The sequence below is a fragment of the Tenrec ecaudatus genome, chromosome 7 (assembly GCF_050624435.1).
Source record: "Tenrec ecaudatus isolate mTenEca1 chromosome 7, mTenEca1.hap1, whole genome shotgun sequence".
NCBI classification, from domain to species: Eukaryota; Metazoa; Chordata; class Mammalia; order Afrosoricida; family Tenrecidae; genus Tenrec; species Tenrec ecaudatus.
In genome coordinates this window covers 103,574,079-103,718,257 of record NC_134536.1, presented here as the reverse complement: position 1 = coordinate 103,718,257, position 144,179 = coordinate 103,574,079, and the positions used below count along the sequence as shown (strand labels likewise).

The window sequence follows — 144,179 nt, the reverse complement described above, 5'->3', positions numbered from 1 at the left end:
ATGATGAGGGCAACGAATGTATAGGTGTGCTTTACACAATTGATGTATGTATGGATTGTGATAAGAGTTGAATGGGCCCCAATAAAATGATTTTTTAAAACAATAATTTTATTGGGAACTTTTACAACTCTTTTTTATCGATTTATTAGGGGCTTATACAACTCTTATCACAATACATACATACATTAATTGTGTAAATCACATTTGTAAATTCATTGCCCTCATCATTCTCAAAATATTTGCTTTCTACTTGAGCCCCTGGGATCAGGTCCTCATTTTCCCCTCCCTCCCCGCTCCCCACTCCCTCATGAACCCTTGATAATTTATAAATTATTATTTTGTCAGATCTTGCACTGTCCGACGTCTCCCTTCACCCACTTTTCTGTTATCCGTCCCCCAAGGAGGAGGTTATATGTAGATCCTTGTAATCGGTTCCCCTTTTCCAACCCACCCTCCCAGTATCACCACTCTCACCACTGGTCCTGAAGGGATCATCCGCCCTGGATTCCCTGTGTTTCCAGTTCCTATCTACCAGTGTACATCCTCCAGTCTAGACAGACTTGCAAGATAGAATTGGGATCATGATAGTTTGCGGGGGGGGGGGGGCGGGAAGCGTTTAGGATCTAGAGGAAAGTTGTATGTTTCATCGTAGCTCCATTGCACCCTGACTGGCTCTTCTCCTCCCTGAGACCCCTCTGTAAGGGGAAGGGACTCTTACAACTCTTATCACAATCCGTATATCACTTGCATCAGGCGACAATGTCATATGCTGCCTTCATTCTTTTCTAGACATTTACTTTCTATTGAGCCCTTAGTATTCGCTTCTCTTTTTCCCCCACCTCATCACCCCTTGATGGATTGTACATTGTTATTGTTTTCATATATCACACCCACCCCTGTCTCCTTCCCCCATGTTTTGTGTTGTTCTTCCCCTTGGAGAGGGGTGTATGGTTATGTGTTGATCATTGCGATTGGTTCCCTCTTTTTACCTTCCTGTCCCCCTCTTTCCCCTACCCTTCCGGCATAACTATTCCCACTCCGGTTCCTGGATTCTGTGTCATGAGCTCCCCTCTCTAAGCTATATCTGTCTTTTTCTTATTTTCTTTTTGCTTTATTTTCATCAGGGAAGGGAAAAAATGGGCAAGCCCAAAAGCTGTGACTGTAAATTAACATACAAGCAGAGCTTCAAAAAGCTTGTTTTATTTCCACATTATCATCCTATCTCAAAGTTTTTCTTGATCCGCCAAAAGCAAAGTTCTTGGCCTTCAGGCATGTTCTTCAGGTTCTTTTTACAAAACTGCACATGTCTGAGTGTTCCCGTTTGAGAACACTGCCATCCTCGAGCCCCTTTCGCTCATGGCAGAGTCTCGAGCAGTCCCATCCCCGCTGGCCTGGGTCATGAGCAGGGCTTGACTGCTGCTGCCCTTTCCGCATAAACTCGCCATCAAGCCTCTCAATCAGTTTTGTTACTCTCTGGTGTCAGATGGTTTCATCTCATCAAGGTCTTTTCTAATGAATAGGAAGTACTCCAGGAAAGGTTGAAATCATTTCCCTGAGCCCTGGGCATCTTCTTACATGACGCTCTAATTAAATTTTTGTGGTCACACTTTACAAATAAGAGGCCAGTTACCCTCATCCTCGCTTGGTGCCCCTGCGGGGTAGGTCCTGGGTAACGTGCGAGGTGGGTCAGTGGATCACGGGAACATGAGCGTGATACGAGTGAGCCTGCCACCCACGACCAGCACCACGCAGGCCCCTCCGCTTCACTCCTTTCTCACCTCAGTCTGACTCCAAAGACTCCTCCACAGTGAGTATCCCTGCTAGAGAATCAAGTCAAGTCTGACTATAAACACACAAGCGAAATGTTCTCTTTAGCAAGTGTATCAGAATTTTACATAAATATTCTCCTCCAAAAGAACCCCAGTGGCCCCTTGGTTAAGCACTCCACTGAAAACCGGGAGGTCCGTGGTTCGAACTTCTTGTGGAAAAAGATGTGACAGAGAGAGCTCGTAACCCCTGAGCCCCTATGAGCCAACTCCACACAAAGGCTTTTGTTTGGGTTTGGTTACTAATTTCTTCTTCAAAGTTGACTACTCTCTTATTCTCCCTTCTCCTGGCTCTCCCCGCGACAGTTGCTAGCAACGTATTTGGAACCCTGTGTCTGGAATTGCCTCAGAGTCCACTAACAACCTGTCCAGGTGTAGTCACACCCTACTTTTGTCTCCACATAGGAGGGAGCCGAATTTCAAATTCTATTCACCCAGAGGTGACTACAAATTAGCTTCAACTACCCCCCTAAATTGTCTCCCTTTAAAGGAAAAATATTTGCCACCATTGAAAAGATTGTACAACTGTGCCAGGCCTTAAAAGGCAATCACAAGGCAGAGGTCCAAAGAGCTTTTTACAGGCTGCAGCATCGATCCATCTCAGGAACTAGCCTGCCAGTTATTTGGATGTCTAAGATCTGATCGGCTTCCTTTCAATGTTTCCTGTATTCCCTCCCTCCTGCCTGCTTTTGTGCTATAGTTTTTGAAAGAAAATCACAATTCGTTCCTCCAGTTTCTTACATTTAGATTGTTTCAAATCACACAAGAGAACTTCAAAATGCCATGCTGTGTGATGTCTTATGTCAACTTCTGTGCTTTTCTTTCTTTCTTTCTTTCTTTCTTTCTTTCTTTCTTTCTTTCTTTCTTTCTTTCTTTTTCTACAAAAGAGTCCGAGAAATAATCCTGACATTTCTTCTTTACTCTCTAAATAATGCAAATAAAGATTTGTAATAAATTATCCTGGGGTGAGATTCTTGACACCAAACAGAAAATAATCTTACCCCTTTCAAGACAGTTTCCATGTCTCCTCATTAAGAGGATTAATTGACAATTAACTAAAAATAGCGAACTATGTAATTTTAGTGAGCCTTTGTTTTTGTAGAATCGAACATTATTGCATCTCAGAATATGAGATAGTTCAGCGGAGACAATTCTGCTTGACGCAGGGCTGTGGGACACCTGCCCCTCACACACTTCAGTGGCTGCGCTGTTCCAACATACGAGTGTGGCCCAGAACAGTCAGGCTGGCTGGGGGTTGCTCTAGGGCTTCTTTCATCCATCTCTCATTGTGGCATATGGATGTATAGAGGAAGCTTCTATAAATGTAGAAAGGAGGTGGGGTCTCTGGTCAGTATGTCCTCAGAAGCCTCTCGTTGACCTCTGAACTGGCTGCTGCCTGCCACCAACATGCTTACAGTCCTCTCCAGTCACGCGGCCGAGCTCTCCACGTCGCCATGTCCCCACTCAGATCCCACTGGGCCTAGGTCGTCTGAGCTCTAGCATAGTCTCTAACTTGGACCTAGAGCAACTTTGGGGGGCTCCTGCTCACACACACCCCGTTGATGTGGTGTAAGGCATCTATCTGTGAGGCAACTTCCTCCCAGAATTCTAGACAGCGAGTGACGGGGGGCGGGGGGAGGCGACTTTCTTTCTCAGTTTGCTCTTACTGGAGGTGTATGGTTTCAATCCCATACCTTCCCCACACCTACCCACCCACCTTATCTACATTTACAAACTGTATTAGGAATAACGGGTGGGAGGTGGATTCTTAAAGACCCAGGGAGCCTCTTGGTCTTGACACTAGCATTTCTCTACTTCCAGCATCTGTTGGACCATCATTCTGTGTGGCCCCCACCCTGGGTTCTGTAGGCTCCAGGATCACTCATGGTCTGGCTTTCAGACGATCACCTCTTGGAACACAGCAAGCTTTTCCTTGCCCTCTCAACGAAACACTGACTCTCACAGCAAATGTGCTTGTCTCCAAGCTGACTGCTTATGAATTTGCAAATCCTCTTATGAAACTCAAAGCCAAGTAAGGATTTATCTGTCCCTCCGTGGCCTCCCAAGCCTTGAAGTAAAGAAGAGCTGCCAGGCAACTAGCTACACGGGGGATTTTCAATAATGAAAATTGATTGGTTTAATATTTTCAAAAATAGTATCCTTCCTCCTTGCCCTCCCTGCACTACCCCACCCCACCCCCATCCACACATCAGCACATTCTCGTAGGCTTCCAACCAGGAATGGCATCTTAAATAAGGGGCCAACTGCACTGGCAGCACATGCAGTGCTCCAGTGTGGCGGGGGCGGGGCATCACTCAGTAATGTGGCTCATCACATCTCTCTTTGATTTGCTTCATCAGGGAAAACCTGGCACACCAGGCACGCCAGGAGTCCCAGGAGAGCCAGTGAGTAGCAATTTTCTTTCTTAAAAGTTCCTAGAGGTTGTACTTGCCTATAGTTTTAAAACACTTTCATGGCCATTGACTTTTTGTCTGTGAACATGTTTATAGGGTGAAAGAGGACCTGTTGGAGACATAGGTTTCCCTGGACCAGAAGGCCCCTCAGGAAAACCAGTAAGTACTTCTTTGACCCAAACCACTGCCGGTGGTCCTCGATTCCAACTCAGAGTGACCCCATAGGTCAGAGTGGACTGACTCCACGGGGTTTCTTCATCTTACTCCCACAGAGCCGCTGGTAGGTTTGAACCAATGACCTTATGGTTAGTAGCCCACTACACCAGCCACCAGGGCCCCTTGAGTACTTTTTAAGTACTGAAATTTGCCAAATGGAGGAATACCCTGACCATTGCCTCTTTGCATACTTCCTCAAAACAAAACAAAAATCAGAGCTTTGAATAAGTATTTTCCAGGCAATAGATTCTACAAATGGATATTTTGGAGGAGTGGGAGTATGGTTCTTACAAACCATCCTATCTCTTTATCAGATAGTCAGTCTGAAACAATGGGGAAAGGGGGGATTTTGTTTGAAAACCAAAATGTAGACTGATTACTATTTGGTGGGGAGGTACTAAAATTTACTTATTTACTTAGAGAGCGAATGGTGTCTAAAGCACAGGCAAACATAACTTTTGTTAGTGTTTCGACCTCAAAGATGGGGCACTGTCAGCTTGGGATGGTTCACCAAAGCAGGGTGGGGGTGGATACTCACTGCCATTGAGGTGATGCTGACTCGTCGTGACCCGACAGGACAGGGTAGCACTCTGCTGTGGGTTTCCAAGACCATTAACTGCTTATGGGAATAAGAAGCCCCACCTGTCTCTCGGAGCAGCTGGTGGATTCGAACTGCTCACCTTGTGGATGGCAGTCCAGCTTGTAACCACCATGCTGCTAGGGCTCACCAGGCGATTGACAGTGAGTAGTTTTTCCTGGGTCCTCTTTTTTTTTCCTTTAAAAAATATATACATTTTAAATCTATATACTTTTTTTTAATGGGGCATGTTCAGCTTGACCCTTGTGAGGAACTCCTGTGAGGATGGCAGGGGCCTGGGGAAGGGTTTCCTTTGGATGTGCACGAAGTCGCTATGGGCTGGGCTGACTCCAGTGCATAACAGCAACATTTTACATATATGTCTATATGTATTCTTGTTGCTCTTCTGGTAAATACATATAGATATGAAATTTGTTGTCATTTGTAACCATTTTCAGTGCACAAGTGAGTGACATAGATTATGTTCACCTGTAGTGTAGCCATCGCTGCTGTCCATTTCCAAATGTTTGCCCGCACTCCGCACAGAGACTCAGGGCCCCTTAAACCGCAGTGCTCCGTTTCACCTTTACTCCCAGCCCCGAGAGTCATTACTGCCATTAATACACATTTGCCTTTACACGTTCTGGAGGAGGGTTGCTGGCATAGTGGGTTAAATGCTGGCCTACTAATCACAAAGTCAGTGAATCGAACCTTGAAGCCACTCCTCCGGAGAAAGACAGGGCTTCCTATTCCCATAAAGAGTTACAGGCTCCAAAAGCTCCTGTCCTGCAGGGTTTCTGTGAGTGGAGAGCAGCTCCATGGCAGTGGGTGAAGGGGGAGTGAGTGAGGGAGTGGGTGAGTGAGTGAGTGATTGAGGGAGTGAGGGAGTGATTGAGGGAGGGAGGGAGGGGGTGAGGGGAGAGTGAGTGAGGAGTGAGTGAGTCATATAATACTTACCCTTAAATTTTTTTATCATGATTTGGATGATGTTCATAGAGCAAATCCATTTTCTATTTCAAGGTTTACACACTTTTTGTTTCATGGCATAAATTGTAACCCCTTCAGAGTAACAACATTCCTTCCTCTCCCCCCCGCCCAGGGGGTTCCTCAATCAGCCTTCTTTCCTTCCCTTCGTGTCTTCTGAACTTTGTTTTGAGGCAAATGCTGCCCTTTGGGTTGTATGGTTGATGGGTCCTCTGATGTATATTCACTCTATAGGCCTGTTCATTGCGTGGCTGAAAGGTGCTCGCTGGGGGTGAGTTCAAGACCAGGTTTGCAGGGTCTCCAAGCGTCAGTACTGAGGGTTCGCTAGGTTCTGTGTTGCTCTTTTTGAGAATGGAGTTCCACGCTACCTCTTTCTCTCACACTGTCCGGGACTTTCTACAAGGAGGCTTCACAAAGTTCATGGGAGAATGGAGCTGAAAGAGTAAAAATTTCCCATAAACTTGTTGGAGGCCCTATCATAGAGTACTACTTCTGGGATTTTTCTGGATTTGTTAACCTTCTGGATTTCTGTTTGCTGTTTTTATATGGTTTCTCGTTGTTTGTTTATTTCATCTTTATATGTGTTCTTGTACTGTTCTCCTGAATTCTTCCAATTTTGCCTGGTGTCCTTTGAGTTTGTCTTGATTTCCTAGGTTTTCTTTATATTTCCCTCCGTCTCTTCCTTAATCTGTTGAAGGGCCCTACACATAATTCTTCACCGTCTCTCAGGCCAAGAAATGTACTTGCTTGGGTTATACATTAGGCTGCAGACTGTTAGGTTAGCGATTTGAAACCCACTGCCCCTCTGTGATGGAATGGTGGGCTTTCTACTCCCATAAAGAGTTAACCTCAGAAACCCAGTGGGTGGTCCTGTTGTTTGATAGATAGGGTCAATATGATGTGGCATCGACTTGATGGCAGTGAGTTTGAGGTTTTTTTAGTTTTTTTAGTTGAAGTTCTATTTCCTCAAGGAAGTTTTCTGGCCTTGCTTGGTGGTCACTTGCTTCGATTGCTAGTGAGGAGCACAAGAGGGTCGCCGCCTGTCCCAGGAGGATGGAGTAATGCGAGAGTGGAGGTGGGTCTCTGTTCACTGGTCTTAGGGACTCTCTCAGGGCAAGCTGGCCAGTTGTTGACCACTGTCATGACTCCGGTGGTTGTGCAGGATCAGGCAGTGGCACTCACCTGGCGAGTATGGCAATAGGTGTGGTGGGTGTACTTGATACGTGGGAACACAGTGGGTTGGTGCCCACAGTGGCTCTATCACTGCCCCCTGCCCGGTGTGTGAGTAGCAGACTAGTGTGTGTATGCGAGCGAATGCTTGTTGCCTCTAGACGGGGGAAGATGGCAGGCAGGTCCAAGGGGGAGGTGTCCACAGACAGATTCACATGGGTTTGTGTGGCCCACCTGTCACAGTGCCAGGTGTGTGAGCACCTCTCACCAGGTGCACAGGCACACAAGTCATCCTGTTGCTTCTGCCTCTCCTGGGGCAGGGACAGATGGGAAGATGCTCCAGTAGGCTTACAGCAGGGAGGTGTGACCAGCAGGAAGGGAAGGGTGTACCAACAAGCAGCAGCTCGCTGGTCAGCTGGCTCCCTCTCAGCTGGGTTGAGGAGATGAGGGGTGGCAGGTGCAGCCATACACCACTGGCTGAGGGCAGCAGCTGATCATCAGGATCTCTCAGGAGGATATAGGGGGCCAGGGGGAGCGAGTCACTCCTCACAAGCCAGTGCATCAGTGCATTCCTCAGTGAATGGGGCTACTCATCAGGCTCCTGGCCCCACTCAGTGCCAGCCGTGGGTGGCACCTGGAGTCCAGCTGCTTCAGCCACCACCCCAGCGACCTTCCCCTCTGAGCAGGTCTCTAACCCAAATGACCAGGGACCACAGCTGGTGAGTGGTTCCATTTCTATTTCCTGCCTCTTGTCTTACTCCGTTTCTGGGATTCTTGCCTGCTTTCCTTCCTTAAATCCAGCTTGTGCTTTCTTCACCCTGCTTGGCTCTCACTTTGTCTGTCTACCCTGTTTCGTTGGGGATTCTGCGAAGTTGCAATTTGGCGTTGCTCATGTGGGAAGACCATAGGCATTTCTTCAGAATGTCTGCTATGCCAGGCCGCCTGGTCTCGCCTGACCTTGGCCCGGCTGTCCGCAGCGTCTCCTTCCAGTCGGCATGGCCTCTCTCTCGAGCTCGAGCTTACATTCCAGCTCATTGTTCGAGGGTCGCCTTTGTCTCCATCCCGCTGGTCTCCTCAGCTATGTGGCACAGGGGACAGTGGCGTGTGTCTGACGAGGTCTTCACTTAGACGCGTTACTGTTTTAGTCTGAGGTGCTCAGCAGAGCTGAGATGCAAATGGACACTCACATCCTGAAATCGTAAGGAACCAAAGGCTCACCGATAGAGCACTTGCCTGATAAGCAAACTAAATCCACAATGGAAACTCCTTTCTCAGATTCCTCTTCTGTCTCTTGGCCTTGCTTTCCCACCTTCACAAATACATCACCCCTGGTGTTTCTAAGGAGCTCTTGGCAACTGATAGAGAGTGTCGAGGAGACGGTAACAATCATTCCTACTAATTCATTTCAGCCCCTGCGCATCTAGTCCCTGCTGTGGGCCACGGACATGCTGAGGCCTTGGGAGGGTGCATGAAGCTGGGTGAGCCACGCCTCTCCTCTCAGGTTCACTCTTTACTGAAGGTCACCCTCCTCTGACTGGTGGCTGTGCGGTGTTTGGGAAGAGGGGGCTGCTGAAGGTGAACACAAAGCACAGCTCCTGAGGCTGCTCGTGCATCTCTGTGCCTTCCTTGCCACCACCTTTCCAGAGGAGGCAGCATGGAAATGCAGAACGCACAGAGTTCAGAGTCAAGACTATCTGGGTTTGAGTTCCCACTCAAATCGGCTCTGTGAAACTTCAGTGACAGGACCTATGGCAAGCACTCACAGTGCAGGCTGTGGGAGATGTGCAGTAAACAGCCGTTTCCTGCTCTGCCTCCTCCTCGCCCCACCCCTAGCCAGTTCCCCGGCTCCAGCCCTTGTGAAGTATCCCATCTGTGCCTGCCACTGGGGCCCCGGGAGAATTTAAAACACAAGGTTTGTTTAGTCAAGAATTGTCTCCTGAGGACCTCCTACAGAGCAGGCCTATCCTGAGTGCTGGAAGCTGGGACACACTGCGTTTGAGTATGGCGTCACAGACAACGTAGGTGAGAGACAATGACAGTGGGAGCCGGAGGCCCGGAGGAAGGATATGAGATGTATGGACGGTTGAGTCACTAGGACTTGCTGTAAGCAGGGAGATGGGAAGGCTGTAAAGGAGAGTGTGGGAGGGAAAGCCAGGAGTTCTCTCTGTTGGATATGTGAATAGTCGACATCCACAGGAAATGTCAAGTCCACAGTAGATGCATGTGTCTGGAATTCAAGCAGAAAGCGAGTCTGGAGAAATAGTGTAGATATTTAAATAGCGTCTCTGAGTTACCAAAATGGTTAAGAGCTTAGCTGGAAGACAAGACACCTTGGAAGAAAGACCTGGAGTTCTCCTTCAAGTCGACGCACTAGCAACTGCTGCTGCTTCTGGACAACATGGATTCCCTGTGAGCAGGAAAGGGGAGAGGTGACTTCCACTGTCAGAAAAGGACTGGAAATGAAGTCCAAGAAGGAACATTCAAATGTGCTAGGAGGGCAAGGAGAAGATTGGGATTCCCTGGACGTCAAGTGCTGTAAGTGGACAGATTACTATTACAGGAGATCTGCTCCTTCTCTAAAGGATTTAGGAAGCTGGCGGTCACTGGCAGGAGAGATGGCAGCATGTAACATCCTGATAGGAATGCTCCATCTGAAAGGGAGAGGGTGGACGGTGCGCGAGAACAAAGACAATGGTGCGTGAGGTATGCAAGGAAAGGTTCCGCTGATACATGGGAATGGTCTTCCTAGGAAGTGCGGCAGGTTATTTTCATAGGCAGAGGGAAGGTAGATGTTGGGGTGCAACCGCACCCCGGCTGCTGAGTCTCGTGGCAGGAAGGCGAGGTGGTTCTTGCCTGAGGGAGAGGAGTACGTGTGTGATACTGGAGACTTGAAGAGACCAGACGACGTGTGAAACGGTAGGTAGAGAAAGAAAGAGAACCAACTAGAGAGATCTGGAAGACAGACTGGGTTCTTGGAGGGGCTCACCTCGATGGGCTGTCACACATTGCGTGGAGCAGCGAGGTGCTTGGATGCAAACATAAGGTAAACCGAACATTAGCTTTACCTGGGGGGCAGGCTCTGGCAAAAAAAAAGGTAAGAAGATGGAAGAGAGAGGCGTACCCTATAAATGGAAAGTTAGTACCACCTTCATCTACAAAGAACACGCGTGCTAGTCTGATGCATGGCTTGTTGGTTTTGTTTGTGGGAGGCCATCAAGTCGGTTCTGACTCATAGCCACCCTGGGACAGCAGAAGCCAAAGACGGGAATTATATGGCCGGGGGTGGGGGCTGGGAGCGTAGGGTCCTTTCTTTTCTTATACTGTTGCCAAAAGCACGCATTCCAGTTTTACACTAGATTTGTCTTCTTTTATTGAAGTGACATGGTGGCTTCTTTCACATCCTCGCCCCTAATCAGCTTTATCTCTGTGCTGTGTCCTTGGATGTAATAAATTCTTTGAGCCATACACTTCAGGTAGCATGTTCTTAGTTAAAGTACACTGGATAATTCCCAGGATGCTTCCAAGAGGCTGGGGGAATTTGGTGGGGTTATCAGCTGTGGCAGACTTTACTGTGATTTACAGCAGGGAAAACATGCGGCTGTCTGCAGTTCCATCCTCACAGAATCCATTCCAGCGCAGTAAAAGTCCCCTAGGCTTTTCAGAGATGCATGTCCATGCCATTGCCTGCTGGCTAAGAAATCATTTTCCTCACCTTGAGCTCCCTCTTCAAATCAAATCTCCAAAACACATCTGCTGTTGGACTCTAGGTCTTGGATTTGACCCCAAGTGTTTTCCTTCTTACATCTCCCAGCCAATAGTTCGCACAGTCCTATAAATCTCAGCGCAGGCCTGGGCTTTATTACCACCTCCAGAAATGTCTTGTAAAGTTCAGGAAAAAGACTAGTTTTCTAATAAAAAGTCACTACTTAATACTCTCAAAAGCTGTGATTACAGATCCCTTGCTTTCCTGCGGTGTTTTCCAACAGAAAAATAACAATCATTCTCCGACTGACAGCTTACTTCATCGTAGTCTCATACTCTGACCATGTAAGGAGATGTCCCCAGAATCAGCTGAGACCGCTTACAGAGAATGATTCTTTGTGACGAAATCTTGTTAGAAGGTAAAAGTGAATTCCATATCCCAGCCACCAGCAGCGTTTCTTAAAACGTGCCTAACAGGACAATAAGGAAGGAAACTAATTTTTGTTGACTATTTATAGGGGGCTATGAATTTTCCGTGTTTTTTAATCCTTCCAGTTGAGGCCTCACTGGTAGATGAAAACGCTGATGCCATTGAAGTTAAGTGAGGTCCGTGGGGTCCATGAAGTTAAGTGAGGCCCATGGGCTCCACGGGACAGTTGTTAGGTCCTGACAATTCACAGTAACCCTACGACTCAACCACAGAGCAGAATCCTTCCCTAGCTACACAGCACTTACCATGTCTGCTCCCACAGTGTGCGGTCATCTCGTGGAGGGTCTGCTTCATTTTCCCTCACCCTCTACTTTCCCAAGCACGGCGTCCTTCTCCGGGGATGGCTCTCTCTGGATAGGATGTCCCGAGTACAGGACATGAGTCTCACTGCCCTCACGTCTAAGGAGTATTCTTATTGTACTTCAACCAAGACTGAATGATTTGCTCTTCTGATAGTCCATGATGTATTCAATATTCCTCACCGAGCCCATCAATGAAAGGCATAAATTCCTCTTTAGTCTTCCTTACTCATTGCCCAACTTTTGCATAACTATAAGGGGATTGAAAATATCCTGGTGTGGACCAGGTTCACTTTAGTCCCCAAAGTGACATCTTTGATCTTTAACAGGTCTTTTCCAACATAGGTCAACGATGTAAGATGTCCTTTGATTTCTTGGCTGAAACTGCCATGGGCATTGCTTGTGGAGACAAGTGAAATGAAATCCTTGGCAGCTTCAATCTTTTCTCGGTTTATGCTGGTGTGCTTTATTGGTCTGGTTGTAAGAATTTTCCACAGTGAAGATTGTAATCTTTTATCTTCATCAATAAATTCTTCAAGTCCTCCTCACTAGTGGAAAGCAGGGTTGTGTCACAGGTTGTTCACGAATATGTCTCCAATCCTGATGTCACCTATTCATATAATCCATTCTCAGATTATTTGCTCGGAATACAGATTGACTAAGTATGGTGAAAGGATACAACCATGATGCACACCTTTCCTGATTTTAAACCATGTGATATTGCCCTGGTGTAGTGCTTTAGGGCAGCGAACCTCAGGGTCACCATTCAGAACCACCAGCCACTCTGCAGGAAGAAGATGACCCTTTCCACCCCTGTAAAGAGTTAGTCTTGGAAACCCACAGGGACAGTTCCACCCTATCCTATAGGATGACGATGAATTGGAATTGCCTCAATGGCCGTAGGTTAGAGTTTTTGAGTTGTTTTCACCAAGTCCTTCGGTGCACTTGGACTTCTTCCATGAAGACCACTGGTTTTTAATTATCTGCTACCTCCTGAAGTGGTTAGATATCGACCAATTCTTAATGGTACAATGACTCTGTGTACTCATTTTATCTACTTTTGGTGATGTTTTTCAACATACAGTATTCTGCCCTTGAATCCCTCCATGTTTAATCTTGAGGCTTGATGTTTTCCTTCAATTCCTTCAGCTTGAGAAATGCTGAGCATATTTTTCCGTTTTGGTTTCTAGCTCCCAATAGTTTCATGTTTCATTTGATCATTTCTCTGTCTTTTTGACCCACCCTTTGAAATCTTCTTTTTGACTCTTTTACTTCAACATTGCTTCCATATGCTTTAGCTACTGAGTGACAAAGTAATAAACAGGAGTTGAATGCAGGGCTACCTAATTTTATCAATCTTCACTTTCATTTAACCACACTGCCTTTAACCCAGATAGTAATTGAAATATGATGAAGAGACTGTCTTTGAAACTTTGCCCTTTGTTTAATGTTGTTAATGTTGCTAGAAAATATTAACATTTCTTTCTTTATAGGGAATAAATGGAAAAGATGGATTACCAGGTGCTCAGGTATGGAAAATACCACTTAAAAATAAAGGCCAAATGCATAATCGCATCCAGAATGCTTGTCAACATTTAGATCAATTAGATTGATGAGGAATCTTGGCAAGCAGTGATTTATAGTGTTGACATCTGTTTTCAGGGCATCATGGGTAAGCCGGGAGACAGAGGTCCCAAAGGAGAACGTGTATGTATATGACTCTCGTGGTCATTATTTAAGGCTGTCATTTTATAATTGTCCTGTGGCTGGGTCGATATAAATTATGTGTGGAGGAGACTACAAATCTCCCGGTATGAAAATATAGGGTCTATAGGGAGGCAGAACCAACTTAATAGCATCTAACAGCACCAACAACAGGAAATATAGGGTCTGTGTGACCCAAAAGCTTAGTTAAGCATAAAATGACAATTAAAGAGCCCGAAGAGGACTATTCGCAGATACACCTACGTGACTGCCCTTTGTGTGCAGCTGAGCCGAGTCTGCTGTCCTACATGGGAGAGTTTGTGTACACTTCCTGTCTCAAACATGTCCCCACTAGAGCCGTCTCCCCTGTTCAGTTTCTTGACTTTCTCCCCTGTTCTTAGGAGCTAGAGCAGAGTTTCTTAGTTCTGGCCATACTAACATTTCATATCATTGTATTTCCTATCATCTGCGCGTTTTATGAGGTTTAGCATCATCCCTAGTCTCCACCTACTAGCTACTAGGAAGCACTGCCCTTGCCCACCCCTGCTGTGACAACCAAAAAAGTCACCAAATGCCACCAAGTGCTTCTTAGGAAGCCAAATCGCCCCACTTGAACACCATTCACCTGGGAAACTATCAAATTGGGTAAAGGGGAGCAAAAATGAATTAGATAATTGGAGAAGAAATTTTAATGTATTATTAGGTTATTAATAATACTACACTGTTTGCTTTTATTTGAATTGCTTTTGTTTACTGATATATTACTTCAGCTTTGCAATAATTCATAAGTATGATTATTTCTTTAAATTAATCTTAACATTTGCTAGTATATTTGGAGTCATGCCACTGTAACAGGCTACTAAAGTGTTGTTACTTGGTGAACTTCTATAAAAGTCTATTAGTGTGTGTGATTATGTATATGTGTTCATATACATGCATCTCTTTTAATTGTATGTATTATTGTGCAAATACTCCATGATAACTAATGGAAATATGAAGATACAAATAATAAAAATTAGAGAGAAAAATATCTCATTCCACATCACAGTGCACTATTACTATTTTGGAAATATTCCATTTCTCTGGCTTATGTATAGTTTATACATATACATGTCAAGAGGAATAAATGCATGCTTTTCCAAAAATTGGATCGTACTGCTTTATAAATGACTTTCTTCACCTAGCAGTTGTGATGGCTTTCTTTCCTTGAGAGCAAATATAAGTATATACATCTGTCTTTTATTGATTCCTTTTTTCCTGTTGTTTGTATATATTTTATTTCATTTATCTGGCTGTCCTTTTCTTGACACTTAATAAAATTTTTGTAATGAATAGCACTTTAATGAACATTCTCATCTCTTAATCATGAGATCATTTTAAAAGTTTAAAGTTTGTAGAGGCTTTTTTTTAACACACGGAGTATTGATCAAAAGGTACATTACATATACCTGGTATTGATTATTTTTAAAATGCCACCATTCTAGATTGACACCCATGCAAAGCTAATATTGTCACTAAGTTCTGAGTGCTTTCAAGAGCTCAACTGTCCTTGTAAGCACATTACGTCGTTTACCTCCTTGGCTCCTCAAAACCACCTTACACAATGGATACTAGTGCTGCCTCACAGTACAGGCGAGGAAGCTACGACATAGAGCTTAAGCAATTCACCCAACGTCTCATGGGTACCAGCCGGAATCAAGAACCTTTGCCCTTCAACCACAAGAGATGTAATTCTTTATTATCATTATTTTCCTTAACAGGGCGACCAAGGCATTCCAGGAGACAGAGGCCCACAAGGTGCACGTGGAAAACCAGGCCTTCCAGGCACAAAGGGCGCCCTTGGTCCTGTGGGGCCACCAGGAAACAAGGGCTCCACCGGGTCCCCTGGCCACCAGGGCCCCCCAGGCTCTCCAGGCCTCCCTGGCCCTTCAGTAAGTGTGCCGAGGGCTCCGCGAGACCCTGGCTTCCAGCAACCGGGTGTCCCTTTCACAGTGAAAGCAATCACACTGACTGTTAAATAACTAAAGGGCTCCTAAACCGATCTCTGCGAGGGTACCAACAGAGACCACTATTTAGCCCCTCTTCTAAGCACTCACTAGACATTCCCTCATTGGAGCTTCACAATTAATCTGAGAGGATAGATTTTTTTTCAGCCCACTTTTATAAGTATAAATTGTGTCCAAGGACATAGAATTATTAAGCCTATTGTATCCCAATCTCAAAACTCAGTGCCATCGAGGAGATTCGAGCCCACAGGACAGAGTAGAACTGGCTCCGTGGGCTCCACGCCTCTAAAGCTCTGCAGGAGCAGGAAGTAACTGCTTTCTCCCAGAGAGCTCAGTGCGTTCAGACTGGAGACTTTGCAGTTAGCTAGCAGCTCTAACTGAAAAATGCTTGCACTGTGTGATTGCAGTGGAGACTTTGCCATGAAACTGGTCGAACTTAGTACCTTGTATCCCCTGAGTAAAACCGAATTTGAGAATATCCGGGCATACCTGGAGTTCTCTTCAAGGTTTCCTTCATTGTTTGAAGACCTGTAGTAGCAGTTAGTTATTGACCTTGCCAGTGTCCAGAGATGGAGTAGAAGTTAAATGGTGGCTGGTATACTGACATCCTAATAACACTGCTGAAATTCTGTAATTCCAGAAAATGAGGTACTAGGAGGGGTCTTCCTGGCTGTACAAACTCATTTAACGGGAACAAGTTCATGGTGCTGGTTCTCATTCCAGCCCACAGCTTTTAAAGCAATTAGGCACCTCGGTCCATTTCTTTCAGCATTGAATAAAGCACAAGAGATACTTATTGTCTAATGTAGTGACTGCCCTAAAGCATTTAGCTGATAAATGTTTCGAGTCTGCCTCCCAGGACCCTATTTCTGTTCCTTATTCTTGCGCTTCGTCTGTGCTGGACTCTAGGTCAACACACAACACTTGTTCCCTCTTCAGGTTGATGGCCTTTCATTTGAAGAAATAAAGAAATATATCAATCAAGAGGTCCTGAGGATTTTTGAAGGTGAGACGCGATTTTCTGAATGTGTCACTTACTCCCAGGTCCCATCTCCCGTGGGCAGTCTCTTCCACATCATTCTCAAGAGATGGCGCTGCAGCAGGCAAGAGGCAGCAGCCCATTAGGTGGAGAACTCTTTGTTGCTTCTTCATGCTTCCTTACATTGAGATAAATCTGCCCCTCCGAAACTTTCTTGCATTTTTCTGGGCCTTGACAGCCCTTTGCATAGTTTTCAATACCCTTCTCCTCCCCCCCCCCCCACTGTGTCCCCTGGGAAATGCTTCATTTGCAAATGCCCCTCATTAACTCAGGAAGAGTGGCCAGGGCAGAGCAGTCTTTTGACAAGCCAAACCAAGGGCAGCAAAACATCAGTCTAATTAACATTCAGCCCACAATTGGGGAATAGTTTTTACATTTTAAAATGTTTTTAAAACCCAAAAAGAAGGATCGTTTGTGAAGTGTGAAAATGATCTGAAATTCAAATTTCGTGACATCCTTTCTCCGCAGCTCCCAGGCTACAATGATAAAATTCGTGGTGGTGGCAAGGAACAGGAAGGCGGCAAAGCCGCTTCCTACTCACTATCTGACTCACTGCTGGAAAAAATGTGCCTGTGGACCCCTGGTCGCGATCCCTCTTTCCTTTCTAAACATCTGTGTCACACTGTGGACTCACGTTGAGTTTTCGTTGAATAGTCCAACAGCCTCTTCATAGAAACTTTAAAAAATTGTTTCTCATCCTAGACTTGTTTTGTTCATTGTCAAAGTATACGACATTTTGTTTCGTTCCTCTAAAGTTTCAGATGATTCCTGCGCACACATTGTTCCAACCTGATGCTCTTCGGAAGCTGTCTCTCGTGGTAGGGTAGATCGGCTGACCGCATCATTTTGCACTGTCTTCAGCGTTGTCAGGCTGTCATTGTAGTTGCTGGTAGAAATGGAGGGTGAAGAGGAGCCCAGGATTGGGCTTTTACAATGCCACTGCCCTCCTGCCCACGAGTAAACATTCCATGAACCCGCGATCCAGTGAGCGCGGAGCCCATGCGCAGTCCCTCTCAGACTCCTGGTGGCGACTGCACGTGGGCGGAGCGCAATGCACTCCAAAATAGTGCCCAGTGCTGCTGTGACCGTTTGGAAGCGGATCCTGCTGCTCTGGGTGGGTTTGTACTGCCAACTTCTGGCTAGTGATCCAGTCCTAAACCTTCTGCACCACCCAGGGACCCTCTGAATCCATATAGCTGTCTTAAGACCCACCCTACATTTCTTTATCTACGCACAAGGATATCAGAGTTTGTCAATCATGATTTTCTAAAATCAAGATCGCTGCAAGAGTAGGGATGGTTTGTCTTTAGAAAAATAAATCTAAAGGGACTCGAGGGTTCCTGCTTCCTGGGTGAGGCATCCAGAGAGCAAAGTTGTTGAATTTTGCAGGGAAGAAGTATACAAATCCCTGGTCCACCTTGCGCCTTTCTGCTGTAAACGTGTAATCAACTACTTTCCACAAAGCTGAATAAAATAGGGATTAGTATTAGAGACCAAAATTGCCGTGTTTGAGGACCCATTATCTTTCTTCGTACATGCACCAGAAATAGAACAGTGTAACGCTGAGTATTTAGCCACATCCATGACAGCGAGAGGGGGAAATATGGACTTGTTTTAAGTTCATTGCGCTGACTTCTACTTACCTCTATCCTTGCTAAGTGTCTTCACTTTGTTCAAACACGATCACTTATTCGTACAATTGTGCACTCTTCTCTGGAACTGCCTTCTGTGTTCTCTGGTTCCACCTGAGAAGGCTCCTTGTGGTCCATTCCCCAGCCATCCTGCAATTTTCCCTTGTGAAGGCCCACCAGCCTCCTGAGAAGAGAGTTCAGTGGAACTGACCTATTCTCCATCTAGCTCAGGCAGCCTGTCCTGGTTTGGATTCCCTGAGCAGCCCTTCTCGGTCCTTCTCCTCTTTACTCCTCTCCTCCTTCTCTTCCAGACAGACGGCTGCCTGGAAGCTGAGAAAAGCCAAGTTTTCTCCAAGTCTCTCTGTCTTCACCCTCTCTCTCCAGCTGCCTCTCTCTGGGCTGGTCCGATGGGAGCTTGCAGCTCTCTGAAAGATAGTAGCCTAGCCTCAGGAAATAAATTCGTTTGAAAGGAAGAGGATGCTATTTACTGAGGTTTCTAACATACAAGCCTGTGACTGTTTTAGCTGTTGGCACAGGGACAGCAAAGCTGTCCCCTCCCAAACAAAATTGCACCCGAGGCCCAGAATTCATTATTTAGCTCTTTAGCCCATGTGGACCCAAGATCATTTCGCATTTAACCACATTTAACTTGCCACTTTTTCACCTTGTCTTTGACTTTTGAAAACCATTTACAGAAAAAGGAAAAACTCAGCATCCACAAATCATAGAGCTCCAAGGTCACAGTTCACTTGTCGAGAAAGCCGTTTCTGTAAAAGCAAAGATTGGTCCTCATGTGTTGAAACGGCTATGTCAGAACTGCAATGAAGCTTTAACTCCCTCCCACCTGGCAGCCTTTTCCTGAGCTCTGTCTGGAGACCATGTCAATGGCTGTGTGTCCTCTAACTCACAACCATCCCAGAGGGCAGGATAAAACTACCCCTCTGAGCTTCCAAGCCTAACTCTTTACTGGCGTAGAAAGCCCCGGCCTGGAGGAGTGGCTGGCGATTTCAGACTCCTGTCCTTTGGGTTTCCAGCACCACGGGGAACACACAGCCCATCAGAGTTTCTCCTACATCCACAAGCACAGTTTCTAATTGTGAACCTCGCAACATGTCGTGCACGAGCTTCACTGAACACCAGTGCTCTTTTCGTTGGGACTTGGAATCTCAGCATCTTTCCAGCGGCCCTCTTAGTCTGTTTGGATGCTTCAAGGATGACACTTCCGTTTCCTGCTTGGATGCCAGTATTTGGGGAACTGATTGAAGGGAGAGGGAGGTCCTTAGAACAAAGCATGCAAATATTCCCTTAGTCTTACTATATAAGCCCCAAACCGGAAGCAGTGACTGTCTGGCTACTCTCTTTGGAGAGGCATGCTTTAGTTTTTCTAGGACTGGGGAGGTGCAACTGCCCAGCTCCTGAGAGTAGGGAAAGAAATCTATAGAGACTCAACGTCTGTAACCGACTTTCAACTAAGTCCTCCCTCCTTCACCCCCTTTGCTAGAATTTACCTGTAGTCTTGATTCCTAAACCTTTTAAGGATCATGTGGTATAAGTCCATTGTTTCTCAGCTTCTAGGGAAAGGGTTTTGTTTTAAAATTTGTGAAGTCTTATATCACTAGCGATCTGTTTCCCATATTCTCCCCATTCTTGGGGTTTTATGGCCTTGAAAACATCTTGCCTTTGTTTTACAGCGATTCAGACGGGAGGGAAAGTGGACGGCTGGGTTCAGTTCACCTCTTTGCCCACAGCACCTTCGCAAAGTAACCCACTTACAAAGGTGGCAACGTGGGAGCCCTCAGTAGATCTAACAGTCTCTGGTGTGGGTCATGATAAAACACAAAATTAATATAATCCCAGTGATTTAATATTAATCGTTAACTTGAAACTAGAAAATAAGTACTAGGATGTGGCGGGTAATTATTCTTGGACAGTGCTGCCCCTTAGGGGAGAGCTATATCTAATTTTGGTCTCCATATTTAAGAGACATGAAAAACTGAAATGAAACTATAGTTTTCAAAACAGCTGGCCAAGTTTTGAGTAAATTGTGTGACTGACAGCTATGTGTTAGCATCATCAAGTATATGACCAGTTTTCCAAGGGACATATTCGTTAACTGAGGAGCCCTGGTGATATAGTGGTTACTAGTCAGGCTACTAACAGCCAGATCTGCAGTTCAAAACCACCAGCCACTCTGTAGGAGAAAGACAAGGCTTTCTACTCCCATAAAAAGTGACAGTCTTGGAAACCACAGACGCAGTTCATTCTGGCCTGTAGAGTCCCTGAGGGTCCAAATGAACTTGGTAGCAGGGGGTTTGGATTTGGCTTATTTTTCATAATGGGGTAACAGAAGAAAATAAGTTGAAGTTGTACAAAGAAAATGGACAATTAAACATTCAAATAGGCATTGGGAGGGAAATAATTTCTGTCTTAGAAAATATCTACAAGTTCTACCTTTGAAATGTATACCCTCTAATAGCTCTTTTAGATCAAGGTAGATATGGACCAGATGACATCTAAATGTCTCTTATTTCTCTGTACTTTATTAACTACATTAATACCAATGTTTACATGTGATTGAACCCACCCACCAAGAAAGCCAGGCCATTGGTCTGATGTGTTGGGATGACTGCTGTGGGTTTGCCTCGGCAGATGGAAGGGGTGTATTTGGTTTATGCAGGTTTTTATCTGAACTCTTCAATTTCCTGCCTCATTAGAAAGCACAGCCCAAACCAATTTAATTTACCAAAGATCCCTGAAAAACAGGGAAGGGCAATTCAGAAAGGCCTCCTATTCGTTTAGAAGCTCAGAGACATATTGTTTTAAATTATAGAGCATTTGGGTCGGGTTCAGAAGGAATAGTTACCCTTGTAACTATTAAAGCTAGATAACTTAAAGCTCCCAGACTCAAAACCAACCGCGTTGCTGTGGACTCAAAGTGACTCCTTCGCCCCGAAGAGAACGACTGCTGTGGGTTCGGAGCCTGTCAGTGTTTGCAGGGAAAGAAAGCGTGCTTGGTCCATTTCAACCCAGTGCATAGCCCCCTACCTGCTACCCGGGCTCCTTCCCTTTGCTACAGAGCTAACGACTTAAAACAGCTTCCTATCACCCAAAGCAAGGTTCTTCCAAATGGGGCTTCAAGAAGTTTGTGGGAAAATGGAATTTAAAGACCCAGAATGTTTTTCCAGCAACTTTCTTTGTAAACTTAATCCATGAATTAAAAAGGAGAAATTAGTATTATGAATATTTATGTTTAATATTCAAATATGTCTCAAACAAAGAAAAAAATGCACTCAATATAAGGGTGCCTAATGCATAATCCAATAGAATATTATATTTTGCATCAATATGTTTTATAGCTATATATGAATTACCTATTTATTTTACTATTTAAGTTACTGGAAGCAAAATATTTTAGCATCAACAAAGCACAGTGCCAGGTGAAGAATGGAGTAGCAAAATTTTACTGGAAAGCAGGTAATTTAATATGTTTAAGGCTCTCGGGAGCCAGCATTTATCAGGTCGTCACTGGTCTGTCCATTGCTGCTGTCAGTCATTCTACAGTTAAGATTCTGGTCCAGTGGATGCTGTGGTAACTTTTCAAATATGTGAGCTTTGTGAGTATAGATCCATTACTATTTTATTCCATTTTAATTTTTATTGAATTATTTTATTATTATTTTCCAAACCTTCTTGTTAGGAACTAATCTAGACATTATGCCATTCCATAATTCAATCACATCGTGCAGTATTGTACAACTGTTCCCCAAATCCGTTTCAAAACATGTTCTTCCTTCTTGAATCCCTTGACATAAGCTCCCCCTTACCACCACCACCCCCAACTTTCCTCACCAAACTCCCCAGGAACACCTATTGTAATTGTCTCTATACGTTCCTCTATCCTGGGTTTCATATACTGAAATGCATAGACGAACACATTACAAAGATTCAAGAAGGCTCCCCACAAGGACAAATACAACCCTTATGGAAATGACAGCTAATTCTCCGCATTTGTTGGAGGCTTTTAAAAATTCTATTAGGAAAGCAGACAATCATGTTTTACTGCCCTCTATCATAACCAACTCAATAGCAACTAAAAGCAACATTTGGGATTACTCTGTTAAGGGATCCCACTATTTTAAAGAAAAAAAATTGTTTAATTTAAAGTGCACAGAAAAGCAGGTTTTACTCTGGGATTATTTATATTTTATCAAAAAAACGTGTAAAAGAGCAGTATCTGTTTGAGTGAATTGTGTCTTCCCTTGTCATTTAACTAAACGAACTAACCTGAGTGCAAAGAGGTCTAGAGATGATTGCTGTGTTAGTTGGGAAGACTAGAGAAACAAATCCATAGGAACTCATGTGTGGATACGAGAGAGTTTTATATAAAGGGTAATTGCACATTAAGAAAGTATCCCAACCCAGTCCAGTCCAAGCCCATAAGTTTGATATTAGCCCATATGTCCAATACCAATGTATAAAGTCCTCTTAAGATCACGAAACACATGCAATGACGCCCAATGCAGAACCATCACAGGCCAGTGGGTAGAACATCTCTGGATCCAGTGGCGTTCTAAGCATCTCAACGCTGATAAGGTTCTCTATGTGACTTCTTCAGTTCCCAGGGCACGGGGTCTGTCAGCATAGTGCCATGGGTCTTGTCAGTAGAGTGTCTCCAAGGGAGTGAACAGAGTTCCTCTAAGGAGGAAAATACGGGAATTCCCAGAATCCTTAGGGGAAGGCCATGCCCACACAGAAGCCTCATTGGCTATGTTCAAATTGGCAGAGTAGACTCCACCCCTTCACTCTTAATCCTCTTGAGTCCCAAATTGACACCAGATTGTGTAACTACCACAATTGCAGTGTAGTATGTAAAATTACTACTGTATTTAACATAGTATATATGATTTGACCAGGAGCCCTGGTGGCGTAGTGGTTATGTGTTGGGTGTGTTGGGCTGCTAAACACCAGGTCAATAGTTTGAAAACACCAGCCAGCTCTACTCCTGTGAAGAGGCAGAGATTTAAAACCTCACAGGAGTAGTTCTACTCTGTCCTACAGGGTCACTGTGGCGATAGCTAGACTGGATGGCAGGGAGTTTTGTTGTTGTTATTGTTCATATATGAATTGACCCTTTGTTTTTGTCTGCTTTTTTTTAACTGAGGGCCGTAGTTCTGAGTTTGTTGGTGCCATTTTCCCTATACCTATAAAATAAACAAATATATATACATTTATTCATACATATGATATATATCCTAGATTTGTCTGCACCAAACACAGATTGAAGTTTTTACAGTAAAGTTTTCTTTTTCATTAGACACCAGACAGATCCTTGAAAACAATGCATAAGTTAGTTTTACACACTTAATTTACTAATTTGCTTTTTGAAGGAGTTACATGCAAAGCAAAAATTAAAAGAAACATTGCAATTAATTTTAGTCTGCTATTGTCAGGGGAAACCAGCCCCTAGCACATCATTACAGGTCCAGTAGGCGCAGTTGTACAGCGATAACAAGTAAAGATCATAGTAAAGTCATAGAGAGCATGAGAGATAGAAGTGAAGTACTGCAGTAAATGGAGTCAGACAACGACGATTCATCGTAGCATGCTCACCTCTGCCCCACTAGATGGTCCACGTGGAGGGAGAGAGAGAGAGCGATTTAATGGTAGCCCAGGCTTTTTCTATTCTCTGGGGACGTGCAAGCCCCCTAATTACAGGTGAGGACATGCATCACAGGAAGGGGCTTACTATAGGTAATACAGTAATCAGAAGGGATGGTCTAGGGACATACACGCAATAGGAAGAGGGATTGGGGGTATACATGTGACAAGATGGGCAGATCCTAGATTCAAGATAGTGGCCTAACCTTGGTCATCCTTGGGTGGGTTTGACCTCTCTGGGGTCACTTACAAGGAAACAGACAACTACTATCCTTATCAGAAGGGAGTGGTCCCTATTTGTTGTGGGATAAACAGTGGTGACTACTTGCTCTAGATGGCTGATAGTCCTCAGGGGGAATAACCCCTGACCTACTTCTGATGACCTCCAAGTATAGTCATTCCCAAGCAGCTGTCTGGCATATATTTGGGGGAGACAGCTTGGGAGAAATCCTTCTGTATCCCACATGCTATGATATTTCCTCTTCTGTTTTCCTCCTTGAAACCTAGCTGCTCATAAATTAGATTTATTAAATATAAGATGTAAAATATAAACAAGCCAAGCAAATTTAAATAAAGAATTTAATGGTAGGTAGTCTCTATAATAGACCTTGAATAAATTTGAAATAATGATTTTAGCAAAATTATTTCCATGAAGTAGTAAAATATTTAATATGCTTTTAAGGTAAAAAGTAACTGAATAAATTAGTGAGGAATCGCCTACATGGGATTAATAACTCAGAATTCTATAATGACTAGTATAATCATGAAGTGATTTTTTTCAAGCATTTCTGAGAAGACATATCTTGTAATTATGTTCTATAACAGATTCTTATCAGAAAATAGAGTAGATAATCTTTATGTTATTTGGGAGTTATAAAAACAGATTAAAAACAAAAGAAAATGGATAATCATTCTTATCTAGATGATAATCTCAGGCTTTTGCAATAATTCCCAAACAAGAGGCGTAATGCCTGATGTACAGATGTTCCATATACCCTGCTGACAGAGAATATTTACTTACTTTTCTTGGCTACTGAAAAAATGCCTTGTTTGGGAATTTATGTTAGGTGGAATCACGATTTGTATTTCTACCTTTATGTTTTTCTTTGAAATGTCTCATTTCCCAGGTCCTTTAAACTTTTTGAGTTTTTAATGCACCCACTTCATCCTGAGTGTGTTGACTTATTGCTCAGTCAAGATGTTCACAGAAGTCTGTGAGTGAAGTTCAGAGTTGCATGCCAGGGACAAAGATGCTTTGATGGCCCAGCGACTGAGGCGCGCACCTGTCATCAATCCTTTCTTCCCTCCCTGCATGTCTTTAGGAGCCTAGTGAACAGTGCCAAGGTCCTGGCAGGCTGGTGAATAAATGGCAGGGCATGGGACTATGGAATAATTATTGCATGTTTAGGAAGCATTTATAAAGCTCCTACCACTCAGAAGACTTGGCTTGCAAAAAGCTTTGGGTTTATCCCTTCTTCTTCTTCCTTTTTATTTTCTTCTTTATAAGCAACATTTTATTGTAAATTAGGTGGGGAATTTCGTTTTTGTAATCAACACTTTAAACTACTAATCAAACTCCCAATCGAATACCCAGCCTGCCTCCTTTGATTGTTTTCTCCATCTTGGGGAAGACTTTGTTAGTTCTATTGACATTTTAAGTGGCCTGAATAATTTTCCAGTTCTCCTTAATGTGTATGTTCTTATTGCAGCATTTTCTTCTGGTTCACAGAACAGTATGTGTTTCCCACTGTTTTTAATCTACCTATAATCAGAATCTAGTGCTTACAGCAGGCTTAGCTGCGCCAATGCATTTTTTTCCTTTGGCTAAGTTTATCTTTCCTACAAAAAGCCTTGACCTAATGATGGAATCCTCCATTTCAGAATCCACACAGAAACAATTAATATTGAGGTGTGTAACTAATTTTCTTTAAAAAGTAAACAAAAAAGTTATTGATGAAGTACAGTGCTTGCCTAGTATAGAATCCCTCTATTAATAATGCAAGCACCACATACTCTGAGTCACAGAAATTGTTACATGAAACATTACCTCATTGGCAGTAGGGGGAATGTGATGATGGGTCAGGAGGAGGCAAAAGGAAACAGAGGAAGGCTCTAGGAAGCAAGCTATGAATAGAGGTATACACATAGGTGTGTACATATGTAAATACATTCATACATAAAATTGAGGTATCTGCCTATGTACATATATTTATATGGCAATACACTGAGGTTGTGGATGGAACCTGGGCCTCAGTTCCTACCCTCCCTCAATACAAGAACACTGTGTTCTAACAAACCAGCATTTGTGATGTTCACACACACACACACACACACACACACACACACACACCAGGCACAATCACTGAAGACAAAATGGGTGCAAAAGCAAATGTGGTGAAGAAAGTGGATGGTGCCCGGTTATTAAAAGATATATAGTGTCTGGGGTCTTTGAATTTAAACAAGCTATCATCTAGTAGTGAAGCAACAAGCCCACATGAAAGAAGCACACCAGCCAGTGCGATCCTGAAGTGTCATCAGGACTGAGTAACAAGCATCAGAAGATCCATAAAAAACAAACGAAAACATTGTTGAGAACAAGAGGGATCAGAGCAGAGACCCAAAGCCCATCTGTAGGCAATTAGTCACCCAGAGTGCAGTACAGCACCAATGGAACACACCAATATTCCTCTGGTTCCTTGAGGCTTCCTCACCCCCCATATCATGACCCCAGTGCTGCTTCTCACTCTGGACTGGACCGGAGCGTACGTACAGGCATAGAAGAGATAGAAAGAAGCGCATGACACACAGAAGCCAGGAAGGGAATAGCAATACCAGAAGAGTAGGGGGAAGTGGAGAGGAGGTGGGGAGGAAGGGGTAACCAATCGTAATGATCAACATATAACCACACGCACACACACCCTCCAGGGGGATAAACAACAAAAACCATGGGGGAAGTAAGACAGTGGTTGGTGTGAGATATGAAAATAATAATAATAATTTATAATCTATCAAGGGGCCAAAAGGAAGGGGAGGGGAGATAAAAGAGGAGCTGATACCAAGGGCTCAATGGAAAGTAAATGTCTAGAAAAGAACAATGACAACATGTGTACAAATATGTCTGATACGATTGATGTGTGGATTGTAATAAGAGTTGTAAGAGCCCCTAGTAAAATGATCTTTTAATTAAAAAAAAGAATAAGAAAGAAAGAAAAGAAATTACATCAAAACATTAGTAGTTTAACACAAGCAATCTTCTTATTGCTTGCGTGGGCCTGGAAGGCCCATGTGTTAGTCTGGGTAGACTAGAGAAACAAATTCAGGGAGACTCATGTATATAAGAAAGAACCTTATATACAAGAGCAATTGAATATTGAGAAAACATCCCAGCCCAGTCAAGATCAAGTCCATAAATCCGATATTAGCCCATATGTCCAATACCAATCTATAAATTCCACTTCAGACTCACGCAACATATGTAATGACACTGAATACAGGAAGATCACAGGCCAGTGGGTGGAAAGTCTTGTGGATCCAGTGGCAGCGGAAGCATCTCAACACTGGCAGGGGTTCTACATGGTACCTCCAGCGCCAGGGCTCTAGTGTAACTCCATGTGTCTTGTCAGCAGGAATGTCTCCCAGGGAGTGAGTGTATCTGACCTCCAGAGAGCTATTTATCTCCTCCGTTGTGCCTCCACATGAGGTCATCAAGCTATGACCTGATTGACGGGCTAGACTCCACCCCGTCGCATGTTGACAGATTATGTAACTACCATGGCCCAGTTCTACATTCATTCACATAGCTGTTGCAGCTAGCCTCAGTTCATGTCAGGCGTTCCACAGAATTTCTTGAGAATTTTTTCAGGCCCCCCAGGCTAGTGAGCAATCAAAAGAGAGCGCACAAGCCACAGTGTGTTGTAAGCAAGCGCCTCAGCTTGCACGCTGCTCCCAGTGCTCGCTCTCATTTTCTCATCACTGGGAGGAAAGCCAAGACCGGCCCACTTTCAGCAAGAGGGGAATTGGGCTCCACCGCCAGAAAGGAGCGCCAAAGAGTTTGTGAGCACGGTTTAAATCATTATGTATGCGTTTACAACCCTGCCTTACTATGCAAGGCCCTTTTAATGTAAACTCAAAATAACAGCACAGGCAAATTTCTCTCTGCAAGTTCTTCCCAGAATCTAATGTAGATTCCACATTGGGCCGCATCTCTGAAGCACTGAAATTATCGGATCATTGGATCAACCCCTTCACTCTTATTTTACCCATCATAAAACCTTCCCAACAGTCAGACGAATGGGCAAACTAGGCATATTTAAAATGAAATGTGAACTGCTTTTTTCCCTACTGACTTTCATGTTAAAATAGAAGACTCTGAAAAGGGTTAACAAAAAATAAAATTTCAATGCATTCTTTTTTTTCCCCTCCCCTAAATGAAGAGAGGATGGCTGGGTTCCTGTCCCAGCTCCAGCTTCCAGCGGCAATGTTGGCTGCTCAAGGTCATGGACGGCCTGGTCCGCCGGGAAAGGATGGGCTCCCTGGACCACCAGGAGACCCTGGACCTCAAGGTAAGTCCTCGCAGATGAAATTTATCAACCAGTTTCTTACCTTTCTGTTTTTAGAGTATGTATACATATGTAAATTAAATATACTTTCTATATCTATTTATGATTCCTGTAGGGCCATTGCTCTGGGAGCACAGTGGCTCAGTCCTTGGCTGCTAGCCAAAAGGCTGGTAGCTCCAATGCACTTTTCTGCGCCACAGCAGAAAGGCCCAGCCCTCTGCTCCAGAAAACCCCTGGGCTCAGCTCTGCCACCAGGGCTTGTTTTGAGCTGGAATCGACTTGGCAGTGCCCAATAATAACAATGAAAAATATAGATTTTCTTACTATTTTATGTTCCAGAAGTAGATTTTTAACTATTGCTACTTCAAAATTTTAGCTGATCAATGATCTGTGAATCTGCATATTTTATTAACCATATTTATTACAGCAATAAACGCAGTGATATATACATATATATATGTACATTCTGAGAATTTTGGAGTTATAGATGCCTCTCTTTTAGGAAGAATTGTAGTATAGGCAGGAAGAATTGAGTCCCAAGAGTGGTTTTGTTCTAAAATATATCTTGGAAAATGTTAGGACACTTCTACTTCTAATACACCCTTTATAGATGGCAATTTCAGTTTAAAGAATTGCTTAAATTTTGTTAAAAAACATTAGCATCGTCAAGTCTTTAAGACCCCAGACACTATATCTTTTGATAGCCAAGCACTATCAGCCTTCTTCGCCACATTTGCTTATGCACCCATTTGTCTTCAGCGATCTTATCGTGGAGATGAGCACACAATTATATGATTTTTTTTTGTTCTTTGATGCCTGATAACTGATCCCTTCAGCACCTCGTGATCACACAGGCTGGTGTGCTTCTTCCATGTGGGCTTTGTTGCTTCTGAGCTAGATAGCCACTTGTTTACCTTCAAGCCTTTAAGACCCCAGACGCTATAGCTTTTGATAGCCAGGTACCATCAACTTTCTTCACCACATTTGCTTATTCACCTGCTTTGTCATCTAGCTCAGAGAAGCTCACCAGTCTGTGCGATCACTAGGTGTTGAAGGGATCAGGTATCAGGCATCATCTGAACAAAAAAAATCTTACCATGGTGAATGAGTGGGGGAGTGTGGAGTAGAGACCCAAAGCCCATTTGTAGGCCACTGGATATCCCCTTACAGAAAGGTCTCCGGGAGGAGACAAGTCAGTCAGGGTGTGATGTAGCAACGATTAAAAATACAACTTTCCTCTAGTTCCTAAATGCTTCCTCCCCACCCACTATCATGATCCTAGTTCTACCTTGCAAGTCTGGCTAGACCAGTGGATATACACTGGTACAGATAGGAACTGGAAACACAGGGAATCCAGGGCAGATGATCCCTTCAGGACCAGGGGTGTGAGTGGCAATACTGAGAGGGTAGAGGGAGGGTGAGTTGGAAAGGGGGAACCGATTACAAGGATCTACATGTGATCTCCGCCCTGGGGGATGGGCAATAGAAAAGTTGGTGAAGGGAGACTTCGGAAAGGTCAAGATATGACAAAATAATAATTTATAAATTATCAAGGGTTCCTGAGGGAGGTGGAGTGGGGAGGGAAGGGGAAAAAAAATGAGGACCTGATGCCAGGGGCTTAAGTGGAGAGCAAATGTTTTGAGAATAATAAGGGCAATGAATGTAAAAATGTGCTTTACACAATGGATGGATGGATGTATGGATTGTGATAAGAGTTGTAGTAGCTCCTAATAAAATGATTGAAAAAAAGAAACAAAGTTAGCATCCACAAAGTAGCCAAATAAAACTTAGTTTAGAATATTCACAATCATGGACAGGAAATTTTAGTCCCCTGAGTACATACCATGAAAGATAAGACTGGGGAGCTTGCTTTTGTTGTGTTACCATAGAAACGCTCAAGGATACTCCTAGACAAAATTAAAAGCAGCTTGTATAGGGAGAAATGAGGACTGTAGTACCAAAATTACACAGAAATCTTCCCCAAAATATGATACACGGTGGGGTTTTTTGTTTGTTTCTTTACTAGTTTACTTTCCAGTCAACTGACTTTTGTTCACCTCACATAAACCAAACCGACTGCCAGGAGTCAATTCCAACTATGAGACAGAGTAAACTGCTCCTTAGCGCTTCCAAGACTGGACATCTGCACAGTAGCAAACAACTTCATCTGTCTCCCCCGGAGGGCTGATGGGTTGAATTACTGACCTTGCACTTAGCAGCCACAGTGCCACCAAGACAGCTCTCTGTAACCTAGTGTGTTTTGTGTGTTGGAAGTACCTCCCCGATCTCCATCAGAAAGAGTAGTAACTGTCCAGTTTGCAATGACAGCATGCATTAGGAGGTTAACCTTTAATTCTGATGGACACATCTAGTTGTGAATTCTAAAACAATAATGAAATCATTCTTGTCTACTTAAACTAAACTACATTCTATAAGCCTCTTAGATAATACAGCTTTGGCAAATCGTTGGCGAAAAAAGCAAAGCATCAAAGCAGGTACAGCCTTTGGGCATATTGTGATGTAGATGGTGAATTACTACCTGTCAGTAGTTGGGTCTGTTCTAATGTCAGAGGATATGAGACTGGAGTGAAGGGCATGGACGCCCAGCTGAAGACATATGATGCTTAAGCCTGTGAAGAACAAGAACTATTCACAGCAGAAAAGCATCGGAGCAGCTTGAAAGGCTGCCAGACAGTTTCCATACTCTGATAGCAGGAGGCATGTGGAGTGCAATGCAGGAATGTTTTCATGTGAGACGGCCAGAAGTGTCCCTTCCAAGTGGAAAGGGCTCATTCGAACCAGGCCTCCAGTCAGGAAAACCACGCTGTGAACCCTCTCTCGCTATCTTATGTTCTTAAAGGTAGAAGAAAGGCCATCTTTGATTCTGAGGTGGGTCACCACATTTTCATGTTCCTAAATCCTTCAAGTTGAATTATTGGCATCTTTTTTTCCTTTTAATTGAAAAGCATTTTGTCCCCCGGGTTCCGATGCTTGCTGTCCCACTGTGCATTGAAACCTACCTTTTTGCCTCTGGCCCACAGTGCAGGGGCTGGCTGCTGACACCCCATAAAGATGTGTGAAAATATCGCATTAGGCTCAGAGGGACCCTGGGGCATGGTCAGCTGGGTTCCCCTGTGCAAACATGAGAGACAAAGCATCCTCTGTATCATGACCCTTTTGATACAGACTATGATCTCAAAGCTCGGTGCCATCGAGTCCAGGCTGACTCTCAGCGACCCCCGGTGGTTTTCCAGGACCATAGCTGTTTACAGAACTGGTAACCCCAGTCTTTTCCCACGGAGCTACTGCTAGTTCTGAACTGCCAGCCAGGCAACCGCAGCCCAACCCCTAACCATTCCACCACCAGGGCTCCTAACAGCTATGACAGAGAACTTGGCTTGATCCCAGAGCAAGCTCAGCCGATTCTCTACTCCCAGCAGGATCCCGAGGAATCGCTCTGACTCTTGGAAACCTTGATCCATTTCCAAAAGAGCCCACACAATAAGGGGGTGTGTGACTGGTAGGAAGATGCACGAGCCCATTCCCTATGTCCTTCGTCCCTTGTAAAGGGACAGGATTGGGAGTACTGATCTGACTCGTGAACGCCTACATTTTACCGTCACTGGTTTGTCACGAAGGAAAACCTGCTGTTATTCATAAGCCAGTGGCCCGCAGAGTCATTTATCTGACTAGGATCGACTTGGCCTTTCAGATGTGTTGTGGCTGGGGGGATTTGGAAAGGTGAGGGTGGGCGAGTGTGTGTCAAAGTGACGGGAGGGCGCTGTGGTTAGAGGGCCCCAGCCAGGAGAGTGAACAACTTGGAACCAGTGAGCCAGGGCACACACGGAGGACCACCCCTCCCCAAAAGCCATGAGCGCCCTCATTTCTGACACCCTCTGTTCAGCAGTAGTACTGCCGCCCACTCTGCCCTGAGAACTGTTCCTTCTGTGCCGCTGGCCCCCAGGGCCGGACCTCACAGCAGACACCTCATGGATGAGTGAGAATTCCACACCTAGGGCTCAAAGAGGCCACGAGGTGCATATCAATTCATAGATGTTACTCGACTTTGAAAATGAATCTCTGGAGTCAAAACTGGAGTATTATTCCTCCTAAAATGAAATAGGATCTACCACCTGGGAAGCTATAGCAACACCAAGCGTGATTAGCACCTCTGGATGCTTTAGTGTGGGTGTTTCTGTTTTCTTTCTCTTTCCCCCATTGGTGCAGTGAGAGCAAATGCTCATCCTGTATGCTTAAAATCCACGAACATGCCTGTCTGTTTGCAGGCAGACCAGCCTTTACCAAACTTGAGGAGGCAGCTGCCCTACAGGAATGAAAAGCTTAGTTCTAGAAGCCCATGATTGGACTTATGCCATGACTGGCATTCCCACCTGAAGTTTGGTTATGAAGCAATTAAAGTAAGACCGATGGCTTTGTAACAGCGTAATGAAAGAAGATAGTCAAGAGGAAAGTTCTTTTGTGCTTGTTCAATTCAAAGGCTTCATCTATTAGTAGCAAGTAGTAAGTACACTAATAAGTTGAGGAATTTCTATAAGTGAATTTTTACATTTGATAGGTGAGATATATCGTTTACCTATTACACAAAAGTACAAATCATTTCTTGTGTTGCCACATCATATGCTCTGAAATTCATGTGGAATAATTTTTGCACTATTATCAAAACCTGGAACTAACTGTAAATTGAAGGTGTAGATTTTACCAGACAGATGTGTTTTCCTTTGGCATGCTATTTGTTTGCTAACCCTCTTGTTAATTGAAAGTTTATATAGCTTCTAACTGGGTGTTGTTTTTTCCCCCCTGTCTCTTTTGAAGCCTACATTCTGAAATAGCTTGAAAGCCAACTTTTCAATCTTTCTGTTGTGTAATAGCAGGACCAGAGTCAGATTGCAAAATATGCCTTAGCAACACATTTTGTTTTACTCAAGAAAAGGTTAACAATGGATTTTAAGAGACACTTTCACATAACTCTAAACACAAACATTTTTCTTTGCTGTTTCTGTACGATAAGTAAGTCACTTAGGCTGAAAACACTGGAAATGTTTTAGATTTGAATGTATACCACAGAGGAGATGGTCCTACGCACACAAGCCACTGTTCAAAGCGGCATCAAAGATTGAATCAACCATCTGAAGATTATTTTCTCTTACAAATGTGTGAGGATTTCCTGGTGATCTATTTCCATTATACACTGAAAAATACTTTTCTGAAAATGTAGCCTTGTTCTGTTTTCGTTTGTGTCTATGGTTTGTTCCTAACGTCCAAAGGAAAGAAATCAATGTGCAAGTTACTTGGAGAAGAACATGTGCGCTCCGTGGTCAAGCCAAAAATGAGAGCGGGATACATCCCTAGACTGATGTCTAACTCTTGATAATCCCGGAAGAGAAGGTGTGCTGCATACTCTTCATGGGGAGCACTACGTTTCCTCCTGCTGCCGTGCTTTGCTATAGCAACGTGTGTTTTATGAAGAGACTCCGTTTATGGCCCAGTGATTCCTACTGAAGGAGCTTTGAGGGAATCACGGGATATACACCGGGCTGCTCACCTCCAAGCCAGCAGTTCTAGCCCACCAGCTGCTCCACAGGAGAAAGAAGTTGTCTGCTTCAGAAAGATGTGCAGCCTCGGCCCCATCGGGGCTCTCTGAGTTGGAATCCACTCAATGGCAGTGGGTTTGGTTTCCTACTGAGATGCGCACTGACATAGATTCTACATGATTCTGCATGATCCTACATGACTGCTCTGTGCATATGAGCAATACTTGAAAATGAGCACTGTTTATCATCAGCATAAAAATTTTCTGTCTTCAACTAAAGTCTTAGCAGGTGTCTGGCATCTAAAAGCCACAGGAAGGCTCCCAGAGGAATGAAATTACCTCTATCCCATTCTAGCTCTCAAGACTATAGGCATACTCAGAATTCAATTCTGAATTTATCAGAATGATTTTATCTCCAAATATACGCATAACTCATACCAAGTTCATTTTGCTTGATGAAGTGGATGTGAGCCACTCAATGTCTGCTTTTTTCCATAGTTAAAAATCTTTTTAAGAGTTGTGTATTCATCATCACAATCAGCTCTAATGCTCCCTCCACCCTCCTGCATTCATTGATTGCTCCCCAATCCCCTCACCCCCACCCCCAAAATTCCCAATAAACCACTGTATCAGGATTGTCTCTTTGCGTTCACTCCTGTGCTGCTTAAGCTGGGAGACCTAACAGAAACAAACAAAAACAAAATGAAACAGAAGAAAGCAATAATATTAATAAGATAAAGGTAAAATTAAAATCAAGAGGGAGAAAGAAAAGACCGCCAACAATATTTTAAAAGCCAGAGAAGAAATTCCTGTCATGGAACAATCAAGAACTAGTTAAGCATGGAGCAAAGTCAAGTTGTGTCAAGAGAGAGATCAGGTATATTATCCCATCATTCAATCAGCCATGATCAAAGTTACGATAATCTCTGATTGTAAAGCTGTTCAAGTCTCTCACCTGTGGCTACGGGGGCTCAGTCAGGGGCTCCGTCTGATACTAGATGCTCTGGAGATGGATTCTGGGTTCCCACCATGCTCCATGGCCTTCTACACATTGATGTTCACAATTTAAACTCCAAAGCGTGTGTCTTCATCATGTTGGGATTTTGTTATTGTCCTCTTGGGATCACCCAGCCTGGTGTGATCTTCTGTGTGGACTTAGTTGGTGCTTCCCTTAGATGGCTGCTTGTTTGAATGCAAGCCTCTAAGATCGTAAACACCATTCCACTTGACAGCCAGGCACCACCTGCTTTCTTCACCACACTGTGCTGTCGCACCTTCTCTCCAGTGATCCTTTCATGAAGGTGAGTATCAAGCAGGGACACATTATCTGAACTAACTGGTCTTTGGGGCTGGAATTGTGTGTTGCAGCCCAGAAACCATCTACTTGTCCACGGCTTATGAATGACTCTTGTTTACTTTGATGGTCATATTTGACAAAAACAAAAAGCAGAACCAACCAGAACAATAACAAAAAACAAACAAAACAAAAAGAAAAACATTTCATTGTAATTGTAATACCATTTAATGATGAATTGTTACAAGATTTGTAAGAGTTCCCCCCAATAAAATGATTAATACAAAATAAATTTTAAAAATAAATAAATAAATAAGTATTGTCAATCATCCCTTTAAATTAGGTCTCCTCTTATTTTCTATCATTGTTGAAACTCCTCATCCAGTGGAGTTAAAGGACTGACATGCTAGATTGTGAGGTTACTCCTTGTCCTTTGCTTTAAAAGGATGCTCTGGTATAGTTGGTAAACTAAACCAAGATCTACCAGATATACTCAAGTATGAGCCTGCCTGAATGTCAGCCGAGGCACCTAATTTTACCATAAAAACTGCATTAAGCCCAGAGCCCCGGAGTCAGAGCCGGTTCCAGTTCCATCTAAGTGGTCGCCCGTCACCTCGTTCTCTTCCAACATGACAGATGCCGCTGTGTCCTTCGCCAAGGACTTCTTGGCAGGTGGAGTGGCCGCGGCTATCTCCAAGACGGCAGTAGCACCCATCGAACGGGTCAAGCTGCTGCTGCAGGTGCAGCCCAACAGCAAGCAAATCACCGCAGATAAGCAGTACAAGGGCATCATCGATTGTGTGGTTCGTATCCCCAAGGAGCAGGGAGTCCTGTCTTTCTGGCGTGGTAACCTGGCCAATGTCACCCGATACTTCCCCACCCAGGCTCTCAACTTTGCCTTCAAAGATAAATACAAGCAGATCTTCATGAGTGGTGTGGACAAGAGGACCCAGTTCTGGCGCTACTTTGCAGGGAACCTGGCATTGGGCAGTGCCACGGGGGCCACATCTTTGTGCCTTGTGTACCCTCTTGATTTTGCCTGTACCCGTCTAGCAGCTGATGTGGGCAAAGCCGGTGCCGAATGGGAGTTCAAAGGCCTCGGTGACTGCTTGGTTAAAATCTCCAAGTCTGCTGGAATGAGGGGCCTGTCCCAGGGCTTCCCCGTGTCTGTGCAGGGGATGACCATCTACCGGGCTGCCTACTTCGGCATCTATGACACCGCAAAGGGAATGCTTCCGGATCCCAAGAACACCACATCTTCGTCAGCTGGATGATTGCCCAGTCCATCACAGCCATGGCTGGGTTGACTTCCTACCCATTTGACACCGCTTGTCGCCGAATGAGGATGCAATCGGGGCGCAAAGGAACTGATATCATGTACACCGGCACGCTGGACTGCTGGAGGAAGATCGCTCAGGATGAAGGGAGCAAAGCATTCTTCAAGGGCGCCTGGTCCAATGTGCTCAGAGGCATGGGTGGTGCCTTTGTGCTGGTCTTGTATGATGAAATCAAGAAGTACACATAAGTTATTTCCTGGTTTGTTTCCCCCGTGAATGGGCATGTTGTATTATATAACACATCTCAAGCATTCTTGGCAGACGGTTGGCTGTCTAGATCAATGGCAACTACCTATTGATTGAAAATGGGAAGCAATAATATTCATCTGACCAGTTTTCTTAAAGCCATTTCCACGATGATCATGATGATGATGGGACTCAATTCTATTTTTTTATTTCAGTCACTCCTAATAAATAAATAAATTTGAAGAAATAAAAAGTATCTGAAACACACACAAAAAAGCTGCATTAAAAATGTACTGAAACACTTGGCTTACACCGAGTCTATATGGTCATTTGTCCTCTCCTGACTCCTGGGGGGGGCGATTCACATCATTCACAATGGGGCGGGAGTCAGTTTGCGTTCCTTTCATCCCTTTAGTTTGAAGATTGAGGCCCAGATTCTTGCTACCATGTTATGTGCCCTTGTGTGAGGCAGGCCCTCGGTGCACTTCTTTGACTTGGCCTGTAGCTGGCCTCCACTCGGCCTTCTTCCTGAAGAGAGCGCACGCACGGCTCACCCTCGCTGTCTGACAGAGGCTACCATTTGATCTGAGTTAGCTAGCTTTCATTTTTTTGTGCCAAAAAGATCAATATCAAAAGTTTGACTAGTTGTAACTTTTTAATATCTGTTGTTTATTTTAAGAGCGTTGCTATCCTCTTGCACTTAAACTGCGCATGACATGGGTTAGATAACTTCTTATACCTTTTGTGAAAGGTCTAAAAGAGATCTTTTTCAGGGAAATAACCCACTTCATTGAAGTGTTCAGTGGTTTGGTTTCAAATACGTTCTCTAGAACAAGCACCGATTGAAAACCCAAACCAGCGTCTTCTGAGACCATTCAGACTTAGGGTGACCCTGTAAGTTCAAGCTCTGGTTAAATTAAAATGCCTAGTGGACCTACCCCTTACTATTGGACAGTCCCAGTAGCTGATAGTTTGCACTTCAAAATAGTCAACATTCTACCCTCTGATTATTTTCTGTGTTGATGATGTGCCTGTGACAGTAATAAGTGTCAGACCGTGAGGTGACAGTAATGCTCGCTGTGAGGGTTAAGGTCGTGTGACAACTTGACCGGGCCATGATTCGCAGAGCTTTGGCAGTGATGTAATATGATAGTTACACAAAGATGTGGTAGGCAGTGGTGCAGTGATGTAATTTGGTAGTTATGTGTAATGTTATGGTTTGGCAGTGATGAAAGGCTGTTATTTGGCAGCATGTAACAATGTAATTACCCACCATGTTGTGAGTGGATGTGGTCATCTTCCATTTTCACATAATGCTAGATTTTGCATCATGGCCTAGTCTTGGCAGCCCGACCATGTCAGAAAGTAAGGCCTGGGTATATTTGTGTTAAGCAAAGACATTACATAAGTACCATGAACTAAAGGAGTGGTTCTTGCATTTGCCGTGTCCTTATAGAACACTCTTATTTTTGTGTCTCTCTCTATATCTCTTTTGTAGGCTACCGAGGACAGAAGGGACAAAGAGGTGACCCTGGAATTGGGCTGCCAGGGAGTCCTGGACTCCCCGGGACTTCAGGTAAGAGTAATATTATCTTCACAACACAAGGCAGGAGCGTACGTGGGAACCACCTCTTCTCTGCTTTGGCTCTTACATGTTGCATCTGTTCAGTAAGAATGATCTACGTTGGTTGAGTGGAAAGGAAGGGTCATGTGTGATCTGCCTTTTGATGGGGTATTTCATTTCATTAGCCCCAGGTGTACCAGGCTCCCCCGGTGCTCCAGGCCCTCAAGGTCCTCCGGGCCCTAGTGGAAGATGTAACCCGGAAGATTGTCTCTACCCTGTATCTCAAGCACAGCAACGCACAGGTGGAAAATGACCTACATGCTGGAGGAAGACCTGCTTCCTGGTGATGACCTCCTTGCCATTGGAGGTAGCCTCATACCGGCAGGCCCTCATACTATGTGGGCTTTTGTTTTGTTTTTTAGGCCAGACATTTAAAGCAACTATAGTAATTATATTAGCAACATTTTTTAAGTTTTACCAAATTCATTCCATATATTTTCCTCTGCCACTACTGCAATTTTTATTCAGGGTTTTGTATGACATTTACAAACACAAGCAAGTCTTAATCTTTATTTTCTTCAAGAGGAAATTATATTTTATGGTTAAGTAGACTGATGATGTACATTTTGTGGTATCATCATGTGTTTGGTCTTTGGTTTCTGAATTTTGAAGTTTCAGATTTTTCTTGAAGTTTTCTTGGTATTTAAATTAGCTTTCATGGCTGAAATTTTTGTCAACTTTTAAAAATAATTTAGTGCTCCCATTGAATGTTTTTGACTACTTTTTATAGCATATGACTTCTTACACCATCCGACATCAATCCTACTCATGCAGAGAAACAGACAGGCAATCAGTGCTTCACTTTACAATGTATTTTGGAAACACCACATGAGACTATTTTATCAGGGAGCCAAAAAAAAAAAAAGAAAGAAAAGGAACTATCATTGCCAACTACTGAAATGATGTTGTTCAGTGTGTATAATGAACCCAGTTCAAAGCAATCACCAGCGGCATGACTATACACTGCAGAAGAAAGAAGGGACCCCTTGTCATTGTCTAAGCACATGTTCCATACGGAATATGAACACTCTCTAGAGCCCCTGCCCTGAGTCCATCACTGGAGAAACAGAAAGATGTTTTCTCTCAGAGGTGTTTGTTCATGAAAGGAACCAAGCTGTCATTGCTACTCTTGAAACTTGAATGACCTACCAAGGCAGGTCCTTCGGCGCCAGCCACCATTCTCCTCTGGCCTCATTGCTCTCACAGTTTCAGACCCAAACTGGACATTCGAAACAAAGGCTGGGATTTATAGCCATTAGAAAAGAAGCGCCTTGCCCTGGAAGATGAATGCATGGCGTCAGTCCCAACACTCTCTAAGGGCATGATGTCTCAGTAAGACCCACAGGGCATCGAAGGAAAGTCACGGGAAGGAATGCACAACTCTGAAGATGCACTCAGACCAAAGAGTTAACACTGGTGACTGGGAGAAGCCATGGGTGCTGCCAAGACCGCATCTGCTGAAATCAATGGAAATATCATAATCACCAACCAATGTTCTAAATGGTCCTTTTATTGCCTAGCAGTACGTTATTTTGAGGAGCCACTGGTTGAAAAATAGCCATCGGCTTTCCAGGATAGTGGACATGAGGATGCCACGGAAACCCCGGCGGTGGTCCCAGGGATGCTGTGAAGCAGCCCACACCTGTTCAAGGGCAAGATGATTGCACTTGTCTGTTGGTAGAAAGTTGGTGTAGAAGGGCGAGCCCACTAAATGGGAAAAGCTGTGAACAGAGCAGTGCACAGCCTGTGCCTACAGTAAGGCACTGCTTGCCCCACGGGGCCCCTGACTTGAACTGGCTTTCCTTCTAGCTGGATGAACAGCTGGCCAGGTGTCGTCCACAGGGCTGTGCATACCCAGCCGTTTAGTTAGCTCATCTTGGTTTATGCTGAGTGCTTGGAGTTTTAGGGTTTTTTATTACAAATGTATTTATTTTATTGTCCAACTTAATTTTATTTATTTTAAGTGTTTGTAACTCTAGGGCAATTTTCTTCTTCATTTTCTTACCTGTGCAATACATACAGTGGTGCTGTGTTTTAAACTTACACAATTGGAATATACATTTGTGCATTTCTTACTAGGGTGATAATTTATCCAAAAAGCTGTGTACATAGATCTAAACTTTGGTGCTATATGTATATCTTGATCTTTTCACTTGTTTAACTGTAATTCTGAAAGTCACTCATTCATTTACTTGAGTTTCTCAGAAAGCTAAACACTTTATGTTTTCAAAGATTATTTTTCATATTAATTGACAGGTTGGTTATCCTATGCCTCTTTCTAATTCTAAAATATTTTATTTCAGCATTTTAGTATTTCATGGACTTCTTTGCTAATTGTGAGCAATATATTTTCTTGTTGATTTTTTCCTTTGAGGTAATGCTTTCATATATATATAAATCAGTTCAATTTTCTTTCATGAATTCTATTCATCTAATTCCACAGAAGATGTAATGCTTGTGTTCCTAAAAATTGCATATTAGGGATCTTTCGTTCTGTGGTTTTCTCCTTACAGGTTTGGTATATTCCTGTTTCAAAGACTTGGATTCGTTCATGGGACTGGGGTGGTGGGATGTAGTGTTATATGATGCATATTGCAAAGGACAACTGTCAAAGGATTGAAGCTCTTCTTTTTTATTTATTTTTCCCCCTTGGACACATACTACAGCTGCCCTTGACATAGCGAGAAAATTGGGCTCCACACTATCCACAGGGTACACACCTCTCTCCCTCCACTACTGTCTTTTCTCACCCTTCTCTCCCTCATCGTATGCCTCTGATACCCAATTGAAAGAGCGGAAGAGAGGCGGAGACCAGATAAGACAGCACAACCTGAAACAGAGATTTGACAATTGCCTAATTCCTTTCCTGAAGGACACCCGGTGAGGCCCTGGGTTATGCATTGGACTACAACCACGGGGTCAGCTGTTCAAAACCACCAGATGCCACTTGGGGAAAGGTTTCTACTCTTGTGAAGAATTTCAGCTTTTCAGGATTTGGGCTAGGTCTACCCTTGTCCTACAGGGGTGATCTGGGTCGGAATAGACTTTTGGGGGAATTCCTTTGATAAAAAAGAAATTAAGCAAAATAGAATGGGCACTCTTTCCCTCTAAATAATTTTTGCAATTGCCAGATCTCTTGTACCATTTTTATTCCATTCCAATACATTTGTTTACTTCTATAGAGATGTCAGTAATGTCCATAGCAGGAAAGAAAAATGATCAAATTTCCTGAATTATCTGTTATGCCAAATAATTATAGGTGTTGAAGATCATTCGTATTTAAAACATTTGCCCTAAACTAGCATGTTTTAATTCGTCTTCCATACCAAGATTTTAATGAACGCTTTTCAGATAGAAATCCGTCTAAGCAAAGAAAAAATATCTGGCAAATTAATCGGCCTGGCCTTTGGCATCTGAGGATAAGGGGAAGGATAATTCGTGAATTTGTTCTTTGTTCTTTCCCACTAAGGACATTGTCACTTCTGGTTACAACAAAAATACCACCGGTCTGAGCATTTCCAGTGGTTCACCTGGTGAACGCTGATGACTTACGAACACCCAAATTGCCCCGTTTATTTCTATATTTCCTGACACTGCTGAAACTTACCATTTTGTTCACCTGCTATGTTATGGAGCTTAAGTAATTATCTTAAGATGCGTTATCTATAAAAATTGTCATTTGATGTTTGGCTTTAATAATATTTTATGAATGTGAAGGATGAGTTAGGTTCCACTGTGCGGCAGTCTTTCTCCTGTTGAGCACCGGTGATATACCTCCTTTTGTCCACAAGATGGTGCTCAAGTCATCCATTCGGAGGAAACAGGCAGCCTCATGGAGACAAGGCAGTTTAGTGGACAGCTAAACCAGACCCTGGCCTTTGCACTTATTTTTTAATTTTGTAAATAATTTCATTCTGTGAATTTGTTTTGATCATGTTTATGTTTTTCCTGGCTATGATGCCAGCACAATAGCCTCTGTTGTGTGGTTGTGGCTGCGGGGATGTGGACGTGTCCTTTTTGCTTCCTAGCTGACTTGCAAACTGACTGCTTGTACCGCCGGGTTGTCTGCACACTGTCCTCCAGGGTCTGCCTTTCACACAAGACAGGCTTGCTCTCTGAGCAGACAAGTAAAAGGAGCGTTTAGCCTATCACAAGGAGTCATCTAGCAAACGGCCGGATATCTGGATCTCCATGTTGTTAAATGCATACAGTTAGATTTGTACGGTGACTATATTTTTCTAGGAAGGCATCATTCTATACAAAAGTGAGATAAGGGGAAAGGTTTTTCGAAGCATCATTTTTGTTTTCCCGACATTGGTGAGGTTCTAAGGAGTTCTGGCAGTGCAGTGGTTCCAACGTCCCACCGCTAACCAGTACGTCAGTGGCTCAAACCCACCAGCTGCCCCATGGGAGACATGTGGGGGTCGCTCTCCTCGAGATGGACAGCCTTGGAATCCCTCCAGGCAGTGACTTCGCCTCTGCCCCACGGGATGGCTGTGAGCCACAATTGACTTGGCAGTCACAGGTTTAGTTTGGTTGGGTTTTTGGTAATTTTCTGAGGTTGTGAATTTCAAGGTTATGTGGAAGCTGTTTCAGTCACTCGCCAAAAGAGTTTTGCAGGTTTGTTCATTGTTCTCGATCTTAACTGATTTTTCACACCTGTCTAAGGCCTCGGCCTTCTCAGCACACACAGGTGTGTACTGTCCTCGTTTCCCAGAGTTCTTTGATAGTGAATTCAGCAGAGGTGAGGCTCTTCTCTCGTGGAGCTCACACAGGCTTCTCAGATGAGAAGACAGAAGAGGAATGAGTTTGCATCTTTTATGTCTAGGTATGTCAGAGTGACCTAGACCAGTGAATTGTGTTCCTTTACTAGTTGGTCGGGGGGCTGAATTCAATTAAATGCATTCACCTACTACGACCTCAGGAAACAGGACAGGTACCTCCATCTTTTCACGCTGTATTCCATTCCACTCGAGGAAATCATGCCACAGTACATGGTCCGGTTGATTAAATGGAATGAAGCATCAGGTGCCCACAAAAAACACTCGTCAGGCAAGTGGGCCCAGAGCAGAACTACTCTGCCTGCAAGATGAGACAGATTTAGAACACCAGGCTAACCTTAAGAAAACCCCAGGGAAAACTAAAGTTCAGGTCCAATGGGGATATGTGATACAACTGACGGGAGTAGGTTACTTGTTTTACGGATTTGTCAAAGGCAAATACTGGGCAGCATGGGAGATTTCATTACACTTAAGAGTAGTTAAATAGGATTTAAGCTTTTCCGAAGCGTGTGTGTCGCTTGCCCATGGTGTGTGTATTGGTATAAAGATGCTAGTTGTTTTACAACTTTTTTTTTGCTGTATTATTTGAAGTATATCTTAAGGGTAAATATTTCCAGTGTATTATGTATTTAAATTCAAGTTGTATTGTGGCATATTTTATAGCTATTTATTTTTTTAATATCTTTCAGGATGTATTTTCCTCAATTTATTTGTTCTCTATGTTATACCATAAAATGATTTAAGGCTTCCTGTAGCCTGCCTCATGTTAAATGGAATGGCACCATTTCTTTGTCTTCTAAGTCCCACGTGGACATAATACTCGGCGGCCTTGATTCCTACGGGCTTATTATGCATAGTGAGTTTGCACCTATCTCAGCAATAAAGAATGTGACCTGAAATCACAGAATTCTCATGTGGTTATTCTCACCCATTTGCTGATGGAAGCTCCAAACCTTCAACCGTGGGACGTTCCAGATGCCCCTGGGCAGCCAGGTGGAGTCACACAGGTGCCCCAGGTAACCGTGAACCGTCTCTTGCCTGGGTCTTGCCCCGCTGCGAGCACGTTGCTGACCCGTCACGGTGTGCTCTGAGGGTCTTCATGCCTGAAGGTTGCTGGCTTGTCACGAGGTAACTGGTGTTTGTGCCTCCATTCATTTGTGAGCCTGCAAACAATCGAGGTCTTTATGGAAGCCAAGTGCGCAGGGCAGTCTAGGCTGGCAATGGCCGGTCAGCAACGTGTTTCTTGGATAAATACTCGGCTCACGAGACAGTCATCTGTTGGCATCTCCTAAGTAGCCTAGTGACTGTGATGATAAATAGGAAGAAAGCGCGTGTCCTTGGAGACTCCGGACCCACAGAGCGAGCTCTGCTCTCACCTTGCAGACTGCTGGAGAGGAATCGCAACACGCTAAGAACTAGCGCTGTTGACCTCCTAAATGTTGCGAATCATTTCTAGAAGGCCAAGAGGCCATAACTTGTTAAAAATGCAGCATGTTTTCTTAACAGAACATTAATTACATCAAACCGCGCCGTGGGGCTTGTGAATTTATTTAGGCTGGGGAATCATTGACGCAGCTCTCCACTGTTCTCAACGTTGGGTCTCCTGTTAGAGCCAGTTAACTAGCTGCTCTCCAAAGAACCGTGCAGGAAAAAGATTCGACTACGTCTCAAAAGCAAAGTTCGCTTCTAGAAACCAGTGGCCCATTCCTCATTGCTATTCTCTCCAGCCATCCTTAGAGGCTTTAGAGTCAAGAACGTGATGTAAAGGCGTGGAGTCGAGGGAAAGGTTAACAGGAACCGAAAGGGCAGCTGTGGAGACTGAAAATAATATCCGCCAGCCTTCTATTCTTCACAGAGCAACGTGTATGTTACGTATCCTTTTGTTCGTCATTTAAAGAGCATCTATGTGTGGCCGTTTAGTCACGCATGGTTACAGAAGCCAATTTTAATATTTACTGAGCCACGTTCACTTATAGTCTAAGTGCACAATTTACAAAGTGTTTATTTCAGATATTCAAAGGAATTGATCCATGTTGTGAAAATAAGTACCCTTTAAAAAAATAGATGCTTAGAATCATCTGTGTCCATTTCCCATTTGTAGGCAGCAAGATTATTAATCGGTTGGTAATTTGTTTTCTTCAACAGTCTTTAAATTCTTTTGCCAGGGCTAACAACCCATTTTAAAATGCTTACAGGTAATTCTCTTGGCATGTGGGATGATCTGGTGTTTCTAGTGATTTTCCACCAATATCAGTTTTTAAAACTCAATGTTTTTTTGTGACTATAATCGTAGTCACAAAAGATAAATAATACAACGAGAGGCAGCATCCTGAAACAGGACTTACATTGAGCTTCTTTTCAGCAGCAAGTACATTTTACCAATGACACTTAAGAGCAGCGTTGGTTTAGTCAGCGTGAACTAGCCAGTCCCACACTCCCATCAATCAGATAACTGATGTGACTGTTGCAGCAGCCTCTCTGTTAGGGAGAAGTCGATTATCCAAACCATGCCAGTGCACGTAGTAGGTGCTCAGTCAGGCAGACAGTGACGTCCATCGTACCTAACTAACCTGTCAGGTGTTGGGAATGAGAATCAGACCAGGCTGCCACGCCATGGAGGCACGGGCTAGAAATAAATCGGGAGTCATCGGCCCTGGATTCGCGTGCCAGTTTCTCACCCACTTTAATTGTTCACCTGCTCATCAGAGAGTGGCCTGGATGGGCGCCCCCATGTTTCTGACAGTTTTAGGCGTTTGGGAGGTTTCTGTTTGCTAAAGGGATACCGGGCATCCCTGGTTACAAACTCAGCTGTGCTGCCCTCCCCCCCTTGCACGTGGTGTAAATTTGCCCTCCTCTTGAAAGGATTGACCTCATCACCACAATGGCCTCCACCTGCCGCGCGCTGCTCTGGCCGCCTTGAAAAGGCGGGCGGCTTGCCCTGTACTGATGTCAGGCTTCTCAAGAACCGCGTGTCTCTGCTGCCTGCCCTGCAAATCCAACTCCCAGACACACTTCCCAGTGGATCTCCTGCCCTGGGGCCACCTGGGTCCTTGGCCAAATCCGGTAGTCAAGAACCTTCTTTTCCAAAGAGGGGACTGCTGGGCGTGTTTGCTTGAAATGCTGTCTTCCAGTGACTGCTGCTTCTGCAAGCTTGTTGACATACCTGACGGGTAGAATAGAAGGTTCCCCTTTGGGAAATGTGCCCATTGGGCATCCTCTCCTTGGAAGCGGTGTCCGGTGGGTGCTGCCGACTGCCTCCAGGGAGCTGCTTGTTCAGCCTTTTGGGACTCGTATCACATTTGCAAAGCAGTTGAATAAGCTCTCCTTGGACTTTTTTACAATTATGTCTGATAGTCTGCAACTGAGAAATGTGTTTATTCGGTTCGCCCCTTCCCCCAACTTGATGTATTTGGTTGGTCACTCCAGTTAAAACCAATTGGAGGAAATGATCATGCAATTTCTTTGCAGTTACTTGATTATCAGGCACCTGAAAATAATTAGTTGTCATAGAGATCTTTGTAGGTCATTATAAGAGATGCCACAATCTCCACAAACTATTTGACCTGTGTGGACAGAGCTTCCTCCCTTGTCTGCTTAATGGGAAGGACCTATGTAGCCAAGCAGGAATAAGTCTCCGTATGCACGCTTCAAGCGAGTATCCGAGAATTACACACAGTGAGCAGTTTTCAAGAAAGCCCAACACATAGTGCATAGCAATCGGTTTTGCCAAGCAAGTAGGGCTAGAATTTTCAATGTAAAGAAAACACAAGAAGAATGATATCAAAAATTCTACTAGAGCATTCCCTTGTATAAAAGAATGGTGTTCCACAAACTAACTGAGGATATGGATTAATTTGAGCTATTTCACTCATATTCCCTGGGACATAAAATGATCAATAGCATCCATAGATCGTGTGGAAACAGCAAACCAGTGTGACTAAGTTAGAGTGTTTGATCGGCAGTACCTCTCTTATTGATAAAGTGTCTTAACTGCCTTTATAATTTAAGAAAAATGGTGAAACAAAATTCACTTTTGCAGCAGTGGAATTCTGAACCTGAGGGAGCTCGGGCACGATTGAAGTGAAGACGGTCCAGAGACTGAAAACTCAACCCCACTGGCCTCAGGCCGGTGCCAGCTCCGAGAGCCTACGTAGGGTTTCTGTGACTTGCCAAGCGTCCGCTTTCTCCTGAGGAGAGGCTAATGGGCTTGAACTGCCGACCTTGAGGTGAGTGCCAGCCCCTGCCTCGCCCACAGGGCCACCCAGGCTTCTTCAAAGGGCTCCTGAAACTTCTGAAAGAGTATGCAAATACATGCACATGCATCTCTGTATTTTTCTGAGCAACAAGTCCATACATTTCATTAGAAGATCAGAAAGAACCGTGGAGTCCTCCCCACTCTAAGCTGTGCGTGCACGTGCACACACGCGTGTGAATTTCTCCCGAGCTAACATCCATGGGGGAACAGTCAGGAATTCTTCATTTTTCTGTGTAGGAAAGCACTGAAATTTTAAACATGCACCTATAGAAATAGTCATCTTAAATGTTCAATGTATCTGAGTGGGATCAGAGACTCCTTTTCACTGAATGTGAATATTTATAAGAAAACAGGTGAGAGATTAGGAAATCGTGTTTATTTCGTTTTGGTACAACCAGAGACGTTACCTTGAGCTGTTACAATAAATAATCTCATCAACAGGACTTAAACGAATGTCAAGCTATTAAAATCCCTTGTTGATTATCACAGAGGAGCTAAAAAATGACAAGGACTATAATAGAGTTCCGCAAAAATGAAAACCGACACGTGATGTAAGGAATTCACTCCAGAGGACGCCTTGTTTTGCCACTCCCCAGAGGGCACGTGGGTGGGGATTTTAAGCACCAATTCTATCGAGTTCCAGTGGGGTTCTTCGTAACCAGGCCAATGACCCTGCACAGCCTGAAATGAATCTGAGACCCAGGCTTCCATGGAGTGTAAAAACAACTGCATCTGAGGCAAACCAAACAGCTGTTCGGGGTTCTTAGCACCACGGCCGGACAGATACACCCCGTATGGACAGCGCACTAAGAACACTCCTGGAAACGGGACTGCTGATGCATGACATGGGCGGTCTGTAGGGATGATGCGGGAAAGGAAAAGGAGCTTCGTGAATGGCACCATGGGTCTAAGTCTGATCATCAAGCAGGACGCCTGTCATCCTGCGGACGGGAAGTGCTCCGGTGCTGTCCTCTGCCAAACGCCCTCACCCAGTGTGGCTGCTGCGGCGGCCCACACTCAGCCCTTCACTGCCCCGGCCCCTTGCTGAAAGCTCGCTGGCCGGCCTGCAGGGTGCAGGAGGCTGGCTCACAGAAACCAGGGAGGCCAGGGGGCCCCGGGGGGCCGGGCACACCAGGAATTCCGGCCACGCCCGGTGGGCCTCGCTCCCCATCCCGGCCATTTCTCCCATAGCTGGCAGGGCCTGGGTCACCTGAAACACACAAAGGGGTGCGCACGTGAGCAGGGCTCAGACTGGCAGAAAGCACTGGGTCAAAGGCTTTTAGAAATCGCTCCTGATGATGACGGTGGTGGTGATGATGCAGTCGCTTCACCAGACTTGGCTTTCATGCAAATGACTGGTAAAGCATCACCAAGCCCAATTCTCTAGATTCTGGCCACGGCTGGGACTCCTAGCTACCCAGGAGTCTTCAAGCTGTAGTCCCGTGCTCCTGGAGGAAGCTAGCAAACGCCACTGAGCTGGCATGGTCACTGCTAACTGAGCTTCTCCGGTTCTGAGTGAATGTTGTGAGGTCTTGCTGGTTCTTGTCATGACCTCCCTGCAGACACTAAACGAGGCGAGCACGAGCCTGTCTGCCCACACTCGCCAAACAGCCCCGGGCCAGACCTGAGTGCACACGAAAGGTGATTTTCAAGCACCTTCTCTGTAGCCGTGTCAGTGAGCTTTGCCTTCACAAAGTCAAGTCCAGATCAGGAGGAGGGAATGCAAAGGGGGCCACAAGCCAAATGACCACAGGTGCTGGGCGAGTCAGGTAGATGAGGGTTCCGCAATCCCCACCCAACATGCTGAGTCCTGTTTGGGGAAATAAAGCTTTATGGTGCTTGCCCTGTGCGGTGTTTTGCACATTGTCTATGGCAGAATCTGGCGGTACCAGGACAGCATTGAGGGGCTGCAGCAGGGACTACGAGACCCCAGAGGACTCTGGCCCTTTATAGAAAAAGCTCACTGACACCGGACTCAGTAGCAGAGTCTAGATTAAGAAAAATGTTACACAGACAATGAAAATCTGAGCATTGATGTCCATGTAATGTGGAGTCTAGAGAAGGGGGGGGGTCAAACTGGCAGCCTGCGGGCCGCATGCGGCCCCTAAGGTAATTTTTTTGTGGCCCACAATGCTCTGGAATAAAATGAAAATAGAAAAAAAATTGTTATGAAGAAAATAGTGCTTAAGGGAGATTGAGGCAATACTGTACACACAATTCCCTCATTACACTTTATTTCATTTTGGGGGGCCACAAAAAATTACCGCGAGGGCCGCCAGTCTGACACCCCGAGTCTAGAGGAAGCCAGGGGTGGAGCTGCTCAGCTGCAATCGGGGAAGATAGGTGAGTGCTGCTGGATCTGATTCTTCTCAGAAGAGCAAGGAAGCAGGGTTTTTAAGTATCTCTAAGTTTTAAAATAAACTGGAAGAAAAAAAAACAAACATGCCACGCCAGGTGGATTCCAACTCAAAACAACGTAAAAAGTGGTTGTCAGGTGGTGCTATGGCCCTGGGGCAGGTGTGTCAAGTCCCCACGGAAGGCTTCCATTGGGACTCCTGGGAAAGAGGCTTCAATCTCCAGATGTTTCCCTGGCGACAGCAGCCGTCCAGGACAGTGTGGAACCGCTTCCTGAGGGTTCCCAAGCGGGCATCTTTACAGAAACACGCTGCCACCTGGCCCGGAGGATCAATTGGTGGGCTGGAACCACAGACCTTTCGAAGATTACGGCGCCACCAGGTTGCAGCAACTAACGCTGATCACTTTTTAACATTGAGAGAGGCAGACCCCTACCCAAACCCCATAATGTAAAGAATTGTTTTCTCTAGGATAAGAGCAAAATGAAAAAAAGCCGGAGGAAATACTGTTTTTCCATTTCAATGCTCTCCGTCCCGCTGCATCCCAGAAGAGGGATTTCGCTGGGCATGTTTTGGACGCACGCTCCAATCTGGAGGAAAAAGCGTTGCTGGAGCCCAGCTGGCCGGAGGCCTTTGATCACGTTTACAAAAATCCCATCTAGCCCAAACCTCCAGAGCTTCGGGTGACTGACTCATCACCGCCCACACGAATCAACCGCTCTCCTTTGGACTCCATTTCTAGGGGGCCCAGAGTCCCCCGCTGTACACTGAGACTTATTAGCCCGTGGGAGTTCCACACGAGAGCGCTTCGCCTCGCTGCACTTGCTCGGCTATTGATTTGCTAACTCGCTGGCGGCGGCAGGACAGGCTGTGTCTGTGTGTCTGCGTGGCTGCGTCTTCTGCCGTCCTCGTTTAATTCAGGGGCGCTAAGCTAACCAGGCAGGAGAAAAGGCGCAGCGCAGGACAATCGGCCCGAGTTCTCCAAAGCCCTGCCCTCATCACCCTGAAGACCCCTCCCTGCGCGGTTGGCCCGCAGCCCGGGCCTAGAACCACCCACCACAGCAGAGCAGCAGCGGGAGCCCCGGCTCGGGCACGGCACGGCACGGGAGCCCGCTTTTGAGGGGAAGCTGTCCCGTGTTCACCTCGTTCAAGCCCTGCACTGGCTCGCCGTGCCCAGTCTCAAACGCGGCATCCCGTGCCGTCGGAGCAGCTCCCTCCGGTGATGAACGCCTCCACCCCGGGCAATCAGGAGCGGGGCGCGAGCCTGGGTCGGGGCCTTCTCCTGCCACTGGCTGCTCCGCCTTGTGCCAGACACACAGACGCGTGCCTCAAGGCCACACGGTCTTCGGAAATGTTAAGGTATTACCGTGTTTTACCTTTTTTTAATGGAATGAATGTTCTCTCTGAGAACACTAGAGGGCAGTCATGCTACATTGATGGAGGCCAATCCCAGCGGGAACCTTCTGAGGAGCCAGCCTCCTACCTAACCTGTGCTACAGAATAAAAGAGACTGTGTACGCAGGCTTTCAAGATATATATAACTGCACGTGACTTTCCACTTAAACTAGGGTCCCAGATGATTAATCCACTGGCTATGTAAGCATTTTCGATGGGCTAGGGACTCGCTCACTGGGTTTCCTTGTGTGTTTGACAAAGAAGAGAGTGTGTCAGGATTGGTAGGGCGTGGTTTACATAAGACCCCACAACCAAATAACCCAGCTTGCGGCAGCCAATTTAGGATCAGCGACTACTCGCAAACATAGAGCTAAATTGAATGCGCCCTTTGTTTTGTTTCTCCACCCAGTGAAAAGTTCACCTAACTGCAAATTCTGGACAAGAACATCCCCTTACCCAGAGCCACGCTGCTAGAACCTCCCCATCCAGAGGGAAAAGGCATCCCCCCACCCATCATGCGCATTCGGCCCACGTGTGATTTGTGACTTAAGCTACTCCTGTTCCAGGTGAGTTTGAATACACAGCGCGGAGGTCAAGACCCATCATGAACTCTTGCCCCTTAAAACGCTGAGGTTGCTAAGAAACGCATCCCAGGATGGGGGCGAGGGTGCTGCAAAGTGTTTGTGGAAAAATGGAATGAAAACCAAATGGAATTTTTCCATGAATCTTTTGTCCTAATGACCAAGCCACAATCCTGATGGCCTCGGTACAAACGGCAGCGTGTCAGGGAGGCAGCAATTAGTGTCTAAAGTCAACGAGAAGGGGGGAAGACAGGGAATGAGACAGTGGCAGGTCATCTGGCTGGTGTGTCAGGCCACACTAATCACTTCCTTGGACACAGCTTATTTATCACTGTGTCCACTGTGACCCTGGACATGGGGAGCACCAGTCCCATGCCCGGCTCTGTCACCTCCACTCCTGAGAGGCCTCTGCTGAGATGCATGACCTCTGTGAGTCCCTGTTTCCTCAAACATAGCACAGTAACCATGACAATTACAATAATCACCAAGGCCACTCTGGTGCGTGAAAACCCCTGGGGGTCAGAGGAGGACTACGCTCTGCAGTTTCTTAGGCCTGATTTTTTTTTTTTTAAGTAGATTTCCAGGTGTTTCTTCCAAGGCACCTCTGGGTAAACAACCCTCCTGCCTTTCGATTAGAAGCTAGGCACACGTTAACCACTGACATTACCCGGGGACTCTTACAATAATAACTGTGTGCCCCAAGTGGATGCCGGCTCGGTGACCAGCTGGGACAGAAGGAAACTGCCCCATAGGGTTTTCCTGGGCTGGTATCCTTGTGGAGCTGCTGGTGGGTCCAAAACCACGGGCCTCTTGGTTTGCAACTGGCTACACACCCAGTGTAAACGCACCCATTGTACCAGCAGGGCCCCCACAGTAAGAAGCCAAAACCCACTACCTCCCGTCTAGCTGATGCCAACTAATGGCGACCTCACAGGACAGGGTCGAGCCCCCGGGTTTCTGAGGCTGTGAATCTCTTTCTTTTTTTAATCGTTTTCTTGGGGGCTCTTACAAATCTTCTTACAAGCCATGCGTCAATTGTATCTGACATATTCGTGCATATATTCCATCGTTCTTTTCTAGACATTTGCTTTCCAGTGAGCCCTTGGATCAGCTCATTTTTCCCTCCCCACCCCTCATGACCCACTGATAGATTGTTGATTGTTGATTATTTTCAAATCTCACACTAACTGTCTCCCTTCCCTTCTGGTTCCTGCTGTTCTTCCCTCTGGATGGGGGTGTGTGGTTATGTGCCATTCATTGCGACCGGTGTTCCCCTCCCTCCCCACCTCTTCCCCCATTTCTCCCTACCCTTTTGGTATATCTATTCCCATTCCTGTTCCTGGGTTCCATGTGTTGTGAGTTTTATCTCTCATCTACACCTATGCGCATGTTTCCCTCTAGTCTAGATTAGGAGGCGGCACTGAGGTTGTGATAGCAGGGGAGGAGGAGGCCTCCAGGGATCAGAGGTGGAGGGTGGGGGGCAGGAAAGGAAAGGGCTGTGTACAAACCCAGGCAGTGTGGCCCCAAGGCCAGCACTTCTTGAACACCCGCCCTGCCCATTGCTGGCTGGGAGCAACAAACGGGATAAAGATGGAATTTTATCCTAGTAATCGCTGCTAGGCTGTGGTCCACGTTAGACTATTTAGCACTGCAAACCCAAGGGCACGTGAGAGTCAACACAGTGAACAAAGACGTGCACTTCCGGCCTGTAGAGAAGGGAGAACTGCAGCTGTCATGCAAATTAAGAATCATGCTAATGGTGGATAATGAAGGCAGGCAGCGCTCCCTGCGAGCCCCCCCCCCCCCCCCCCAGTATGCTAGCCCCACGAAAGAGGACCACATGATCTTTGTTTCTATTCAAGAGGCTCTGTGCCCCAGAGGCAACAGCAGAACAACGCAGGCAGCTGACTCTGTTCCGCAGGCTCTGTCATTTATGTTAGAGGTGTGTTTGTCTGGAAGATGGTGGGCACGTGTCTGCATGAGGGCCTCCTAGAGGTTCCTCCCACCCTACAGTTCCACTACCACTGTGTGTGCGGAGAGCAGAGAGCATATTCCGAATCTCATTTCAAGCCCAGCCGGGGGGGATCGCGGCGCAGCCCACCGAGGGCCACGGCAGCGGAATGATTTACTGCGAACCCCACGCTTTGGGTTGGTGATAGGAGCGGAAGCCTCTTTCCAGGAAGGGCGGGTCTGCAGTGTTGGCACCGGGTGCTGTGTGAGAGCAGAGCAGAAACATGCCACAGGGGCTTCGCTGGGGCCCAGCTTGGTCTCCCAGCTCTTCTTCGGCCTCAAAAAGTGGAAATGTAGATTACACTAATAATAGCACTCATCACCGATTCTTCTTGAGCCCTTACTACATGCCAAAATCTCTCCTAAGAATCCCTATCACGGGATCTCACTGTGGGAAACTCAGTGAACTCCACCGCCCTCAGGTCGACTCTGACTCGGCCGCCCGGTGACACAGCAGAGCTGCCCCTGTGGACAGCGAAGGCTGTAAGTGTTCAGGGGAGCAGAAAGCCTCATTGTTCCCTCAAGCGGCTGGTGGGTGCGAACCACGGACTTTGCAGCTAGCAGGCCAATGTTTAACCAAATATGTAGATAATGAAGTGAATTTATTCTGTCAGTTTAAAGGCTTTATGTTCCTGCCACTGGTGCAGAAGAAAAGCACCCTTAGTAAATTCCATTTTCTTTCTTCGGTGAATCCAGACTGGACCATGTGCTAAACTCTTCTTTGTCTTGATCGCCTTCAGTTGCAACCAGATTTTCTTGACCTCCCCTAATTATATACCCTTTGACCAATTAGTGAAAATGTATCGATAGGCCAATGAATCACAGCCTCTAAAGTCAGCGTTTGAACTGTCTCCAAATGTACTCATATTTTAAAATATTATTTCAACAAGAAAGCAATTCCCCAGGAGCAATGAAATGGATAATTAGAAAGCAATGATGTTTGGGGCTACAATTATAGCCTTAATTAAATATGTAAGCCTCTGGCAGAATTCAGGGAAAATGATCCTTTCACTAAATCTGTCTCAACTAAATTCTCCAAATCCACTGCAGACATGTGTGCCTCCACCCCCACCCAGCCCCCCTCCCCACATCGCCACCACCTGTTTCTGCCCTGTCTCTCTCACCCCCATCTCTGTTCAGCTGCAGACAATTCCTGGTTTGGAATCCTTCCTAAGCCTTGCCTCAGCAGCAGTAAGATGGCTGTGGGGAGGCTGCACCTCATTCTTATTCTGAAATTGAACTGGCTTTCAGCTTTGCTGTGCAGCTACTATGACCTCTGGTGGTACTGTGGGTTCAGTATGAATGTGCTAACAGAAGAGTTGGCAGTTCAAACTCACCAGCCACTCTGGGGGAGAAAGATGAGGCAGTCCGCTTCTGTAAAGACAGGCGGCCTTGGAAACTATGGCACAGCTCTGCCATGTCCTGCAGGAATCAAAACACTGCCCAGCACGGGCCTGCTGCGAGTCACTTCCCGGCGACTGAGCGGCTCCCAGAGACAGAGCTGCCGGTGTGCCCGAGAGCACAGACGCCAGTGAACCGAGCCCTCTGGGCTCCGCACACAGAGGCTGCTCTGTGGCCTCAGACCACCCAGCTGCGATATGTGCATGTGCTGCCTCGGGCTCTGAATAGGAATGTTTCGGTTTATTTATTTATTTGGCTGTTTCTTTTGCTTTGATGTGGGTTCTTTTGCGTTTTGTCCATTTGAAAGAGGAGTTCTTGAAATAAATTTCAGTTATTCCCTGTGCAACACCACTAGGTGAATACCTGAATTCACTTTCCTATTGCCCAGGCTTTTGCCTTAAACAAAAAACAAAGTCATTAATTAAGCAGGAAATGATCCACCGGCCTCACCTGGAAAGTCCTCCTTCATCCCAATTTTGTATGAGAAGTGCATTGGAGCTGGACCCTGGCACCTTTTTAAAAGCATCTGATAAGAGATTCACGGCAAGCCCCAATACTTATTTTCTCCCAAGAATACTTAACGTGGCTTACAGAGCCTTGCACTCTGCACTACAGCTGGGCGTGGAAAAGCGATGCTGACATCGTTGAGTAGCTTGTGATACATACACGTCACCAAACAGAGGTTCCTTTAGACTCGTCCTAGCCCGTTCAGATGCCCACTTGCTCCCAACTGCTCCCTTGCGGGAGACCCTGGACGCACACCTACCTGGGAGACCCGCAGCTCCTGGCAAGCCTTTGGGTCCTCTTCCTGGAGGGCCGCGCTCTCCCCTCTCTCCCAGGTCACCTGCATTTCGTGAAAGAAATACTGTCAGTGCATGTAGGAAAAGTAAGCTTCCTAGTTCTCAACTGAAAGCATAGACTATTTCAAAAATCAGACTAGACTCTACATCATAGGCAGAGAGTCAAAATTAGAATTCATGATATTATTAGATCTAAGGTGGGGAAGAATCGAATGATCGCATCCTTAAATTATTTATCTATCCTTGGCAAAACATTTAGAAACATGAAAATAAACAGTGAGTTCTTTAATGTGATCAAATATCAGCCCCAAAGGCAGTATCATGTTTACCGGGGAGCACAAGAGCATTTGAACATAGGCAAGACCATAGAAAGACACACGTAAAAGCATCCCTATTTTCGGATCATACAAGTGCTTATCTAAAAACCCTAACAAATTAACTGAAAAACTACTACAGACAGTTTTTAAAAACCACAGTAAAGTAGTTGGGTGTAAATGTAACATATGCAAATCAATAACTTTCAAATATGCAAATAACAACCAATAGTAAGAGTGAAAAAGTGTCCTATTCAGAATGGCTATTAAAATAATAAGTAACTAGGAATATACATAATCAGAAATGAACAAATAAAATGTGGGAAAAAGTTTTAAATATTTCTAAAAGATGCAAGAAGACCTTGAAACTATTCATTGATAGGAAGATAACCATAAAATGTTATCAGAGTTCCCAAAGCATAATTTTCATCAGGAGCCCCGTAAAAATACAAATTATCTTTTAATTCAAATACAAATTATTCTGAGATTTGTATAGAGAACATTATAGGTCAGACCCACCATAAAAACTAAAAATAATAAAGTAGCACGAAAATTGTTAACCTGTCAGAGTGTGGTGCTGATTGATACCTGACTGGACAAACTAATGAGAAGATTAGCTGAACACAGCCTGCCAAGTCTTTGTAGAAATAGACGCTATTGGAGTTATGCATGTTAAGTGCATGTGAATGTTCTTTCCATGAGTATGTTTAATGTTATTTACATAAATGAAAACTTATAAGTATGCACACACAATGGTCACATGCATATAAAGGGTATAGCGCCAATAGGGAATCAAGGCATGAGGGTTGCACAGTTTACAAAAATGCATAATTTCACAATTATTTGCATGAACATAAGGTATGCCTTAGATTATGTCCAACCATACACGTGTGCATAAGCATGTGCAAGACTTGCAAGAGAGCAGATTGAACTGGGAAATTCTGCAGCCATAAAACAAAGCCACAGAAATGACCTTGATCCCAGCAGAACAGAAACCAACTCCCAAACTAAACCTCTTTAATGGCCCCAACCCACCGTCAGCAGGGCGATTCTGACTCATGACAACGCTCTGTAGAGTTTGTGAGAGGGTAAACATATTTTTAATAATTTCATGGTAAATCAGGCGGGGGGTTGTTTCAGGTCATCAACTTTGTATTCAACACTTTACTCCTCAACTTCTCTTTCCCCCCTCCCCCCATTAGTTTACCCTTCGCCTTGATTTCTCTCCTCCCTCTTATGGACTACTAACTTCCATTTCACCCAAAATACGCTCATCCACAGAGACGAAATCTTGACAGGAGCCAACAGCCTCTCCTCTCTCTATCTGCGCAGCTGATGAGTTTGAACTGCCCACCTTACCGCTGACAGCCCAGTGTTTCTCCTACAGCATCGCCAAGTAGCCTTTCTTTAACATGGTGCTCTAGTATCTTAGCTGGGTGTAAATCACCTCTACTGAACCTACAAAGCATTTCTACTATCTCATTTTCATAGGAGTATATTTCTATACATTTTATTAGATGCAATGATAGTCTACAGCAAATTCCATACATAATTATGTTTTCCAAATATATCAGACCCACCATTTTAGTGATAATTTTGTGTTGTATGACTTATAACTCAACAACTAAGGCCACATACATGGTAAAACTAGGAATAATGCATGCACGGCCCTCTGCCCAGTTGTCAAATTATCCTTTGTCCCTCGTGACGAAGTGACTGCTTAGCCCCCATACTTGGATTTTAGCAGTGGATGTTTTTGTGTGAATGTTTTTATGACGAATTTACTGTTTCCAAACAATTTACGTTGATGTAAATGGCATATTAAGGATGGAAAACTCAGGTTCAACTTGTAACCTTTTGCTGATGAGTTATTCAAGCTTGTCATCAATACGGCTTTGCTGTATTAGGAAACCATCACAAGTATCATTTTAAGATCTAGCAGCTTAAGCACACTTGTTAAGTTCGCAATTTAAATGTCATCTGCTATAGTTCTGGAAACGTGCCATGAGGAGAGAATCTCTGAATTGGCCGCGTTTTCTGGAGATCTGAGATGGAGACTATAAATTAAACATAGCTGTACACTGATAGTGAAAGTCTGAGCTATTGACTCATTCTGACGTGAAATCGCACCACCTTTACAACGATACTGGCAAGGAGTAAGTCTTGGCTGTTGTGACACCGTCTTTTGGCTCTTCAGTGTGGAAAACAAATTTGCGATAGGCTCCCAGACAGAGCCACACTGCACACTTGCTTCCTCGCAAACCATGCAGGCAGCGGGCTGTGCCTTTCCCTGCGCTAGTCTGCTTCCTCAAGCCCTGGTCAGGCTGCCTTGTGAGTGGCACGGAAACCCAGCTCCGGAAATGAAAGAGCCATCTTTGCTAGTCTATTGCCCAAAAAACTACAGATAAAGAGCCTTTAAAAGAAGCTTTCCTCGAAGGGAAATAGGCCCTTTTAGTAGAAAACTGGCTCATGACAAGCAGAGTGGCGGAAGCCAGAGGCGAACTCTCGCCGCTGCCTGAGGGTCTTGTGTGCTTTGAGTTGATCCTGACGGAGCAGAGCTGTCCCCGTGACGCTGCCCCAGAGTATAGCCGCCCCTCGGGTTTTTCCTCAGCTGTAATCTTTAGCGGTGCAGTTCACCAGGTCTTATCTCGCAAGCAGTGGCTGTGGGATTCGAACTGTGGACCTTTCTACTAGCAGTTGAGTGCTTACCCATTGCTGCCACCAGGGATCCTCATTGCTGTCTAGTTGCTATTTATTTGCAAGCTAGAACTGAAGCTTCATCTCCAAGTGAGCAAATTCATACTGAAAGGGGCGGTAGGGTGCTAGTCACAGCCATGCACTTTCTCAAACCTTCATTACACAGTGGCATGTCTGTCTGACTCACACCCAAATACCTAAAAGTATACATTTCGACTCAATGTGAATCCAAACCTTGAACATTTAAAAGTGTACTTATACCAGGAAGGAGAGCGAAGTGGAGATCTCTCTCAAGAGGTGTCTGCTTGAATATATACCTGTATCTAAAAATGGATGTGGGCTGTCGTAGGGCACGAACCCACAAAAGCCTGAGCAACACTGTGTAAAAGTCTGCACGTATACATGCAGCACTGAGTCGAAGGGAGCTTGTTTCTGCCGGCTCCTGGAGGGAAGGGCTAGGAGGAAACCCGTGATTAACACAGCGCCTCAATGATCAAAAGTTAGCCACCAAACTTCTCCGTTTGTAACTTCTTAATGCCTCTGGAAAGAGATGCTGGAAGGGAATATAGTGTACAGCTTCACTGACCTTCCTTTACCAGGCATAAAAAAATGCAATACTCAAATACATCTCATCTCCACCCGACCAAAATTAAAAAGATGCGCTTTAAAATGATGCAATATTTATTATCAGAGAAAATCTGAACAGTAAAATTTTAGATCATCAGCAAACTATGTTTTCTCTTAAATGCTATTGATCATATAGGGCGATGGGACGAGAATGGTCAAGCCCAGTGACCTTGGGGTCATGCATTTCCAAATGTGCGACCGTGTTACTTTGAGCAGAGACCACCAATGCCTGCTCCCTGTCTCCCCCAGCTCTAAGGAGTAAGGTGGAAAGAAGAGACTTATTTAAATGAGTGCAATTATGAGAGAGGGCCGAGGAAGCTGGGGAGAGAAAGTCCCAGTGCAGTAAGAGTTGGTGTAAGATTCAGCACACACACACAAAAAAAGGTTCATAAATAAATAAGGGTTCCTTGAGTGGGGGTGAATCAATGGATAAAGCTGATAGCAAGGAGTTCAAGAAGAAAGAAAATGTTTTTAAGTTGACTGTGATTGAACTATGGAATGCAGGAACTCCCAATAAAATGATTTTTTTAAAAGAAAGAGATATGTCACATTTAGATTACAGGCATGTCATTATGATCAAAACAGTGTTGGGGGATATCCCTACTGTTGACCAAGGAGCTCAGTGATAGAGACATTTTCCTATTATAAAATAATAGATTTTTTTATATTTTATATATAAACCTCCAAAATGCGGTTGATCTGCCCTGGCCAACGCAGTCCGACCTAGGCACAGTCCACTGCTGGGAGGAGCTTTCCAGAGTCTCCTCTTCGCCTTGTCTCCAGCAGTTCTCAGCCCTGGCCGCTCATTAGAATCACATGTGGGAGTGGGAAACGGGGCATGCTTTGAAATCCTGATGCCTGGGTCAATTAAATCGTAATCTCGGAGAATGGACCCAGACATCGGTATTTTCCACAGCTCCGGGGGAGTCTAGCGAGCAGCCAAGGCCAGGTTCTGTTACTCGCTCTAATTCTGCTGACCCACCAATATGGAGATGTCCCTTTGGTATAAGGAAGTGGGGTTTTGACTGGTCTAGACCTTCAAGCGTCTATTGTGATCAGCAAGAAAACGGTGGGTGGTTGCTCTGCGCCAGTCCATTTAGCGGCATGAGACTCCCCTGTAGGGCTTGTCTAAGCCCCCGTAGCTGGAGTCTGCCCACAGGTGCGCCTGGGCTGAGCCCCCAGATCTGCCTGTCTAGCCGTCGCCATGGTGATAGTGATGCTCCAAGACCCCCGGGGTAAGAGCCACAGCACTGGGCTCATCACGAAGGGCTGAGATGGCCTTTCTGTGCTCAGGCAGGCACATCCAGCAACAAGCCACCTCAGACAGGATTTAAAGAGTGAGTTTGGGCTCACCGTGGAGAAAGTGCCAACGAGGTGGCTTTCTGGACGTCCGTATAGCTAGGAACCGAGCAAAGATTAATTGCTGTGTGAGTCTTTCCAGGAAAATGGCCAGTGCTCTTTAAGATGCACTCTCCTCTCAGCTCCCTCGGTATTTAATTTTGTCCAGCCTCTGAAAGCTATGAAAGTGGGCCAGGCATACGAGAGGCCCCAATTAGGGCTCATTTTTAAACAGGCAGCTCTGTACATGCCAAAGACAAAATCAAATGTAATTAACGAAATTGTTCCAACTGAAGGTGGCCTTAGCCAACTGCATCAGCAATTCATTTATGTCTCCAAAAAGGCAGCTTGCTTGGCCTCTGACCATTTGCACCATAATATTGATCCCTAATTGAAGCTCTACCATTAAGAGAAGGGGAAAAAGGATCCCTGTCTTGTTTTTGAGGCCACATTTTCTAGAGTTCCCAGAGAGCTGTCAGCCACTCATCATGATTTAGAGACTCCTTAGTTTGCTTCGTCCACTCTGTAAATCATCCAAGCACACACGACCGGAGCTGACATCTTTACTCAGCTTAACTAGCAAACACCATGTGACGTGGCCAGTCCCCCTGCCGGCCCTGCTGAGTACCTAGCATGCTGACTGCCCTACTTTCTGAACTTGCTTTGAAAGGGGAGGGGGGGGGGGTGAGCTCCCACTGATTTTTCTTTCTTTTTTTAAGGAATAAAGTACAGTCGTACTTTTAGAGCCCCTTAAAAAATTAAAAATTCCATTGAAACCCATTATTCATTGTAATTCTTTAGACAGAGAGGGAAGCCGCTCCAAACTCACAAGGCATCTGAGTGTGCTACTCTAAACCACTGCCTTTGTCTGAGCAGCAGATGCACACGCTGCAGGCTGGTGGCCACCTGAGAAGCGCTCTCCAGTGGTGTGGCTGGTGTGGATTGTGGGTGTCAGTTCCCACTAGCAGAAGGCCCAGGTTTGCAGCGCAGAGCTGCTCCACTGGGTTTTTGGAAGCAGATTCCCATTGCCTGCTTTCCAAGGTGCCTCTCAGGTTCCAGAGGTCTGCCACTGAAGGGCCTGCATCCCAGGGAGTTAAAATTTTCTGAATGATTCATGACTAGTTGGCAATTAAAATACGTTTTGAAATACAATTGAAGCCGAGTGTAATGGAGAAAAATCTGTATTTAAAAGTTGAAAAACTAACCAAGCTCATTGTCTCTGAGTCGATTGTGATGCATCGAGACCCTGTGGACAGAGTAGAACTGCCCACTGTCTGTTTATGAGGCTGTCCACCTTTACAGGAGCAGCCTGGGGGCTCAAAAGGCTGTCTTTCAGATTAGTGGCCCAATGCATAACCCACAACGCCACCTGTACTTAAAGTCCACGGACCTTCATTCTGCTATTTGGTCCAGTGTTGTGGAAGAGTAGGGTCCAATGCTAATTGTAAAGTACAAATTTTCATGATCACCATAGTAAAAGCAAATGATGCATCTTCTCTTTATCCCATGGGTGATTCTGAGCCTAGGAAAGGTGAGCGGTGGAGACATCTGAAAATAAGAAGGTTCCACATGGGCAAAAGCACTTACCTTTAGGTCCCCTGAGACCAAGAGCACCTGGGGGCCCCTTAATGCCTGGGAGGCCACGTAGTCCCATCTGGCCTGGGAAACCATTCTCTCCAGGGGGCCCGGGGGCTCCCGGGGGTCCAGGCCTCCCAGGGAGGCCAGAGACACCTGAGTCTGGACGTTTGAGACTAGCAGCCATCTCAGCCAGATGCTCTAAAAAAATAACAAACAGGCAAGCCATGAGAGAGCTTCCAGTCAAAAGACAAGTACTTCAAGTGCCTTTTTCTAATGTGTCAGCAGAGCTTCAGAATTGGCGGTGAGATATGAATAAAGTTGGATAATGTCCCCGTGGGCTTTCTACTAGGAGGCTCACTAGTGCTACTTTGTTTAGCAATCCTGGATGTATTTGGTCCTGCTGGTTTGAGGCAAAGAGAGGGGGCAAAGCTTCCATTGTCGGGCTCTGGGGTGAAATTGGTTTTGAAAGGGAGGCTGTGTCACTAGAATCCTGGCTGGGTATCTGTAAAACCCAGGATGGGAAGATAAAAGGGGTCTCTTGACAGAGGTAGAAGTGGCTGCCCAGAGCTTTCTAAAAGCTAAGGAACATTGTCCAGAATTAGTAGTAAGATGCCATTTGAGACCTGTCCTCATATTTTCAGTGTGGAGATATTAAATAACCCAAAATATCCTGGGAACTCGTGACTTCTTCTAAATTCTGCCTCTCAAAGGTTGATTTCATGCTTTGAATAGACAACAGAGCTTTAAAATAACCCGTTTCCTGGGACTTGTCACAGTCTGCCTTAAAAATTAATAACTGTCAGGGCTTTTTCGGGAATCTTTAAATAGATTCGGAAGGGTCCAGTGAAACCCTGGCGAACCGGACATTTTCCCCAAAAAAATCTCCAGGGGAAAGGCTCTCATACACATCGATTACTCTGAAGCCCTGGGGTATGAAGTGGAACATGAGCTCAAGACACATTTCTAGCCAACATTTTCAAAATCCACAAGGATGAAGCTCCTAAATCTGCTTATTTAAGGGTTAGCGAAGGTCCCACTTGTAATGTTTCGAACTAAACTACTTTTAAAGATAAAATGTCTGCAAAGAGGCGCGCATTGGTTTTCAAATAGAGAGATGGCAGTCTAGAGCTCTTCCCGGAGAAATGCTGCAAGTCTCCTAGTCATGCCAGGCTCTCAAGGGGATGGTACTTTTTACAACCAACTGGTTAGAGCCAGAGTAAGAGGATTGCTTGTTAAAAGGCCTCAACGTTCCAGAATCTCATCAGCTCTTGGGCACTTGTGCACATCTGCATTTTCTGTGTGGTTTCAGAGCCTGACCAAGGCCAGGCATACATGATGAGGCAGAGTAACCATAGGTACACACACGCTTTGGTAAGGGTTCAGGAACATGAGCGTATGCCACCATCCGGGGACACCGATGGTGACCGATGCTCGCTCTATGTCGTACAGGAATGGAGTAGCGTCCTTATGCTTGTCCCAGGCAGGGGTCTCATTGGCTTTCCAGGTTACCTACAGAGGACCTAGGGAAGTGGAAGGTCCAATCGAAGCAGTTGGGGCTTAAGGAGGGAAAGACACCTGAGAATCTGGGTTCCAAACATCTTACCTACCTTACATGGAAAAGGAGGAAAAATGTGTTTAGAAAATGTACGTTTATACTTTCTTAGACATTAACTTGTCTAAACAAAACACCCGGGCTAACCTAGAGAAGTAATATATTTTTAGATAAGAAACTATTCTGTATCAGAACACACTGGACAAAATAAGCAGCATTCATTTTATGCAAACCCTCCCACCTTTAAAATACACACGTCAACCCTTGGGATTTATTTACCTTGCATGACTCTCATGCAAACCTGCTTAATGTGCTGGTCTGTCGGTGCTCGACCCTGGAACAGAAGAGGGAGAAGGCGGTTGATGGATGCACCACCAAGAGGGCCCTGCTGCTGCTGCTGCTGCAAGGAAGTGGGTGGTTGGATTTACCGGGGCCCTTGCCCGTGCAGCTGGGGACTGACATCTAGACTAGCCCGGCCGCCTCCCTTTCCTGCACAGTGACATTGAGCCTCCAAAGAGAAGCTATGCGCTGCCTTCCACTTACCGGAGGGCCCTGGATGCCAGGCAGGCCAGTGGCACCCTGCTCCCCCTGCACACCTCGCGGGCCAGCTGGTCCTCTGGGGCCTTCCACTCCAGGAAGCCCTCGAATGCCTTCAGGCCCTCGCAGCCCAGGCTCCCCGGGGTTTCCCACCTGGAACAAAATGGCCAGCTAACAAACCAGGGCTAACCACAGGATATCTACTTGATAGGAATAAAAACTCACCACCACAGAGTCTGCTCCAATTCATCAGACCTGAATGCTGACAGAGACATGTACGTGACCTTCTAACTCAGGGTCTCCTGCATTCTACCATGTCCTGAGAGGTGTTCCCTCAATGGCTACAGCTCCACCGATCTCCACAACTGAAACCCCCAACCCACTCGCTGCAGCCGGTTCTGGGTCACAGCCACCCTGGAAAGGGTTTTCCAAGGTTGTGAATCTTCAGAGCAGCTGATGGGCACGAACCACGGGCCTTCTGGTTAGCAGGCCAAGGTTTACCTGACAGCACCACCAGGACCTGAGAAGGGCCCCCATTGTCACACAATTCCCAAACCAAAAAAAAAAAAAAACCAAACTCACTGCCATCTAGTCAATTCCAACTCAGAGTGAGCAGATAGGACAGGGTAGAACTGCCTCCTAGGGGTTTCCCAGAGTGTGAACTCTTAACGGGTATAGAAAGCCTCCTCTTTCTCCTGGGGCTAGTGGTTTTGAACTGCGGACTTTGAGGTTAGCAGCCAAGCTGGTCACCATGACACCCCCAAGGCTCTTTCTGAATTCCAATGAGAATTACAAATTGCAAGGCTTCCAGAATTCTAGTTCAAATAAGATTTTTAAAATCTTTTGGGGGAGCTATAAGTATTCCAAACATCACTGGGAATAATGTATTTTCAACACTACATTCTTTGCATCTCAAACAACTAGCTCCCAACAGCCAGTTCGTTTTTAATAAGCCTTGTTAGCTTTTCCTGACCACAGAAAGGATCATTGTGTGCACATGAGTCATATTGCTTTGCATATCACCAACACAGTATTTTTACAAAGAAGACATTCTCAAGAAAATAAGCTTTTTAACACTCTTTAGAGAATGTGAGGATAACAAATATATGCACATATTGCAAAATATGAGCATAAAATCAGTGCCATTAAAATAGTGAATAAAAATAGTTTCTAATTCATTTACATATTAAGTTAAAAATCTAAATGTTAAAGACCTAAAAAGTAAATACCCTGTTTTCTTAGCACGAAAGAAAATAAAATTTAGGTTTTGGGGGTGGGGGGGAAGAGGGAGTAAAAGCAGACCACTAAAAGCATTTCAGAGAGTCCTCCTCTATAATAACTCTCTTTGAAAAGACTAAATTAATTCACTCTTTGTTAAACTGCCTCGGGTGGACTCTGTGGCAGAATGTACTGTTGTTTCTAGAATAAGAATGAGAAGATAAGAGGACTGGGCTAGCAAGGGACTGCTAGTGCCCAAGATAGGACTGTTCACCGGCAAGTCAATCCTTTCTTTGTATGCAACAGTTGTCTAGAAAGAGCTAACTCTCTCAAACATTCACATGTTTTCAACTGAAAAAGGGGGAGGTGATGAAGTAATGCTTTCACCAGACGCATTTAAATAAAGCTCCATGGTCGTGCTTATTTTTCTAATTTCTGTTTATGAAAGAAAAACATTGCCAAACTTGCAGCTATGGAGAAACAGTGGCCAGAGAGACTGTGAAAGACACCATTACCTGAGCGAGCTAAGGCCCTGCTATGGAAAGCCGCAGAAACCTCAAGTGCCCAGAGTTCAAAACTCTAACAACTGCTAAAGCAGCCTAGAGAGGAAGCCAATCTGCAGTCAGAGATGCACTCAAAAACTGGCAGAAAGGGGGAATTCCAAATCAGACTAGACGGCACTGCAGGCAATGGCTGAACGATTGCTAGAACCAGGGACGAGACATTTTTGATGAAGGGGTCACAGGCCAATACGCCCAGGACACGATAAGGCCTCGCATCACTGGGGAAGAATTCCCCTTGAGGAACGGGACACCGGAATAGCAAACAAGGTACCCACAGCTCTTGCTTCTCCAGCTTGTCTACGCCATACTAAGGAAGACATTAGCACCTTTGTTGGTAGGGTAGCTAAAGCAAAGGGGCAAGAGCACAGCAGATTTCAGAGGGCAGCTGGAGAAGACTAGGGATGGCATTGTAATGATCTGCAGTTAGAAACCCAAACAGTGAAAACGTGCTCGGCGTTTGCCAAGCAGAAAGAACTGGAGAAAAACCTAAGCCTCGAGTTGCAAGACTAAAGGATTCCATGGACGAAACAGTGACTAATGCAGGGAACATCAAAAGAATATGGATGGTGTGCAGAGATCACTGTGCCAAAAAGAATTAGTCGATGTTCAACTCTTTGGGGAAATAGCACATGATTAAAAGTCAGTAGTTAAAAGAAGAGCGCCAAGCTGCTTTGAAAGCAAAGATGAAAGACAAGCATCCAGAAATGGGTAGAATACCAATTGAAATGTTTTAACAAATGGATGCCGTGCCAGAGGTGATCCCTCATCTTTGGCAAGAAAGAGTCCTTCGTCAGAAGACAGATAGCTGGCTAACTGACTGGAAGAGACACGTATTCATGCCCGTTCCAAAGGAAGACGATCCAATACAATGCAGAAATTAGGAAACAATATCATTCATATCAAACCCAAGTAAAAACTTGCTAAAAATAACTCAGTAAGAAATCCAGCGTTACATAAACTATGCAAAGGCATTCAACTGTATGGATTGTAACCAATTATAGATAAAAACCAAAGAAAAACCAAGGAATTCCAGGACGCATATTTGCACTCATGAGGAACCTGTACATAGACAAAGAGGCATTCTTTCAATAGAAGGAGCTGATACTGTGTGGTTTACACTGACTCAAGGTGTATTCTGAGGTGGTTTCCTTTCATCGTACTTATTCAATCAGAATGCTGAGCAAATGAGCTGATAAACCAGGCAATCTGAAGAAGAATGCAGCATCAGGATCGGAGGAAGGCTTGATAACAACTTGTGCTATCCAGACGCCATAACCTTCCTTGCTTGGCTGCAAGTCGAGAGAATTGGAGGAGTTACTGATGAATAAACAGTCTAGTCTTATCAATGGATGCTATTTCAACATATTTTTTCATCTTCACAGTTGGAGCCATAGCAGCATCACACTAAATGGAGAAAAGATTAAAGTTGTCAAGGATTTCTCCTGAAGAAGGAGATCATGCTTGGTAGAGCCAAAAGGAGTGAAAAATGGAAAGAAAAAAACCCTCCGTGAGATGGAACGACACAGTGGCTGCAATAGTGATCCTAAACATCCAGACAATGGTGAGCTTGGGACAGACCAGGCAGTGTCCACGCGGTTGCGCAGAGGTGGAACCTGACAACAGCAGTAAACTACTACTTTCGTCAGGTGTGCATTCCTTTCAAATAAGCAATCATTCTAGCTCTACTACTAAGAAATTCTATAATTCTGAATAAATCTAATCTCTAAGGATATCCATTTAGTTTCTTTAATATGATGAAGTAAATAACAGAATCATTTCCCAACTCCAATAATTCTGTTTTGTTTTCTGATGCATTCTTCCTCTATCTTTGTCAACTGGCAAAATGTAGTTCCTAAAAACAATATTCCACATCTTAAATTGGTGAGCAGAGACTGGGTTCTTCAAAATCTCATGAGCAGCGTCTAAGATGTAACTATTGACCTCTCCTATCTGGCTGGAAACAATGAGCCAACGGAATAATAGACCGTGCAACACCAGTCTCCTCAACCTGGATGGAGCCTGGTTGCGCCATCCAGCTGCTCTGGAAAGGATCGCATGAGAAGGTCCTGTAGGTTGACGTTAGATGCCACCACGGTAGTTCCAACCTGTAGCACTCCTATGCACAACACTGAACGGAACACTGCCCCGTCCTGTGCCTCCTCACAGCTGGCCCTATGCTTGATCCCACTGGGCAGCCACTGTGTCCATCCATCTCTGTGAGGGCCTTCCTCTCTGTCACTGCCCCGCGACTTTACCAAGCATGCTGTCCTTTTCCGGGGACTAGGCTCTCTTGACAACATGTCCAAAGTATGTCGGGTGCAATCTCACCATCCTTGCCTCTAAGGTACACTCTGGCCATACTTCTTCCAAGACAGATTTGTTTGTCCTTTGGGCAGTCCATGTTATTTTCAGTATTTTCCCCTCGATCAATGATTCAAATGCAAGGATTCTTCTTCAGTCTTCCTTATTCAATGTCCAACTTTTACATGCAAATAAAGGCAATGCAAAATACCACGGCTTGGGCCAGGCGCACCTTAGTCCTCAAGTAGCCTCCTTGCTTTTCAATACTCGAAAGAAGTCAGGTTCAACAGATTTACCTATTGCGATGCATCATTTGATCTCTTGACTGCTGCCTCCATGAGCATTGATAGTGGATCCAAACAAGAAAAAAATCCTTGACAATTTCAACATTTTCTCCAGTTATCATGATGTTACCTACTGGTTCAGTTGTGGGAATTGGGATCATCTTTACATTGAGCTGTAATTCGTATTGACGGCTGCAACCCCTGATCTGCGCCACTACGTGCTTCAAGTTCACCTCGCCTTTAGCACGCAGGCTTGTGTCATCTCCATGCGCTGCAGCTTGTGAGTAAACCTTCCTCCATACTTGATGCTGCATTCTTCTTCATCTAATCCAGCTTCTCTGATTCTTTGCTCAGCACACAGATTGAATAAATATGGTCAGAGGATACAACCCTGACGCACACCTTTCCTAATTTTAAACCAAGCAGTGTTCCTTTGTTCTGTTAACACAACTGCCTCTTGATCCATGTACAAGTTCCACTATCTGCTATAAGTTCTCCTATCACCTAAGAGTTATTCCTACAGAACAAAGTTGCTCTCATTCAATCTTGTCCTGGCATCCTGACTCAAACAAAAAGGCAAGGGAGCCAGATAAAGGTAAGGAAGAAGTTAAACTACTCCTATACTTATAAGAGATGATACAATGAATATAAAATCCCAGAGATTCTAAAAGAAAATCAATGGAACTGATTGAAGGATTCCACAAAGTGGCAGCTTACAAGAATCAGCCTGCAAAAAATCAGTTCCGTCCCTCGGTACAACACAGAGAACTCCCAAAAGGACACCGGGAAGACACCATAATAAACAATGACCCCTCAAAGTCTAAAACACTTAAAACTAAACATAACGAGGAGCCAAAAGGACTTCCACAGGAAAACAACGGAGCACTTCTGCCAGCCACCAAGAGAGACTATGTCCATGGAAAACCACAGAAGGCTCCTTGATAGGAAGTCTGAATGCACTGAAAAGATCGGCACTTCCCAAACTGCTCATTAGATAGAATGCAATCTTGCTCCGAATTCCAACAACACTCTTTCAAGGGATGGAAAAACTAATCTCCAACTTCATATAGAAAGGGAAGGAGCCCAGATAAGCAAAGCACGATGGGAGAAAAGCAATGGAGCAGTCCTCACGCTTTTTGATCTGGGAACACTGACAGCCACAGTACTCAGAAGAGCTTGGTCCGGGTACAAGGACGGACACATGGGCCCATGGAGCAGAACCGAGAACCCAGAGGTAAATCCATCCACCTCTGGACAGCTAACCTTAGACAAGGGGTAAAGGTTCATCAAATGGGGAAGGGATTGCCTCTTCAGTAAATGGTGCTGGCAAAACGATCTACAATCACAGGAAAATCAAAGAAGAACCATATTGCACACCACACACAAAAGTTAGCCAAAAGGAGCCAAAGGCCTAAATATTAAAACTGAAACTATAAAATCCATGGAGGAAAACAGGGACAAATCTAGGGGCCTTAGTGCATGGCATCAATGGACTATCAAACGTAACTACACCTGCAAAAAGTTATGAAAACTTACTCAGAATGAAACACCTGGAGAGAATGAGAAGCCGGGCTTGGGGATTCAGGACCCCAGTCGCAGGGAGCATCTAGGTCAAGGAGCATAGTTCACACACCAATGTTTTATATCCTACTTTGGTGAGTAGTGACTGGGGCCTTTAAAACTTACAAGTGGTTATCAAAGATGAAACTACTGGTCTCTCCTAATGCAGAGCAAAGAAGAGTCGAGAAATTTAAAAAAAATTCACAGTCCAAAATTTGAAAGTCAGAAAATGGCCAGGAAGAATTCACGGAAACTGAGAATCCAGGGAAGAAGCAGAAAGAGGGTTACATTGTGGAGACTGTGAAGACTGCAGTGAGCGCCACAAATTCAGGGTGTAAAAATTGGTCTTTGAAAACTAATTTGCTCTGTAAACTTCCATCAATATGACAACAAAAAGTTAAAGAAAACACCAATACCTTAGCAACAAAAATTCAAACAATCCAATTTAAAAGTGGGCAAAGACATCAGCAGACATTTCACCAAAGACGGCATGGCACTGCGGTGGCTATCAAACACCTGGAAAGACCATTAGCCATGAGAGAAAGGCAAATCCAAACTCCTATGAGATCCTATCTCTCCCTCGCCACAGTGGCCTTGCTGAAGAACACTTAAAACAACAAATGCTAGTGTGCCTACGAGGACATGGAAATCTTTACTCATTGCTGGTGTGACTACAAAAAAAAGCCCAACCAAGATAGAACATGGTACGGCACTTCCGTAAAGAGGTAGAGATAAAATCATCACCCAATCCAGTCAGCACAGTATGACTGAAGTAGAGGAAGACACTCAGAGATGCTCACGAATAACGGGCGACGAAGGTAAATGCTGTAACAAACAATCCTACAACAGTAAGAATCAGTTGTGAGTAGCTACATAGGTAAATATGTATGCTAAGCAGGTAAGGGGGCTCAACTGGATACTCATGTACATATATAAGTGTGGTTGAGGGAATGTCTACATACATATTTATAAATGCTATATGCACACTCAACAAAGGCACAATAAAATGTACAAAAATCAAGTTAAAATGACTCATTTAGAGAAGAAACCAGAATCTGCTCTGTCCCACTCACTGGGCCGTTCAGGATGAGTGCGTTGCCTAAGAACAGACTTAGAAATCTACTGCCTTCCAAGACAGGTCTCTATGAACTGAAGAGAATAATTTCGTAAATCAGAGCGTTATGTTTTCTACAGCTTGATCTGTTTTGCATCTCTCTAACTCCGTATCTACCATTCTGTTGATGATACTTACAGAGCCCTTTGCGCCAGGTAATCCCATCTCTCCCTAAGACAATAAAACAACGTTAAATTATAACAATGTAGTCATCTTTGGTAGAGTTTCCTACAAAAGCATTAAACAGGCTTTTGCTGCTGCAATCTATAGTAAACTATGAACAAGATTAATTTTCAATTCAACTTTCAGATTCTACTCCCAGTTCTGCTGCTTAACTCTCTGACTCTGAGTGAGCTTTTCAACCTCCCGGCCTGTGGGTTAGATATCTATCCGTCAAGTGACAGAGCTGACTCAGGGCTCGCATCGGCTCCATCCAGACTAAGACTGCTAACCATAGAATTCAAATAAACGGTGTAAGCCAAAAGATATCAAAACAGAATTCTGCTATACAACATAATAAACATTTTAAGCTTACTTTCTTCATGTTTGAAACTCAAACAATATTTTAAAATTCATCTAAATATCAAATCAAATATATAAGTTTTTATGCTCAATAGAAAAGAAACTACTTTAAAAATTTCCACCACTAATTCTAGATAGGAATTCAGCTGTAGTTTCAGTCCATCAGTTAATCTCTACTATAAAACCATAATGACTTAAGACACTCCTTTAGCTTGCAGGATGAGCAACTTCAACAGGAAGTTAAATAGAAATCATCCTCTTTGAAGTGTACTGAATAGGTGGTAAGCTTTACCTAATTTAAATGTTGCATTTCTTCTAGTAGTTCTAAATCCTGAAGATCTGAATAAAGTGGCATTTCCAGATTGGGTTTTTATTTTCCAACCCTAAAACCAAAGCTCGCTTTGTGAAAAATCCCCGGGCCCCTTGTTAATGACCCAAACATAAATTCTATCTTAGGTCATGTGAGTTCGAATCATAGCCATAGGGAGCAGCCAGCAGCCCACGCAGTTCCAGCAGAGGGGTCACCTGGTCTGGTGCTTATTGCCTTCCGGAAGATTTAGCAGGACTTCCCCTGGAGACGGAGGTCCCTTCTTGGGACGTTTTCGACAGAAAGAAGGTGCTTTGCCATGTTTGTGCCCGGGTGCTTTCTAACTCTAATAGCATTTTGATTTTGCTTGCCACATTGTAACTGCTCAGATAGTTCCTGTAGTCCTGGAAGAATCACCTTGAAGTTCAGTGTGGGTGTTCCTTTATTGATAGAGAATACACCCGGTAGAAGGGAACTTCCTTCCCACTCCTGGCCCCAAACAGCTTAAGACCAGATCCCTAAGTACACTCCAAACATGGGATGTTTCCTTTCTCTTTTAATCAGCCACAATCTTGGGGAGTCCTTTGTTGCTTGGTTGCAATCTTGGGGAGTCTTTTGTTACCTACACAACATTGTAGACTACTCAGGAGGCAATGAGGATAACACATAGGGGCAGATATATGAGGAAAATATGTTTCTAATACAGTTCAAAATTAACAAGGCCCCATCACACCCCATCCCAAGCCGGAAAATAACACGACTTACAAGTTCACCCCTTCCTCCTGCTTCACCTTCTTCACCAGAGGCACCCTAATTTTTTTAGATAAAAATGTCATATTTTAAAATTCTTAGTCCCTGGAGTCATTTTAATCAGGCAACATTGGTACACATACATAAGTTTGCCCAGGAAAGCCCAGAAATACAAAATGCTCTCAGCAGCGTGGCAGTCCAGCTGTCGGTGGCTAGTCAACATCAGAAAATAGCTCAAGGAGAAGCCAGAGGTGAGGCTAGGTTTCAGCGAGCATTGAGCTTTCATGTCCAGTCATTTTATAAAATATATAATCCTTAAATGAAAACAGAACCCAAACTCACTGTCATCGAGTCCATCCTGACTCATATCAACCCGATAGGACAGGGTAGAACTGCCCCTGTGGGTTTAGGAGATTGTACTCTTCACAGGAGTAGAAAGCCTCATCTTTCTCCTGAGGAGCAGTTGGTGGTTTCAAACTACTGACCCACAGTTAGCAACCCTTGAAGTAGGTGTCTTAAATTGGAAAAGAATCCATGAAAAAGGGTCGAGTCTAATCCTGTCTGCACCATTTACTTGCTGAGGCTTTGATTTAAAAGGAAACAAAATCAACTATTGTGGCACGGTTACGGAAAGCTCCATCGGTTTGGTGAGCTGCAGAAGCAAGAGCGCGCTTTGGAAAGGACGCGCGGTTATGTATGCTGGAGGCCCAGCCCGCATGCGCGCTAGCCTGTTTGGGGAAAGTAGGTACCGCTACCCGCCAGACTACACACTAGGCTGCATTCACGACCAGAAAGGTGAGAACAACTGCTAGCCCCACCCTTGCAGCTGCTCCCACACACCAGCCGGCCAGCTGCCCGTGTGCGCAGCAGTGTGCGCCAGCCGCTGCTCTTCATTCCAGCCCAGGAACAGGACTCACCTGTGCACCCTTCGGGCCGGCTTCGCCAACTGCACCCTGTAAAGAGTAAAATAGACCTTGTCGACAGGATGAGCTTTTTCTTTTTAAAAATCACTTTTTGGGGGGCTCTTACAGCTCTTATCACAATCCATACATCCATCCATTGTGTGAAGCACATTTGTACATATGATGCCACCATCATTTTCAAAGCATTTTCTTTCTACGTGAGCCCTTGGTGTCAGCTCATCATCCCCCTCCCCCGCCCTTCCTCCCTCATAAGAGAGACAGTTCAAAGACTACCTGTACTTTGATATAATACACAGAATGTCTAAATGATTTTTGTTTATTTATTTTAAATCATTTTATTGGGGGCTCGTACAACTCTTACCAGAATACATACCTACATCCATTGTGCCCTGCATATCTGTACATTGTTGCCATCATCACTTTCAAAATATTTTCTTTCTACTTGAGCCTTTGGTATCAACTCCTCATTTTTCCCCTACCTCACTCATGAACTCTTGATAATTTATAAATGATTATTATTTCTTCATGTCTTACACTGATCCATTTTTCTGTTGTCCATCCCCCTGTGAGGGGGTTATATGTAGATCATTGTAATCAGTTACCCCTTTCTCCCCCACCTTCCCCTTCCCCTCCTGGTGGCATCACTACTCTCATTATTTGTCCTGAGGGGTTTCTCTGTCCTGGATTCCCTGTGTTTCAAGCTCTTATCTGTACCTGTGTACATGCTCTAGTCTAGCTGGATTTGTAAGGTAGACTTGGGTTCATGATAGTGGAGGGAGGAAGCAATAAAGAACTAGAGGAAAGTTGCACGTTATATTGTTGCTATACTGCACCCTGACTTGCTCATCTCTTCCTTGTGACCCTTCTGTTAGGGACTGTTCAGTTGTCTACAGATGGGCTTTGGGTCTCCACTCCACGCTACCCCTCATGTACATTGATATGATTTTTGTTGTTGTTGTTCTGGGTCTTTGATGCCTGATACCTGATCCCATGGACACATCATGATCACACAGGTTGATGTACTTCTTCCATGTGGGTTTTGTTGCTTCTAAGCTAGATGGCTGCTTGTTTATCTTAATGCCTTTAAGACCCCAGATGCTATATCTTTTGATAGCCGGACACCATCAGCTTTCTTCACCACATTTGCATTTGCACCCATTTCGTCTTCAGCGACCGTGTCGGGAAGGTAGGCATCATAGAATGCAGGATTACCATTCCGATGAACTTTTATATTACCAGGTCTTTGCTTCTTAATCTTCACTCGCAGTGTGTGAAATATCTACTCTGCTCACTCTGTATGATGACTTGTGAAAATATTCCACTGAGCCAAAAAACAGCCTGATTCCTCAACCTTGTAGACATTGCCCTTCCAAACAAGGAATATTCTGGAGTGTTTGCTGACTTACCCTGTCACCCTTCATTCCAGGAAGTCCAGGGGGGCCAGGCAAACCAGGGAGGCCAGGGCTGCCAAAAGCACCCTGAGAAAACACACAGTCAGAGTCACTGCAATAGAGTTTGCACAAGCCAGGGCACACGGAGATGTACCGGACTAACCCTGCTCTTCCGGTCTGCCCCTCTCCCACCACCTCGGAAGAGGGCCCCGTCGCCATGCCCCTCCACGCCTGCGACCCTTCTTCCATGATCTGCACTGCTTCTCAACAGAGGGCCCTTTCAGTCAAGCCCCTGCTGCAGGGCTGCTGCTCCCACTGTGTAAACAGGTTCTTCAGCAGAAATCAAAGACGGCATTCACTCGGGCTCTTTCCCGTTCCAAGACCAGCCAGGGGCCAAATGCGATGCCTCGTGTCCCTCCTGGGTTTAAAACCTATGCTACAAACCACATCGATTATAATACCCTCTGAGGGTATCCTACGTATAGTTTCCAGTTCCACGTTTACAGTTTTGTGCATCGGTGTAATAATAGGAAGCTATCAGATTAGCCTTTCAAAATTGTTTTCCTTGCTTATTTTTAAATTTTGTGGAGAACAAATAAACTGGGGCGTGTAGTAACATTACTTACCAGTTTACCTGGAATTCCTGGAGGTCCGGCTGGTCCTGTTTCTCCTCGACTGCCCTGTAAAGGCACAAAGCTCATCATCAGCTGGATGCGTTCTCAAATATAAGTGCTTAATCACCAAGTCCATACAGTGGCATCATTCTTAGGTTCCTGTTAAATATAAAAGCCACCAAAGCTTGTCCACACCTTTGTCAAAGGCAGCGACCGTCTGACAAAACGCTAGAGCATCAATTCTTCCAGCTGCCAGTAAATGCTTTCATGCTCGTCTCTGTGATGATAGATGGCTAGGTGGAAGGAAAACCTGATACCTGTGCACGATGTGGCGATTCGTGATTTTCCACATGGGAATCACTTCTGACCTAGCCCATGGCTATGTGTGTACGTATTGAACCCCCTAATTTAGTCTATGAGCTCTTGCGGTGCAGCTACACTAATTCTGAGTTGCATTCAATAACTAGGACATGGTGTGGACTGTAGGTTCTGAAACACACTTCAAAGCAACATCTGGCAAATGCTCTTGAACATTGTGAATGGAAAAGAGATGGCACCGAGACGCTTACCTCTAAATTACTATGTCAGCTTCACACACACAGATGGCGGGCATACATAAGCTGTCTGAAGTAGAATTCGGTTGTTCTCATTCTTGTTTTTTTTAATTCCGTGAAAGATTAAATATATTTTGAAAAGGACAATTTGTAGTGATGCTATCCAAAGCAACACTTTTATGGTATTTCGAGATGTTTGAGACTCTAAATCCTGGGAGAAAGGAAAACATATCCTCCCACCGAGTCCTTTCATCAAGAAATGTATACAATTAAGCAAAGTCTTGTAAAATCTTTTTTTTTTATTTTAAGGTATACTCAAGTCAACTGAAGAATGACTGAGATTATAAGATAAGGGATCATTTTGCCTGGAAAGTGGATATTAAACAATGAAAGACGTTCTTCTTTAAAATGACATGACAACTCCATATTAAAGCTCACTACATATAGCTACTTCTACTAACATTATTCGTTTCTTCCCAACGTACTACTCATCCGTCTTTTAGTCGAACAAGATGTCTTATTCCATTTCTCTGAGAATTAGGACCTATTTACCAGATTATAACAATCTCTAGTTGTGAGTTGTAATTTTCTGGTACGTATCAAATCGGATTCATCGGTGGCTAAAACTAAGTGCCCTTCGATAGATTTCCGCAGTGTTCAGGAAAGCACCCTGACCGGTACAGGAGTGTGAGGCCACACGTGGGTCTTTAACCCATCTGAGCACTACAAAGAACATTACTTAGAAGCCGCTGTTCCTGAAACACCTCCAATTACACGTTTTCACTTCCGGTTAAATCAACTTTAATACCATCGTATTCAAAATAAAGCATGCATCTTTCTTCCCCTTCCACAAACCAGAGGTCAAAATTAAAACAAAGAGTTGTGTAACCTTTCATCTCTTTTGGAAGGATCCATTACCTTTCCAGTCAAAAGCCAGTGTTGTTTTCTGCTGGAATCTCATTTTCCCTTATACACTCGTCTTACTGTTCCATCTCTAAGTACTTATGACCTTGGCTGCTGGCTGCAAGGTCAGCAGTTTGAAACCGCCAGCTGCTCCTTGGGAGCATCCGTGCCACCAAACGTATCTTCAACAGGTACTCTGCCAGTTCATCCTTCTGTCAAGGGTCCATCTGGGTTCATAAAAAATAAGAACTCTCCGCCAGATGTGCATCACAGGACCCTAAGGAGCTCCTTGGAAAGATACTTCACTGGATATCTCCCACCATCCTATCTCCTGGTGGTACAACGGGTTAGTCACAGGGCTGCTAACCACCAAGTCCGTGGTTCAAGCCCACCCGAAGCTCCTTGGGAGAAAGAAGTGGCTGTCCGCTCCCATAAATATTTCCTCCTGGAGCTCCCAGAGAGGACCCCTTGGAGCCCGGGTGCTAATCACAAGAGGAGGCTTTCTGCTCCTGTGACTAAGTACAGACCCAGAAACCCACAGGGCAGCTCTGCCCGGCCGCACAGGGTTGCTGTGAGCGGGAATGGAGATGAGTCAGACCTGCCTCCATGGCAGTAGGCATAATAATTGATCGTGATTTGCTGAGACTCGTGTGAAGTATCCAACATGAAAGTTCCGTGTACTACGGCTTAAATCTGGCTCGATAGGTTTTATGGCATCGGGAGTTGGTCAACTAACTACAAATTTAAAGCATCCACCTGAACCATGGCCTGGGCTATCAAGACCTAAAGAGGGTGGAGCTGAAGACGTGGCTGCTCAGCCCACTGCAATCTGAAGGCCAGTTCTGCACACCAGCTGGCAACTCCAGGCAGCAATCAGTTTAACTGCGCCTCTGTTTTGTCATCTAGCGAATCAGGGTGACAACAGTAACCATCTCACAGGAATTCCGTGAGGATTGAATAAAGTATGATGCATAAAGCACTTAGCATAGAGCCGCTCACAAGTGCTAGCTACTGTTTTTCTCCAAGGAAATTACTAAATAGATCAATTAAAATTATAGATGATCTTAAGCTGAATGCTTCTTTGCCCTCAAGTCTCCTTAGAGCACAAGCCATGCTTACAAGGAATAGCAGGTCTCAGGTCCTCATCTCGCTCGCGTCTGTCAATTCCATTAATCATCAAGTCACCAACTTCTTTAAAAGTACCCTCTTCATAAATTGGTCACTACTTTGTAATAATCACTTGGATAGATGCATCCAGACAAATAATTCATTTAGAAAGTTTCCCTTTTAAGATAGAACTATTCAACTTCTTAAATATCACAGAAAATATCAGAGATCTAATTATGTACTTATATTGCCCAAACACATTGGGTGCTTTGGACATGTTAAGAGAGACTAGTCCCTGGAGAAGGACATTATGTGGGAAGGTCCTTAACCAGCTGGATTCACACGTGGCTGCAACCATGAGCTCAAACATCAGATCAATCGTGAGGACGACTCACCTGGGAGTGTTTGCTTCTGTTGTGCATAAGGTCACTATGGGCGACTTGACAGCCCCTAGCAACAACGCTGCCCAAATTCTTGCCAAATAGTATATTTTCTTTCAAAAACTCGCTGCCATCGAGTCTATTCCGACTCATAGTGACCCTCTAGGTCAGGATAAAACTGTCCCTGTGGGTTTCCAAGACTGTGAATGTTTGCAGGAGTAGCAGGCCGTACCTTTCTCTAGATAGCTGGTGGATTTGAACTGCCGCCCTGGTGATTAGCATCCCACAGCATAACCCGCTACGCCACCAGGACTCATATTTTATTCCATTGTGGTTATTATATTTACACGATTCACCAAAATACTAACTAGGCAAAGAAGGAACATTATTCTTAGTGCCTTGCCAGTTTTAGAAGTAGGAAAGGTCTATGCTTAGTCTAGGAGTCCTGGTAGGCGCCCTGTGTTAAGTACGTTAAGCTCCTCTAAGGGCCAGTGTTTCCAACCCACCGGGCGCACACAGAACGGCGAGGCAGTCTGCTTCCACAAAGAATTTCGGCCCCAGAAACTCCACAAGGCAGTTCTGCTCTGCCCTGTCGCGTGGCGATAAGTCAAATTCACTCAACTGCAGTGAGTTTGTTTGCTTTATTGTTTGTTTGTTTTTAGTTATATTTGTCTGTGCCATATAAGTGCCTCTTTCTAGCAAAAAAAAAAAATAGCTGGTTAACCCATGAAATCAAAGCTGGCGTCTGTAGATTGTTTTCCAAATACATTTTCATTGTAACATTGGAAGATAGTAGTCCTACTCTAATAATAACCTTTGGGTATGTCACACGTGTATATAAATCAATGTTTCAGTGTTGTACAGTTTGTATTTCCCTCTACGGGATGATCACATCTCCCTCCCACTACCACCATCATGGCTACTTAGAAGTCATCAGAAGGAAGGCTATCCAGAGGTAGGGGATGTGAGAGGACACGGCACACATTATTCAGCAATGCGCTGCAAGCAGACCTCTGTGCGGAGGTGTTTAATGATAGGGTGGGATGGAGTCTGCCAGAGAAGAAAAACAGGCTTTGATACTTTCAAGACGATATCATTTCCAGAAAGCTGGGAGTAGATCAGCCTGGCATTCACCCTGCAGTACTGCAAGACCACAGCCAACATAACCCGGTCAGTGAGCGCCCTCGTGAAGCCTGAGATGCCTGGACGGGGGAACTGGGCAGGAGCTACTGCACAGGCCAGATCAAAAGCCACAGCGCCTGGTCTGTTCTGGAAACGTAGCAAGCCAGACTGAGGTATAAACCACGCTGAGTGTGAGTAGCCACGTGTGTGTTAAGCCAGAAGCATAACCCCCAAGATAGGGATACATGCTCGCATGCAATCACTGGAGACACCAAACACGCCAATGTTCTCTGCATTGACGTGGACAGAGCAATGGTCGGGAAGAGAATAGCACACCCACTGAATTTCAAAACAGGTTCCAATGAGCCCTGCCGCACTGTTCCAAGGCAAATCAAGGTCACTGCCGTCAAGTCCATTACAACTCATAGCAATCCTAGAAGACACTGCAGCCGCTTGGGGTTTCCAAGGCTATAAATCCTTAGAGGCGCAGAAAATCTCCGCTTTCTCTCTTGCAGTGCTGGTGGGTTTGAACGGCTGACCTATTAGGGCACATGACAAATACATTCTCGTTTCTGCTACTAAGGCTTCTCAAGGTTAAGATTTGCAGAAAAAAACTGATCAAACTTGTGAGGAATAGTAGAGAATGTGCAAACTTATCTACAAAACTGAATTTAATGATATAAAATGAATGGGGAAAATGTATCTTTCGGTAAGTAGATATAGTGTTAAAACTCCATTCAAAACTATAATATTTATAATTTGCCATGGCACTTTTCTGAAAAATTTATAGTAGGTGAGAATTCACTTATTACCAATAAAGACAGCTCATAAGATTTAGACTACTTTCAATTCATTTCAAGAAATGTGTCTTGCGTATCTAGCTTACGGCAAGTCTGGTCAGGCCTGGAGCCTGGAGAGGGCGTGGTGAGATAGAGAGCTCAAAGATGAATCAGGCATGTCCTTGGCTTTCCGGAGTGATGATGGAGGCACAGGATGGGGACCAAAGGGATCAAGGACTGTGGGTTTTAGACTAAGGACAGCTCAGTTCTGTCTGAGTAATAGCGCACATTCAGAGCCATTTTCATGGTGGAATGAACATTTCAATTACATGTCAGAGGCCGAAGGGATGTTCACTCTGAAATGTATTGCCGTCTATATTCTGGCTTTGAAGGCGCCGAGTACTTGGGAATCATTCAGGAGTACAGCTTGATTGGAACACAGGATCTAGGTAAGTCCTAAAGGCCAGAAATGTTACCGGCATCACATGGTGGGCTTTGTCTTATCGGTTGTTGTCGTTGTGGCTGCTGTTGGGAACCATCAAGTCAACTTCAACCTTTTCTCCATTTATCATGATGTTGCCCATTGGTCCAGTTGTGAGGGTTTGGGTCTTCTTTACATTGAGTTTCATCCATCCCGAAGGCTGCAGTCCTTGATCTGCATCAGCAAGTGCTTCAAGTTCTCCTTGCTTTCGGCAAGCAAGCTTGTGTCATCTGCAACCCATAGGTTATTAATAACCCTTCCTCTGTCCCGGATGCCTCATTCTTTTCCATATAAGCCAACTTCTCGGATTATTTGCTCAGCATACAGACTGATAGGCTTTAGTCCATGGCTTCCAGGCTGCAGGACTCACCTTCTGGCACCGCCGATGGCAATGCTTCTTTTCACGAGGCTTTCGGTATCCGTGCTGTCCACAAGGTTTTCCATGGCGAATTCCTCAGAAGTGTGCACCCACATCCCTCTCTGTAGTCTGGGTTGTTAGCCTGAAGGCTCTGTTGAAACCTGAAACACCAGTCACCTAGCTTCCAGCATCACAGAAACACACAAGCCACCACAGTCGGACAAAGTGATAAGGCTAGTGGTGGCGTATCGTCGGTAGACAGCTACTAAAAGTACTTAAGTGGGAAAGAGAAGTGATCCTGGGAAAACAGAAGCTATATTTTGGAAGGAACACAGGGTAGTGTATGTACAGACTGAAGGCACTATCATTCCCTGTGGATTTGGGGATTGTGTTGGCATTTTTGTTTGTCTTAATGATGGAAGGAATGCCACTCATATTCAGCGGGTGAAGGTCATGAATGCTAGATGTCCTGCGATGCACAAGAATCCTAGAGAACAAAGAATTATCACAGCCAGTAGCCACAGGGAGAATCTGGGAGAGCAGGGAGCAAGTGGAAAGCAAATCAGGCGATGATGGCAATAATCTAAGCAGCAGGTAGTGGCCTGAGCCAAGGGGGTAGAAACTCGAGTGGAAAGTCAGAGTCATATTTAGGAAACCTTGAAAAGGAAGAAGTGGGATCAACAGGTCCTAATGGTGACAGGCAATGTGATGGAGAAAGAATGCCCAGGCTTTGAGTCTCCACGACAGGAGGAATGATATGAATCTGGCTTCTAGAAGAAATTCAAACATCAAACGTACTTCAGGTTCCTTCTCTCATCTAACTCTGATCACATGTGAGCATCGATTCACCCCTCTCCTACAGTTCTGTCTGCAGCTGATGGTTTTATATATTTCATGGCACTTAAGTGGGACAGGCTTACTCCAGTGTCTGTCATTTAGGGGCCCATTGCATGGTGCCGGCACACAGTGGGCGCTCAGTTAATATTCCTTGCACTATACAAATTTCCCATTCTATAAAATGAATAGAAGATGTAATAGCAAATGCCAGTGTTCTTTTCCGATACTACTCCATCTTTCCAGACCCATCATAAAGCATCATCAGGATTTTATAAATGTGCTCTCACAACAGCCTCATTGCTTACAACTAGTAAGGGAAATATGGAAATATTTTCATTAGAAACTGTTGCCTTCTGCAAAAGACAAGAAAGGAGTAAGTGAGGAGCCGGGTGCACATGAAGCATCGTGAGCAGAGGGAGCCAGTTTCTTCAGCTGCAGAAAAACTTCAAGCAACTACTCCATAAAGGCCAGGGATACATATCAACTCTGAGATGGAAAACGCCATGCTGATGCCACACAATATTGGGATAGTTCACGTTTTTCAAGCACGAAAATTCCCTCCACCTGCTCAAAACATGCTTTAAAAGAAGTATTTCCAACTGGAAATGTTTCTTACTTAGAAACATTTAAGGTTTACAAGGCTGTAAAACTTTACAGGAGCCGTTACCCAGCCTCCTCTTTCTCCCATGAAGCAGCTAGTGGGTTCAAACTTCCAAATGAGCAGTCCAACATTCACCCCACACTGCCCCTAGAGCTACCATATAACACAGTAATCCTTCCCCTAGGTATACACTCTTGAGACTCTAAAATAAACGTCCACTTAAAATATGCACATGTGTTCATATAGCCTAGTCACATTAACCCCAAACTGGAAATAGTCCAAAGAGCCATCACCTGATAAATGACTAAATAAACTGTGTCACAGCCAGACAATACAATACTACTTAACAATTAAAAAACTAAGTATTTCCATTTGCTCCAATACAGATAAACCTTGAAAATATTAAAATAAAAAGTCAGTCAGTCACACACACATCAAAAAAGAAAAATGTCCATTTGTACTAAATTTCTAGAAAAGGTAAATCTATAGAAACAGAGAGAGGACTCATGGTGGTGTGACCCTGGTGGAGGGGTTATGTGTCAGGCTGTGAGCCGAAAGGTTGCCATTTAAAGCCCCCAGGCACGCCATGGGCGGAAAACTGGGCTCTCTATTCCTGTGAGCAGCTACAGTTTCAAACACACACTGGGGTGTCTCTGCCCTGTCCTACAGGGTGACTGAGAGCCAGCATCAACTGCCTGGTAGTGAGTTGGTTTGGTTTTAGAGGGTTCAGGAAAATTGGGGGATGAATGCACGTACAGAGTTTCCCTTTGCAGTTCTAGAATTGTGGTTATGGTTGTACAACTATGAAAAAACAAAATACTATATGCACTTTAAGTGGGTGAATTAGATGGCATATGAATTAAATATAAATAAAGTTGTTTGTTTTCTTTTTTAAATTGCACTACAATGTTGTCTTCAATGTGGAATGAGAGCAGACAGGAGCATCGTGTTTTTTTGAAGTGCTTCATGTTGTTTCCATTTTCTGAAAAGAAGACATCTTATCTAAATGACAGTCCAATTTCAGTGGCTTCTCTGGACCAATGCATGCTCAAATATCAGAAGGCATTTGTGTAGGGAGGAAGGAAGGTGTGTGCAGCCACGCTCGCAAAGGCACCTGGGGACGTCCTACAGCAGGGAAATACTCACAGGGAAGCCCCGGGGTCCTCTGGGGCCCACCTCTCCTGGTTGCCCCTGCTGGCCCTGTTATAAAGAAGGCAGGTGGGGAAAAAGTTTTAATTTTTAATCCTTTGGGTGATCTCAGAGGGTTATAACTTAAGGGGAGGAAAAATGACTTCTTACCGGTTTTCCTGAATTCCCTAATTGGCCAGGTTTTCCAGGAGCACCTGTATTGCCCTAAAAGAGAAAATGCACACTCAGAGTACAAAGTCAAAAGGTACCACCACAAAATCACAGAAACCATTATTAAGCAAAAGTCTCAGAAGGTACGGCTATTGTTTTTCTGCATACTATCCAGCTAAGCCTCCACACTTCCAAAGAACTTCTGGAAGTGGTGCTTCCAGCTCTCTAAGGCTTCCTGGAAAAGCCCTGTGCTCGTTGATGGACACCACAGCAAAATGCCAGAACCCAAATGATGTTCGTTTTCAATGTTTTTGAGCTTGGGGTCAAAAAAGAAGCCTGAAGGGACAAGATCGCAGCCGCCAGGTGGTTAGGGTAAGATTTCCCAACTAAGTCCCTGTAGGTCAGCCCTGGATATCGCGGAAGAGGAAGATAAGCAGGTGTGTTGTTATGACAGGAAAAAGGTCCCTTGCCACAACTTTCCTGCTCTTTCTCTCACCGTGACAGCTTTCCACTGTTCTAAAATGTCTTTAATGAAGTCCCTGGGATCAGCCTGTATCCTTGGAGGAAAGCGATCAAGACTCCCTGCGACAGTCACCGTAACCTTGAGAGGGCTTGGCTGCCTTGAATGTAACTGCAGTCGCAGGTGCCCTCAGTCAGCACTATTTTGACGGAATTTTGGTCTCTGGAGCATGTCAATCCTTAGCGGGTTTACCTCTAATGGTTATCCAAAACTCATCCCCAGGTATGATTTGTTCCATAAAGTCATTTTCACTAGCTTTGAAATTGCTGAGAAACCAACAGAAAGATCAGCTTAGAGCCAGCTGATTGTGAGATCCAGTGTCAGCAGCTAACACATCAATGGCAACATCTCTTTCTGGACTGGAACCACAGGCTCTTCGAGTGTCGAGAGTTGGGCTCATGTCTGACCTTCCTTAAAACACCTGATCTGTCCCAAAACTATTATTTTGTGGAGGGGGAAGAGCATTTCTGTAAACCTGTTGCAACGTTTCAATGATTCAGAATATGTCCATTTGGGTTTTGTTGACATTTTTTTATTAGCCCTGATCTCAAAATTGTTTTTCTCCAATGCAAAATATATTTTTTCTTGTTTGTGTATGTTTCTCTTTTTAAATCCCTTGTTTTAAGTGCTCTAACAAGACAATCCCAAGTACTCGACTGCTGGGTAGAACTTGTCTGGAGCCATCCCCTGACTGTAGACATGTTTAGACATGTGTTGTGACTGCAGACATGCTTAGACAAGGATGACCTCTAACCCCAGCCGCAGTTCTCTTTGACTTACCTTCAGCATTTAGACTGTAAGTAAATGTACTCATCACGACACCCTGCCTTCCCCGGACTGTTTGTTAGAGTGAAGTATGAGTTTCCTGATTTCACAATGAGGACCCGGGAAGATGGAGAATCTCCTTTTCTGTGGGCGCATCAAAATCCTTCCCACTGAGAATACTATTGGCTACTCTCGAACTACATGAAAGGTCAAATGTCAGAGAAGTAAGAAATGGTCTTCAACAAGGTCCTGAAGTCGAAGGCTTTTCTTTCGCTCACAGTATTAATTATGTGTCTCATTCATGTCTACCATCTCTACATCCAGTGAGCTTCTTCGAACACTTACAACTAGAGAGTAGCGAGCCAGCCCAGGGAAATAGAGCAAGCCCTTCCAGCAAGCCGCGGGGAGAGGGCATGTCAGAATATGCCATCTCCACCATCAGCGCTCACAGTCTGAGAATTGGGGGTCTCTGCTCAAGATATCAAAGGCCCCCACCATCAAGTTCACTGTGATGTGAGGCCCTAAAATCTGAGACTAATATCTACAGTATTCATATTTTTAGATAGTTTGTTCCAAAGTAAAGCTATATTTTGGTCCCTTAATAGTCATTTCACCTGTTGCTTTTATTTCTTTACACTTTCAGTACAGAATATAAGCACTAGTGGATTGGTGTGTTAACAAAAGCCTAATACCTTTTTATGTCAAGCTAAATCATCTAATGGTATCCAGTGGTGTAACTCTCATGCCTCGCGAGCACCCTCCTCATTGTCAGCGGAAGGCACAGGATAGCTGCCTCGTCTGCACTGACCCGGGGCCACTTTCATTACGGACGGAGCTCCCATCAGCCCCACGTTTGCACACTATTCTTCCTGCCGCTGAGCAAGAGTCACACTTTGAAGGTTTGAAACGTTTGCTCTTGCATTCTCCTTAGGAGAAAATATAAAGCAAACGGCCAGGTTGGAAGTATTAGATATGAGCAATAAAACCTATGGATACAAGAATGCAGAAGAACAACATTCCTTTACAAGTTTTCATCTTTTACCTTTTCACCAGCAATGCCCTTTGCACCAGGAATTCCAGGCAAGCCCTAAAAGAATGCAGAGTGTGGTTTTATCATCCAGCCTGTGACTCACAGAGACACCCAGGCCGCTGACCCTGACTGCAAGAGTGACGGACCCCTGGGAACAGGATGAGCTCAAGGCCGGGGGGTGGGGGGGGGGGGGTGGGGGGGGGTGTCTTCCTCATTCTGCGCAGTCCGTTCCCGAACTACCCACGTGTCGAGCGGACCGCTGTAGTGCGTCGGCCGTGTTAGCAAGGACTCTGTCTAGCAAAGGTTACTTTTGACAGAGATGAACTCCCCATTTATAAACCTGTCCCATTTCCAGGTTAACAGGGGCTCTTCCCCACAGGCCAGACACATCAGGTGTGCGGTGTGCTTTCGAGTACACAGCAACAAAAGGAGGACCTGTGGGAAATGGTGGACCTGATAGTGGAAAGGGGGCTGGCCGAGAAGGCCAAGCCAATTCGGTACTGTTGTTAGATATCATGATAAAGTGGAAGGTGAGTCCCCCATGTCACCAAGTGTCCTTTGTTCACTTGAAAAGCTGCCTTCAAAGAGCTGAGAACCTATGTGTCACAATCCACATGAGCTCCCGGCCACATTCATGCAGGGGACCACTCTTGGGAATGCCCAAAGCAGCGGATGACTTATTCCCAGTACCTTCGGTGTCACACTGTGCCCTAAGTGGACCCGCCTGAACCCTGCCGTGGCTCCACTCTGAGAGAAGAGCTCCAGCCAGGGTCAAACTGAGACAAAGTTTGACACACACAAGACTGAACAACGGACAGAGTGCTGTTTTAAAGCAGAATTTTAGCTTAACAGAGAAAAAACTAAAATGTAAAATTAAAATGTTGTGTTTTTTCATTTAAAGAATGTGGCTGAACCAATTCCAACTCATAGCTACCCAAAGGGATGGGGTAAAGCTATGTCCTAGGGTTCCATCCCGTTATGGAAGCAGACTGCTCCATCTTTCTCCTCTGGAGGAGCTGACCGGTGCAAACCACCAACCTGCTGTTCACTGATGGTGCTTACCCACTGCGCCACCAGGGGTGCGTATCTGCATCCCTCAGAACGTACAATAAGTAACATGTCTCTCTTCCCTTATATTCGGATTTTCAAAACGAGTGTATAAAGCAAAAAAATTCAAGGAGACAAATACTTACAGGTAACCCCTGTAATCCTGCATCGCCAGGGGGCCCATGCTTCCCAGGGTCACCCTGAAATAAAAGTTTCACCACATCAGAAAGGGAGGGGAACCGCGCCTGACATCCAGCTGTCCTGACAGGCACTTTGTTGTGACCCAGTGGAGAGCAGGACCCAGACCCAGGATATAAATGCAAACAAAATGCGCCATTTCTCCAGCCGGCCTCATCCATGTGTCATTTCACTGAGATCCTAAGCCTAGGCAAATGCATACATTATTCTTTTCTTAATCATTTTATTGGGGCTCATACAACTCTTATCACAATCCAGACATGCATCAATTGTGCAAAGCACACTTATACATTCATTGCCCTCATCATTCTCAACATTCACTTTCCACTTGGGTTCCTGGAATCAGCTCCTCATTTTCTTTTTTTCCCCTTCCCCTCCCTCCCCGCTCCCCCCCCCCCATGAATCCTTAATAATTTATAAGTTATTATTTTATCTTACCTTACACTGCCCGGTGTCTCCCTTCACCCACCTTTCTGTTGCCCATCCCCCAGAGAGGAGGTTATATGTAAATCCTTGTGATCAGCTCCCCTTTTCTATCCCCCCTTCCCTCCTGGTATCGCCACTCTCCCTGCTGGTCCTGAGGGGTTCATCTATCCTGGACTCTGTGTGTTTCCAGTATAAGTATTTTCTATTGGGTATTTGATTTAAAATTTTACATTTAAAAATTTTAAAATTAATTCAGCAAAACCATCCTATCTCACTGCCATCAAGTAAATAGGACTTGTAGACCCTGTAGGACAGGTTAGAACTGTCCCTGAAGTAGCTGATTAACATGTAATATCTTATCATTTGATCTCCCTTTTACCCTATTTTAAAGACATTTCAGTGTTTGTTTGTTTAAGTGGAGGGGGACTACACGCGGATGAAGCCCCTGGCGCATCCTATCTGACCATGGACCAGGGATGTGAATGATGGCCTTGCTAACATGCAGAGTGCATTGTTCAGGGGATGGTTGCAGATGCAGTTTGTTTACAATTTAGCACCCTGTCATTTGATCTCCCTTATGATCCATTTAAATTTGTTTTTAATATTCTCTCTTTTCTATCGAGGTTTTTATCTGTTTTGCTTTGTTAGTTTTTTCATGTTTCCTGTATCTGAGATCCAGGATAGATAAGTCTAGAGACAGTCACCAATTCCTTGGGAGAATGCCGGGGAGGCTGGAGGGAAATGAGGACTAATAAGAATGAGTACAAGAATGAAGACAATGTTCTAAAACTGATTGGACCGTTCTTCTTGATGTGATTGAGCTATTGGATTGTAACATGTGAATTACATGCCAATAAAACTGTTGGTAAATTTTTTTTTAAAAGATCTGCCCCTGTGGGTTTCCAAGAATGCCACTCTCTACAGGAATAGAAAGTCTCATCATTCTCCCAGAAACTGCCAAAACCTGGCTGGATGTATCGCTGGTAATTGAGTAATGGGGATGCTTTGCTCCCTTGAGTAGGGCCAAGCCAGCTGCATTCACTTTTCCTAAATCACACAGCTAGCTACCTTTGTGCCCGGCATCCCAGGTATCCCGTCGCGGCCGTCCACGCCTGGCAGGCCCTAAAGACACAAAGAAACATGCTGTGTCTCACAAACAGTCACATTCGACTTCCCTTCCTGACTTTTCACAGTTTTGCTGCAAGTTAGTCTGAAGATTACGGTTCAGGATTATACCGTGTCTCCTTTGGGCCCCGGGACGCCAGGAATTCCTCTGGAACCTTGTGCCCCCTGCAGGACAGAAGGGAAAGACCAGAGGGGAAGCGCTTCAGGATCACAAGAGGAGCTTAAGTCAAGCAGGTAAGTCACAAACCGATGACACTGAAAAGCATGCTGCTTGTGGTGATGGAGACCAATTTGAACTCACTCTGTCTCCCTTGGGACCTGCTTCTCCTGGAGGTCCACGTCGACCTTGGTCACCCTGTAGGAAAATAAAATATAAGCAGATGTTACATATTTATTATTATTGAAATAAAAAATGCACCATCCACATTACTGAATTACTTCCCATCCACCTGCTGGATGCCTAACTCAGGAAATAATTCTATGAAAAGTATATTGTCTTAAAAATTGATGTTACCATGGGGATAACTTTTTGTTTTTATTTCAATAGATAGTAAAGGGGGTACCAGGGACCTTCAGAAAGTTCAAGACAATATGGCAGTAAAAGATGATGGGATTTTTCCATGAGCATTGTGAGTCCACTCCTATATGCTCTGTGCCCTTCAGATGCAAACATGGCATAAGCTAAAGGCCCACATGCGGGTAGGCCTGGCTTCTGTAAAGGCACCTGCATTTCATCTAAGCTCATTGGCTATTGCGGCAGGGCAAGGGAGGTCTGAGGTACTAGCAATTGTTATTTTTCTTACTAAATTCCCAGTCGATTATATTGGTGGCTGTCAAAAATTATCGAGCTATAAGTGAAACATGGCCTAAGAGGTAACAAGTGAGAGGTTGTGGTTTTCTAAAATAGACCTTTTGTTGGATCAGGGTTAGTTCTCTATTTACTGGATCCGTTCTACTGCCCAGAGGAGTATTTAATGTTCATACTGTCTTCTCAATTAACTGTTCAGTGTCTCTTCGATGCCAACTCCCACTCCAGGCAGGGGCAATCCCCCTGAGAGTGCACACACCCCGTCACCACCCACAGTGTCTCTTGGCGCTTGTGCTCTGCTGCCGCGCCCACGCAGAACGGCTCTCAGGCCAACCTTCCTCTTAGGGGCGCTTGCATGGACACCTGTGCCGCATGCCCAGCTGCTCACCACATTCGGCACTGTTTAGTTACACTCTGCGTTTCCCGTGGAGCATGATAAAGACCTTAATGATAGGAAATTCTCATTGTCTTCTGCTTTTTATCGGGTATAGTTGATTATTAGTGAATCGCTGTTTTATCTGCATTTTACCAAAAAACATTTATAGCTCTCTCCAATAAAGATGCACGTACATATGACAGTCAAAATATAGACTCGTGAGATCACAAACCATAGAGAAGGAGGCTCGAAATCCCCAGAAACCAAAAATAAAATGGTTATTGTGACGCTAAGCTTTCTGGCAACAAAAAATGTGGAGGGTGGAGGGTGGAGGGCCAGGGGTTGAGAGAGGGAAGGGATGTGAGAGAGAAACACTGCAACATAAATATTTAATAATTTAACTCAGCTTATGAGAACAACAAAAGTCCAAATCAAGCCAAAAAATATTTCTCTGTATCTAAAAAAGATGCTTATTTTAATTAAGAAAATCTTAAAATAAATATAAAAGCTCTTGCTTATTTTTCCACCTTAATTATCCACATGCAAAATAAGCTTGAACATAGATACAACAGCAACAACAAAAAAAGTCTTGTGGAAGGAAAATCACTTACAGGTGCACCAGGAATACCCCGAGGCCCAGGTTCACCATCTAAGCCCCGGGCACCCTATAAAAAAATAAGACAAATAAAATTAAGTCAGTCATATATGATAAAGGCCACATAAATCTTTCTAAGAACTTCAACAGCCATTAAAAAAAAAAAAAAGGAGGTTTGGGTCGGTCACATCTACTCTATTTGTCACTGCACCCTGAGGAGTACTCAATTAGACCCCTCCGATATGAAAACACTTGCTAATGACTCATCACCCTAGAAGTATGTGACCAGGGCCTGGGCTCCCACTCTGGGCATGTTGACACCGCATCCAATCTAGAACAGAATACTGCAGCCAGGACGCTTCTCCAGCTACCGCTGGGGAGCACTCTCTGGAGTGTTAGGTCGTCCTCTTAGACGCACAATCAGGAGTCCAGCCATGTCGCTCAGGAGAATGAACCCTAATAAAAATCTGAGCCTCTCGCCTCTCATTCGGGACAAATGCTTGCTTTGGTTTGTGTAGAGAAGTGGATCTCTTCAACAAGTGACAGCATAGAACCACCCAGAACTTTGTACACCATGTTATCTTAAACTGATCCCTGACTTGGCTACCGAGTGGACACATCACTTATGTCACCTTCTTGTTTTGTTTATAAAGACCAAAGTTTTATTTTGAAATGAAAATATGATTCTTTTAATGTGTGCTACCTATGTTAGATGATAAAATGCCGCCCCTTCTTTCGATCTGTTTCTCATCTAGGTTAATGAGATAGCAGAAGGGCAACTGAAGTGAACAGAACACCTCTTAATGAACAGGGTTGGGAGGCAAAGATGATAAAATAAATTTAAAAAAATTTTTAAACAGTCAAACGTGATTGCTTAGATACGAGGCCAAGAAAGCCAGGTGGGCAGCATGTGTTGTAAGAACTGGAAACTAGAGAACCTTTGATAGAAGGTTCAGACGTACGTAGAATCAAAGCAAGAACACAACTGAGGCAGGGGTACCACAGAGCCTTGACGTTCTTTGACCACTAAGAACTAGCTCAGAGCAGACGGCATTCGACATTCACCAGGAAGAAGCGATTCGGAAGACCTGAAAAGGACCTTGAATTCATCATTCAACTTATATTATGTGAGCGGCCTTCTCTGCGTTATAGAAACCCCTTTGCTGCACTCCTCTCTCTGCTGTTGCTCAGGAGCTCCGACCCACAGTGCTGTTACTAGGTAACCACGCCACAGCTTGGAGTTCACCAGAAAAGCTTTTTTTTTCTCCCACAAAAGCAATTTGACAGAAATCGGAGGAAATGAAAAATTTTCAAAATTACCAAGCCGGAGAATACCTCAAATAAAGAGCCTATCAAGAGCAGTAATTGGTTTCAAAATAAGGGGCCACATATTTTAGGGGATAATTTAGATGGAGAGGGGGAAAGAGTGACGACCTATGATCTCAGCAGCTTTGGAATAGATGGAAGTTATTATTTAATAAAGGAACAGCTATAAACACTGGGTGCTAAGACAACATGAAGCCAGACATAGGTGTGAATCAACTATGTGTTTAGAACAACACAGTGTTTGTAGAAAAGAAATTCTCTAAAAAGGAGAATTAGGACAGAGACAGATAAAGATACCTAGAAACCAGAAAGGATGAATCTGAGGGAATGGGAGTTGGAAGAATGGGAAATAAACCAGGGCTTCAATCCACAAGAAAATATCTTGCTTCCAAAAGGAGCCAAAAAAGATGTTTCATTTGCTGGGCACATGCATTTGTCAAAGGAAGATTCTGTGTTTCAGGTGGTTTTGACATGTCCATAAAAGAGACTAACGAGAATCATCCTGGGGTCAGAGGGGGCTGTGAATGAAGCTCGTTGGGGGTTGTTGTTGAGTTGTTTGGTTGGGTTTTCTTTTGTGTAGGATCCAGCACATACAAACTGGTTAACCTAACCCACATTCTAAGAAGTGGTCACCATTTAGCATCTTCTTCAATTTATGAAGAGGTTTGGATACACCCCTATATACACACCCAAACAATGGCGGATGCCGTGGGGCAGGGAGGTGGCGGGAGCTCTGAACATATCATAAGCATTCAGGATTCTCTAATTCTCATGATATTCACCCCGTGATTACTTTCCCTCCGCCCCCCCCCCCCACAGCAACCCTCGTCGATCGGCTCTCCCAATGTCTGCCATCAAGAGGAGCCAGCCACGCTGCGACCTGCCCGCCGCTGTACCACTTCCCTCAGATTTGTGTCTCCCCTGCTGGCCTTGTAAGTAGCTATCTGCTTGTCCTATTCCTCTTTGGATCTTCCCAGAACCTTGTACCGGGTCTTACTAGGTAAATCTGGGTTCTGAGATTGAGCGAAGGTGAGCTGGTATCCGCCAGCCACCGGTGTATTATCCCTGTTAAATTCAGGCCTCAACAATTCCCTGGCCAGAAGAACTTGGGCCCTGGGGGCCAGCTAAAGGATTTTCTATGCTAATAAAACACAACTCATTGGCAACCCTAACTTTTAAAAATTTACATCGAGGCAAAATAGCACAACCTTACCAACACTAATTTACCCTGGATCATTTAACATATATAACATATGGCATGTATCATGAGCATTCTCCTTTCTACCAACTATGTTTTCAACAGACGTTCAAGAACAAAAATATGATGTCATTTTTAAATAGGCAAAAGCTCAAATATTTCATATATTCTGGTATTGTTATGGACATCTTCTTACTTTTTCTCCTTTCGCCCCAAGTATGCCAGTGATGCCCCTCAGGCCTTGAGCTCCCTAGCAGGGAAAAAGAAAGGGAATTATTTGCGTTGAAGCACACATTCTTATCATCACAAAAGCTGACCCCAAAATTCACAGCGTTTCATCCAGAAAGGTCATGCTAAGAAATGGTAACTAGACAAAGCCTTCAACTTTAAAAAGGCAAACGAGTTATTTTTAAAAACTTCTAAAGACGCACACAAGCCTGGCTGGAGCTGGCATACATACTCATATAAAAAAGGCAGTATGATTAGTAAAAGAGGGATTATCTTTAACTCACACACAGACTGCACTGCCATGACCACCTCCTTCATCTTTGGTTACTTAGTGACATCATACCTTGGAATACTTTTCCTTCCAAAGGCAATTAGGTTCCTAAGCGAGTCCACAAAAGCATATGATTTACCTATCAAGCTGTAGTTTGAATCAACCACTTGTAGTCACTATTCATCCCACAGTTTCAAGGGTAAAAAGGCATTCTGAATCCAAACTAGATCAGAAAGGATCCATCTCACCTCATAATAGGCCCTGGTGTAGGTAATCCTAAAAATGAGGGATCATAAATGTAATTTTTGTAATCCCTCTCAGGACTGAAATTCCACCATTCTTCAATCTCTAGTCCCAAAGTGCCAATACTCAAAATTCACTGCCATTGAGTCGAAACAGACTCATGATGACCCTACGGGACAGGGTAGAACTGTCCTGGTGAGACTGCGAGACTGTCCTCTCCATGGTAGTGGAGAGCCTTTCATCTTTTCCTGAGGAGCAGCTGCGGGTCTCAAACTGTGGACCTTGTGGCCAACTCCAGAAATTAGTCATGTAATGAGTGAGCCTCGTTGCTCTTTTGGGAGCGTGTTCTACTCCATTTGAAAAGTAAATCGCTGCTGCTGGGCAACTTTCTAACTGTCCACAGTCAATTAAGATAAAGCTCTCTAGGCCTGCTCTTTCCCTTAGGTTCTTGGTAGACGAAAAAGGGCGTAATGCCATGACCAACTGCTCAAGCAGCTAAGTCACAAATTCTGTGTCGCTCAATTAGGGATGACCAGGAATTTAAATGTGCAGGGCCATCCAGCTTAGGACATCCACGTAGGACAGAAAGTAAGATAAGGCCATATCATGTTACAGCTGCTCTTTCTGTGTAGTGCACTTGCTAAATGCTTTTGTGTAATCCAGTTATGGACTTGGTAGGGAATTCTACAAGACTTCCAAAACTATTTGGATCAATAACAGTGACATGAAGATGCCAAGCATCTTTGAAATTTTCTTTGAAAAAAGTACTTGGGCGTACCATGGGACACTTCTCCTATTTTAAATTATCGTTAGACCCCAAAGCTGACTTAGTAGAAAAATAAATAAAATAGAAGATGCCATGTTAATTCCAAAAGCTAAACAGAAAATGTTCCAGGATTCACAAGAAAGGATTGTTTTTAGATGTAGCAACATATGTTTGAAAAACACTTTACTGGAGGTCCTTGGGCTCCAACTTCTCCCAGTTCTCCCTGGTCACCTTCTTCACCCTACAGAACAACAAGGGAAAGCACAGCGAGTGTGATCCTCTCAAACGAGCACAGGAAAAGGCTCAGCTCAACCCCATGCCTTTTGTGTTCATTTGTCATCCCGTGGGTTATTCTACGACCGTTCCTGGTCTTCCATGGGCTGGCCCTATTCACTGTGGAGCATCGAGAAAAGATTGAGACGTGCACAATAAAGTCACCCAAATCTTACCAGGTAGCGACATCTACCAGGGACATACCACACTGCGTCCTTTCAGCGCTTCTCTACACACACATTGTGTGTGTGATTGTGTGTGTTAATGGGAAAATGTTACATGTACACTATTCCATAAATGTCCACACTTTTAAAATCATCAAATAGTTTTCCTCTTCACTTTTTACTGTAGCCAGATGTTTAATGTATTTAAAACAATCTTTTTTCATAAGTAATACCATAGAAATGCTTTCTCTATCCCCCAAAATAATGTGTATGTGCATTCATTCATCTATAGTTTTCTTCTAGTATATTTATAAGCTTAATTTCTTACATAAAAATATTTAAACAGTAATTTATTTTTTTGAAAAATACAAGGTAGAATTCTTTTTCCAATACAGCATACCGAGCAATAGACACACACAGTGTAGAAAATTAATCCTTAACATATATGAAATTGTTAAAAACAAAAAAAACTAGACTCTAGGCTTCCTTTGCTACTCTTCTAAACTGCTGTGTGATGCTGCCAATACAGAACATTTTCCATTTTGAAACGTTATCATACATTGTAATATCACTCGGGAAGAAGCCCACTATGTGTCTTTGTTTTCCATTTATAATTGATCTCATTCTCCAGGTTCTCTTCAGTGTTGACCTTCTAGATGAAATTTAGAATGGTTGGGCAACTCCTTACAAAAAGCATATATGCTTCATATTAGGACTACATTAAATTAATAGACAAATATGGAGAGAATTGAAATATTTCCAATGTTGAGTATTTCTCTGCTCAAACTCAGTGTGTCTCCCTATTTAGTCAACCCCCCACCCTCAATCAAAGAAGCTTTGCTCCTTTTGTCATATTGGGTTACTAGATGTCATCGAGTTGGATCTTATTCATAGTGACCTTATGTGTAAAAAATGAAACACTGCCTGGTCCTGCACAGTCCTACCAATTAGTGTCATGTTTGAGCCTGTTGTTGCAGCCACTGTGTCAATCCATCTCATCAAGGGTCTTCCTCATTTTCATTGACCCTCTGTTTTGCCAAGCATGATGTCTTTTTCCAGGGACTTGTCTCTCCTGACAACATGTCCACTGTCTGTGAGAGGAAGTCTCTGCATTCTGGATTCTAAGGAGCATTCTGACTGAACCGCTAAGACAGATTGGTTTGTTCTTCGGAAAGTCCACGGTATTTTCAGGAGTTTCCGCCAGCACTATCATTCAATTGCAGCTATTTTTCTTTGATCTTCCCTATGAAATGTCCAACTTTCACATGCATCTGAGACAATTGAAAATGCCATGTCTTGGTCAAGGGCACCATAGTTCTCAAAGTGGCATTCTTGCTCTTCACTCAGCATTTGAAAGAGGTCTTATGCGATCGAGTTGTCTGATGCACGGTGGCATTGGATGTCTGAGCTGCTGCTTCCACGAGCACTCGTTTTTTGGTGGTGGCGGTTTGTGTTCCATATCAGAGCTCATAGTAAGCTTGTTCTAAGGTATGTTGACAAGTTGTTAATGGCAATGGAATTTTGTTCTAAGCTTATTCTATGCTTGTACTAAAGCAGTGGTTCTCGACCTTCCCAACGCCACGACCCCTTAATGCAGTTCCTCAGGTTGTGGTGACCCCCAACCATCAAATTATTTTCGTTACTACTTCATAACTGCTATTTTGCTACTGTTATGAATCATAATATAAATATCTGAAATGAAGGACCAATTTTCATTGTTACAAATTGAACAGAATGAAACATAATTAAAGCATAGTGATTAATCACAAAACAATATATAATTATATATATTGTGAAATATTTATATGTTTTCCAATGGTCTTAGGCGGCTCCTGTGAAAGGGTCTTCAATCCCCAAAGGGGTCGCAACCCACAGGTTGAGAACCGCTCTTCTAAGGTGTGTTGACTGATGGTTAATGGCAATGGCGTCGAGCAGCCCCAGTGCGTAACCCTCTGTCCATCAGGGCTCTCTCTAGAGGGAACGTGGTCACCAGAAGGAGGGGAAGAGGCGCAGGATAGCCACACAGAGCAGTGGGCCCCACGTCTGGGCTGCCACATGGATTCTCCCAGGAACATTTTCTGGTGTAAATCAGTGTTGTTCAACATCTGTTTTTGTGTGGCCGTAGACGGTTTTGTTGTGTGAATCATTGGATAGTCTCTGCAATGGGTCATCCTGGTCTTTCAGTGCAACGCCCCTGAATGCACTAGCATACAGCCAGGCACATGAACAGTAATTAACGAGTATTTGTTGAATTTTTAGTTATGAATTTTAAGATTCAGTCATGGAATTGAATACACAGAAAAATGTCCAAATTGATCAAGTTTCTCTCTTCGCCAATCTGATCTCAAGAGGGTAGTGCAGATGACCACACTGGCGCCTCAATGGAAAGCTGAAGTGTCAAAGACCTTTAAACTTGCAAGGTACAGAAGACCTTAAAAATAGATCCCCAAACTGTAGTAGCAGACAGAACCCTGATTGATCCTGATTCGCTCAGGTTATCAACAGATTAATTCGAAAACCTTCAAGGATAGTCATGCTTGAAAACAGCAGTCAGGTCCCTCTAGTTCCTGACTCGCCATGAAAAGGGCTGGTCTTCTGCTCAGTGTCCAGTAAAAGGGATGAGAAAACATGGTCATAAAGTCCAGAGGACCTCACTACAAAGAACAGTTTGGTTTTGTGAAATATGAAATTAACAGGGACAAAAATTCTGGTAGTCAAATTCTGAGATACTGAAAGTCAATGTGCTCTAGTGGGTGAGGAAAAGTGCAGATGAATAGCTTCATTTTAGATTTCAGCCACGGTTGTTCTGCAGGACATGCCAGCCTCGGCGCAAATTGTGCTTGGATCCCATGTTCCCGTCCAGATAATAACCTGAGTCCTCTCACAAACTCTCAGCTTCCTCAACATCTAGGTTATGTTGAAATGAGGTCAAAAATAAACAGATAAACTGTTTCAGAACTTGAGATGAGAAGTTATAAACCAATTACCAACTTCTCTCTTTGCTAGGCTCAGCAATACATGTCATAAAATTTTACACTTGTCATAAAATTTTGTTTGCCGAAGTGGAACAACGAGCTGAGTGATGTTTGGCTCTCAAAGGCGTCAAGGGAAGGAGCTGAGTGTGGTTGACTTGAGAAGGGCAGCGCCAGAGGAAAGACTCCAGCTGCAGGTCCTTCCTTTGTTTTGGATGACTGGACAAGTTTAGAACATTATTCTTCATTAGAATGTCACTGCATTTGCAGAGGACTTATCAATCATCGCTGGAAGAGGAAATGAAAAACGCCACGCTTCATTATTCCTTATAATTTCTGGTAATGCCTTATAAGGAAAGTGATCAGTGCCGCCTACTCCCAATGTACCCATTTGATACCCATTTCCTTACCTTGTGCCCTTGTCTTCCTGGTTCCCCAATTTCTCCTTTTGCACCTTTATGACCCTAGGAAATGCAAATCAGGGAATCAATGAATTAAAATTGGGTGGGTTTAGCACAGAATGTGTCAGAGGGCTCAGAAAGCGGCCTCACTCATCACTGTGTCGATATGCTACCAAGAAAAAGGTAGTATCACAAAGAAGATCACTGCTAGTGAGATGCTTATTCCCTGGCTGCTGTATGTAAGAACCATGAGGTTTAGTTCATAGTAAACCAATGTCAGCAAATAATGCACACTCCATTACCTGGTTCAGCCACATACACTCATTCATACTTGACCACTGATCCTTGGATTCCAGTTTCCCTAACTTTCTCTCTCAGTTGGTTAAGTCTTCTCCAGCATCTTCCTGGAGGCGACCGTCTCTCCTTTATCACCTGCCCATCCCCTCTTCTCTGACGACTACTCTGAAGTCTTATACCCGCTGGTATAAGACTTCTGCTGGTCCTCTACCCGCCCCCTTCCTGAAGGCAGGAGGGGTGGTGTAAGAAGAGGACTTTCCCAGATGCACAACTTTCTGCCTCTGTGTGCAAAATTCTAAGTGCAAAAGAAAAGTAATGTCATGCAGTCAGTGGAGGTCACAGAGCATGACGAGGCCGGTCTTCTCTTGCAGTCCATCCAGCCTAAGAATACGAGTGCAATGGACACTGACACGAGGCAACATGTGACACAAATATTCTAAAATTAAGTCCGTCATATCTTTCACCCCTCAGAGTCTTTCTCGTTCCAAGAGTGCAAGTCTTTATGGGCTTTTTTCCTTCTTTTTTAAAGGCAACAAACAGTCTTCTAAAATCCTGGGTACTAACCAAAACTACCTTTGCTGAAAAAATAGATAGATAGATAGATAGATAGATAGATAGATAGATAGATAGATAAACCAAAGATGTCCATTTCTCTGGAATTGCCCAAAATCGCTTTGGACACAGAGACCAGAGAGCGAGAGGCATTTCTCTTCAATACTTGGCATCTTTTTTTGTTGGTTTCATGGAAATTTTGACATAACGAAGATGGCAAAGAGAGAAAAATGCTTTTGGAAGTCCTCTTTTCCTGCTCATGTGCACAGTTTTCCATTAAAAAAATACACTTTCAAATACAACACATGCCCTGTTCCCCCTGGTCCATCCATAGGAGGCAAACTTTTCATTTGGTGTTCTCGGTCCGACTCATTTTACTGGGACTGCTCCCTGAAGTATGGAGGACTTACACCATTAACATGGGGTCTCAGTAAGAGACCCGCGAAGGCTGTCAGCTGAAATTCCTAGGCCAGAGTAAGCACCAAGAACCCAAACTTCCGGGTCTGAATTGAATTGTGCCGCCTAAACGGTGAGAAGTTTCTGGGTTGGTGGCGCATGAGAAAGGACCAGCATATCTCAGGAAACCAGGAGCGTGGTGCTGAAAGCTTTTCCCAGAGTGCGTCATCAGATCCGCACGGTTCAAGAACACCTAGGCGCAGCCATCAAAGCTAACTGAAATCACTCCAAGCCTGCCACCAAAGACACGCAGGGCCTAGCCAATAAGCTTCTTATTTCTGAAAGTCGCTCACTCTTTTCATTTCCCAGTGACAAGTCTTCAAGATCCTTTCTGTATCAACAAAGCTATATCTTGAAAACATACTTACTTTTCACTGAAGTTTCTTCTTTCTTTCATCTGTGCTTCCATTGTCTATTGTTTTAACTAACTGAATAGAGCTTCCATTGTCTATTATTTTAACTAACTGAATAGAGCTCTAAGGCTTTGGGTGGGGAAGAGACGAAGAGAAACCAAAGCCTGGGATTATGGGTCACTGGTTCATCAGGGGGCATGAACAGGGAGACATAAGCAGCTGGGAGATAATGGATGTCCAAAAGACCTGTTTCTACAGACCAGCATAACTACTGCCAAGGTCAACTGGAAAACTTTGACAATGAACAAATAACAAAACTGGTATGAGATTTAATATATTAAAAAGCTGTATGGAAATCCTAATCCCTGAAGCTATAAATATGACCTTGTCTGGAAACTGGAACATCCTTTATGTTAATGAGATCATTCTGCTATGCTAATGAGGCTCTAATCTCTTCTACGTGGTGCCTCATTCAAAGAGCAGAACAACAAAGGCACACACAGAGGGGAGGGACCACATGAGGAACCATCTACAAGCCAAAGAATGCCAAAGAACACCCAGGGCTAATGACAAAGAGCTAATGCCTGGCCTTGGACTTGTAGCTTCTTAAGACAATACATTTCTCTTCTTTAAAGGCACCACTGTGGTATTTTGGGTTTCATAGCACTTAGGTAACTAAGATATTTGCCTAAGCCATCAAAGTGAAGTGTCTGCACCAGGATGCCAGTGCCTAAAATAGAATGAATGTTTTTTTTATCAGATAATGCTCTAAAAAAACAAAGCGTGCAAATTATTTCTCTTACCCTCATGCCTGGTAGGCCTGGATATCCTGAGCGTCCTGGTGGACAGGAATTGGGACACTGTTAAAGAGAAATAAAAAGAAAATATAAATCAGAACCCCACTTTATAACCAGGTAATAAATTTTAAGGATTCCCAAGAAAATCTCAATGCAACTATATCCATCTGAATATTCCCCTCCTTTCCTTTTGTTCAATGTCTTTGCTAAACTTAGAAGTGTTTTAAACTTATGGGTCAGGGAATATGGCAAATTCTACCCCCATGTATCTATTATCCATATTTAATAAATGCTATTGTGTCCCATATTTCTTTTAAATCTAATTTATGAAGGAAATAACATATCTTTAGAAAGCTTATTAAGTCCTAGCTTTTACTATGACCTCATCCAATGTCCCTAATTCCCTCCATGGCCATAATTCTGTCCTGAAGTTCGTATCCCCTTGTCAAATGTGACAAAACAGTCTGTCCCTCAGTCGACCAGCACCATTTGACTATAGCCAAGGGTGGGTGGGGGCTGGAGAGTGTTTGCTATCCAGCTCTAAGCCCAGGGCTGCTAATGAAAAGCACCCCTGACTTATGCCATTGACTAACTACTTCATAGACTAGTAAGATTATAGAAAATCAAAGGTATTTCTATAGTGAAAAACTGTGACAGCCCGAGGATCTACAAGCCACTCGTGCACTGTTGCTGCAGATTTCTCTGTCATCTAAATAAAAGTAAAATACACTATTGCCCAGCAAGATAATTCATCAAAAATTACCCAGTCTCTGATTTAAAACTTTATTTTTTTAAAAGGAAATGCTTACCAATGGATCTCCATCATGAAGACCAATTGTTCCCTAAGCAAATAAGATATTAAAGTCAAGAAAATAGCTAAATAATTAATTCAGACCTAATGCTAATAGAAAGTTCCCTGGACAAAAGTATAATAAGTATATTTTTCAAGAAATATAATTAACAAATAACAGCATGGAATATAACCCTATTTTAAACATTGACTCATAAGCATACTCCTTTTGGAGAATTCTCAATTTCAGTCGATTTTTTCTTTCCAAGGATTCAAGGGAGATAAAATAAGAGGCATAACAGAAAATACTATGGGACTATGAAAAATACAGCTTATCTACCTACATGTTATTATTTAAGTAAGCCCTTGTAAAACTGATTGAAAATACTGCTGTCTTACGTCAAGTTTTGAGCTTTTCAGAAATCACGAGCATCAAAGGACTTGTTCATATGTAATGGTTGAACCTTACCCTTCACCTTGCGAGCCTTGTACTTCTCTGACCGAAAAGAGCCATGACACAATGAATAGGCATTTCCATTTGTGGTTCACATATTCAGTCCCAATTCTTGGAAACAAAGAGAAAGGCAAGCCACAAATCACTTACACTGGGTCCTGGAGGGCCAGGGGGTCCCGGGGGTCCTTTCTTCCCAGGGTCACCCTAAGTTATTTGAAAATGATGACACAATTGGTTATACACATGTCAAAGCACAGTACGGCATGAGAACACAACACGGCATTACTAGAACCCCTACAGAGCTCAACCATGCATAGACCTGCCACTGGAATCAATGGGAGGCCCATAATCCAATTACCTCCCCAAAACTAGAATAATAAAGGCATTCCAGTCTCATTGAGGTCATAAAGCAAGGCGAGCAAAGGGAGACAGGAAGCAAACCAGCTAAGGCAATTCTTCTTCAGAAGAGGATCACTCTGTCTACTCTGCGAACACTACATGCATCTTCCTTCATTTGATTTACAGAGAAGCCAGAGCAGCCACTACTGGTGAAGGCATCTAGTTAACTATAGCAAAAGGTAAAGGTGTGCAGGAAGTCAAGCCCCCAGCCTTCAGCTGGGACGCCAAGGTCGATGGCCATGCGCGACCCGCACTGAAGCTCTTCCCCCCACGGGCTCTCACGTGGGCTATTGCCTGCAGTCTCTCCTAAACGGCTAGCTTCAAATAGCGCATGAAGGTGAAATGGGTTTCAGTTAGCCTTAGTCTACAGTTGGTCTACAGTTTATTCCTGGAACGTTTCCCTATTTAATATACCACCATAAGAAGTCAAAATATATTTTAAAAATTGGGGGGGGGGGCTTTTGTTGTTAATATATATAGCAGAACAAGAACCAATTCAAAAATACTGACATGTACAATTCATTGATATTGATACTATTCTTTGAAGTCATGCAATTGTCCTCATCCTCCTTTTCTGAATTGTTCCTCTCCCGTTAAGCCCTTTGCCCCTTAACTTTCCTATCCAATCTTTCAAATCATTACTGTCAATTTGATCTGCCAGTATAGGTGGTTCTTAAAGGAGCAGACTGCTCAAAGCAGACATTCTTTGCTAGTTAAGGCTTAGTCTTAAGAAGACTCCATGGGATGGTTTGGGTATAAAGTTCAAAGATTATATCAGGGCAATAGTTTCAGGAATTCATCCAGAGTCTATGTTTCCCCATAGACTGGATTCTCTTAAAATATAAATTTTTGTTCCGCAATTTCCCCCTTTTGATTAGAACTATTCTATAAAAGCTTTGATTAAAGCGTTCATTAATAGTAGTTGAGCATCATCCAGTTCTTCTGGTCTTATGACTAAGGAGGCAATTGTTTATATTCACTTCATAATCATTCATTTATTTGGTAATAACTTTGTCATACAGAAAGCACATGTAGAGTAGCAAACAAGGTGTTTAGAATGTGGCCACTTTGGTTAATGATATTATAATTACTTATCTTCACATAACTGTTGAATTTTTTGAATATTTTTAAAGTATAAGCTGAAACACTTTTTTCAGCAGTTTGTTCCAGAAGTTTGGACTTTCGATGCTTGAAGTTTTTGTTGTTGTTCAATTATAATTTAATAATCCTAACACAAATATGCATGGTGATAATTTTAAGGTACTCACTCCACATTTCAGGCAGGTAATCTAACACAGATGGTTGGACCCTTCTGGCTATGAGTATGTAAAAGGAAGATGACAGTCCCTCACTTGGTCACTAAATGTGAATGTTGGAAAGCAAAGCTTAGCTTAGAAAAGTTTGGAGGAAAAATTAAAATCACTCTATAATAACAAGGGAGCATTATTATTCCAGGTCCCCACTTATTATGAAATGGAATGAAATTCAATTGCCATTTTTGAATTTGTAAAGGGAAGCATACACTTAGGGCAATCTGTCCTTCCTAGAATCATCTTCTCTTGAAACAGCAGATATCTGTCACAACGTGGCACTTACAATCGATCCCACTCTGCCAAGCTCTCCAGGGAGTCCTGCTGCCCCAGGAGGACCCTAAAAATCATCACATCAAAAATATACAGTGATTTATATTTTTATACATGTTTCTGGCATTCTAACATAAATTATATCCAATATAGTAAATAGCCAACTTAGAATTATGCATCTCTGCTAGATTTGGTTTCCAATGAAGCAATAACCCATTTGATCCAACTGTCATTACTTAAAAAAAAGAAATTTCATAAATCATTGAAATATTTTGTTGAACCATCAGTAGCTATATATGATCTTTTCCATAAAACAATATAAATGCCCCTGGGAAGAATGTTAGTTTGAGAACGAAGCTGGGGAAACAGGCTGTCTTTATGGACTTTGTAAAAATAAATGAAAAATTGGAACTTACAGGGGGTCCAGGAATACCACGGCCCTAAAACATAAGAATAAAAGTGGTTTATGACATGTAGTTTACACTGAGTAGGAATATAGATGCAGCTATAGTTCAGCTCCAAAATAAACAATAAATTATGCCACCAAATATAAGAGGGCTTCTGAAAGTTTATGAAAACTGGAATTGAAAAGGAATTTTCCCATGAACTTTTTGAAGCTCCCTCAAAAAAGCACTGAATGAAGAAAAGCAAGCGTGGCTTTGTTTCAATTCTTCAAACATTCCTTTGCTGTCTAAGTTTGTCAGTAATATTTCTTCCAAACTTTTAAAATGAAAATCAAAGTAAATAAGTAATAATACAAGATTGTCCTCCAGAAAACTTATCATTACTCACAAAGAACCTGTTTAACCTGATGGTTTAAAAGCTTGTTTTGTTTTCTTTTGTAGTGTTTTTATAAGAAACCTAGTGTGATGTTTAGCAATCCTAGTAAACTATATGTTAACTTGGCTAAGCCATGACACCCCGTATTGTGTGGTTGTCCTACACCCTACATTTTGTGATTGATATAAGTAGCCTGCATTGTGTAATTATGGGTTGCAAATATTAACCTTGATAGATTAATGAGACAGGATAAGAGTGGGGAGTTTCTTAAGTCACAGACTTATAAGTATGTGTGACTCCAGTCCGCCCTTTATTCAAGTTCCACTCTTAGTCACGTCATACCCCTACTCTGATATAAGAAGAGTTTTGGTAGGACCCACGGTCAATATATGAGTATAAATCTGGATAGTTTCAATCAGGAAAGGTGTGGGCCAGGGTTGTATCCTCTCACCATACTTATTCAATCTGTGTGCTGAGCAAATCACCAGAGAAGCAAGATTCTATGAAGAAGGATGTGGCATCAGGACAGGAGGAAGGCTTATTAACAACCTGAGATCTGCAGATGACACAACCTTGCTTGTGGAAAGTGAGGAGGACTTGAAGTCCTTCATGATGAAAATCGAGGATTGCAGCCTTCAGGAGGATTTACAACCTAACATAAAGAAGACCAAAATCGTCACGATCATCATAGATGAAGGAAAGATTGGAGTTGTCAAGGATTTTGTCTTGGTTGGATTCACAATCAATGCCCAGAGAGGCAGCTATTAAGAGATCACAAAGACGTGTTGCAATGGGTAAATAGGCTGCACAAGACCTCTTTAGAGCACTGAAAAACAAGGGTGGTACTTTGAGCACTGAGGTGCACCTTACCCAAGCCATGGTGTTTTCAATTGCCTCTTATGCACGTGAAAACTAGACACTGCCTAAGGAAGACCAAAGCATTGCTGCATTTGAGTTATGATGCTAGAGAAGAATATTAAAAATACCATGGACTGCTCAGCGGACAAACAAATCTCTCTTGGAAGAAGGATAGGCAGAGTGCTCCCTAGGGGCAAGAGCGGCAAACATTCGTCTTACATACTTTGGACATACTGTCAGAGAAACCCATCTCTGGAGCAGGACATCATACTTGATAAAGTGGAGGGCAGTGGGAAAGAGGAAGGCCCCCAGGAGGTGGACTGACACCGTGGCTGCAACAATGAGCTCAGCCACAGGGCAATCGTGAACATGATGCCGCTCTGGGCAGTGTTCTGTTGTGCATTGGGTCACGATGGGTTGGATCCAACTTGGTGGCACCTTCCAGCAACAACATAGATGCTCTGGAAAAGCTCTTCCTTGTTCTGGATACTACACCTGGCCCTTCAGCAACTGAACTCCAGTGACTGAACCTTACACTAACAGCCTGGTATGTCTGTTATGTCTGGCCAGCCAGCAGTGTGACCATCAACCCCTGCAACCATGTGAGGCCTATCCCAAGAGTTTGACACTTTCCAGCCTTTGTAACCATGTGAGCCATTTTCGTGATGTAAATCCCTTTTCCTCTCCCTCCATCCATCTATCTACCTCCCTACACACACACACACACACACACACACACACACGGCACTTCCAAAGATTCGTGGAAAACTTGGATTAAAATATAATGAAATTTTCCATTAACTTGTTACAGAATATGTATTTCTATATTTATTGCCGTTGAATGCATTATGACTCATAGCAACTCTACTGAACAGGGTAGAACTGCTCTCTCGGATTTCTGAGACTATCAATCAAAAGCAGACATCTTCATCTCTCTGTCTCTCTCTCTGTCTTTCTGAGAGAGACAGAGAGATGAAGATGTCTGCATATACCACATATACTCAAGTATAGGCTGACTCGAATATCAGCCAGGGCACCTAATTTTACCATAAAAACTGCATTAAAAATGTGCTGAAAAAACTCGGCTTATATATGAGTATATATGGTGTATATAGAAGTGTGTATATATATGTATGCATTCTTACAGAAATTCTTATACATATATTAAAATCCCATTGAAAGTTATTTCAGTAAAGATCCTATTTATTTTCAATATCTACTGAATTTGATTTCTGAAAATATAGCCCTATTTATCATATATATGTACTTACAACCTATATATAGAAAGAAAAAGGCAGAGGAAGAAATGGTACATATATCTAAGTCATTTACATATATATCTTAATTAAACAGTTAAGCTGAGCTCTCTAGAGAAGCAAAATCTATGGTGCCTAAAAGACCTATGTTAAAAGTAATTCAATAAACTGTTCAATTCATAGTGATATTTAGTTCTCCAGACAAATATTCTGTACAGAAACGAAGGAAAGAGAAACGGTTCTGAAACACAGCCCTGTTGATGAAAAGGGATATATTTTCAGACACCAAATCCAGTAGATATTGAAAATAAAGTGTCTTTCCTGAATTAACCTTTTGATGGGCTTCTAATATGCGGAATTTTACATTAAAGCCAGAGATTCTACCTCTCTCTTCCTTAAATTTTATATCTTCTTAGGAGCATCAGACCACAGCTTAGCCACCTTCATAGCATGAATTCCTAGCACAGGGTCTAGTGTGTACTAAACTTTAACTAAATGCTTGTTGAACTTAATAAAACTAAACATCAGTCATCTGGAACCCCTATTCTCTCTCTCTTTGCTTTCCACGGCCCCTCTTTTCCCCGTTAGATAGCTCATTACTCTTCTCTTTCCCGCATTGACTGGGTCTGCTTCGATTCGCAGCGGTCTCTGATCCCACACCACCATCATGCTAGGGTTTAGTGCCAAACTCACTTCTCTAAATTAGTCACATATGGAGCATCCCTGAGATCACTGTAAGCCCCCTGATGCCTGAATCATTTCCCCTAATTATTTAGGCCATCAAAACAATACAGAATTCTCCTGGGTGGTATGTTTTCATCATAAGTGAACTCTTTCAAGGCATTCTTTGAAAAATGACTTGTATTTGAACCTTTTAATTTATGGATCAATTTGGGAAATCAGTGTCATGCCTGAAAATCCCAAAGCAATCAATATTTAATTTCATTATCAGAAACCAAGATGTTTGACAAAGTTTACTAAATTAAAAAAAGGAGGGGGGCATGTCTGAAAGATGCTGAGATTTAAGTTTAGAAATTGGAAGAAAAGCCAGCAAGCTATTCACTTCTGAAAATAGGCGTATAATGGAAAAGTGGACAGGCATGAAATATGGCGAAGAAACCATACAAGTAGGGAAGAGGGAGGGTTGTGATTAATGACGAGAACAACAGCAAACTAAGATGAAGAGCAAACGGGAAGAAAGCCAGCTTGAGGACCTTCAACATACAAATGCAAGGTCGGAAGAGCAATCAGGGAATCCGGCTGCTGATGACACCTGCTTAAGGGATGGTTCCTTGTGGAGAAATCAGCTTGATGTGGTGGCCTAACCACTGAATTCTTAGAGTACCTGTTGTTATTGGGGGGAGGGGGGGCATCTCCGATCAATCCTGGACAAGCTGAGTCCAACAATGGACTCACACATAAGAACCACTGCGAGGACGGCAAAGGCCCGGGCAGTGCTGCGTCCTGCTGTGCATCGGGTGGTAACACCACCACCACTTGTGAAGAGACATCCGTGCTTTATACTGTACCTTCACGTTTCCCCCAAATTCGGCTCCTCACAGACACAAAGCGGGAAACTTACCACACCAGATAAATCATGAAGCCCTTTGTCATGCCGGTTATATAGAAAACGGCACTTTAAATGTTTACAGAGGCAGAATTTTGCAACACTAGATGCTCAATTCCGTTGCTTTAAATTTACATACTGGAAACCCACGAGATCCGGGCACGCCAGGTTCTCCCTGGAAATAAAGATATCATCATTATATTTAGGCTCGAGTAGTAGGAATATACAAGGGTTCAAACTGCATAAGTATTGATAACTTGGAAACACTCCATCTTTGTGTTGTTAAACGTGATTTTGGTTGGAAAAGTATGTTTCAGCTCTTTCGGCATTTGATCATTAGCTGATTTGCAAATACTTTCATGAAATTACACTTCAGCATTTTTAATACTAAGTGGCTTACTTTCTGTCCCCTTGGTCCAACAGAGCCAGGGGATCCATCAGGTCCTGTTAATCCCTTAGCAAAACAAGAGAAACGATATTAGAATGTTTATAGCATGGTTAGGCAAATGACTAGGGAATGATTGTAGGATGCTTAGGTAAATTCCTAGGGGAGTTATTCCATTTTATTTTCTACAAGTTTTGTGTATGAAGCACCTATTTATAAGTAAATACATTTCTATATACTTACTCGAAGATAGCATTTAACATAAGGCCTGATTACCAGCTCCTGGATGTTGATACATTGTATCACGCTTTTCACTTCTGGCTAACTGTCCTATTTACTATGAGTAAGTCATTTATATCATTTAGTCTTTCTAAGGTTAACATCGTACCCCGCCCCCCCCCCCATAGCAGCCCCTGCATGCTGACGAGAATTGTATTAATGGGGTTTTCAATGGCTGACTTTTTAGAAGTAGATTGCTTGTCCTTTCTCCTGAGGGGCCCTTGGGATAGACTTGAACCTCTAACCATTCAGCCAGCAGCCACGTTTCCTAGACATTTGCAGTACCCAGGAGTCTGGGGGTTTTGATGTTGTTACTGCTTTCGGAGAAACACACACACACACTCGTGATCAGTACCTTGCTCTAATAGCTGTCTTGGCTTTGCCATTTATTTAGGTTTATATATCCCCTTTTCTTCATTTAAAGAGTAAAACTACTATGTGTCTTTCTGACTGCCGGACAAGGCTTTCTTAAGCATTCGTGAAATGCTTCTTCCGTAGGAATCACACACGAACAGTCTCATTACCGCCCCACTGCGAGCTGCACCAGTGCCCTTCGGCCATCTTCCAGCAATGATCGCTGCTGACTAAAAAACAGTGACTTTTCAAATGGAATTTTGTAGGAACATCTTGCTTCATTATCTGCCTTATTAAAGTAGCTACAGTTAAATACATAGATTTATAGGTGCTATTCTGTGTGTAGAATTTAAGCCAATTAAAGCACATCGTTATCTAATACTCCCATAAAACACCAACTCACAGCAATCAAGCTGATTCTGAATCCTAGGGACCCCATACGGGGTTTCTAAGACTAGGTTTCCAATCTTCACACGAGCAGACAGCCTCATCTTCCTCCCGCCGAGAAGTTAGTGGGTTTAAACCACCATATTTTCAGTTAGCAGCCCAATCCCGCAGCACGACCAGGGCTCCTTATAGAAACACTGTTCACTGTGCTATATAAATATGACCTTTTAGACATCTCATTTTCTCCACAAGTCTTTATTTTATTTCCACCCTCAATATAAATATAGATATTAAACATGATATACTACATGCTGGCCTGAATTTCCTTCTTTGATAAAGAGGCTTTTTTTTTCATTCTTTGACCATTTTAGATGCTGACATTTTCAAAGTAATCATAACATTATGCCTTGCTAAAGACAACTATATCTTTGGCATACATGAATGCGCACACCTATCAGAATTTTGAGAAACACGTAAATACTATTAACGGAAGGGATCCCGTGAACATACGAAAGCCTTATTTTTAAATTGACATTAAATTAGAAAAACAAAAGAAAAACAATGGCTTTGAATTATGGAACTGGCAACGAATATTCTAAGTACCATGGCCTGCCAAAAGGACAAACAAACCTGCCTTGGACAAAGTACAGCCAGAGTGCCCCATAGAGGCCAGGATGGCGAGCCTTGTTCTCACATCCTTTGGACACGTTATCAGGAGAGACCAGCCCCTGGAGAAGGGTTTCGTGCTTGGTGAAGTGGAGGGCAGCTAAAAAGGACCGACGACAGCAGTGGCCTGACACATAAGGACAATTGTGGGGAGGTACAGGCCTTGGCAGGGCTTCCTCTGGTGCCCATGGAGTGACTATGAGTCAGAACTGACTCGGTGGCACCTACTAGCCACATAAAAAAATTGATCATCAAAGTTTAAATATGCACAAATAATAGAGTGTTAATTTTGTGCAAGTCATACAGGAACTACTTCCTTGACTACCATTTTCACATTTTAAATCAATTCCTGCTCCAAACCATTCTACAGAGTGAATCAAAGGAAGTGGGAGGGGGAGGGACAGGCAAGGAGAAAAATATTAAACAAACAGCAATGGGAATTCTTGGCAAACTCTCTTTGATTTTTCAATCACTCTAGCCTAATTACAGCAGTGTAATTTGGGAATGCGGAGGCCAAAGGGTATAGTGCTTACCCACAAGATCAGTTGTTCGGAACCCCCAGCAGTTCTGTGAGAGAAAGACTAGATTTTCTACTCCTGTAAACAGGTAGAGTCTCAGAAACCCAGGGGCAGTTCTACTATGCCCTATAAGGTCACTATAGGTCACAAATGACTCAATGGCCATAAGCAAATCTGGGAAAAAGCCACAACATGGTCATAATGAAATGTGATGCTTGCTACGGTTAATGGAATGTTTGTTCTTATATTTCAGCAAACAAACCATACGTCCAGGTGCAATCTCTAACAACATGCATGTTTTATAAACCTCAGAGCATATTTGACTTACAGAACCTTTAACTCCAAGTTCATACATGTACCCCAAAGACCAGTCTTGGTCAATTCTATACTCACACTCAGCTAACCCTCATCAATCTGTGACTGGAATGACTGACAAGATTGGAGGGCAGTAATTTGTACATACCAGTTGAAATATAAAAAGTAGAATAAAGTAAACAGTTGGATAACCTGAAGCGGCTTCCAAGTCACTTCTAATTTAAAGTTTCTTCCATAAAGCATGATAAATCATGTCTAGCATCGGGAGGTTCTTTGAAGTCCCTTGAAAAGCAATGTTGGTGTTACAGGAGAGCCATAGACCAACCGTGTAGAGAAGTACACGTTCCATCACAAAGACTAGAAGGAACGCCCCAGCACCTGGCCTCCAGCATCTTCCTGGCACTCCAAAGCTCAACTGCAAACTCACTGCCATGCGGTCAATTCCAACCGACAGTGACTCTATAGGACAGGCGAGAACTGCCCCTGTGCTTTTCCACAACGTTAAATCTTCATGGTAGTAAAAAGCCTCATCTTTCTCCCCCAGGATAGCTGGTGGGTTGGACTTGCTAATGGTGTGGTTAACAGCCAAACTCATAACCACCACACTAATAGGGCTGTCTCCTAATTGCAGTGTGGTAATTAAGCTAGAGAGATTGAAAGCAAAGGTCTTTGGTCAACAATTCTTTCTGCTAGGTTTGTTTACTAGTGTTCTTCTTGCAGGCCAATGTGTAACCCACCTTTATTGAATAGAGTCTGTCCAGTCAGCCTTTGAGATGGGAGGCTGTAACACTTGCCCTCCCCATCTTCTTTACTTTGGCTCAAATGTGGCTGACTTATAGGCTATGCACCCCTGTCTGTAAAACCGCTGTAATAATAGTATCTACCGCTATGGTCACTTGAAGATTCAATGGAACATCACTAACAAAGCACTTGGCAGAGTGGTCCCTGAATAAATGTTAGCTGTTCTTAATATACTCAGTATTATCAGTTGCTGTGAAGAGCTCACATGAAGTATGAGATCAGATTCCTCGGTAGATAGATAGAGGTTAAAATTTCCTTTGGTAAAGATTCTGCCACTTAAACATTTTTAAACACAAGCAAACTACCAGCTTTTACTGCCACCACACTATTGCTTGACATCACATTCCTTTAATGCCTGACTACAGTCGTGTACACTGACATTTCAGAATAATTTAAGAACTCACCGTCTTCATAACATCTCTGGGTGCAATAAGAAAGAATGGCTTTTTTAAAGAGTCCTCTGAGCATATCACAACCAGCGATGCCCATAGGATTGTCTCTGTTGATATTATTGGTGATAATGACCTATTTGTCCTTCGGGTGCCAAGCTATTCCCTACCTCTGATTTCTCTAATTTTGCATGTCCATAAAGAAAGAATAAGAAGGATAAACTCTAAAACAAACGGTCTCCACAGCAAAGGAGGGTCACACACCTGGGGGGACTTCAAAACTCATTCCACTCTTTCATAAACCTTTTCTTTAATATATCACTTCATTTTCAAAATCCAATTTGCAATAAAAGTCTCTACATCTTATTTCAAAGAAATGACAGAATTACTTTCATAGGAATGTCTATCAAGACCAGCGTTCTATATGGGACGATATTGAAACTGGCAGCGTTCTGAACTTGCACATTGCTGCTTGTCAAAAAATCACCAGTCCTCCCGCGATGCCCTTCAGGGGTCTCAGTGAATGACTACAAACACAGACACCTCGTCCTTTCAACCTTGTCTGCCAACACGCCACTCGATAGAGGATCATCAACTCTGAGCCACGTGACCTTCAAACTCTTCCAAACATCGTCTGATTAACATGTTGCTGGGTTGTTGTTTTTTTTCACATTACAAAAAAAAAAACCCACAATTTTGTCCTGAATCAAGGAGAAGAAGACAGAAGTCACAAGAGTAAGAGACTAGCATCATGCTGAAGGTCACTGTGGCAGGGAAGGTTTGGGGGCATGGGGTTACATGATGAGTACAAGAACAAAAATGGTTCCAAAAGTGATTGTAGTGATGATTGTACAGCTCTTTGTAACCTGATTGAACTATTGAAGCACATAGTTTGTGAATTACCTGCCAAAACTGTTTTAAAACAAGCAACTATTGAAAGTCTTCTACTTACTGTGCTGCGGCAGGGCCAAAGACAAACTTTGATCGAATTACTATGCTTCATTCGCCTCAAAAAGGCCATTCCCAATTTAGAGTAAAAGATTTTAAAATGTCAAATGAATCCAAGAGTGCAGTAAGTAAACATTTTAACTCCAGAATTTTATCAAACCCAGAGGACTTCAACTCAAAATGTGGATGAGACATACTAATATTTACAAGTAATGATAAAATATTAGTTATAAAAGGTTTTTCATAATCAAATATCCATATCATTCTTTTAGGTCAATAACACAGATACAGAAAATTGACCACCCCTCTTTTCTCCCTAGTCTCTCCACACATTCATGTACTTCACTTCATCTGTAACTACATGAAGGCGAATCAGCCGGGAAGCATGTGAGTGTACCAATCCAGAAATCTGTATCATTTAGCTAGCGTAACCACTTAATAACTCTGAGTCCCTGAGATCATTTGTTCTCAGAATCATTCAGTTTATTCATCTGCAAAAAATAAGACTGCCCCAACCTTCCCGGGTTATCACAAGATTAAAGGGAAAAACCTTGAAATTGCTTGAAGACAAAGTTTTAAACAAGTACAAATTAGTATACTTAACTTTTTCACTTAATTCCAGGAAATGTCTAAAATACTGGTAGACATGAAAGAATTTTTTTAAGTTGGATAAAATGGAGTTAAAAGATAATGAAATTTTTCAGCAAGTATTTTGAAGCCCCTTTGTACTGGATTCCCCAATTTCCCCCTCCTTCCTTCCCTGCACCCCACCCCCACCCCCCAGGAAGGCTCATGAGGACAGACTCAGATGTCCTGTCACCCTCGCCTGCCTGGGTGGCCCTCCAGCAACCAAATTACACCATCCATGAACCTTCCTGTCATGTTTTAAACATTTGAAATTCAGCTCATCTTGCAACTAATGACAAAGGCAGGGGGAGACACCACATAAATTATTATTTATACATTGCATTATAAATGTGTCAGAGTCCTTTCATATGTTCATCCGAAATTTCTGTTAAGGTGGATGGATTCACTTAGGAAGCAAAATCAGACATTGTCTCTCTGATCTTACAGTGAAGGGTAAAACCTATGTTCAGCAAGATACAAATCCACTGTTAGATTGAGACATGGCTCAGCACCCTGCCCCACTACCGCTGTCTGGAATTACATTGCAATGCCATAGAAAGAAAAAACTTCAGCTGTCAGGTTTATATTTTCAACACATATACGCACACAAAAATAATTTAATCCAAATGTTTCTTTTCACCCAAAACAAAAGTCCAAGTTTCAATGGAATATAGAAATAAATCCAACTTGTACTGAATAAGAAAGCCGCCAGTTTAGCCAGTGTCTCCTATGCACGGCCCCTCAGAAGAAAGGCCTGGCATTGTACTAAGAAAGCTCAGCCATCGACAAGTTGAAAACACGCAGAAGTGCAGGTGCCCTTGGATACCCAGAGGGTCACCAGTTGTTGAAGATGAGGAGCTGGCTCCATAGCAACTGGCTGGTGTTTATCGAACTCTGTTATTATGGTATGGCAGTTTCAAATCACTCACAATGCTCCCAAGAACGTAATGGTCAGCAAATTGTATAGCTCAGTGTTGTATTATTGGTATATTGATATTCAGTTTGTCTTCTCCAAATATTAGTCCTTGGGAAGCTCACTGACTACCACTCTGCACAGAGTAGATTCAAACTAGGAGTTTTCACATATAAAACAAAGCGTAGCTCATCAAGCTCTTAATAGCATGGACAGATGCCTTCATTATAGTAATAGTCATGAAAATTAGTAACTGACATCTACCTGTGTTTTATACTCAACATAAAAAAAATCTGACTTAAACTCAAGGCTAAAATATTTTAAATTAATAGCAAACATTTTCAGCTGCTTTACTCTATTTTCAAACCTCTTTTGTTTCTGGAAATCATAGAAATTGATGGGACAGCTCAAAGGATGTAACACTGTATTTTGCGGTGCACAGACACCAAATCTTTGTACCCCAGAGACAAAGTCGAGGACTGGTTTACAGTGGGACCTCATCAGTATTCATGAGTGCACAAAGATGCTTAGGATCTCAGCGTCATTTGACTCTAAATAAATACAGTTGGGTATTGGGTTTACCGTGTGACTCAGCCTTGGCACTTCCCTCAAAGTGGGAGGTAGGGCTGTGGGGGGTGGGCGCCTGGGAAGGATAAACTGAGGAGAAGTTGCTGGTCCTCCGTCTCTAAGTAGCCCTAGTCATCTTGGTCAGTGGTGCCAGGCGGGAGAATGTGGCAGAAGGAGGGAAGACCCTGTTTGAATTTCTTCTTGGGTGGATGCTCACCCTTTCCCTGTGCCTTTACCACTCACAAGGAAGCCCCGCTGGAGTGGTGGGCTGTGGTGGGGTTGCTAAGGCAAGCTCAGAAACCTCCGGCTGCTCCTCAGGAGAAAGATGCACAGGTTCCCAGAGGTCTTTGTCCTACTGCCCCCTTTACCGGAAAACAAGATTACTCGGCCCTCCCCTGGCAATTAAACACTGTTGTATTCTAGTTCATAGACCAAGATCAAGTGTAGGTATCTGCTTGGATCAACCCCTGAATCATTCCAGAGCCCCGGGGTGGTATGGCGCAGTGTGGGTTGAGCTTCACAGGGGTGGTTGGACTGTCCTAAGGGCTCATTGTGAATCGGAGTGCACACTATGGCTGTGATTGGGTGTGTGGGGGGCGGGGCGGTGGGGAGGGGTGTTCCTTCTCCCTGAACCTCCCTTTCGTTTTCCTCTCCCTCGGGATTGAGTTGAATTCTGCCTCTCATCTGCATGCAGATTCTTTTTCTTAATTCAGTGGGTGACAGTGAACATTCAAGAGCAAAGACCACTTGCTGTAGGTCTCACACGAGCTGAAGCATGGGCCTCACCCAAGCGCCCCACCTCCCAGCACCCTCTGGGCTCGCGGCAGAAGGACTCTCAGTGTAAACGTGTGGTCACTGGCAGTATAGACTTGGAGAGAAAGGACACCCACCCCCACCCCCACCCCAGCCCATCATCATGTTTTCTGAGAAGAAGCAGACCCATTTGCAGAAGCTCATGCGGTCTGCGCCATCAGGGGCTCGCAAAAGCCAAGAGTCATCACCCTCTCCCACCACCACCCACCACACACACACACACACACACACACACAGGTGTACTCACGTCGGCGCCAGGTGTGCCAGGCTTGCCGGGCGCTCCAGGCTTTCCTGGTTCTCCGGCGAGACCCTAAGTGGGCGAAGCAGCGACAGACGGAGAGGAGAGAGAAAAAAAATGCAAAGATGAGACTCTTCAAACTGGTATAAAGGAGAGAAGGTGGAAGCGGTGTGCAACTGCACCATCAACTTACCGGGGGGCCCGGGGAACCCTTTGGACCTCGATCACCCTGGAGCAAAAGAAGAAAGGTGAGAGAAGTCAGTGAGAGAACTCCCAGTGTCGGGTGAAGAGCGAAGTTCTACTTTGAACTAACTCTGGACAGGTCTACATCAGGCGCTGAAGTCCCCACGCATCCGGGATCCAAACCCAGGCTCACGCAAACGGAGCCTGCAGTTTCTGAGGACACCAAGGCCTCCCTAAGTGGCTAGCTGTGCAGCCGGAGAAATGGTAGAAAGGGCAGGAGAGGAGAGGTAGAGATAGACACTTACATCGATACCGTCTATGCCTGGAACTCCAGGGGGTCCTGGAGGCCCTGGGGGGCCCTGCACACCCGGGGGTCCTCTCTAGCAAAAACAGCACACGAGTTAATGGAGCAAACTGGACAACCAGCAACTGGGCTCAGCACACACATCCCGCCCCCCTCCGCTGGGTAAGGTTTCCTCCCAGTGTAGGCAGGCTCGGATCGCGAAACTCAGATTTTAAACTTGTTGGGTTTCAGCTCCAACATATTTTTTTGCATGAGGCTATACCACGGAGCAGGGCAAAATCAACTGGCCTGAGCTAACACAGTAGGGACTCAGGGGCGAGGAGCGGTGTCACAAGGCCACACAATGGAAGATGGGATCCAAAATTGAAAACGGGGTTCAATTTAATCGACAACTGGAGGTCAGTGTGTGGGCCAGTAGGGACAGACACTCTGTCACAGTGCAGTTCTGTAACTCCTTGGGTCTAGAGAATCTAGGGAATGGTCGTGAAATAAAAGGTTTTGGAAAGGTGAAACCCAGCTCCTTTCAGATTTACCTGCAGCAGCGACACTCCTCCGCCTGAAGTCTGCACACCGCACCTCAAAACTACATCTTTCAGACTGACCCCACGGCCGTGACCTTGCAACCAGCTCAGCTTTGCCGGTGCCAGAGGCAATGGGGACCGACTGAAATACTCTGAACGTCGTGCTTGGAGAATGTAGGCTTCGACCCACCCCCTAATCCCCACCCCGCCTCTGCTGAGTGTAAAAAAGAGAGAGAGAGAGAGAAAGAAAAAAAAAAACTTGCATCAAGGAAAACTTTGTTTTCCTAAACCCAGACGACCAGACAGGTTACAATGTGGTCTTTGTATGTGAAACCTCAAACCGCCCCCTCCTGGTCTCCTCCAGCGCTGGGAGGAAGGAGGTGCCAAAACCTTCGGGAAAATGCTGAAAACTTGACCAGAGGCAGAGGGGCCCTCTGATCTCCCAGCTGTCCGGCGCTGCCCGCAGGGCTCAAGGTGTAGGGCCACCCCACGGGCTGGGGCAACTAGCTAGCCAGGCCTGCTCTCGAAGGTGACAGGAAAGGGGGAATCCCTGTCCAGATTGTCCTTAGCGGTGGTAAAGGAGGGTAGATGGTGAAGGAGGTGCTCTTTCCGGGAGTGAGGGGTCACCTGAGACCCCCGGTTTAGGCGCCACCTGGTGCCAGGAAGCTGGACCGGGGATGCTCTGAGCCTGCCCACAGCTCGCACACCGCAGCGCCCAGGCCCTTTCCGGGGTGTTCATCAAAAAGGCAAGCATTCCTCCTCCCTGCTTACCTGATCGGTGGGCGGGCTGGGCTGGAGAAGAAAACACAGACAGAAGGTGAGAAAGCGCCCATCACCCCGGACCCGCGCCCAACTTACCTGCGCCGCGCACAGGCAGAGCGCCGCCGAGAGCAGCAGCTTCAGTCCCAGGGCGCCGCCGCTCCGCGTGGTCCAGGCCATGCCCGCCGCCCTCGGCTAATTGCCCGGGCCACTCGGCTGCCGGACGCCCCGCGAGCCTTCCCGAGCAGCCACACGCCTAAAGTGACGATGGCCCTCAGCAAAGGGTGCCCAGGGAGGAGGTGGCAAGAGGGCCAGAGAGGCTTAGGTTCCTCCTGTTTATGAATGGTCCCCGAAAGGGTCCTGGGGATTGGAGGAGAGCTCACGGGGCTGGAGGGGACGGATAGAATGACAACGGTCCCTCTTAACCCTTTCCCCACAGCCTGGCCGTCCAGCTGGGTGGAGAGTACAGCTCTGCGCCTCCCCGCCATCCACCTTCCACCCCAAACTCCACCACCTGCGGCCCCAGGGTGGCCTCTCGCACTGGGCAAGTCTTCTTCGTTCACCATCAAAGGAGTACGGAGCACCTGCGATGGTTCTCCGCTCCGAAAGGCGGACTGACCGGTCCTCTGCTTCTTTAACAGACCCGCCTCGTTGGCAGGGTCCTCGCAGAGCTACTAGGAGGGAGAGGTGAGACTGGACCAAACCAGCCTTTGCCTGTAAACAAGAGGCTCACCGTTATCCGGACTGGGAGCTCGTGGCAAGTTTCTCTCCTGGGTCGCAAAGGGTCGCAATGGATCAGCATCCACTGAAGTTCGAACTGGAGGGAGAGCAGACAGCTCAGGCTCACTTGGAAGACAGAAGCAGGTCTTCAAACAGAAAACGCAACTCGAGACAAACTAGATTTGGTGGAGTTCCATGATCCAGAGCTCTTTGCATTTAATAAATGTTTTCCAAAAACCAAGAAAATTCAATAAATAAATGGTGTTTCTATGGAAACCCAGGTTTCTCTGCTCCTTGGCTAGAGATGTCTTGAGCTCAACCTTACTGAAGCATAGCACAAAAGCAAACCCTTGTCTCTGATCGTTCCTCTATTTCTGGGCCTTGCCAGTCTATTAAAAAGGAGGGTCTGAGAGAAGCCGGAAGTGTCTAGGTCCAAGCCAGTAAGTGTTGGAGTCTGGATTGTACCCCACTACGGAGTATCCATGCTCCAAGGGTTTGGATGGGAGAAGACTGACGACAGAGAGACAAGCAGGAAAAGATCAGGAGAAAGGAACAGTCTGCCTGGAGGAAAACCCCATGTTAGGGAAGACATTCCCCGGGAATGGCAGCAACTTCAAGGTAAACGGGAGAAAGGCAACAGGTGCAGAGACTGAAAGAGATAACCTGTACTCAGAAAAGGACATTTGAAACAGAGAAAATGCTGACATTTGTTCTAGAATCTTGTTCTATAACCACCACAACAAAAACACCCACTGCCATTGAGTCACTAGTGACCCGATAGGGCAGGTTAGAACTGCCCCTGTGGGTTTCAGAGATTGTAGCTGTTTACAGGAGGAGAAAGCGCCATCTTTCTTCCTTGCTCTGGGAAGAGACATAAAATTTCTAGAACTTTGAAATCCAAGTGTAGCCTGAAGGTTCCTTACATTTTAACCAATGTGAAGGGAGAAAGAAGGACCAGAGGAAAGAAAACACAAGGGAAAGGTTGTCAGGTTTGAACCTGAAAAGAGCACCACGTAACACAGGCAAACAAAACAAAAAGACAAACCATACAGGAAGTCTGCCGCCATGTCTACACCAAACTCCCTGCCATCAAGAAGAATCTGAGTCTCAGAGTCCCTATAGAACAGGGTAGAACTGGCCCTTGTGGGTTTTCAAGATAGTATATCTTTATGGGAGATGAAAGCTTCTCTCTTCTCCTGCAGAGCAGCTGGTGGTTTTGAACTGCTGACCTTGCAGTTAGCAGACCAACGCTTAAGGCTCCTGGCTAGCCATTTCAAATCAAATCCATCGATCTCTATCACTTGATTCTCTGAAAGTTTGCAGATTTCTGACCAAGGCTCCAAGTTCTAAATCTGAATATTGCTTCCTTGCTTTCATCCAACCATGATTTTCATTCCATCCTATCTATCAAATGGATTCTTGATTTGGTGGACCTGGATTAACATTAGATCCTCTCTCTCTCTCTCTCTCTCTCCCTCTCTCTCTCTCTCTCACTCATCCTTCTGGAGAATACTGGATGGAAAAATCAAAATGAAAGTGGGTGAAAGAGTAAGGTCTTCCGATCTGTCCATACAGAAAAAGGAGCCCTGGTGGCTGTCAGGTAAACATTGCAAGGTGGGCAGTTCAAGTTCACCAGAACATTGAGGCTTTCTGCTCCTGCTCCTGCAACGATTGACATCCTTGAAAATCCTATATTGGGTTTCTATGAGGCAGTATCCATTCAGTGATAATTTTCACTTTATAAAGATGTCAAAATAAAAGACTTCATTTATTGACTATCTCACAATATAACTTTTTATATTTACAACAATAGTTTTAAAATCTATCTGATTATTTTGCACATTAACAATGCATTGTCTGGCAGTAAGGTTGGCTATGAAGGTTAAGTGTCAACTTGATTGGGTCATGATTCTCAATGGATTATGTAGTGATGTAATTGGCAGTTATATGATGATAGAATCATTCTTCATTTTTGTCTGATGCTGACTTTTGCATAAAGTCTGGTCTTTAGAATGTACCTGGGTTGATACTCGAGGAGGGGTGTACATTAAACCTCCACATTCCTGGAGAGGAGCCCCTCACACATGACTCTGGCTGTCCTGGAGTTTCCCCATTACTCTTGCTCCTCTATCCCCTCCTGGGTTTGTCTCTAGGAGATACAGGCATCCAGGAAAATGAATCCAGCAGTATACAAAGCAAATGAGTTAAGTCAAGACTTATATTGGATGGGATTGGGGGTGGGACAGTGACTGCCATGGAATCAATTTTGCCTCATAGCAACCCTTTATGGATTTTCTGAGGTTGTACATTTTTATAGAAGCAAGATAGACTGACCTTTTCCCAGGGAGTGTCTTGTGGGTTTGAACCACTAACCTTGTGACTATCGTTCAAAGCTTACTCAACAATACACCAGAGCTCCTTTAGGATGGAAAGTAACCTATAAATTATAGGAGAATTATATCTGTATAACCCATGCTATTGATTATTCAACAGATGTATACTGGCATTCTCCAAAAGAGCTATTCTCCAAATGGCATAATATCTGGCCCTTTAGGAAATCTTTTTTTTTTTAATCAAAGTAGTCTTGTTGGTTTAAGAGGTATTTTATTTGGGTTTCCTGTAAAACATCAGGAGAAATTCTTGAAAGGAACATGAAAGAAAGAACAGAAGAAGCATTCCCTTAGAGACTACTAAAGACTTAGTGCTGCTTCACCCAGCAGAAGAAACGAGGGGCGGCAGCAGCAAGTGCATCAGAGAGCTGGAATTCCAAAAGTGTCGGACTCAGAATCCAGGGCTTTTTCTACAATCCCGGCAGCCAAAATGACTCATGACTTTGTAAGCAGGTACCCAAGACATTTGGTGTTTGCATGTTGATATCAAAGATGAATGAAAAGGAAAGACATCTAGGAATAAAATTATGCACGCCTGTTTCCAACAGACTTCCCCAAGGATTCAAACCTTTTCCATATACATGCTGGTTATAGAAACATATCCAGAAGCAGAATTACTAGCGAACCTCTAAAAACCGCCAGCCGATTCTATGCGCAAATATCTATTGGTTTGTACAATAAGATTCATTGGTATCACATCACAAGGAAAGTTGACTATAACCTGTCCTCCATGACTAGTTAGGAAGTTTCCTCGATGACCAGATTAGAATAAATGTTCACATAAAGTCATTTGCGAATAGGCAACGCAGGCGTTACATGCGTATGAGGTCTTCATTCTCGGCAATTATTTATACCTTAATCATCTTGAGAAACTTCAGTTATTGCTAACCAGGACATTTACATCCTTTGTTTAGGTAGCTCTTCAAAGTCACTTACTGCAAATGCAAACTAATTCATTAAGCTTATTTTCCCCCAAAACCTGTAATTCTCCCTGGATAAAACAGTACACATGTTTAAATATGCAAGATGCAATTGTGGCACAGGATCACGGAGGGGTGATAGGCAACTCATCTGTGACTACAGGCTGGGTTTTCCCCAGTGCCACACAGATCGGGGGTGTCTGATCACATCTGTGCATTAGGATAAACAACAACCACATGCACTAATAGCTATACAACAATTGCTTTTGGGCATGCAATATGAATTCCCATTTACATGTTAATTATTTTGAAGGAAGATTGGCAGAGTGCCTTGGTAAAAGTCCTCTCCATTATACATCTAAAATGCTGATTTCCACACGTTCCTCATTTTCAAGCCTGGAATCATGCTTCCCTTTTAATACTCAGACAAAATATATGTGACAAATATTTTAATTCAGTCCTTCAGTCAACATTGTTGTGATCCCAATATATGCCAACCACTTAAAAAAATTCTAGGGAAACTTAAGATTGCTCCCTGTCCACAATGAGTTTATAATCTATAAGACTTGAGAAATCAAAAGTTGGTTGGTTTGTTTATCTAGTGAATGAAACATAAAATGCCATAGCAAAATCCATCCTCCATATAACCTGCTGTGCCCCTGTCCAGAAAGCTGTATGGACATCAGATGTCTGACATCTGCCTGAGTTCGGCATTCTCCAGTACTTTTCTATGGGACGTTACTGTATCGTTAGGTGCTGTGGAGTCCGCTCAGACAGGCACATCCCTATGACAACAGAACAAAAGGCCTCATGGTCCTGTGCCGTCCTCCCAAGCGTTCTGTGTGCGCCCATTGCTGCAGCCACAGCATCCACGCATTTCCTTGACAGCCTTCCTCTTCTTCGCTGACCTTCTCCTTTGCCGAGCATAATGTCCGCTTCCAGGGATTTGCCTCTAATAATATGTCCACCACAGTACTGCAGACAGGGGAAGGTGTAGTTCCAGGCCCTGTCCTGCAGGGCTGCGGTGAGTAGGAACCAGCCCCACAGCAGTGCGTGGGGTTTAGGCTACAATAGCATCCTGCTGACAAGCATTGAAGCAACATATTTTGGGGTTCAGTTCTTCGCTCTCTTAATCAGGCTGTGATTTTTAATCATCTTGCTAGAATGTTTTGTTTCATTTTCCTCATTTATAAGCTATTTAATGCATTTGTAAGAACTAAACAAAACTAATAGCACACAACTATTCCCCCCCCCCGCCCCCCAGGGGAGAGAATTGTAATGATAAACTGTAGAACTTCGTTCAATCTTGGAGTTTGCAAACTGAATTGTGACTAAAATTTAGAAGTAGATCGTTCATTCAACTGTTGTCTTCCCAGTGAAATAAAAAAATTTAAAGACATACTTGAATTCCCAAACCATTTCCATTTATGATAAATGGTGGTTTCTACCATCATCTAGGACCTTCCCCTAGTTGTGCTTCCGGGCTGCTGAGCAGGAGACTCCTACATTGCCTCAAAGTAAAACATTTCCCCAGTTCTGTGTTGAGTAGGTTACGCAGTTCCAGTCACATTGGGAATGTAGTTCTATTTGAGTAGGCTCCATTTATGCAGGTCATTCTCAAAGGTGGGAAAGAGCATAGTGCCAGAGGAGAGCGGCAGATTTGGGATTCTTTCTTCCACTCATTCAACATATTTTTATATTCCTGTTATTTCATCTAAGCTGAAAAATCTTTGTACTTTCACTTTCATTGAGTCAATGCCGACTCACACCACAGAACAAGGCAGAACTGACCGCTGTGGGTTTCCCAGACTGTATCTGTTTAAAGTGAAGAAAGCCCTATCATCCTTCCCAAGGAGCGCATGATGGTTTCAAACTGTGCACCGTGTGGATCTCAGCTTCATGCATAAATACTATGCTAGTGGGCCTCTTGTAAATACTTCAGCATTCCATATTGCTTTACATGCATGTCTGGCTATATGTCAATATGTGTATGACATATAACATGTGGACGGACCCCGGAAAGCAATTAAGATTTTCATACCCGAAGATGGGAAGGGGAGAGGTTGGGCTTCTGAAAAGAAGAGATAACGGCAATCGGGCCATGGTGGGAAAACGTGCATAGATAAGGCCAGATGAGCTGGCGCAAAGAGTAGAGGCCAATTTTTTTCTTCCAAATTTGTTTCTAAGAAAAGGAATTTTATTGGATACCTGAGGGGTTGTCAACGTAATTTTTTTTCTTGCAACTGGGTTAGAGATGGGGACAAGCAACACCTGATTTTACAAACATTGCAAAGATTGTCCTGGTAGTCAGTGCCTCTGCCTTAGGTGAAGGGAGGCTATGGGAGGAGAGCAGCGGCAAATGCTGCAGTCTAATGAGGGTCAGGCAAAGGAAATGCATGAAATGCTAAAATGTGTGCCAACTCAATCTTTTTAAGTTCTTCCCTCATCCATATCTTCAGGTAACACTCTGTGTTCTGTATTCCGTTATGCAAATTCAAAAGCGTTGTCTCTATTCGTTGCCTCACATTTATCTCCTGGCATTTTCTCATGTACCTGTCCCAGCCAGGCCTTCTCCGCCAGTTCTCTGCCCGTTCTACTTTCCTCAAATTCACCTGCACTGCTTCCTGAAGCGAATGGTCTTGTCTCAGGCCTCCTGCTACTTGGTCTATCTGCAGCAGGTGAGCCAACTGATCACAGCATCCTCTTTGAAGTACGTTTCCTTTTGGCTTTCTGAGAAAATGCCTTGGTATCCCCTATATCACAGACGGCCCTTCTTAAACCCTCCTGCTAAATCTAACACGACTACACACATCTCCCGGTGATTTCATCCAGCTTGAACATGGTACACAAGCTCAAAACTCCCAGATTTAGATTACCAGCCTGGACTCCTCAAACTTCAGAAGCATGTAGCTAGCCGCCCAGTCAAAATCTTCATTTGTACATCGAGTGGGCATCTCAAATTTACATCCCCCAGATCCCCTGGTCTTCTCGCTGCCACCTACCCCTCTCAAAATCCCTGCCTTACCAGCGACAGCTCGGCTTCCAAGGGCAACTCTGTGCTTCCGGTTCCTTAGGCCAGCAGTGTTGGTGTCAGCCAGATCCTTCTCATTCTCGAACAACACCGATTCTGTTGGCATTGCACCCAAAATATCTCAGGAGCTAAATCCAGCATATTGCCCCTGAGTAGAGCACTCCGTGTGAAAACCGACTGTATGAGACCCAGAGGTCAACAATTCCTTCTAATCGAAGATGAGAAGGCCATAGGACAAGAAAACTCGCTGCCATGCTGACTCACAGTAACCCTGCAGAACAGAGGAGAATTGCTCCTCTGGCTTTCCAAGACTGGGAATCTTTACGAGAGCAACACTCCTCATCTTTCTCTCACAGGGAAGCTAGTGGTTCAAACTAATGACCTTTTGAGAAAAGTCTAACTCCTAATGGCAGCCCAATTCACAAGCCACTTTGCCGCCAGTGCTCCTAGAGCCCTGCAAACTGGAACACAATGAACAAGAATGTTGACACACTGTGGAAATGTAACCATGTCATACAACAATTTGTATAGATAGAGTCCAATTGAAGTTCAATAATATACATATAATTTTAGTGTGTCTTTAATGACAGGTGCCCTGATGTATATCATATATGTGTACATATGTGTGTGTGCACGCGCGCATGTAAAGACACACACATATATTGAGCCGTAAGACTATATGAGATATGTGGGCCAGCTTGCACCTCCTGCAGCACTACTACCCTGTTCGAAACCAAGCTCGTCTCTTCTTGAGTTCTTGGAAGAATCTCTTAAGGTCTCCATTGCTCAAAAATGCTTCTGCTTTTTTTTTCCCTCCCTAAAGTCTATTTTCAAAACAGCAACCAAAACGTGACTTTCAAAATGTAAGAACGTGTGTGAATTGAGCTACTCCAAACCATCTAAGGGCTTCCCGCCTCACACGACCAGAGGGCTACCCCATTCCGCATCCTTCGTCCCCGTCAGAGGCCTCTCCAGACTCAGGGCCTGCGACTACAGTTCTTGTCCCAGCCACACAGCCCTTCATGCTGGTCTCAGGTGCAGTGCACAGTTCGAGCCTCTGTCTTCCAGGAATCTTCCTTTCCCGTTCCCAGACATCCGTGGCCTCCAGTTCCTTCAGACTTCAGCCAAAAGTTTGCTCCCTAGCGCCACCCTCTCCCTCTGATTCTCTGTTGCTTCATTTTCCCCAGAGTATTTATAACCATCTGCCATGCTATGCGTTCGCTCGATCATTTCTTGGTATAAATACATATTATATATATTCTCCTCAATGTAAGCTCCATTAGAACATCAATGTCAGCTTTCTTTGTCAGCTCAAATAACGATCATAACTCAGTACACGCTGATAATCGATGTTGCAAAGACAAATGTTATGAAGAAAGAGTGCACAGTGCTGCCTTAGAGATTGATTGTGATTTGCGGCCAACCACTTCCTCCACTTGTGAATCAACTTTGTCATGTGCAAAGTGAGCGGTTTGTCTAGATGCACTCCCAGTTTGCTCTGTCACTGAGCGGCCACGATTGACACCAGATTTTAACCACAGAAGCTAATCAAATAAAAATAACATGAAGAAAAGGGAGAGGGATCATCAAATAATCAATGTCTCGCCTTATAGACAACCAGTCTACACAGCAAGGGCTTTTATGCTCTTGGCCTATATCAGCGGTTCTCAACCTGTGGGTCATGACGCCTCTGGGGGTCCAACAACCCTTCCATAAGGGTCGCCCGATTCATAACAGTAGCAAAATTACAGTTATGATGTAGCAATGAAAATAATTTTATGGTTGGGGGGTCACCACAATATGAAGAACCGTATTAAAGGGTCATGGCATTAGGAAGATGGAGAACTGCTGTCCTATATATTTTTATAGAAATAGAAAAATGAATCATAATTTTTATAGTATGCGTGTAACTAAGGCTAGTAAAAAGTGTTAGTACTTTCAAATTTCCATTAAAAGCAAGTTTTGCCATCATTTAGTTTTTAATTTGGATATCTATAACCCCCTTTCTCTGAATCACAGCTTCTCCTGTGTTAACAATCTGTTTCTACACACTCATTTCACTGCCAGCTGGTAGATAATTCGGTTGGTGTTGCCAATATGGTCTACAATATTAGGGTATATCTACAAAAATACTCCAATCAAATTGCACATATACATATATACGTAGATAGCAATACCTTCTCTGTTGTATTCTTTTAATACTTCCAAGTGAGACAGTAGCTGTAAAAAGTGCCACTCAATAAACAAATAAAGAGTTGTAAAAACACCACTTAATTAAAAAAGCGAATGGTTTAACTATTATGAATAGTAGATACTATGCATACCTCAAATAACTAAAAAATAACTTCTCTACACTACTTATCTGGTGCCAGAAACAATGTTGGTCAAACGTTATCATGTGTTTTTCCCATGTGACCACTCATTGCATTGTCTGTAAATGTGTAACTTGGTGTGGTTTGCTTTTATGCTTTAGAATAAAGAGAAAGATAGATTCTTCCTAGATAGTTTAGAAGAATGGGAATTCCAGGATGCTTTATTGTGCTCATGCAGAACCTGGACATGGATCCAGAGGCTGTTCTGCAAGCAGAATAAAGGAACACTGCACGGTTTAAATCAGAAAGAGTATGCATCAGGGTGGATCCACACCCTATGCACTCTGTATTCTGAGCAAACACTCAGACATTGGACTACCTGCAGGAGAACGCAGTACTGGGATTGGAGGAGGGCTTGTTAACAAGCTGTGTTACACAGATGACACCGCCTTGCTTGAGGAGAGTGAGGAGTAAGACCCGAAGCACTGGTTGATGGAGATGAAGGACTGCAGCCTGCAGGGTGGATTATAACTCGATGGAAAGAAAACCAGAACCCTCACAACCGAACCACTAAGTAGTAGCATGATAAATGGTAAAAGACTGAAGTTGCCTGGGATTTCATCCTGCTTGGATCCACAGCCAATGCCCGTGGAAGCCGTAGTCAAGAGAGCAGATGGCACATTGCATTCTGTAACTCTGCTGCTCAAGACCTCTTTAAAGTGTAAAAAAGCAAGGAGGTTACTTTGAGAAATAAGGTGCAAATGACCCAAACCATGGTGTTTTCAATCAAGCTTATGAAAGTTGGACATGGACTAAAGAAGACCAGAGAAAAATTAGTGCACTTGAATTATGCTGATGCCAGTGAATATAGACAGGACCATGGGCTGCCCAAAGAACAAACAGATCTGTCTTGGAAGAAGGACAGCCAGAATGCTCCTTAGAAGCAAGGATGGCAAGACTTCAGCTCATTTACTTTGGACAGATTATCTGGAGAGACCAGTCCCTGGAAAAGACATCATGCTTGAGGGGCAGTGGAAAAGAGGAAGACACTTGACAGACTGGATTGACACTGTGGCTACAACAGTGGGTGTAAGCAGAGGAACAACTGTGAAGATGCAGAGGACTGGTCAGTGTTCCGCTCCGTTGTACATGAGGTCACTAGGACTTGGACTTGAGAGCACCTAGCAACAACAATCAAGAGTTTAGCCATTTGCTCCCACAGTTTTCTCTGACTATAACCGCCCCCCCCCCAAAAAAAACTAACACAATACATTTGAAATCCACTTTTTAAAGCATTTTATCTTCCTACAGTAATTACTCAGGTTCAACATGTGCTTGTTTGGGAAATGGCTGGTTTAAAAAGAAAATGGTTTGAATCATATATTTGGATAGCGACATAAACTTTTTTTCTTCCTCAAACAAACCCAAACCCTGGGCGTACAACCATGAAAAGGGAGGAAGGCTAACTCTGTTTTCTAATAGAGCAGTACCAAGTCACTGTCCAGGCAATCAGCCTGGCAATCAACCATGGAGAACCTGCCACAACGAGCATGCCGTTATGGCATCCTGCCAGGAATCCAAGCTCTGCAGTGGGACAAATGGCATCATCCTAAAACATGGGCACAAAGGAGAATTGGATTTGCTGCTTTAAAGCCAACTACTATGCGTTACAGCAGTGCATTGGGGGCGAGATATAAAGGCTCTGAGCCACCAGATCACCAAGAATGGTGGGAGGGTATTTGAGTTGTACTGTACTATCGCAAGCTTTATGAAAACCTCTTGAAATTGTATTTTTTCCAATTTATGAGAGGGAAAGAGGCAAAAGGTGGGGTAGACGGGTGGAAATCGCACACAAGCGCAATATAAACGAGTCTGCTGACGCTGATGCTCCATCAAATGCTGATTTTCATTGCCCTTGTTATGATGTGGTTTCTAGGGGGTCCTCTTTGTCTCTGAAAATACCGTTAGAAAGGTGTCTTGCTTTTGATTTATTTACTAAAGAAAAAGTTGACCCTGAGAAAAAATTCAATTAATGGAGTGCCAAGATTAGAATGAATACAAACGTGCAGGAAAATTGAAATGTGCCCTGTTCCTTGCTGTTTGCCCGCTGCAGCGACATTTTCTTTTCATACAAAGTTTTACACAATAATACTGACTATTTTCTCTCTACAATTTGAGAGAAAGATAGCCTGCAAAAGTAGCTTTTCTCACTCTCAGAATATGTAGAATATTAATAGCTATAGCTCTGTTGGAACTAAGGGACAGGTAGACATTTTTCCCAATAACTGCCGGTAACTTCAGATTTCAGCCAAATTGCTGAGAAATGCAAGATCACAAGTAAAAACCATGGACTATGGTATAATATTGAACAGCATTTAGAGTTTGGGATTAAAATGACCCCAGGTGGTCATGAATCAATCAAGAAAAATAAAAAGTGGTCCAATTTGTGGACATTTGGGCTTCTTCTACGCGTTTCATGAATATTTGAATTTTTAGCCTAAAAAATGCAAAGCAGCATCGAGAGATTGCTAAGGACAGAAAAAAGGAGAATGAACAAATGTGGGAATTCCTAAATGAGAGTAGAGTCTTATTGCCTAGGTTACTGGACCCAATTTCTCCTCGTGAATTCCTGATTCATCCTTAGGAATCACCCTCAGACACCATGGACTTTGATATCCTTGACCACCACACATGCCTCCTGCCCTCAGCTAAAGGGGGAGCCTTTCCTATGTGTTTCCAGGACACCAGCGCTGTTTGCTCTCATGGTCCTTTTCAGGAGGTATTTATCGGCACTGATTTTTGCCTCGACTCCTCCCAGCCCCAATAGACTGAAGCATTTTTAAGATGAAGACTGTGGTTTCTGTCATTTTTGTATACCCGGAATATAGCTACAGAATGAGTGTTTACCCCATGAATAAACAATCAGAATTAATGATCAAGCACGTGTTTTATACTGTGCAGTCTTTTCTCTTAAAAAAATATTTGTTCTGTTTGACTTGTCAATTAAATCCTGAAAAGTCTGTGCAAAGCACCCATGCCTTCCATAAACGAGACGGATGAGATGCTTAGGAATATAGAAACTTACCCTATTTTCCTTTTTCTCAAAGGAAATCTATTTGATGTAGCAGAAAATAAGGTAGTTTAGAATTTTTATACCTACAACTGTGTCTCACAAGCCAAATGACACGCTTGAAGTCGCTTGTTCAGATAAAAAGTGGAGCTCACCTCATCCCTGCTTCCTCTCTCACAAAATGGCTACAAGGTCAAGCAAGTTCACAAGAATGAAAGCACTTGGAAAACTTTGCATTGCTGTGCTAACAATATTAAGGTGCTAAGACAATAAACGGACTTTTCTTACACAGAGCCGTTCACATCTTGGTTGTCTTATTATGCAGAGTTGAACTTGAAGAAAGCACTTGGGGACACTTTTGCGTGCTACACGATCACTGTTGTTCCTTGGGTGAAGATAGCATGTTCTTAGCCTTGAACTTCAATCTATTCGTCACCCTTCTCCTAACGGCCACATCTGGGACACCAATGGGGCTCTAGGTCCAAACCTCTTTTGTGATTCCTTGTGAGGGAGTCAGAATATAGTCTGAAGGTAGTGATATCTAAATGCTTATTTCAAGTACTTTTAGCATAACCTGCAGTGTGCATTGACTTTGAGAAGCTCCTCAGTGGACCAGAAGCATAATGTTAACACCAGCTTGCAGGTTCTTTGCTACCTTCCTGCACAGAGTAGAATAAAATCGAAGATTAGTAGTCCTTTACTCCCAGTTTTCCCTCCCCACCACTTTGATGTGAGACTAGGCTTGGCAGAAAACCTATAATCAGCTACATTATTGGCTTGACTGTAGTATAATTTTGAGAGTTTCATTTACTTCCCTAGTGACTTAATAGCATTCTAGCATGCAAAATTTGGGATTAAAATGACCTGAAATGGTCATGAATCAAAATCAATCATTTTAAAAGGTTGAGGACATTCATCTCTGTGAGGAGGCTCCCTAAGGTCCCCTCCCCCTCACCAAGAGTTCCGCAGTGACACAGACACTTCAGAGAATCTCTCGAGGGCTGTTCCAAGATTTGGCCGCCCCACATTTTGAGATGGCCCAACAGTGGCCCCTCGCTTTCTGGCCCAGCCACTCGAGGTGTGAGAATTCATTAGTAGGAGAAATACTTTCTCAAGTGTCTACAAGCCAAAGCAGTAATGTGGCAGTTACAAATTGCTTCCTGTCCATCACAGAATATAGAAATTTCACACTACCCTTCACACCAATCACAATCCTTCCATTGAAAACAAGTTACTTGAACAATTCCATTACTGAAATGGCTGATAACCTTTTTCCCTTCGAGAAGTGCACAGAAACAATTCAATATCACTGTGTCGCCCTGCTACACACTGCTTGACATAGGTTTTGTGACCGGAATTCAGCAGCTAGCTCCAAGAGAGGAAAAGATCTTGGCATCTATGGTTTATTCCTGGATCTCTAAATGTATTTATTAATTTCCCCATAAGAATACTTTCCCTTTAAGACATATTTCTATTTCTTCTGTCATAGTATTATAAAACAGCCTTTCAGAGGGTTATTCAGTGCAAGGTTAACAATTCAAAATAATAATACTACCTTTTGCTAGTTAGCATAATTATTCAGTTTTGGTATAATTCCTTATCTTTATATGCATGACACATTCTAAAAGAATTTACTTTCAATAAAAATTATAATATCTCAAAAAATTTATAATATCTCCATAGCTTTTATTCTCACTGACCGCACAACATACAGATAGCTCCCTAACTTCTTTCCTCACCACTTCCCGTGCCGCACCTCTGCCTCGGCACATACTCAGACACGTTGCATGCACCTATCAGCTAAAGCAGCCAGTCTCTAGTCTAGGCCTTTCAAGGTGACTGACTTATCCTTTACTTCTTTGTTTCTTACTAGAGCGTGTCCCTCAGCTAGAGCAGTTTCTCCTTTTCTTATGCCAATTTGAGTTCTTCCATTTAGACGTAAGAAGTATTGAACTCTTGGTTGAGTCCATGAGTCACACTAAGCGTATTGTGAATATCCTCATTGTGTTAAATATGCGCACTAGGTACCTCACTGGAATGACTTTCTAAGTTGCCTCCGAAGGACTCTAAGTGCTCCAGGTGGACATGTAGCATCTTCCAAGAGGCTGTTAGCTCTTCAACCTGAGCTATGTGCATAACTTGCTCTGCTTTTCACTCTGTGCCTTCGGGTGCATGCTACACGCATGAGAGCGCGGGGGCTTCGGGAACAGATGCTGTGTGAACGGGGGCGAGGGGGGGAACAGGCTGCTCACGTCTAAAGGAATTGCACTATGTCAAAGATGCCTGCGGTATTCGGGTTTTAGCAATGTGTTTTTTGTCGTCGTTATTTGGCTTTGCTTTACTCTTAACCTTCCACAATATATGGTTTCATACTCACCGGAACAGAAACTTGAGGATTATCTGCCAGCTTTCCCAGCACAGCAAAGCCATCCACGTCGATTGGGCCTCTGGGCTTGATAGGTACGGATTGCAGCCTCTTGCAGTCAATGAAGAGAGTAACGGTGCTTCTCTCCACACCGATCATGAGCTTATGCCAGTGGGTGTCAAACAAGGAGGGCAGACTGGAGAAGGCTGCCGTCTGGAGACTTCCATCCTGTCCTTTGTATGAAAATGCAACGGATTTTGTTTGGCCATTAATCTTCACGCCAACCTGCTCCTTCCCCGAGGAATCCTGAACCTGCCAAATGTTCCAGTTCTTTTCCAGTGTGCTCCCAGTCATCCGGAAAGTCGTTAAAAAGGAGTATTCTTCCGGCAGCCCGTTGGGATACAAATGCCTGAGGAAAATATTAAAACGTGAAAGGCAAATCTTGTTTTCCATCCCCGTATGGATTTACAATATGGGCCTGTGTGCTGCTTTAGTTCTAGACAGAGCGGCTACAGCGTAGAACACTGGGCGCTTTGTTAGCTCATGCCCGTCCGTCAAGACCTTCACCAAGTTTCAGTCATTTCTGTGTGTTAAGCTTCCATCTTAAAATACGAGTACAAATCTTCCTAGCCAAGGAGGACTCCCAATGAGTCTACTCCCAGCAGGGTTCCTATTTATGCGATCCCGGGGGCTGCTGCTCAGCAGCTCCATCTCAGCCAAAGCCACAGTGTTAGAAAGTCTTGGCACCGATGGTCACCAGTCAGAGAGATTTCTGGAATCCAGATCAGCTCTCCCAGTTGTGGAAACCATTTCATTAAAGGAGCTTAAAAAAATAAGCGTAAGAGCTTAGAATGACTTTTTTCGTCTTCTATAACTTCTCTTCCTAAGTATCTCCTCGTCCCACTTAAGCATTTGAGAATCAGTAACGAAGGTTTTAGAAGCCTCTCCACACCGAGGCGGTTTGCCACTGGGAGAGGGCAGCGAGCAGTGTTAACGTCGCAGGCAGAGGCTTGTCACTGGATTTGTGACAAGGACAAGATGGCCAGTCCTGACTCCTTTGCTCCAGCCCAGTTGTCCCCCATCTGCTACGGAAACCTGTCTCAGTGGGACTTCCTTTCTCGGTTTTAACAGCAACATGAGCCTGTCACTGTCCTCAAGGCACCGCCAGTCTCCATGGAGACAGTGAGCAGGAGCTTCGCTAGCTAGCTGGATATTTTTCTGGATCTTCTCTATGGGAGCCACTCAGCTAAACCTGAACTCTAAGTATCAGAGACTGTTCGATGGTACCATCATTTTTCAAGGATATGAAAACCACATCCTTCCACTTTCTTCCTCCTAAGCACAGAGAATTTTCTCACTGCAAAGGAAATGCTAAGAAAACTAGGTGCCAATTAATTTTGAATGCTAAGCACGTAATACAATTAGAAATGTCTAAGAATAGTTAACAGACAAGGAACCAGAGGCCCTCATGCCAGACTCCTGCTACACGACACCTTTCACGGGAAGGGAAAAGAAGAAACAGCAAATTAAATAGTAGCTAAAGGGAGACTGATTTAGACTTTTTTCTATGAACTAAAATGATTAACATATACATTTCTCAAATTGGCATATATAAGTTGCTACCCATTATGTTACAATATATTGTTGTGCTAAAAAATGTTAAACCAGAAAAATTTTTAATTCTAAGGCTATTAGTGAATAAATAAAGCTACTCACCATGTTAAATATGTTTTACCAGTTTTATTGGCACTTAATCTATATATCGCACAGTTCAGTAATTCAGTCATATCGAGAAGAATTGCACAATCATAACCACAATGAGTTTTAGAATAGTTTGCACCCCCCCCCCGTTAAATCACTTTTTAATGAGTTGTGCCATCACCATTAGTTTTAGTGAGTGCTCCCTCCCCCTCCACAGTTTGCTCCCCCAACTTCCCCGCCCCTCTTTTTTGACAGACCCCTAGCTGACTGACACAAGTGTACTCTGAGAAGAGACCTTGTCTGCGGCCAGCCCCTGATGGCTGAGGCATGTTTATGCAAGTTTTCCTTGGGATAAACCAGTGCGTGTACGAACCGGAACCTTTACAGCGATACATGTTTACTTTTCCGTGTATGTATGTATGAAAATGTGATTGGGAAAATTTCCATACATAGCCACCATAATAAAGAGCCAACATAGCCTTCGGAACTGACATCTCTGCCTTGAATTTAACTGACCCTAAGAAGCCACTGTCTGGAATGGACTATTTTCCCCAAGGCATCCAAAGGACACTGAGGCAAAGAGAGCGCAGTGTAGCCGCCCACTAATAGCAGAGGCAGATTTAGACGCTGTTTGTTTGGAATATGAACTGGAGCCTTGGTAGCGATGCTTTTTCCTTACTCGCGTTATAGTACTGGGTAAATCCTTTTCGGTGTATTTTTAAATGATTACTCGTGATGTGTAAGATTTGTATTGCAAAGTTTCTGATTCACTAAGTGCTTGGTGTATAAAACCACACTCACTGTCATTGAGTGGCTGCCAACTCACAGAGACCTGATAGGACAGTTGCCCAGCACGGTACCTGCTTAAGGGAGTAGAACACCATGTCTTTCTTCCGCAGAGGCAGGTGGTTTGGAAGGGCATAGCCACGGTGCCCCCAGGGCTCCTGCTTGGTGTACAGAAGTGGGTTTTTTTTCACATGTACACTTAAAAATATTTAATTTGGGGTCAAGGTGTAAGATGTTATACTGAAATTATCTACTGTCCTATTTTTCCAAAATAGAAAATACCTGCCATGTCTTTTCTAGGATTCATTCTTCTTCAGAGTCTCTGTTTACCACTCTTGCAAGTTGCTTAAAAATTTGTATCTACTTCTGCTCCAGATATTTTAGAATTACATCTATTCCAGAATAACTTTTGAAAAATCAACTAAAGTTCACTAATGACAAAATAATACAATACATATATAGTTGTAAAACCTATGGAAGTTTGTACATCGCATTTCACTGACTTGAATTGATTTGAGGCTGGGAGACACATATTAAAAAGTCTTTCTCAAAGGCAAAATTTGGCAAGAATTCATTAAAATTATAAATAGGGGTTTTGAACATTCTTTTCAGTGATTGGCTTGGATTTAACCAAATGCTAAAAAGAATTTTTTTCTGATGTTGTTGCTTTAGCCAACATAATTATTGTTGACATGTGAGGTTTAAGTAGGAAAAAAAAGATAAATCCCTATTCTTTATCTTTTTCTTTTCCATAAAGCATTATTTTCCAGACTTCAAAAAGAAAATTGTTCTATGTTAGCTACATATTTGTTGATAGATGCTGCAACTTCAAAATTGGAGTCCCTAAAAAACCCCAGCGCACATCTTCACTGAAGCCACAGGAACATGTTTAGGTGCCTGTTTTGGGTTTTTTTTTTTTTTTTCATAAACAAGACATTGTGAGGGTAACTGGAGAATTTTTCCCAATTTGTGCTTCATGAAAGTTGTTTTGTCAAAAGTGGAGTAGGCCATGATGTCCGCCTCTGCCTGACTCCGTGTAGACAGTACTAAACGTAAGAAAAGAGAAGGCAGGGAGGAATAGTTGAATCCCTGTAAGAACCCTTCATCTGTAGACGTATTGCTACACCAGGAGAAGCCATTCGTTGCGCTCCATATATGCAAAGAAAATTAATGAAGTAACTATGCTTATCACGTTGCTGTCCTATTCTGTCCCTCAGGGTCTCCATGAGTCAGAAGCAATTTGATGACAGTGTGTCTAGATTTTTTGCAGTAATTTTTCAAAAAAGTTTTTGGAGTGTAATTTTTTAAGTATGTCAATAGAAGGAGAAATCCTCCTAGTATTCAAATTAATAAAATCCACATGGAGCTGTTTAGGCCGAGGGCCTTTTTTTAAGCCATCAAAAGTCTAATTTACAGAACTGCCGGTTCCATTGTCTTTTTTGAACACCTGAAGTTCTGTTCTTGTAAATATGCTGTGCACAGCCTTAAGTAAACTTGACAGCATACATAATTTAAAAGCTGCCGGGTCTATAAATGTTTTCTTTCATTATATTGCAATCTGCACAGAGTGCCTTAAAAAGGGAAGCACAAGAGTCTGAATAAAAGATTAAAAGTCTTTGGACCTTGAAACCCCTGTGTATGACCTTAACCCAAAGAAAAGAATCAGACCTGTGTTCAGTAAAGTAAACAAACAGGCTGAAACTTGGCAGCTGAGACTGGGCATTTATTCTCCCTAAAATAAAGATATCTCCAAAAAACATTTTAATAGCCAAAAAGTATGTCTTATAATTTATCTTTTTTTAAATCAGATGATAAACAAGAATAAATTTTGACTCTATCACTCACTTGACCTTAGTAGGCCACAATCGCCTGTCTCTCTGAGGAAGACTCTGCCAGTAGTTTCTTTTGGCTTCCTCAGAGCTACATTCTTCAGCACAGAAATGTCCTTTAAGCCAAACAGCCTAATACCTAAGAGCATTCCCACCCCCCTTCCTCCTTGCCACCTGGCTTTTGAATGAGTAGGGCTTTGAAGACAGCTTGGAAAGAAAGAATCCACTAAGAAGACTCGTGTACATACACTCTCCCCTCCTGGTGCTCTCCATGACCAAGAGCACTGTGAACCAGGTATTGGTCAATCACTCTCCATGTATTGCCTGCCATTTACTGCTCATGACAACTCTGTGACATAGTTATCATTGTCATCCCTAATTGGAAGCTTAAGCAGAGATATTTTAAGTAACTTGCTTGGTTATTAACTACCTATTTGGAATTTCTTTTATCTCAGCCCTCTGGCTCTCAACCTTCTCTTATTTCTTTCTCATATTGCTTTCTTCTACATCCTTCTTCCATTTTTCTCCAGCTCGCAATAAACCCAGCTAGTAAAATAAGGGTGGTAGCCCTGTCAGCATAGTGGTTATATATTGGGGTACTAACCACAAAATCAGCAGTTCAAAGCTACCAGGCACTGTGTGGGAGAAAGATGAGACTTTCAACTCTGGTAAAGAGTTACCATCTCAGAAGCTCACAGAGGACGTTCTACCCAGCCCCATAGGGTTGCTATGAGTTAGCATTGACTTGATGGCACTGAGTTGAATCTTTGTAGGGACACAGAGTCAAGATGATAGAGAAAATACACCTTGAATAGTTCCTGTGGAAATAGTAATAACTCTGGACAATACAACCAAGAAAGCAGGAGATTAGCAAGTTATGTGGTCTGAAGCTGATTTTTTATGATGTGTTGATTATCATGATTACTAACATTATAATCTTAACTATTACATATATTTTCTTCATTTATATGGAAAGAGAGAAATAAATGGAGTCTCTTGGTTTAACAATAAGTCTCCAAATCTCTAAACTTAAAGTTAATCATAGTCCAGATTCATAGAAAATAAAACTTGGTAAACATTGGGGTCTTGTGTTGTTTTATTATCTTATTAAAGAAAAGGGGGAAATTATGATTCTTTAAGCTTCTACAGAATCACAACTCTTACTTCTGTATGTGAAAAGCAAATGTAATGAATAAACAATTACAGGTCACTGTAACTTATCATAGCGGGTTTTTTCCTAAAGGCGAATGGCTTTCCTGGATCACAGTGGAGTGTTGGTTAGCAGCCAGCCTAGAAAGCCATTCAGCCTGAGTTTCCTAGCCCTTCCCAGCCCTGCTCTATAAAATGAGGTTAATGACAGCTCTACTCATAGGGCTGTGGTGCAAATAAGATTAATTGATGTTAATTAGTAAATACATCAAATGGTCTATGTACTGCACATCATAAACACTTTTATTATTGTTTTGTAAAATATAGTGTTTCCAACAAATGGAATTTGTATCCACAAGTGTTGGCACAAGATTCTTCTATTTAAAATTTTTTTCATTATTATAAATATGCATTCATCTTTAACATAACAAAGAATATTAATATCATCTTATTAATTATTTATATTACATTATCTCCTTGTTATAAGTATATCTTGATTCTTTAATATTAATAAAGAATATTAATATTCTTTTCCTGCTCTAATTAATCATTTACCTTTAAACTTAATTTTTATCAAAGCCACACTTTCTTTCTACCAAAGGCACCTTAATTCTATATTTGATGGCAATCCACTAAAGCATAAGGACACCTTAAGTCATATAATCACATATTGAGCATTTGGAGAAAAAGAAGGGAAAAAAAGAAAGCTCATTTGTAATAGTCGCATGACCCAACACTAGCCCATAGACTAAATAAAGCACCTGGATTTTAAATAAAAGGCTTAGTTCCAGGGAAGCAGCTATATGAAGGAGAGGATTATTTTTCTATTATCACTGCCATTGTTTCTGCTGTCATTACTCCCGCTTTGCTTTCCTGTGATCCCTGCCAGAAGCCAAGCAAGCACTGGACCAGTGATCCTATTTCAGCACCAGAATGCTGAACAGCGGCTTTGTGAGTTTCCTAACCACTGTGTGGCTCCTGGTTAAATTTATGCTTCACCTCTGGCTCTTTTCACAGTGGGTCCTTTCAGTCAACACCAGACAAATTATAGAAAAACAGAGAGCAGGGAAATAAGAACATGTCCTGCCTCGATGTATAACAGTCTCAGTGATTCATTTTTTCTTCTTTCCTGGAAGGAAAAGTAAATCACATACTGAAAACACGAGGTGCATTCACAGATTCAGGCACTGAAGATAGGTAGGTAAATACATTCCTTCATCTTTATATTTAGATTGACTCAATAAGTAAACACTGAGCATGAGCACATTCAGCTGTGGATACCTGATCATTGGTTAAAAACAGAATGTGGGGAAGACAAATAGATGGAATATTTATGATCGATGATAGATTACCTGGTCGGAATCCTAAAGTCTACATTACTTCCCAACTTGTAAGCCACCTGTAATGCTGTTGATCCCACAACCCTCTGGATAGCTCGTCTCGATGCTGCTTTATCTACCTGGAACTGAGAAATCAGATCGAACCCTGGAGTGAGGGAACACAAAGTGGAAGATTCCGAATGAGGCTGGTTTTATTCTTTCCCAAATGCAAAAATATACCAAAAGGACACATTTCCAATGATGCTTCACTACTTGCCTGGCAAGTCATCTTGGCCAATCCTGATCGTAGGGCAGAGTTGGTCTCCACCATTAGCATTCAAACTGACAGGAAACCCTGTAAAAGAAAGAAACCGCAAGTTGTTATTTTACTTCATCCCCTTAACATAAGCAGAGCTGGACAACTATTTAAAGTGCAATATTATACCAAACTCACTGGCAGTGAGTTGATTCTGATTCGCAGTAGCCCTACAGAACAGACTAGAACTGTTCCTGTGGGTTTCTGGGGGAGGAGAAAGCCTCAGAGAGGCTGGTGGTTTCAAAATGCTGACCTTGTGGTTAGCAGCCCAATGAGTAACCACTATGCCGCCAGGGCTCCCCTGAGCATACCAAGCAGCCTGCTGTAAAGCATTTCTTTCATTCTATGCTTCAAACCTTATAATTCACTCACCAACTCATCCTGGAAAGGATGCAAGACACCAACCAGGTTGCTTGAATAATTTGTGCTGGGAAAAAATGTTCCTTTTGAGGAGCTTAGGAATTTATTCCTCTTGGAACCAGAATGGCACAATGTCCTGAATGGCATAGTGTCTGAAAACTGGTAGGAAAACTCCTGGTGGTTTGGGCTAGGAAACAGTCCACAAACTCCACAGATCTTAGAATGCCAAAGAGGATGCAGGGCCAGCCTTGAACAACAGGGCTGCTGAAGATGAAGTTCTGAAGGATTTTTGTGAAATAAAGGGTGTCTTGGGATTCATTCACTAATGCATAATAACTCAGTAATAATTCATTCACTAAAAAATCACTAATAATAAATAGTAATTTGCTAAAAATAAATAATACCTAGAGGGTGCATTCATTCCACCATTTCGTTCTAAAAGATCAAATAAGGGCACTGACTAGACTATTGATAGGAACCTCAAATGTTGAAGAGTTGGAAGGAGAAAACAATCATGAAAAGGATCAGCGTATCCCTGAAATGAAATTGGGGCTCCCCTACATGTACAGAGTGGAGTGAGAGGGCAAGGGGGAAGGGTGAGGGGCTGTTCTTTCCTCATCCCAGAAGGTCTCTAACTATCCAACTCCAGTGCCTGGACTGGTTTGCCTCCCTACAAGGACTTCCTGATGCCGGGGGGAAGCTTGGACCCCCACCATCCCAGCACACCTGATAAACTCTCCACCTTCCCTGGGCCCAGAAGATTGGCTTCTATCTGTCTGTCATTCATCTGTTCACCCACGTGTCTATACAACATTTATGGATCCCTGGAGTAGTAATGGGCTGCTAACCACAAGGTCAGCAGTTCCAAGCTACCAGTGGGAAAAGGGTGAAGCTTTCTACTCCTGTAAAAAGTTACAGTCTCAGAAACCCACAGGAGTAGTTCTACCTTGTCCTATAAGGTCTCTTTGAGTAAGAACAGACTTGATGGCAGTGAACCAGGCACTCTGGTAGACACTAGATAGAGCACACACATGGGCCCTCCTGCCCACTGTGAACACTGCCAACAGAACCCCAGCTCCGAGAATACACCGATGAGCCAAGGCTGGATTGCAGAGTGTGGGTGTGAAGGACTATAGATGCTGCATCCCCCTGACCATTCCTGGGAATGAGTGAGATTTCAGAATCTACAAGTCACAACCCTTACTTGGGCGACGCCTGACAGTCGCAGATGCCCAGGGTCCCAGCAAACTGCATACAAGGAAGCAAACGGGAATTTTCCTAAAAAGGAGAAAAAAAGAAAAGAAATATATACCTTCAACATGAGCCCCACCAAATGTTAATGACTTTCATAGTTCTAAACCTGGTAAACCTGATTAAGGTGGGTGATCAAAGCCCAGTATCATGTATTGTTTCTTCATTTTGACTTGAAGCCTTACCAAAAGCTGTCATTAATTTCAACCTTTCTAGTTCCCATGCTCCCTGTTTGGTTTTTTTCCCTTTCACATCCTCTGTCTCTATTTATCACACAATTTCTGTTCTATATATATCTCCTTATCTGTTTTCTTATAGCTCTGTTTTTCTGTCTCTCCAGGACTCTACTTGCTTTATGCCCCCATTTCTTTCCCCTGTCTCTCTTTCTTCCTCGTCTATGTCTGTTCTCTGTCTCTCGCATGTCCTCTCTTCATTCTCATTCTTGTCTGTCTCTCTCTCCTGTCTTACTTTCTCATCTTATCACCACTGAAAAAGCACAGACCCTTGGTTCTAAGGACTCCAGCCCACTGCCCATCCTCCTCCTCAGGGGCACCTTCTTACCAGCAACTCTTCATTTTGCCAGTTGGTTTTCTGTCGTTGCCAACAGCCCCTATGAAGATGGGGCTGCAAGGGAGTCAGTGCTCCCCAAGACCCCTTCACACCCACCCCAAGACTGATGGGCACTGCCTTGGACTCTCCTGCCCCGGTGAGGGCTAAAAGCAAAGAGAGTGAACCAGAGGCATCTGGTGACGCTTTAAACAGAAGCAGAGGAAAGGGGGTGGGAAAGGCCCGCCCTATAAGCCCAAACTAGCTGGAGGTGTGTCCCCAAAGCTAATAAAGTTACACTGAAGGAGGGATTCGCAGAGTAAACTTTGCTGGGAAGAAAAAAAAAGGATGTGGGGAAATTCACCAGAAAGACCCGGGCAAGCTGCTCTAGGAATACAGTAGGAGCTTGTCGAACAGCCATGGGGACACAGGGTGCTTTGAGAGGTCTGAGACGCCAGCAGAGAGAGGTGGGACATCCGGGGAGACTTGGGACTCAGCCAGCCTAGATCTGAATCCCATTTGTTCAGAAGTCTATTAGTTGTATGCCCTTGGGCTAGTGAGTTGGGTGGTTGGTAACTCACTTGGTTCAACTGCTAGATGGAGTGTAAATAATTGTTTGGGGTGTTGACTGAGATTCAAAGCCCAGGGATTTAATGCCTTCTTCAGAATAGTCTTCAGTCATGATTCTCATGGTTGGCATAGCTAACCCTTATTGAAGTTTAACGATGATATTTCTCACGACAAAACTCTGTAAAATTAAAATAATACCTATTTTACAAATGAGAAAATCAAAACACAAAAAAGGTACTTGTCCCACG

At 43.8% G+C, this 144,179-nt stretch overlaps 1 protein-coding gene and 1 pseudogene across 1 annotated transcript; one reads left to right on the top strand and one right to left on the bottom strand.

The window, feature by feature from the left end:
- Window positions 1-35,749: 35,749 nt before the first annotated feature.
- LOC142452879 (ADP/ATP translocase 2 pseudogene) lies at window positions 35,750-36,645 on the top strand (annotated as a pseudogene).
- Window positions 36,646-48,328: 11,683 nt separating this feature from the next.
- Window positions 48,329-143,402, bottom strand: COL9A1 (collagen type IX alpha 1 chain). Its single transcript, XM_075554043.1, has 38 exons — window positions 143,377-143,402; window positions 142,769-142,842; window positions 141,166-141,243; window positions 140,922-141,054; window positions 134,117-134,513; window positions 120,030-120,113; window positions 119,309-119,329; window positions 118,018-118,092; window positions 117,723-117,758; window positions 117,539-117,601; window positions 109,730-109,783; window positions 109,469-109,504; window positions 105,285-105,308; window positions 104,882-104,935; window positions 103,037-103,090; window positions 102,452-102,484; window positions 101,649-101,705; window positions 99,197-99,250; window positions 95,565-95,618; window positions 94,066-94,119; window positions 91,362-91,415; window positions 89,868-89,921; window positions 89,678-89,731; window positions 89,510-89,563; window positions 87,964-88,017; window positions 86,783-86,827; window positions 84,456-84,509; window positions 84,303-84,356; window positions 76,047-76,100; window positions 75,436-75,507; window positions 74,024-74,059; window positions 73,122-73,166; window positions 71,666-71,698; window positions 64,494-64,640; window positions 64,230-64,284; window positions 62,408-62,596; window positions 55,811-55,888; window positions 48,329-48,513 (listed from the first exon to the last, which is right to left on the bottom strand). The coding sequence occupies exons 1-38, from the start codon at window positions 143,388-143,390 to the stop codon at window positions 48,329-48,331; spliced, it is 2,766 nt and encodes a 921-aa protein (XP_075410158.1). The 5' UTR covers window positions 143,391-143,402.
- Between the last annotated feature and the right edge of the window lie 777 nt (window positions 143,403-144,179).

Bases quoted from the DNA above. Each gene is read 5' to 3' on its own strand.
- COL9A1 (XM_075554043.1), bottom strand. The intron at 94,120-95,564 runs GTAAAGTGTTTT...TTTCCCTGCTAG, and splicing joins TTGGAGCCCAAGGACCTCCA to GGAGCTCAAGGCCTGAGGGG. The intron at 89,732-89,867 runs GTGAGTTCAAAT...TCTGTCCTGCAG, and splicing joins CAGGTCCCAAGGGAGACAGA to GGGGCACAAGGTTCCAGAGG.